At 36.8% G+C, this 144,179-nt stretch overlaps 8 protein-coding genes, 4 long non-coding RNA genes and 2 other non-coding genes across 17 annotated transcripts; 12 read left to right on the forward strand and 2 right to left on the reverse strand.

Moving 5' to 3' along the window:
• Nucleotides 1-41,879: 41,879 nt before the first annotated feature.
• On the forward strand, nt 41,880-49,962 carry LOC110890968 (ABC transporter G family member 3). Its single transcript, XM_022138622.2, has 12 exons — nt 41,880-42,062; nt 42,466-42,967; nt 43,094-43,173; nt 43,261-43,547; nt 44,122-44,293; nt 44,394-44,507; nt 45,637-45,765; nt 45,876-46,067; nt 46,794-46,880; nt 47,395-47,667; nt 48,598-48,705; nt 49,660-49,962. Exons 2-12 carry the CDS (start codon nt 42,490-42,492, stop codon nt 49,909-49,911), a joined length of 2,172 nt encoding a protein of 723 aa, XP_021994314.1. The 5' UTR covers nt 41,880-42,062; nt 42,466-42,489; the 3' UTR covers nt 49,912-49,962.
• A 1,638-nt stretch (nt 49,963-51,600) lies between these two features.
• LOC110890969 (dolichol kinase EVAN) lies at nt 51,601-57,975 on the forward strand. 2 transcript variants are annotated; one of them, XR_002564920.2, is made up of 14 exons: nt 51,601-52,045; nt 52,413-52,525; nt 52,650-52,856; nt 52,989-53,093; nt 53,559-53,629; nt 54,073-54,153; nt 54,234-54,448; nt 54,551-54,740; nt 55,853-55,918; nt 56,032-56,120; nt 56,212-56,326; nt 56,410-56,465; nt 56,549-56,649; nt 57,643-57,975. XR_002564920.2 is itself a non-coding variant. In XM_022138623.2 (14 exons), exons 1-14 carry the CDS (start codon nt 51,855-51,857, stop codon nt 57,754-57,756), a joined length of 1,710 nt encoding a protein of 569 aa, XP_021994315.1. In that variant the 5' UTR covers nt 51,606-51,854; the 3' UTR covers nt 57,757-57,917. The 2 variants fall into 2 exon arrangements, 1 of the variants encoding a protein (XP_021994315.1); XM_022138623.2 differs by having other exon boundaries at nt 51,606-52,045; nt 56,410-56,461; nt 57,643-57,917.
• Nucleotides 57,976-60,303: 2,328 nt separating this feature from the next.
• On the forward strand, nt 60,304-60,902 carry LOC110887277 (auxin-responsive protein SAUR50-like). The gene has a single exon (XM_022135009.2). It carries the CDS (start codon nt 60,350-60,352, stop codon nt 60,743-60,745), a length of 396 nt encoding a protein of 131 aa, XP_021990701.1. The 5' UTR covers nt 60,304-60,349; the 3' UTR covers nt 60,746-60,902.
• Nucleotides 60,903-63,387: 2,485 nt separating this feature from the next.
• On the forward strand, nt 63,388-63,852 carry LOC110887278 (auxin-responsive protein SAUR50-like). The gene has a single exon (XM_022135011.2). It carries the CDS (start codon nt 63,442-63,444, stop codon nt 63,826-63,828), a length of 387 nt encoding a protein of 128 aa, XP_021990703.1. The 5' UTR covers nt 63,388-63,441; the 3' UTR covers nt 63,829-63,852.
• A 4,831-nt stretch (nt 63,853-68,683) lies between these two features.
• Nucleotides 68,684-73,544, forward strand: LOC110888719. Its single transcript, XM_022136230.1, has 3 exons — nt 68,684-70,253; nt 70,369-73,265; nt 73,524-73,544. The coding sequence occupies exons 1-3, from the start codon at nt 68,684-68,686 to the stop codon at nt 73,542-73,544; spliced, it is 4,488 nt and encodes a 1,495-aa protein (XP_021991922.1).
• LOC118484128 lies at nt 73,544-74,659 on the forward strand. The gene is made up of 3 exons (XR_004872782.1): nt 73,544-73,662; nt 73,944-74,211; nt 74,572-74,659. It is a non-coding gene; the product is annotated as an uncharacterized LOC118484128 (long non-coding RNA).
• Nucleotides 74,660-82,848: 8,189 nt separating this feature from the next.
• On the forward strand, nt 82,849-87,304 carry LOC110890970 (lactoylglutathione lyase). 3 transcript variants are annotated; one of them, XM_022138625.2, is made up of 9 exons: nt 82,849-82,973; nt 83,186-83,314; nt 83,416-83,477; nt 83,879-83,939; nt 85,389-85,468; nt 85,585-85,655; nt 85,756-85,845; nt 86,254-86,368; nt 86,991-87,304. In XM_022138625.2, the coding sequence occupies exons 2-8, from the start codon at nt 83,222-83,224 to the stop codon at nt 86,364-86,366; spliced, it is 570 nt and encodes a 189-aa protein (XP_021994317.1). In that variant the 5' UTR covers nt 82,849-82,973; nt 83,186-83,221; the 3' UTR covers nt 86,367-86,368; nt 86,991-87,304. The 3 variants fall into 3 exon arrangements, with proteins under 3 accessions (XP_021994317.1, XP_021994318.1, XP_021994316.1); XM_022138626.2 differs by having other exon boundaries at nt 82,873-82,976; XM_022138624.2 differs by having other exon boundaries at nt 82,878-83,115.
• A 2,922-nt stretch (nt 87,305-90,226) lies between these two features.
• TRNAF-GAA lies at nt 90,227-90,299 on the reverse strand. Its single transcript has one exon. It is a non-coding gene; the product is annotated as a tRNA-Phe (tRNA).
• Nucleotides 90,300-93,378: 3,079 nt separating this feature from the next.
• Nucleotides 93,379-93,451, reverse strand: TRNAF-GAA. The gene has a single exon. It is a non-coding gene; the product is annotated as a tRNA-Phe (tRNA).
• A 1,518-nt stretch (nt 93,452-94,969) lies between these two features.
• On the forward strand, nt 94,970-96,936 carry LOC110890971 (protein NUCLEAR FUSION DEFECTIVE 4). Its single transcript, XM_022138627.1, has one exon. It carries the CDS (start codon nt 95,053-95,055, stop codon nt 96,784-96,786), a length of 1,734 nt encoding a protein of 577 aa, XP_021994319.1. The 5' UTR covers nt 94,970-95,052; the 3' UTR covers nt 96,787-96,936.
• An 8,590-nt stretch (nt 96,937-105,526) lies between these two features.
• LOC110888720 lies at nt 105,527-105,856 on the forward strand. Its single transcript, XM_022136231.1, has one exon. It carries the CDS (start codon nt 105,527-105,529, stop codon nt 105,854-105,856), a length of 330 nt encoding a protein of 109 aa, XP_021991923.1.
• Nucleotides 105,857-110,016: 4,160 nt separating this feature from the next.
• LOC110887279 lies at nt 110,017-111,719 on the forward strand. Its single transcript, XR_002563200.1, has 3 exons — nt 110,017-110,098; nt 111,031-111,109; nt 111,551-111,719. It is a non-coding gene; the product is annotated as an uncharacterized LOC110887279 (long non-coding RNA).
• Nucleotides 111,720-115,415: 3,696 nt separating this feature from the next.
• LOC110887280 lies at nt 115,416-117,120 on the forward strand. Its single transcript, XR_002563201.1, has 3 exons — nt 115,416-115,497; nt 116,432-116,510; nt 116,952-117,120. It is a non-coding gene; the product is annotated as an uncharacterized LOC110887280 (long non-coding RNA).
• A 3,697-nt stretch (nt 117,121-120,817) lies between these two features.
• LOC110887281 lies at nt 120,818-122,520 on the forward strand. The gene is made up of 3 exons (XR_002563202.1): nt 120,818-120,899; nt 121,832-121,910; nt 122,352-122,520. It is a non-coding gene; the product is annotated as an uncharacterized LOC110887281 (long non-coding RNA).
• The last annotated feature ends 21,659 nt before the right edge of the window (nt 122,521-144,179 follow it).

Genomic DNA, 144,179 nt, shown 5'->3' on the forward strand with positions numbered 1-144,179 from the left:
ACACATTACAAATTTAACCCACTGAAGTTGCTAACCGATCGGTTAGGCCAACCGATCGAACAGACCGTTTGATCGGCCAACTTGAAAGGTAATGCTGCAAAGACTTCAAAAGTTCAAACCATCATACACAAACACATCCTTCCCATCAAAGGAAGAAACAATCCACTTGAAAGGACCAGCCAATCGAGCCAGCTGGCCGATCGAATGGGAATGTTCGAACGGACTTTCAAACCAGTCGAACAGCCCACTCGATCGAACCAGCCGTCCGATCGAATGGCCTATTCGATCCAATATCCATTGTTTACTTTTTCCGCGTAACTCATCGTATTGTTATCGAACTATTCAGGCTAACCTACTCTCAGTGCTCCCTTCAATCCACATCAAACCACTGTGAGTATACTCGATCCCTTTTTTTGCTTTCAGCACTTTTGGGTGTTACATACGTAAACTATCAAAATCACAAACAATACAAATTATTTGAACGCTAACCTATTTGCATGTGCTACTTGTCTAAATGATTGCTGTTTATTATGTTTACACGTGGAGTGCTATCTACCTGCTTTAGCAACATAGTACTATAGTTTGGACTCAGCACCCGTTCACACGGGGGTTGCTAAGGACAATTACTTGCATGGATTACGGTTGTAATCATGTATTGCGAACTGTCTCGGACAGTCAACCCGCAGTCGTTGGTATCGATGGTCCCTCGTTGATAATTTACATGCATCGTTTCCCCTTGTGTACGTGCTTGGTTATGCGTAAACTATTCAAACTCTATATGCTATATATCAAACTTGTGTACTCACCTTTACATTATATGTATTGACTTTTATTTTAACGTATGTGACATGTGTTTAATGTGTTAGCTCGCTAGGGAAGCGAGGCGATAATAAGCTTCTAGGAGCCCGTAACCTATGGTCCTTGTCCATGTATCTGCTCCAGGGCCCTAGTTATCTGTAGATCTTGCCACTGGCACCTGTAGCCAGAGGGGTCCACTTTTAGGGGTCTTAGAAACATCAGACAATATTTAATTCGTTTTGTAATAATTAGAATCTGAGTTGTCGGAACAGCTTTAACTTGTTTAGTTGCTTTCTATGATAACTTGTTATTTATTTGGGATACGGTATGGGACGTATCATTTAACTGAATTTGTATAATAGTTGTTGTGGAAACTTCTGAACAATCTGTTTCGCTCAGTGCCGCGCCCCGATGATTCCGCCATCGGTTGGGGTGTGACAGATTGGTATCAGAGCCATAACTATAGGGAATTAGGTTAGACACGATCTAGTCCGGATCGCTGTCCTAGAGACCTAGACTATAGCTAAGAACCAAGAGACCAAGTTTATGTGTTTATTCATGATTTCTTATTCTATACCATCACAGCACTCGAACTTCAATCCAAAATCTGCAGTTGGACAGGACTAGGTGTGAAAGCCGTAAATTCCTGCCTAAATTGTTGGATTTTGCCGATTATTTATGTGTAATTTACTATCAACAAACAGAGAAACTTATACCAAATTAGGGCTGAAAACCCGCAATTTGATGCAAATTTTCCTCTGAATTTTCTTAAAATCAGGAAGAAATTGCTAAGCTAGGGGTGATACCCTAACCTTGGCAGTTATTCCGACCTTATTTCATCTCGCCAAGGCAATTGACGGACTCCAACGACCTGAACCCACGAGTATGGCCTAGGATACGCGTGCATAATGCCCAAGAACTGAGGCAGAAACACGACCCTAGAGCCGAAAGTGACGACAAGTCTACTGTGAATAGTTGAATTGCCATGGTTAGTCAAAGTCTAGTAGCCGCAGACAATCTACCTTCCGAATTTTCTAGTTATAAATTACAGCATAAGAGCGATTACAATGGTTTCTATCTTATTGTTATATGGCGTCGTGTCACCTCCTGGTGACGATGATCATACCACTATTGGGTCCTGTCACCCAATTAGTGATGATTATCACTGTTAGGGCTTATTTGCCTAACCTGTGTTAGGGCTTATTAGCCTAACCCCGTGATAAATTAGTAATGTGCACAATACCCCACTAGCCATTGATTAAGATTACCACAACTTAGCCTTTGTAATTAAAACCTTTGAAAATAAATTGAGGTATTGTAAAACAGTTTGATAAATAGAGAATAACTCACATTGCAGATTTAACGAGCAGTGTATAAGCCTACTGATTAGCCTTTTAACCTAATTTAAATAACAATGCACACAAACTGGGTTAGTAACTAATACAGCATTTACGACAATTCACGAGATTAAACCCTCACAACGATCGACAAGGTGCGATACTTAAACATTCAGCGGATTCACAACGAATGACAGAGTACAGCCCGAGTTCGGGCAGCACTCAAACATCCTGTCGAAATCACAACGAATGACAAAGTATAAACCCAATTTGAGCAGCACTTAAACATTCGTTGGATAGTTTCAATCGATCGGACGTTGAATCGTAACAGGGATCGAGTTATTACCCTGTTTATCGCGGCAGCGTTTCGTGATTTGTGTGTGTTGTGAAGTATTCGGACTATAACTCAGTGAACGATTTGAGTTTTTACGTCGTTTCAACTCCCAAATTCAAGTCCCAAAGCCCTCTATATATACTGAAAATTTGACCCCCTCGCGTGACGCGAGGGGTACCCCTGTGGGCGTCGCGTGGCGCGAGGGGTCACTACCTACCATAGGGTAGCCCCGTGTGTTTGTAGGCTTGCTGAGTCGATGAAATTGTAAAATTCGATTTTGACAGCTTTTTATTTGGATAATCGTAACTAGGGTTTGACCCCCCCCCCTGAGTTTTAGGGGCCCTGATCCTGATTCCGATTATTCTGAAAATTTTAGGGTTTATGTAGAATCACTTGGGTTTCTCAATTAGGGTTTCCTTATTGGATAATTAACATAATAAGTATTAATTTTAGTGAGAGTTGTTACAGTTGTTCAGGTATATTCTCATGAACAGGTGATTGAGAAGGACTGGTTTGTGCCAGGTTCAGATCAATTGCATCCAACAGTAGTTTGGTATTTGGTGGAATTGGGGATGTGAAGGTAGGTTTAGAAAGAGAAATTTCCCCGGGCATTGGGCTGTGGATGATGGAAACGAGTGCTTCCAGAGCATCATGATGTGGTGACCATATTTGTACAACCTGTTCTTTTTGGGAAGAGACAGGAGGAGTTGGAGGTATGGTTTGAGATAATTTTACCAACTACTATGAGGAAGTAGCAGTAGTGGTTTCTTATGACTTTGGTGTTGTCATAGGCAGTTGCTCTGGTATCTCATCCTCCAGAGTTGCCTTTTTTGTTAGGTTTTGGGGTTTTTTATTTTTCTTTTTCTTTGGCTTTTTGGTGATTTTAGGTGTGGGTTTCAAAGCAGTTGTTTTGCTACCTTGATCACCTTGAGCAGTGGGCTCAGCAGCAGATGCCTGAGGAGCAGTGTTTGCTGCTAAAGTCTGCTCAGGCACCTCTGCTTGTGTTTTGCAAGGTGTTGACATTCTTGTAAAAGTTTCAGCAGTTAAGCTGTGCATTTGTAAAGATTCACCTTGGTTTATTATAGCAATATCATCCTTACTGAATTTTTTCTCAAAATAATAACTTAAAAATCTTGGAAACAGTAAAATGATTTTGTTTCAACATTTTTAACCAAATCATTGAAGATTACCTTGGAATAGTTAAAATTTTCTTCTTGTAAAATAGCATATCCCAAGTTTTGAATCTTCGTTGGTATTTCATTAAAAGAAGTGGTTTTATTTGAAACACACATGAGGAGGGTATGGAATAAAAATCTTGTTGCAGGAGGGAAGAAACCTTTTTGTAAGGTATCCCTTTTCATCATTGTGTCTGCATACCCTCTCTTAATGAAGTCAATTTTTAACTCGTTTTTAGGGAAAGAATCTTTACCTTCCTGATCATCGAGCTGAAAGACTTCTGATATGGATTGTGGTGTTATTTGAACTGCCTTTTTCTGTAGAGTAGAGTTAATGGCTATGACATCTTCACCTTGTTTGTCAAGGGTACAATTTTTCCAAAACTCTCTCTGGGTTTGCAGGTAGATAGGAGCATCTGCTGTAAGCAAAGTTTTGTACTTTGACGCTGTGAGCATATCGAGGATGGAATCAAATGTATCGATGGTGCCGGGTTTCGTGAGAAGACCCAGAAGATTATGAGACGGTTTGTGTGGGATTTCTGTGGAGGTAGCCTTTTGAGAGGCCCCTTTGGAAGATTTTGCGGATGATTTCGATTTTGTCATTTTGAATATGAGAATCGAAGATGAGTTTGTGAAGAAATTGGATGGAATGGGATGGAAACTGCTTTGAGAAGAGAACTTTTAAGAATTCAATTCCACAGTGAAACCCTGTTTGGGGTTTGATAGGGGGTTTATAGAGGAAAAGTGAATGCTGACGTGGCAGCGGTTACAAAAGGTCTGACCACTATGTACTGTCCGCATGCCATCCCCTGGTGAAATGAAGGACGGTACTTTTGAACAGTACTTTTTTTGTGAAAGTAGCTGGTGAAGACAATGGTTGTAACGGTAATGGAGAGCAGTGGATGCTTTTAACTATCAGTGGATAGCACAGCTTATCAAAGGAATGTGAGAGCAGGGGATGACTTTTAGCAGTGGACAGACTTTTGAAGTAGAGCAGACTTTTGAACCCATCAGTGGTTATGGCAGACTTTTAGGATTTTAATGAAAAATTCATTTTTAGCTATTTTTAAGGATGGATTTTTGATTTTCTGAAAACATTCTAATGCTTTTATTCATAAAACAACAGGATTTTGCCTGTTATTCCATGTTTAGCATGCCAATCCTAGAGATCAAGCTTTCAAAGGTTGATGTGTCTAATGCTTTGGTTAGCACATCTGCCAGCTGATCCTTAGTTGGAACATGGTGCAGAGAAATCAAACCTTTTTCATAGCAATCCCTCACAAAGTGATGTCTGATGTCGATGTGTTTGGTGGTTGAGTGAGAAACTGGATTTTTGATGATATTTTCTGCTGCCTGGTTGTCTAACATGAGTGGTGTCTTCAAGGCAGTGATACCAAAATCCAGTAACTGATTTTGAAGCCAGAGCAGTTGGGATGTACAGCTTGCAGCAGCTATATATTCTGCCTCAGCAGTGGATGTGGAAACAACTGCTTGCTTTTTGCTTTGCCAAGACACTAAGCAATTGCCTAGGAATTGGCACCCTCCTAAAGTGGACTTCCTTGTTTTATCACAACCAGCAAAGTCACTATCTGAGAAACCTGAAAGCTCAATTTTACCATCAGCTGGATACCAAATACCAAGTGTGGGAGCACCTTTGAGGTATCTGAATATCCTTTTTACAGCAATAAGGTTTGACTTTCTAGGGGCTGATTGGGATCTTGCACAGACACATGTTGCAAACATGATATCTGGTCTAGATGCAGTTAGGTACAATAAAGACCCAATCATGCTTCTATATAGGGTCTGATCAACCAAATCATCTTTTTCTTCAGACATGGCCAATTTATTGGTTGCAATGGGTGTACTACATGGCTTACAATCATCCATATCAAATTTCTTTAAAAGTTCTTTGGCATATTTGCCTTGATGGATGAAAGTACCATTTTGCAGCTGCCTTACTTGGAGACCAACAAAGCACTGGAGTTCACCCATTGCACTCATTTCAAACTCTACTGTCATGAGTTGCCTGAACTCTTCACATATTTTATTACATGTGCTTCCAAAAATGATGTCATCCACATAAATTTGGACAATCATCAAATCCTTCCCCCTCCATTTTTAAAACAGTGTTTTATTAATCCTGCCTCTGGTGAAACCAATGGAAAGTAAAAAGGTGGACAAAGTTTCATACCAGGCCCTTGGTGCTTGCTTCAAGCCATACAAAGCTTTATTCAGCTTATAGACATGATCTGGATTAAATGGATCCTCAAAACCTGGAGGTTGACAAACATAAACCTCCTCTTGAATTTTACCATAGAGGAATGCACATTTGATATCCATTTGATACACCTTGATGTTGTGGTTGACAGCAAAGGCCAGAAAAAGTCTGATAGCTTCAAGTCTTGCTACAGGGGCAAATGTTTCATCATAGTCAATGCCCTCTTCTTGCCTGAAACCTTGAACCACAAGCCTGGCTTTATTCTTGACAACAATACCCCTTTCATCAGTTTTATTTTTGAAGACCCATTTTGTGCCAATAGGACTCACACCCTCTGGAAATGGAACAAGCTCCCATACTTGCTGTCTTCTAAACTGTTGGAGCTCCTCTTGCATGGCTTCTACCCAACTATTGTCTTTCAGTGCCTCTTGGTACTTGACTGGCTGATGGAGTGACAGAAAACCAGCAAAAAGACAAATGTTTTGGGATTGCCTTCTTGTGAGCACCCCTTCATTGATGTTGCCAATGATTTGATCTGGTGGATGAGATTTCAAGAAGATGAGTTCTCCTTGGTATGGAACAATGGCATTGAGTGGTGAGGGCTGCAGATGTGTATCATCTGAGCTAACCACTGTTGGTGACTTTGATGACCCAGCAGTGACTTCAAAAGGTGGTGGCATAGGGGGTAAAGATGTGGACACCTGCTGACTTTGATCCACTGTTTGAGGACTTTTGTCAGCATTGTTTGATGAGGTGGAAGCAGGGGTTAAAGGGCTACTTTGGTCAACAACTATTGAGATAGCAGTGGTTGAGCTTTGACAGCTGTTTTGGACATCTGCTGCTCTTCCCATTGTAGCAGACTTTTGTTGAGGAATGATGATCTAATACCCATAGTCTGGTGATGAATTTTCTGATGGACCTGCACTGTTAGTCTTGATAGCAGTATTTTCAAAAGTGACTTTTTCAAGATCAAACAATTCTGCGGGATTTGCAGGGATTTTCATTGATGAAAGTTCATTGAACTTTACATTCAAAGTTTCTTCCACTGCTTTGGTCCTTGTGTTGAACACTTTGTAGGCCTTAGCAGTGGTTGAGTATCCCATGTGGTATCCCATATCAATTTTGGCCGCAAACTTTGAGATAGAATCTTTTAAGTTTAGAATGAAACATGGGCACCCAAAAACTTTAAAATATGAGATTAATGGCTTTATTTTATACAGAATTTCATAAGCAGTCTTTTTGTGCCTGGGGTTGATTAAAACTCTGTTTTGGACATAGCAAGCAGTGTTTACTGCCTCTGCCCAAAAAGTTAATGGCAAACCTGAATCTGCAAGCATGGTTCTGGCAGCCTCAATCAATGTTCTGTTCTTCCTTTCAACAAACCCATTTTGCTCTGGTGTTCTAGGGATGCTGTACTGCCTTACAATCCCTTTCTTCACACAGAAGGCATCCAGCTCCTTATTTTTGAATTCTGTGCCATTGTCTCTCCTGAAAACTTTCACTGGGAGGTCAAATTGCTTTTCAACTTGTGTCACAAAGTCTTGCAAAATGCCTGCAGTCTCATCTTTTGAGTGTAAAAAGAAGGTCCATGTAAACCTAGAGAGGTCATCAACAATAACCAAACAATATCTCTTCTTTTTGAGACTCATGACTTGCACTGGGCCAAATAAATCCATGTGTAGCATTTGCAAACACTGAGTTGTTTTGGACTCTTCAATGGGCTTGAAAGAGCTTTTATGCTGTTTTCCTTTTAAACAGGAAACACAATGCTCAGGACATGAAAACATTTTTGTGGTAAGCCTCTCACTAAACCATTTTTTGAAATTTCATTGATTGTCTTGAGATTTGTGTGCCCCAGTCTTTTGTGCCAAAGCTCTGTCTCTTTGTTAGAGGCAGCTGAGAACAGACAAGCATCAGTTCTGGGACACTCTTTTGACATATCAACAACATAAACATTGCCACTTCTTTGAGCAATAAGTTTTGTTTTTCCTGATTTTATTATTGCTTCAATCTTTTCAACCATTTCTGGTCCAACAATCTTACAAAACTCCTTTGTGAAGAATGTCCCATACCCCTTGTCACTCATTTGTGAGACACTCAGGAGATTGAATTTCAGATTGTCTATCAGATTGACATTTTCAAATTTTACATTTCCAGACTGAACTGTACCAGACCCCAGAACCTTCCCTTTACTATTATTCCCAAAGGATATATCACCCCCTCCATGGATTTTGAAATCTTTGAGTAGGGCTTTACATCCTGTCATGTGCCTGGAGCCTCCACTATCTACATACCAAAGACTATCTAAGCATGTAGAAGCTCCCTGCACATGAAGGAAAAGAATTAGTTCATTAAGGTCTCCAAAGCCAATAAGGCTTTGGATGGGGTCTCAACAGTGTCTGGGATGGTGGCAGATGCATGGACAGTGGTTAGCACAGGGGTTTGAACATTTTTGGGAATGTTTTTCTCTAACCACTGTTGGGGGTCTTGGCCAATCACCTGTTGATAACCAAAAGGATGCCTGTTCACTCTTGGTTTAGAGGGCCTTTTGTAGGTCTCATAAACGTGTGGAATCCTTTGGTATGATGCTTTTTCCTTGCCTTTTCTGAATTGATTGGTAGGGGGTGCATCAGTCACTTGTACATCTCTTTGGACAGATGTTTGGTTCAGCTGTTTTGTGACAACAGTTTGGACAGGGACAAATAGTGGTTGTTTCTTGGTGAATTTAACAGATGATGTTGATGAGCTCAAGGATGTTTTTGCAGTGTATTCATTCTTTTTTATATCAAAGTTCTTGAGATACACACATTCTTGAGTTTTGTGGTTATCTTTACCACAGATGGTGCAGCATTCAGCAGGGACAATGACACTTGTTTTGTTTAGATCATATGCTTTTAGATGAAAACAGTCTTTTGTTTGATGATTTCTCTTTTCACAAAAATCACAAACCAGGTTTTTGATCTTTTCTTTTTTCTTCCTTTTCTCAGATTCCTTAGCAACTGAGTTTTGAACCTCTGTTGGGATGTCTTTGATAGGAACGACCTTTGCTTTTGGAGCTTTTACACCATCAGTGGTTGTGAAATCCATTGGTTTGAAATTTTCCAGGATGTCACACTCATCAGACCATGTAGGTTTAAATTGGTATTTCTCAATCTCTTCAAAGGTTGAAGATCCCACAGATCTTTCCAGAGTAATTTTGTTACCAAGTTTGTCAGTTATTTTAACTTCTTGGCCATTTTTGTTGGTTGGTATTATTTCAGATGAAACAACTTGTTTTTCAGCAGAGCTTACAAGTTCATCATACTTTCTATGACCTATACCAAACTTAACATTGCTTTTAAGCTGTTTTTCAAGCATAACCTCATACCCTTTACAGGATTCTACCCATCTTTCACAGGTGATCTGGGTAGACTCTAACTCCTTTTTGCAAACTTGGTATTTTTCTACCATAGTTTGGAGTTGAGTTTTGGTTATGCTCTGCTCTTCTTTGAGACTGTTGATCTCTTTATCTTTTTCAGCCAATTTGTTTCTAAGTTCTTTTAATGACTTTTCAAATTTGACCTCATCAGACAAGACTTTATCCCTAAGGTTTTCATTCACCTCTTTAATGTTCGCAAATGCAATAATACAATTGTCTGAACACAGTTTTTCAAGAACATGAGGTGATACCTTAGCAGCAGCCATCATGGCACAATCACATTGATGATCATCTTCTTCATCAGCTCTTCCTTCTCCCTCACCAGCTTTTTTCAATTCTTCTTTCTTTTTGTCATCTTTGGACCAAGGGTCAGACAGTGGTTCAATCAGGGTTTCTGAATTTTCTCCCAGCAGTAGTTCACCAGCAACTGTAGTAACCACTACTTCAGCAACTTCATCCACGGTTTCAGCACTTAGCTATTCACCTTCAGTTTCTACCCCTTCTGGTATTGACTCTAATGCCATCAAACAAAATTCATCATCAAAAGTATCATTAGAAGCATAGAGAGCAAAATTTTCATCACCAAGTTCATCAGGCATGCTGCTCCAATCAACAAAGCCTTGTGTGAAGAAGCTTTGCTGATCTGGTTGAGCCACTGTTAGAGCAGCTTGTTGAGGTGCAACAGGTTGCACCTGTGCCTGAGGAACAGGGGCCTGAACATACTGAATTTGTGGAACAGTGGTTTGAACAAAATGCATAGGCACAGGGGTTGCAGCATAATGAGCAGTGTTAACATGTGTTGTTGTTGCAGGGGCATATTGGGTATAATGCAGAGTGTTTTGTTGTTGTGGTCTAGGGTTTGAGCTAGGATGAGTAATTATGGGACCAGTGGTTTGACTCCTACATTCCCTAGGAAAATGACCTAGCCTATTACACTTGTAACACTTGATTTTTGACTTATCCAATCCCACCCTTAAATTCCCATGAAGCCCTGGGAATTTTCTCCCTGTTCTTTTGTAGAATTTGCTTGTTCTAACACTAAGCAATGCCAATTGATGCAAAATGTCCATCTTTTCTAAGTCAGTGGGATCAAAATGTTGCAAATCATTGAGTTCAAAGCACAAGTTATCTGACATCTGGTTTTCATTGTTTGCAGTGAAAGCATAATTTGCAGAGTGAGAATCAGAGTTGTTAAAATTAGCACCAGCAGTTATGTCAATAAAATGACCATAACTCTGATCCTTACTGCTGCTACCAGATTCTTCTTGACCAAACAGAGCTGTGCTGCCAAATGAATAATTAGGATAATAATTATCCAATAAGAAAACCCTAATTAAGACACCCAAGTAATTTGGCATAAACCCTGAAATTTCCGGAATAATCGGAATCAGGATCAGGGCCCCTAAAACTCGGGGGGGCAAACCCTAATTGATAATTATTTTAATTAATTCGTTGCTCAGTTCTTATTTGTTGAAATTGTTGAATAATCAAGGCTAATCAGTAGGCATTATCTATTTGCTCGTTAAAACTGCAATGTGAGTCATTCTTCTTTTTAAATTGTTTTCTCACAGTTTGTGAGTAAGTATTACAAAACTCCAAGTTATTTTCAAAGTTATAATTACAGGGATTAAGTCTTTGTAATCACCAAATTACAGCTGGTATGTGGGGTATTGTGCACATTACTATTTTTATCACTCTAGGTGAGTGAGTATTACTCTATGTGAGTTAGCCGTCACTATTTGGGGCGACGGGACCCAATAGTGGTATGACCACAGTCACAGATCCGGTCGAGTGACAAATACCCATTCTTGATAATTGGTTGATAAAAACATTGTAATTCCCCTTAATACTGTAATTTATAACTAACGGGTCATTTTAGAAAACTGAATGATTCACTCAATATTTCCCCGCTGACAAAACCTTTTTCAAACATGTTTCAGGTAATCTGTGTGATCCAGGAAAAGTGCAGTAAAGCACTACCAGCTCAGAGAAGTGGCTCAGTGTGAATAAATCAATAAAACCTGTTTTGGAAAATAAAGATTTCTGTGTGAAATCAACGTATTGTAAATTATGGGATTTATCCCCTAAACTTTGTGAAATATATTAAACGAGCATTTTCCGGTGAAAAGATCCTGTAATAAAAGACTTCCGCTGTCGCATAAATCAGATACCACGGGAATTCTGTCCCGCGGCCCCTGGAACGGGTCGAACCGGGTCGGGGGCCGTGACAGAATTAAGGTGGTATCAGAGCTAATAATTAATAACTAATGAGCCACTGATCGAGCCGCTGATTAAGCCTAATACTAAATTAAGTATTTGACAAAATACTTAAAATTACTAGTTGTTATTTTGTGATTATATGTTTTATTAACTGATTATTTGTTAGTTACAGTATGGGTAAGCAAAAGCTGTCTGCTATTTACCACAAACTAGATGTTGCATCTTCTTCTAAAAACCCAGTAAACCTAGAAGAAGGAATCTTTGTCCGAAAGGCAAACTACGAAAATCCTCTTTCCCGAGAGAAAAGGGATTCGATACTTAAAAAGAGTCGGGTGACAAAGAAACCCCGAACCAAGAGAGTTAGGTTTAACCCAGAAGTCCAATAATTGGGTAATAGTGCACTTTGGGAAGATAAAATAGACGGGAAATGGGCAAATCTCTATATGCTAGCCACTGTAGCAGAAAATACCAACCTCTAAATTTACAATAATCGAGTCTAATAGAAAAATCACTATCCAGTAAATAAATAAAACCCCAGTGTGTTTATTTCTGTTGTCCTCTGTATAAATTATGCAATAAAACTACAGTGTTTGTTTGTTAAACTTTGTTCCAAAGTTTTAACATTGCATTTTTATTTTGCATATATACTATGCAGCATGAATGAGATATCGGAAGCCTTCCAGAATCTCAATTTATATCCAGTGCCTATCGAAGTCTCTTACGACTTTACTGGTTATGTTGCTGACATAGAAGAACCTGTGGAATTCCAAGCTCCACCGCTGGAAAAAGCCAAACCTAAAAAGAAGAGAAGATACATAGGATGGAGGAAAGTACGCCGTAGGAAACCAGCCACTAGGAGACTCCCTAAAATAGAAAACCCTGTGATCGTGAGCAAAGGAAAGGAAATAGAAACTGGAGAAAGTTCGAAACCACCCGAAAAGGAAATAGGAATAGATCTTAAGCAAAAGGGAATAGAGATTGGCGAAAGCTCTAAACAACCAGAAGAAATCACATTCCAAGACGAAATAGACCGTTTATTAGGAAACTGTGAATTCATAAGCCCAATCCGTACTAATTTGTACCCTTACCCGGCTACAGTCCAATTTCCCTTAAACGTAGCACCAGCTATTCCTGAACCTTTCATCCACACCCGACCACTAGGAGAACTGGAGGAATGGTGGACAAACGACTGGCAATTCCAAAACATAGTCAATAGTCCATATAGTTTCCTTCCACAATTCGATCCAAAACCAATCCCGAATCCTCCCATGAGTGATGAAAACCTGGCTGAACTCCGTCAGTTTGGTGAAGAACTGATAGGTACAGGTAATAGGATCAGGGAAATAGGAGAGCATCTAACTTGGAAGTACGATGAGAGGGAACATCGTTACTAGAACTGTCAGTCAAACCCACAGGAAGCCGTATTGTATAATAGTGTAAATAAGTAACTTAACACTTTGTAAAATGGGCAATAAAACTCTGTAAGATACGGTGTGTACGGATGCATATACAATATACAATAACAAAATGAAAGTCGATAAATCGACAATTTTGGTTATGCTTGTATGTTGTGATAAATTATGTGTTCATCTGTGCTAATTTTGTTATTAATAAGTTAGACACTAATAATTCCTACAATTTAGCAGATGGAAAACGCTAACAATGAACCAATTAATGAAGTAAATCAATCTGAGCAAGAACAGGAAGATCAATATATAACTCGACAAGATATCGAGCACTTTATCGCCCAAGGGATAGCCCACGCTATTCCAGCAATTGTGGCTGCTGTTCAAAAACCTGCGTAACCACAACCATTAAATCCTAGTAAACGTACTCTGGAAGATAACGGCAGTAACAGCATAAATGGAGGCGGTAATCATAACGGTCATGATCCGCAACAAGTCCCACTTCTAAAAAGAATAAAAGCGGCAACGTCTGGTTGCACTTACAAAGAATTTCTTGCTTGCAAACCCACTGAATTTGCAGGTGACGAAGGGGCAACTACAACACTGCGCTGGTTAGAGAAAACCGAAGCAGTGATTGCAATAAGCAAATGTGCTGAAGAGGATCAGGTGATGTATGCATCAAACCTGTTCAAAGAAGGAGCGCTAGAATGGTGGAATACGGTCCTTCAGGCAAAAGGAAGAAGGATAGCCTATACCATGAGTTGGGAAGAATTTAAGAATCTTGTAGAAATAAAATTCTGTCCTGAATATGAAAAAGATCAAATGGCAAATAAATTCCTAAGTCACCGTATGACAGGGGTAGATTGCCGAGGCTATACTTCGACATTCTTTGAATACGCGAGGGTAGTACCAACACTGGCCTCGCCAGAACCGGTACTTATTTCTCGTTACATCTGGGGGTTAATTAGTGAAATCCGAAACATCGTTAAAGCTGCGAGACCTCGTACTATTGACGATGCTGTAGAATTAGCTAACACCCTAACAGATGAATTGGTACGCACAAGAGAGGAAGATCGCAAGAAGGAATTAGCTCAAAAGATTACCCAAGGATTTCATGTGGGTAATACCAAGAAAAGAGGAACAGGGCAGTCCTCATCATCTCCCTTCTGCAAAACTTGCAAAAAGAAGCATTATGAACAATGCAACATGGTTTGCAATTTTTTCCAGACAAAAGGACATCGGGAAGAAGACTGCAGGAAGAAAATAAGAATTTGTTATAATTGCAGCGAAAGAGGTCATTTCCAATTCGAATGTCCTAAATTAGCTAAACCTATAGCCAACCAAGCCAAACCAGCTGAAGGAGCAACAAAGAGAAATGCGCGTGCATTCCAGCTAACCACCCAAGAGGCCGAACTCATTCCAGATGTGATAGCTGGTACGTTCCTAGTACATGATGTGTTTGCAAAAGTATTATTTGACTCTGGTGCAAACCAAAGTTTTATCAATACTTCATTTTGTCAAGATCTTAAGTTACCTCTAACCACTCTTAGGCAAATCTTCACAGTCGAAACCGCAGAAGGAAATTCTGTGAAAATAAATAAAGTCTGGCAAGAAGGAAAAATAGAACTATTAGGCCATAAGTTTTCCGCAAATCTGTTACCAATGAATTTAGCCGGATTCGATGTAGTATTAGGAATGGATTGGTTAATAGCCAACCATGCACGAATCCTATGTGATAAAAATGCTGTAGAAATTCAAACACCTTCCGGAGAAGTAATTTCAATTACTGGAGATAAACCTCGAAAGCCACTAAAATTCATTTCAGTAATGAAATTGGCTAGTTATTCGAGGAAGCAGGAAATGGTGTATATGATTTCCGTAATCGTTAGCACTAAGGATAAAGAACTTCAGGATATCCCGGTAGTGTCAGAATACCCAGACGTTTTTCCAGAAGAATTACCTGGGTTACCACCTGATAGAGAAGTAGAATTTAGAATTCATTTAATTCCAGGTACTGCACCAATAGCCAAAGCACCATATAGGTTAGCACCTACCGAAATGCTAGAATTGAAAAACCAATTAGAGGAATTATTAAGCAAAGGATTCATACAACCTAGTTCATCCCCTTGGGGTGCACCGGTGTTGTTTGTGAAAAAGAAAGATGGATCAATGAGAATGTGTATCGATTATAGGGAATTGAATAAAGTTACAATTAAGAATCGATACCCATTACCTAGGATTGATGATCTTTTTGATCAATTACAAGGAGCTAGGTACTTTTCAAAGATAGATTTAAGATCCGGATACCATCAGTTGAAAGTACAAGAAGAAGACATACCTAAAACTGCTTTCAGAACTAGGTATGGTCATTATGAATTTACAGTCATGCCCTTTGGATTAACAAATGCCCCAGCAGCATTCATGGACATGATGAATTGAATCTGTAAACCATATTTGGATAAATTTGTAATCGCTTTTATCGACGATATACTTATTTACTCCAAAAGCCAAAAAGAACATTGTGAGCATTTACATGTTCTCTTAACTTTGTTAAGAAAAGAAAGGCTTTATGCTAAATTCTCGAAATGTGAATTTTGGCTGCAAGAAGTACAATTTTTAGGACATGTGGTAAATCACGATGGTATCCATGTAGATCCTGCTAAGATAGAAGCAATTACAAAATGGAAAGTCCCACAAACAGCAATGGAGATAAGAAGTTTTCTAGGCTTAGCTGGATACTATAGACGATTTATCAAAGATTTTTCTAAGATAGCCGTACCTTTAACCAAGTTAACCTGTAAAGCCGCTAAGTTTGAATGGGTTCCTAGACAAGAAGAAGCTTTTAAGATTTTAAAGTATAGGTTGACAAATGCACCAATCTTAGCTTTACCCGAAGGAACAGAAGACTTTGAAGTATATTGTGATGCTTCAAAATTAGGATATGGATGTGTGTTGATGCAACGCAAGAAGGTAATTGCGTATGCTTCTAGACAATTGAAAAAGCACGAAGAAAATTATACAACACATGATCTAGAATTAGGAGCCATAATCTTTGCCCTTAAGATCTGGAGACATTATCTGTACGGAAGTAAGTTTACTGTCTATACAGATCATAAAAGTTTAAGGTATATATTTGGGCAAAAAGAACTAAACATGAGGCAAAGAAGATGGATGGAGATGTTGAGCGATTACGACTGTGATATTCAATATCACGAAGGAAAGGCAAATGTAGTCGCAGATGCCTTAAGTCGTAAGTACTCTGAGAAACAGAAACGAGTCCGTGCTCTGAGATTAAATCTACAAGTAGATTTAATTGCACAAATCAAAGAAGTTCAGAAAACAACAATCAAAGACGATGCTGAAGGAATGAAAGGTTACCTAAAAGAACTAGAACAAGGAAATGATGGAATTTGGAAATTCCATAAGAAACGAATTTGGGTACCTAAGCAAGGAAAGTTAAGAAATAAGATTCTAGAAGAAGCTCATAAATCTAGGTATACCATGCACCCAGGAAACAATAAGATGTACCAAGATTTAAGACATAATTTCTGATGGATAGGAATGAAAAAGGATATAGCCGAATACGTATCCAAGTGTTTAACTTGTTCACAAGTTAAGGCTGAACACCAGAAACCTTCGGGATTACTTCAACAACTAGAAATGCCTGTATGGAAATGGGAACTCATAACAATGGATTTTGTTACTAAGTTACCCAAAACCAAAAGAGGTAATGATGCAATTTGGGTAATTGTAGACCGATTAACCAAATCAGCTCATTTCTTACCAATGAAAGAAACCTTTAGCATGGAAAGGTTAGCGCAACTGTACGTGGACGAAGTAGTATCCCTACATGGAGTCCCACTCTCCATTGTATCGGATAGAGATAGTCGATTTACTTCTCATTTCTGGAAAAGTTTTCAGAAAGCAATGGGAACTCGACTAAATCTAAGTACTGCATATCATCCACAAACAGACGGACAGAGTGAAAGGACAATCCAAACGTTAGAAGACATGCTCCGAGCATGTGTAATTGACTTTGGTGGTAATTGGGATAGCCATTTGCCATTAATAGAATTCTCTTATAACAATAGTTATCATTCGAGCATCGAAGCTGCTCCATTCGAAGCATTGTATGGACGCAAATGCAGAACTCCAGTATGCTGGGCAGAAATAGGAGAAAGTCAATTATCAGGTCCAGAAATTGTGCAAGAAACGACTAACAAGATAACCCAGATCAAAGAAAGGCTGAAAACAGCTCGAGATCGTCAGAAGAGCTATGCAGATAATCGTCGCAAACCTTTAGAATTTCAAGTCAGAGATAAAGTACTTTTAAAAGTTTCTCCTTGGAAAGGTATAGTACGATTCGGTAAGAAAGGAAAGCTAAGTCCGAGATACGTTGGACCATTCCCTGTGATTCAACGAATAGGACCAGTAGCTTATCGTTTACAACTACCAGAAGAATTGGCAGGAGTACATGATGTATTTCATGTATCCAATCTCAAGAAATGTCTATCAGATGAATCCCTGGTAGTCCCTCTTCAGGAAATAGAGGTAAATGAAAAGTTAAAATTCGTAGAGACACCATTAGAAATTGAAGACCGAAAAGTCAAATTCCTCAAGCATAAAAGACTGGTATTGGTCAAAGTCAAGTGGAATTCAAAGAGAGGACCAAAATACACTTGGGAGCTGGAATCAGAAATGAAGCGGAAATATCCTCATCTATTCCAGTAAATCTCGAGGACGAGATTTTTCTTAAGGTGGGGAGGATGTAACAACTGTCAATAAAACCGGTAATTAGGATAATAATTATCCAATAAGAAAACCCTAATTAAGACACCCAAGTAATTTGGCATAAACCCTGAAATTTCCGGAATAATCGGAATCAGGATCAGGGCCCCTAAAACTCGGGGGGCAAACCCTAATTGATAATTATCTTAATTAATTCGTTGCTCAGTTCTTATTTGTTGAAATTGTTGAATAATCAAGGCTAATCAGTAGGCATTATCTATTTGCTCGTTAAAACTGCAATGTGAGTCATTCTTCTTTTTAAATTGTTTTCTCACAGTTTGTGAGTAAGTATTACAAAACTCCAAGTTATTTTTAAAGTTATAATTACAGGGATTAAGTCTTTGTAATCACCAAATTACAGCTGTTATGTGGGGTATTGTGCACATTACTATTTTTATCACTCTAGGTGAGTGAGTATTACTCTATGTGAGTTAGCCGTCACTATTTGGGGCGACGGGACCCAATAGTGGTATGACCACAGTCACAGATCCGGTCGAGTGACAAATACCCATTCTTGATAATTGGTTGATAAAAACATTGTAATTCCCCTTAATACTGTAATTTATAACTAACGGGTCATTTTAGAAAACTGAATGATTCACTCAGTATTTCCCCACTGACAAAACCTTTTTCAAACATGTTTCAGGTAATCTGTGTGATCCAGGAAAAGTGCAGTAAAGCACTACCAGCTCAGAGAAGTGGCTCGGTGTGAATAAATCAATAAAACCTGTTTTGGAAAATAAAGATTTCTGTGTGAAATCAACGTATTGTAAATTATGGGATTTATCCCCTAAACTTTGTGAAATATATTAAACGAGCATTTTCCGGTGAAAAGTGTCACACCCCAACCGATGGCGGAAACATCGGGATGAGACGTACAAATTGCTCAAAACAACATAACACTATTGTGACAATATGAATTAATTTATTTCATTAAATCTCAAAATGGGATACATAGTTCCAAATAAATAAACATGACATTTAACAATAATTAAAATGCTAAGTGGGTTTCTAATGTCCATCCTAGCTTGATTCTTGTTTTCTTGATCATTCAACCTGCAATATGTATTAAAATAAATCAACAAAAGCATGTTGGCGAGTATACAAGTTTTCATACATAGCATAGTACGTGTTTAAAATGTTGCTCATATCCAAATGTGAAATACAATATCATGTAAACAGTATATACTCGAAACGATGTTACTCTATGTGCCCAAACCAAAGTTTAACGCAATTAAAGTGTACCCAAACGAGTTTGAGTATGTTTGACATAGTTTAAACCTAACAATACCTGCTCATAGAACAGGAGGGGCGTTTCTCAACCTATAGCGCTACCATTGTTAGGGGAGGCTTGTACGAAGTTAATGAACACATAGTCATTAGGTGTTTACAATAGCATAACATGTCTAACATGATTAAAATGTATCACATAGAATAAGGATAGAGTGTGCATAAAATGTTTAACGTGTTTGTGATGTTTGATATAGAATACATATTGCACCCAAAAGTGGAAAATAGAAAATGGGTCATATATACTCACCTTGGTGTGCGTTGCGTATTTCTTGGAAAGAGAATATGAGGATTGCTCCAAGTGTTGTTGCACAAGAGAATTACCCTATTGTGTTTGGGAATTCGTTAATTAATATTGGGGATAATAAAACTAGTGGGAACTAATAACAAGGTGTGGGATATTAATTTGTTGAAGGGTAATAAAATGTGATGAATAAAATGATAATTTAAATATGTTATGATAATAACACGATGATATAACTTATAAATAAATGTTAATTTATTTTGAATATAAAAATAAATGCTGATTTTATAAATGTTGAAATAATACATATTTGACCTATAAAATATTACTAATATTCTAGATAATAATTTTTGATATATATGTATATGTAAATAAATATGTAGAAATTTGATAAAATAATTCTGGAAATCATTTCTGATTAAATAAATGTAAACTAATAAATCTGAATATTAATTTTGTTTTAAAAATGATTAATTCTGCTTAATAAAAATTGAATAATCCTCTTTAATTAATAAAAATATAGGAATAATTCTGATTAATAGGTTAATAAGATTAAAAATTCTGATTAATTTATAAATAATGATTCTGATACATCATTATTATTAATAATAATTGTGATAATAATATAGATCTGATTATAAATTTTAAAATGATATTTCTGATTAATAATAATAATAATAATAATACTATTAATAATAAATCTGATATATTTCCATAATAATGATTAATCTGATACATATATATATATATATATATATATATATATATTAATAATAACAATTAATCTACTATATATATTAATAATAAATCTGATTATTTAAATAAAACAATTATTCGGTTATAATAATTCTGTTTATAAAAAAAAATAATAGTTTTGAATAATTCTGTTCAATTATTAATATAATATTTCTGTTAATAAAATGCTAAATATTATTAGTAATATTTCTGTTTTGATTATAATATCCATATATTTATATTATACATATAATAATAATAATAATAATAGTAATATTAATAATATAAATCTAATACTAATAATAATAACAATATCACTAACAGTAAGCAAAAATAATAAAAAAAGAAGAAGAAGAAACGTACAGAAGGAAAACGAAAGCCGGGGGGGAAAAAGGGGTTTACCGGAATTATTGTCTTCTCCGGCGAGCTCCGGCGAGAGTGTAGGTTTCCCGGCGGCGGCTGGTGGTGATGATTGGTGGTTCCGGCGAAGACACCAGGTTCCGGCGAGTCCAGGTTCTTCTCCGGCGACGGGCGGTGGTCTCCGGTGGTCTAAACAGGGGGTAGTGAAGGTCGAATGGTGTGACAGTAGGGTGGTGAAGCTCGGTTTATATAGAGATCCGAAGGCCACATGATTATGGAAACTCCGAATGATTGAGCCGAATCATGGAAATTATGGTTGATTGATTGAGGTCGTATAAATTAGGAAATCCCGGAGTGGGGACTAGCTGGCCGGAATAAATGGAGAAGAAGAAAAGGAAAGTTTGACCGGGTATACGTGTTTCAGTCTTGGCGGCAAGAGTTTAAAAAGGATTGATCGAAAAGTGCGTATAACATAATTTAAAACAGGACTACAACCGGGTTAGTCAGGTAGTCCAACCGGTCGGACTACGTGCATATAAGGTCAAGGGCGCGGGTTCGAATCCCAGCATGCACGTTTCTAAGAGGTTTCATCCCCTTTTTATTATTTTTGTCATTTAACTGATCTAACTGAGTTCATTAACTCAGTTAGTGGCTCCTTTGTAAAATCCTAACTAAGTTAGGCCTTAACTATGTTATCTTTAGAGTTGTAAAGGGAAACTTAACTTACTTAGTTTCCATTAACCAAAAAAAACTAATAAATAAACAAAATAGCTTATTTATTTAATATATATATATATATATATATATATATATATATATATATATTTAAATTGATTTATTTAATTCATTAGAATCAATATATGTTATAAATATTTAATTTTCCCGAATTTTCTGGTAAACTACCGAATTAACGTACGAATTCCCGATTTTGTTCGGTTTTGGGTAATCTCTTGGCAACGATGGATTTAGGAGCTGAGATTAAGATGTCTTTTCACTTGTTTTTACGTGTTTAACATAGTTTAACGTGTTCTAACGTGTAATCACATAACATGAATATATAACAAGAATATGATTAAAACCAATGCATCTTTCATTATGATCAAAGTCTCGAATACAAATTGGGATAGAACGAGAGTACAACTGTCTGAAAAGGAAAGTACAACCCATTATGTCATAAATAGAAAGTTCAAAAAAGCGAGGCGTTACAAAAAGATCCTGTAATAAAAGACTTCCGCTGTCGCATAAATCAGATACCACGGGAATTCTGTCCCACGGCCCCTGGAACGGGTCGAACCGGGTCGGGGGCCGTGACACGAACTTCTTTGCATCCTCAGCACTTGGCACCATAGGAACATGGGGACCAAAAACAACAGACCTCCAACATCCAGTATTCTATTGAGCAAGGAAGTGACCCATCCTTCTCTCCCAGATGTTGTACTCATTACGTTTAAGCATGGTTGGTTTGAAAAGAGAACCGATGTTATCCTTATCATCTTGTGATTGTGACGTCATCCTGGTTGTTTTACAGGCACTGATTAATCAACTTTAATGGTGATTAAACCTTGCTCTGTTTTTCAACGAAACGAACAAACTATCAGTATCAACGATTGTGAGCTGAACTATTTATGTCAAAATGATTGTTAAATCAAATTTGACTGTCCATGCTCTAATACCAATTGTTAGGATCTGAGATTGGATTGATTGTGATTTGTGTTTGAATTTAGATGAACAATGAAAAAGTAGTGCAGCGGAAATTTAAATGGAAGCAAACTTTTCACAATCAAACAGAAGAAATGCTTTCAATCATACATTTTCAACACAGAATCAAATGATTAAATTTATTTCAAACTTTGATTACAATGCATGTATGATTCGCAAACTCCCCCTCAGCCTGAGCTCAGTATTTGTTCGTGCAGGAAGAAGATGGTGAAAGAGCTAAATAGAACAGTACAGAGCACTGTTCTATTTATAGGCACTAGCAAACTACTGAGCATCTAAGCTGACGTCACCATGAAAGTGACATCTAACCTCCTAACAAACTCTAACAACTGACCTATACAAACACTGCTTAAGCTAACTACTGATATTACATTGTATTACATAAACAAATAAAACAGCTGCTGCATCCTTCCACTGCTGTGAACCCAGCAGTACTTGTCATGATCAGCAGTGCTTGAACCAAGGCAGTAGATTGAGCAGCAGAGCTTTAATTCTTCAACAGTCCTTGACTTTGCTCATCAGTTGTAGGTCAGCAGTTTGTATGATCAGTAGATAGGGGGTCAGCAGATGTTGAAACCACTTTCAAGGGGAGAGACTTGCATGCAAACATCTGCTTATTCTAAATCCACTGCTCTGATCCAGTTTTAGCTTTCATTATCTGTTCCTTTGGTAGGGTTCAATCCCAACACAGGTTCAGATGTTAGGTATCGAAATGGCAAATGCTACCACTTGGGATGACTTTAAGGAGTTGATGAGGGAGGAGTATTGCCCTCGAGATGAAGTTCAGAAACTAGAGAATGAGTACTACAATCTGGAAATGCAGGGGTCTGAGACTGAAGCATACACGAGGAGGTCCAATGATTTAGCAACTTTGTGCCCTAACCTGTCTCGACCCCCACACCGGCGAATCGAGTTGTATCTCAAGGGCTTAGCACCAGCTCTTAAGGGGTACGTTACTGCTGCAAACCTGGATAATCTACCTCGTATCGTCCGTTTGGCACATAAGATTACTGACCAAGAGGTCGAACGTGGCAACTTGCCTCTACGTGTTTTTGTTACTGCCTCGACTGCTACAGCTACCACACCTACCAGTGATAACAAGCGCAAGTGGAACGATACTAATAAAGAAACTAGTGCAAGTCAGTCCCAGAAAAGGCCTGATAACAGTAACAACCGCAGTTTCAGTTAGTCTTCTTCAGTTAATCAAGTCCAGGGCAGCAATCAGAATTAGGGTTCTTGTGTTGGAAAGAAGCCACAGTGCAATAAGTGTGGCTATCATCACTATGGATAGTGCGTCCGAACTTGTTGTAGATGCGAGAAGGTGGGCCATGAGGCCAAAGACTGTAGAGCCCCATAGCCAAAGCAGCAGCAACAACAGAATCAGCAGCACCAGCGACAGCAAAGGCAACGACCTCAGCAGAATCAGGGTTTTAAGAAAGGGTGTTTCCAATGCGGGGACGAGGGACACGTCAAGTGGGATTGCCCTCAGCTGAATCAGAATGCCAATAACAACAATGCTGGGAACAATAACAACAGGAACAACAACAATGGGGGCAATGGGGGGAAATGGTGCGCACGGGAGGGTGTTCACTATTGGAGCTGGGGAAGCCAGGAATGATGGCAACGTAGTGACTGGTACGTTTTCGATAAATGGTTTATTTGCTTCTGTTTTATTCGACTCGGGTGCCGAGTGGAGTTATGTGTCCTTGGAGTTCAGTCGTCAATTAGGGTTAACTCCCACACCTCTTGTAAATAAGCATGTAGTAGAATTAGCTAATGGTAAAGTGTTTGACATTGACCTACTCCCTGTTACTCTTGGAAGTTTTGACGTGGTCGTTGGCATGGATTGGTTGTCCAAGCACCAGGCGGAAATTATCTGCAAGGAGAAGATCGTGCGTATTCCTCTCTCTAGCGGAGAATCTTTATCGGTTCAGGGTCATCATAGTGGTGCTATGGTTGGTATTATCTCGGCAATGAAGGCTCAGAAGTGTTTACGTAAGGGCTACCCTGCTATTTTAGCTCTTGTTACTGACTCGCATTCTGATGAGAGAAGGATCGAGGACCTTCCAGTGGTTCGTGAATTTCCCGATGTATTTTCTGAAGAACTCCCTTGTTTACCTCCACATCGTCAGGTGGAATTTCAGATCGACCTCATGCCAGGAGCAGCCCCGATTGCCCGTGCTCCTTATCGTCTTGCGCCAGGAGAGTTACAAAAGTTGTCGAATCAACTCCAAGAGCTGTTGGATAGGGGTTTTATCCAACCTAGCTCTTCGCCTTGGGGAGCCCCAGTACTGTTTGTGAAGAAGAAGGATGGGTCCTTTCGGATGTGCATAGATTATCGTGAGCCCAACAAAGTGACAATCAAGAAGCGTTACCCTTTATCGCGCATTGACGACTTGTTTGACCAGTTGCAAGGGTCAAGTTTTCATTCTAAGATCGACTTAAGGTCTGGCTATCATCAGGTACGAGTCAGGGAGGATGATGTTCCAAAGACGGCTTTTCGAACGCGGTATGGCCACTACGAGTTTTTGGTTATGCCGCTTGAGATGACTAACGCACCAGCGGTCTTCATGGACCTCATGAACCGCGTGTGTAAACCGTATCTCGATGACTTTGTTATATTTTTCATTGACGACATCTTGATTTACTCCAAGAGCGAGGAGGACCACGAACGACATCTACGTCTTATCTTGGAGCTCCTGAGGAAGGAGCAGCTTTACGCGAAGTTTTCTAAGTGTGATTTCTGGATTCGAGAAGTACATTTTATTGGGCACATTGTTAACGAAAAGGGGATACACGTGGATCCTGCTAAGATTGATGCTATTAGGAATTGGGCGGCACCAAGGAATCCTTCAGAGGTGCGACAATTCCTTGGTCTTGCAGGGTACTATCGTCGGTTTATTTAGGATTTCTCGAAGATTGCTCAACCTCTCACCTCCTTGACAGAGAAGAACGTAGTGTATTCTTGGGGAACGAAGCAGGAGGATGCTTTCCAGCTTTTGAAGCAGAAACTATGTAGCGCGCCGATTTTGTCTCTACCTGATGGCACTGAGGACTTTGTGGTTTATTGTGATGCTTTTATTCAGGGTCTCAGTTGCGTATTGATGCAACGCGACAAGGTGATAGCATATGCTTCTCGACAGTTGAAGGTGCACGAGAAAAATTATACGACTCATGACTTGGAGTTAGGAGCTGTGGTATTTGCGTTGAAGATCTGGAGGCACTATCTGTACGGTACCAAATGCACCATCTACACCGATCACAGAAGTCTTCAGCATATCTTCGACCAGAAGGAATTGAATATGCGGCAGCGTCGTTGGATAGAGTTTTTGAACGATTATGAGTGTGCCATCAAGTATCATCCAGGGAAAGCTAATGTCGTAGCCAATGCCCTTAGCCGAAAGGAGACTAAGCCTAAACGGGTTTGCGCATTGCAACTCACTATTCACTCGAACCTTCCTGATAAGATTCGTACGGCTCGGACTGAGGCATTAAAGGAAGAAAACATTGAAGCTGAGGGTTTGCGAGGTATGAAAAAGCAGCTCGAACAGAGATCTGATGGCATCTATTATATTATGGAAAGAGTATGGATTCCTCTGTTTGGTGATCTCAGAGAACTTGTGATGGATAAAGCGCACAAGTCACGATACTTTATTCATCCGGGATCGGATAAGATGTATCAGGATCTTAAAGTTTTGTATTGGTGGCCGAACATGAAAGCTATCATCGCCACATACGTGAGTAAATGCTTGACTTGTGCTAAAGTCAAAGCCGATCATCAGAAGCCCTCGGGTCTACTTCAGCAGCCAGAGATACCCACGTGGAAGTGGGAGCAGATTGCCATGGATTTTGTTACAGGGTTACCGAGGACTCAGGCTGGAAACGATACTATATGGGTGATTGTTGACCATCTCACGAAGTCAGCGCATTTTCTGGCAATCAAGGAAACAGATAAGTTATCGCAGCTTGCAGCAGTTTATCTTAAGGAGGTAGTTTCAAGGCACGGGGTGCCAACTTCTGTTATCTCGGATCGGGATCGCGCTTCACTTCTGATTTATGGCAGTCAATGCATAAGTCGTTCAGTTCACAGCTCGATATGAGTACCGCTTATCACCCACAGACGGATGGTCAGAGCGAGCGCACCATTCAGACACTTGAAGACATGCTTCGGGCATGTGTGATTGATTTTGGGAAAGGATGGGAGAAACACTTGCCGTTGATAGAGTTCTCCTACAACAACAGCTACCACACTAGCATTCAGGTAGCTCCGTTTGAAGCATTGTACGGGCGGAAATGTCGTTCTCCTCTCTGTTGGGCCGAGGTGGGTGATAGCCAGATCACAGGTCCTGAGCTTGTTCTTGAAACGTCAGAAATGATTGTTCAGATCAGGAATCGTATGGCAGCGGCACGTGATCGTCAGAAAAGCTACACTGACAAGCGTAGGAAACCATTAGAGTTTGTAGTGGGTGACCGTGTTATGTTGAAAGTCTCACCGTGGAAGGGTGTGGTGCGTTTTGGGAAACGCGGAAAGCTTAATCCACGTTATGTTGGGCCATTCAAAATCCTGGAATGGATTGGTAAGGTGGCTTACAAGCTCGAGTTACCCGCTGAGTTGGGTAATGTTCACGATGTCTTTCACGTTTCGCAGTTGAAGAAGTGTTTGTCTGATGAAACACTGATTGTGCCATTTCAAGAACTGAAGATCGACGACAAGTTTCAGTTCGTCGAAGAGCCTATCGAGATTATGGATCGGGAGGTCAAGGTGCGCAAACAGAGTCGTATTCCGATTGTGAGAGTTTGTTGGAACTCAAGGCGTGGACCGGAGTTCATGTGGGAGCGAGAAGATCAGACGATGCTTAAGTATCCACATTTATTCCCAAAGGACAAGTCTAAGCCTAGTGAACCTGAATCTAGTAAAGCTGGTGAATTTCGGGACGAAATTCCTCTTCAAGTTGGGGATGATGTGGCACCTGGGGAAAATGTGCAACAATCTTGATTTGTCATTTCACTTCTTTGTGCTTGCTTGTCAAATTTCGGGACGAAATTTCTTTCAAGTTGGGGATGATGTGACAACCCGAACTTTCAAGGTCCGTAACGTTCTATCTTACGATCTTTATTTCTCGCTATCTTTCTCTTAGGTGTTGAAGCATGCCACTCAGCGATAACTCTGTTAAGCTAAAGTTAAATGAATCGGTTAATTAGCGTATTGACATCTTGGGCCGCGCATGTAGTGGGCTGCATTTCACCATATTTACCCTCTAGAATAGCCCAAATATAGTATTAGCAACAGTATTAGCAATCAGCCCACTTAATTGAAATTGATTTGTATATATATTTGTTTATCATGGCAGCCCCTTTAGCACATTAAATCACGGCAGCACTTTAACACCTTCGAAATATGTAATTGGTGACCATGTATTTGTTCACTTGGGCCTGAGCCCATTAGCTAGCCGACCAATGTAGAAAACAACCGACTTATTTGTTCACTTAATATATATTACCCTTATGATCTCTTAATCGCAAACAACCAACTCACAAGTCCTACCATTCCTACCATTCCATACGTACGTGCGGCAACAGAAACCCCCCCCCCTTACGTAATAACATCATGTTATCAAAAACTTCTGGTTAGTGAATCCATACTATGCTTATTACTATTTGATTGTTCTTTTAAGAGTTGATGTACAGGATTGTTTCTTGATTAAGGGCTAATAAATCAATGATACATGTTAATTATAGTGCTGGTAAATACCATGAATTGCATGAGTGAATTTGTTGGTTAGTTGTTGTATATGATCGATGGTTGATAGATTAATTAATTATATGTTGTTTAATGGTCAATAGCAATATTTTATGATAGGAAGATTGTGAGTGGGCACCTGACTTAATAAGAAGACTTGATGAATCGAATTGCTGGAATTGTTTAATCTATATGTGATATGTTGTTTAAAACCAAAATTATGAGTTAGGGATAGTCACACAAAACTGGGTTGTTAATTAGGCCCACATGTAATCGGACTAAAGTATTGGGCCGCCTCACTTAAAGACTGGGCCGCATAAGGGGACGGGAACAGTGGGTTTATTGGTGCTGCATGAATAGTTAGATATATATTGATATGAATGGGCTGTGTATTTTATTTTATTTGGACTATAGGATTTGAAATTGTAAATAAACATGGCATGGCATGTGATTTTAAATAACAATGGCTCATGATTGGACCGCTTCCAGAATAGGCCGCATATGATTCAGTGAACAATTAGACAAATGGGGTTTTGGGTAATGTACTGAACATGGGCTGTGAAATAGAAGTTTTACAAACTAATTAGGGGCTTAGGGGATAACAGTGGTCGAACTAACTAAAATGGGCCCCTAACATGCTTAGATTGCACGCGGTGTAAGTAATGAAATGATATATTAATTGATATGAGATTCCATGATGATAACCGACAGACATGTTGCATGGTAAATGAAGAAACACTAGATAAATGGTCGGAACCGAGATATCTAGGGGGTTTGAATCCACATAACAAGGTTAGTTCCTACTCGATTGATTTAGATCTTAACAGATCTTCTTCTCCGGTAATTCTGCAAAAAAGAAGCATTGTTAGCCTCATCAAGGGGAGAAGAGGGTTCTCTCCTTGACCCGACTCCGGTGTGAGAATAAGTATTGGGAATGAAGAAGAAGAAGATGTATTTGAGAAGTGAGTGTAACTTGAATTTCATACCTGAATAGTTCTCTTATTTATAACCGGGAATCTTTGGGCAGGAAAACCCGTTAGTGAAAAGAAAACGGAAAATGCTAACCCCGTAAGCGGTTATGTTTCCTTCTGTTAATACTCTTGATCCGACGTGATAGCACACGGATCGTGGTTTTGATCGAAGGCTAGGGATCAACCACGTGTAAAGTAACTAAGTGGAGATTACCCTTCATTTGCATGCATTCGTTGTGATTTTAAGGACGACTGATGTAGTGACACGTGTCCAGACGGTTGTAACCGTCTTGGTGGTGCACGATTGTATTATTTCTAGAAGACTACTGCTGTAATCTGGTGTGACACCTTAGCGTGTGGAAGCAGGTGAATAAATCCCAAGTCTGGGCAAATAATATCCAAGTCTGGATATTAAGCGGAAATATCTAATTCTGGATTCTTGTCCTTTGCTTTGTGTAGGACAGGCGCAAGGTTTTATGATTCCCTTTGGGCGCAAGTTTTGACTGTTGTGGGCATTTTAAACCTTTCTTTTGTGAGACCAGTGCGCGGCCGCGCAAGGTGCCAAGCTGAAAATTAAGGTTGTGGTATGGTCCCGAGCACTTATTATGAGGTTTTTGGGACCTTACCCCTTCAAGTCCCCCCCCCCCCAGTCTAGTGTTGTACTTATGCAAATAAGTGGAACACTGGACTTGTAAGAGAAAAATGCTTTTTGGGCGCCAAAAATAAGGAATCTTCTATGGGAAGATTTAATTTTGTTTTGAAGGTTTTGAAAATCTTTGACTTTAGTGAATAGTATAGTCAGGACTGTGTGACAGGTTGTCACTGTCAGGTACGTTTTACTATCTGTGTTTTTCACGCGCGTGTGCAAACGCGTGTGTATTTTTTCTACTGTTTGGGGACCTGTGATATCCGGAAAAGTCGTTGTGACGGTTACCGATGCTATTTATTGCGATAAGTATATAACGTTTGAGTAACCTCTTCGTGCAATCATTGTTTTATTGAAAACTTTTCCCCTTCCTTTCTTCTTTAATTGTTTGAGAAAGAGGTTGTCAATCTTTCTTCTTCTTATGTCAACTGGAGAATATCACGAAGATTTATCGGAGGAAATGTCTACTGAACTTCCACCGCTGAAATGGCCTAGGGCAACTTTTGATAGCCTGGTTCAGAACTTTAGGTTCTCGGAGACCTGGGGTGCCCGGTACCCTGAGGAGGGTCAGACGGCAGTAGATGCTCCGGCTGGGTATATTACTCTGTTTTGGGATTTCTTTTGCGAAGGCAACTTTCGCTTGCCTGCAACAAAGTTTTTCCTTTAAATTCTTGGTTTTTACAACATTCATCTCTCTCAATTGCATCCTATTGGTATGGTTAGGGTCCATCACTTTGAGTTTGTGTGTCGGACCATGCATATTGAGCCGACCGTTCCCCGATTTAGGGTTTTTCATCAAATGCATTGTACCCAGGGGTTTTATTCCTTTGTTCAGAGGGCATCTGCGAAGAAAATTTTGCAGCATCCTCCGAAATCTTCCCATGATTGGAAAAAAAAAATTTCTTTATCAGAGCCGGAGTGATTCCGGTGAGGATGGTTTTGAGGGGAAAGGAAGATGTTCCCGTGGAAACGCTTCGGACCCCTTCTGACGAGAATTGGTACCAAGATCTGAAGGAAATTCCTAACATTGTTCTGCCTGAGAAAGCCCTCGTCGGGGCTAGTATGAGTTTAAACTGGAAGATGGACCGGGACGACAAGCGGGTGTACACGGAGGGAGGTCATGGTATGATTTGGTTTTCTCTTCCCCCCCCCCCCTTTTCTCTCTCTCTCTCTTTCTTTTTTTTTACATGTTTCCCTTCTCTTGCAGTTGTTTCGTTGTATGTTGTTGCATATAAGAGAGAAGGGGGAAAAATGGGTACCATTAAGAAAAAGCCTGACGAAGAGCTTTGGTACCATCGTATTGTGACGAATTTTGCTCTTCCGCGGGATGCGGATTTGTCTGAACAGCCTGCTGCTGGTGTAGGTAAAATTGTGCATACTATTTGTTGTCTTTCTTACTATTGCGCCTTTGAGTGAATTGTTCTTTGCGCTTTATAGGTGAGTTATCGAATTTGGGCGTAGGCCATGAGAAGAAAAAACGCGCAACGACTAGTAATGTTGCGCCGAAAAAGAGTGATGCTGAGAAGCCTCAATCTTCTAAAGCTAAAAATGTTGGGGAGAAGAAAGGTATGCGCCATTCTTCTGACAACTGGTGTGATTATGTGGTGGTTTCTGATACTTTGGAGGGTCTTGCGCCTGCAGTTACTATTAGGCGACCGAAACCAAAACCGAAGGATTCTGCTGACATTCCTCCATCCAACCCAGAGGATCCAATTGATTTGGAGTCCAGTCCTGAGCATTTGGTTCAAAGAGGAGCAAACAAAAGGAAACAAACTGATGCTGACGCGGAAGGCCAACCTCCTAAAAAAGTTAAGAGGAAGAAAATTACTAGAAGAGGGAACCTTGATGCCTTTGTTACGAAATCTGTTCCTGGTAAGTGGCGTCTTTCCTTATTTTCCTTATGCGGATTATATCCTTACAGATTTTTGGTTTTCCAGAGGTTACTATTACTCCTATTCTCACAGAACCGCAATCTGTGGAGAATGAAGAACTTCCCTCCACTCCTCCGCATGCTTCTGCAGTTGACCAGCTGAAACCTACAGGGGTTGCAGATGATGGTGTGGAGAAGACTGTTGAAGCTGAGAAGCCTGCTGGTGCTGATCCAGGTGTAGTGAATGATACTGCTAATCCCCCAACCCCTGAGGTTGTTGTTCAAGATTTGGGGAAAGAGACAACTGAAAACACTTCTACTTCTTCCCCTAAACCTTCTCATACTATGCCAGATCATGTTGAGAAGGTGTCAATTGAGGGGGAAGATTTGTCTGCTGGTACTAGTAAACATTCTCTGATCCGCCCAGAGGAAACCTTGGGAGATTACTATTACCGGACTTACATGGAGAAAGATGCTGCTGATCCTCACACCCCCGTTTGGAACTTGAAAAAAGGTGATACTTTCTCAGATTGGCACGCGTGTCAAGATTGGTTGCAAGGGACACTTCCGCCTGGGGAAATTAAATTTCAGGAAGGTCGATCCTTCGAGCAGACCTACCAGTCTTATTGTGCAGAAACTGCTTCTCATGTCTCTACCACTCACCGCATAGTATGTGAGTGGTATAGCATGCACAAGGAGAAGGAATCCTTTATGGCGTCTCAGAAGAAATTTGCCAAAGATGAGAGACGTCTAGCTCAATTGATGGCTAAATTAAAAGATGATCAAGCCAAGTTTGAGGCTGAGCGCAAGACTGAGGAATGGTCTGTTGCTGGTTGGAAAAGAAAAGCGGAAGCTGAAGCTGCTCTCCTTTCTGAGGAACGTAAAAATTGGAGAAAGATTTGTGAAAAGGATAATGCTGAGCAAGCAAACCTTCGTAATATCATTAATAACCTCAAGGCTGAGGTTGAGAAACTGAAAAATCAAGATGCGGAGGTAGAAAAATTGAAGAAAAAAAAGCTGATGCAGAAACTGCGTTGGCGGAGGCACGCTCTCATAGGGAGCGTAGTGAGCAACGAGAGGTACAAGTTTTAGCCACCCTTGCCCTTAGAGATAAAGAGTTGAAAGAACTTACTGCTTTGGTTTCTGATCAGGAACAACTTAAGAAGGATCTGGAGCTTGCGCATTCCGAAAATACTGAAACTTCCCGCCGTTTGACTGAGGTTGAGGAGAAATTAGAAAATTCTGAAACGGCGCGGGTTACAACGGAAAGCGAGCTTGAACCTTTAAAGAATGATATAACCTGGTTGAAAGATCGCGGAATTGCGTGCGTAAGTTTCTTCTCTCCTTCTCGTTTGTGGAAAGTACTTTTTTAATACTTGTTTTTTCTTTGATTTCATAGGTTGTGGAATCTGTATTAAACTCTGATGAGTTGGATAAGACCGTTGCTAATTTAATGGTTGCTGCGCGACGTGATGGGTATGCACAAGGATACGCTGAATGTTCCCAACATGTAAAGAGTGCCTTAAAAGTTAGCTGGGATGATAGCAAGTCTGCGACTTTTGGCGTAAATACTAGCGCCGCGCTTGCTTCCGTGAAGACAGAGTTTAATAATTTGCAACTTCCAGTTATGGATTTGATAAACACAGCGCTGCAGTCGGATGACCACGTAACGCGATTAAAGGAAATCTTCCCGGATGAGGGTGAAGATTTAGAGTAGTTTGTTTTAAAATTGTATTAGAACAATTTCTTATGTAATATGTGGGATGTAAATCCCTGTTTTGATGGTGCGCTGGTGCGCAAGTACTTTAAACACTGTCGTGTTTGGAAATGTTCAGGACGTATATGTACGCTTGAGAACAATATGTTTCTATTTGTTTTGTTTAACGATTTTACAATGTTTTGCATGAGTACAATTGCTTTTATCGAGTAAGGCGAATGAAGTTGGTATAAAGCTCATGTGTGGATTTATGGTCGTTTGTGATGTGATCACTGGCCGCGCATGGAGCTTGTTTTGTAACTACCATGATGTTTTTGTGCTTACTACAAGAAATTGCATGCATTTTGTAAACACAAAAATAATAGAAACTTTGCAATTTTTATTCATGGATAGAGCACAGAGGCTTTTTACAAAGTTTTTGTAATAATTATGTGGAACTTAACTTACTCTCTAGTATCTCCGCCATGTCTGATGGATCATGTCTTTCCACAGGGAGCTTATAGAGCTGTCACTTAGGTTTTTGCCCGTTTACTTGGGCCTTCCTCCCCTCGGGTTATCTGCTTAATCTCTTTTCGTACATTTTGGAGTAGGTGCGTTAGTTCGCCGCTCTTGAGGGCTTTCTCTATTTCTGTACGCAAAGAGATGCAATTGTTAGTGGTGTGCCCGTTGTCTTTGTGATACTCGCAATATTGCGTCGGGTCTTGTCCACGTTTATTTTTCATCGGAATTGGAGGCTTGAATTGATAGTCTTCAGTACTTAAGACCTCCGCCGGGGTTTTTGTTAGGGCAGTCCACTGTCTCTCCCTATTTTCCTGTTTGCTCTACCGCTGTGCGGAGAGTTTGTTAATTGTTGTACGAGCGTCTTCGGACGAACGACTCCCTGTTTCGGACTCACGCCATGATTTTTTAAACCTCCTTTCACCAGTTAAGCTTAAATCCGCGGGCCTATTGTGTGGTGGCGGTGGCCTGTTTGTTGTGAGGTTTTTCTCCGTTTGCGCATAAACTTTGGCTGCCGCCATTATCTTCTCCCAACTTGTTGGAAGGCCCTCTGTTCCAGATAAAACTTTGATCATGTCGTCGCATCGAACCGCGTACTTGAATTGCGCACGGATCAATTGTTCATGAACACCGCCGATTTCCAACACTTCTTTATTGTATCTAGTGATGAAATCTTCCAGATTTTCGTCATCTCGGCGCCAGATGTTCATGACGTCGGATGTATCACGGATGGAACGCCACTGCTGGCTGAAGTGTGTCAAAAAAATTTTCCCGCAGATCCTTCCATGATTCGATCTACCCGGTTGGTAGGTTATCGAACCAAATTCTCGCTGGGCCGGTCAGGGTTTGTACGAACAGATGACACCATAGCGGGAGAGTCCAACCCCCAACCAGACCTGCACTGGTAAATATCCTTAGGTGATCGTCAGGGTCGGTTAACCCATTAAACTTCCCTATGTTGGATGGTAATTTAGCCTTCTCCAATGGGGCTAAGGCTATTTCTAGTATGAACTTTGAGTTTTCTGCTGCTTCTGCAGGGCGGTAAACCAAGTCATAGTTGTGTTCTGCCTCAGGGTTATAAACCGCTCGAGGCCTGTACTTGTTATAGTTTGGTTGCAATCGATTGAACACACTGGTATTTGTACATAAGCGGTATGTTGGATCAGATTCATCAGTGTGGATATTTCGTTGAGATCCCAACCTATCATGAACTGATTGCCTTCGGTGTGTCCCTGTCTGAATGTGTTGCGATGTAGATCTAGCATAAACTTCTGTTCCTTCATAAGTTGATTCTTCTCGTTGAGAAGCATGAGCACGAGATCCCGGTCTCCGTGATTGAGTCAGGGGAGCAGTCTGAGCACACAGCTGTGTGTATACTGCGTTTAATGCCCCTTGAGACCGGACATACCAGGATATCGGAGTTTCTCCTGGAGGTAAAATTGATTGAGCAGGGTTTGTTGGTAACATTCCTGCAATGATAGGATCATTTGCTCAGTTGGATTGAACCTCGTTATCGTCCGAGGCATCCTCCGGAATTCCTTCTACTTGCAAATTGTTTGGTCGAGGACCATGTTGCCGGTGAGATGATGAATTCTCTGCCATGTGCAAAACAGAGAATGAAAAGAACTAAATCGAATCGAGATGAAAACTGGAAAAAAACAGAGGAATCGGTGGGCGCCAATGAAGAAACACTAGATAAATGGTCGGAACCGAGATATCTAGGGGGTTTGAATCCGTATAAAAAGGTTAGTTCCTACTCGATTGATTTAGATCTTAACAGATCTTCTTCTCCGGTAATTCTGCAAAAAAGAAGCACCGTTAGCCTCGTCAAAGGGAGAAGAGGGTTCTCTCCTTGACCCGACTCCGGTGTGAGAATAAGTATTGGGAATGAAGAAGAAGATGTATTTGAGAAGTGAGTGTAACTTGAATTTCATACCTGAATAGTTCTCTTATTTATAACCAGGAATCTTTGGGCGGGAAAACCCGTTAGTGAAAAGAAAACGGAAAATGCTAACCCCGTAAGCGGTTATGTTTCCTTCTGTTAATACTCTTGATCCGACGTGATAGCACACGGATCATGGTTTTGATCGAAGGCTAGGGATCCGCCACGTGTAAAGTGACTAAGTGGAGATTACCCTTTATTTGCATGCATTCGTTGTGATTTTAAGGACGACTGATGTAGTGACACGTGTCCAAACGGTTGTAACCGTCTTTGTGGTGCACGATTGTATTATTTCTAGAAGACTACTGCTGTAATCTGGTGTGACACCTTATCGTGTGGAAGCAGGTGAATAAATCCCAAGTCTGGGCAAATAATATCCAAGTCTGGATATTAAGCGGAAATATCTAATTCTAGATTCTTGTCCTTTGCTTTGTGTAGGACAGGCGCAAGGTTTTATGATTCCCTTTGGGCGCAAGTTTTGACTGTTGCTTTTTAAACCTTTCTTTTGTGAGACCAGTGCGCGGCCGCGCAAGGTGCCAAGCTGAAAATTAAGGTTGTGGTATGGTCCCGAGCACTTATTATGAGGTTTTTGGGACCTTACCCCTTCAGTAAACTGTTATGTTTCATAGGACATGTGTGATTCTTGTATGTCACTACGTATACGTGATGAAAGCTATGAATACGTGAATTACTGTTATGACACGTGAAACGATGAGTGTAAGTGCGTGTATGATCCGTGTTTATTTCCTGTGTGGTTAATTATATGTAGAACTGATTCTTAATGGTAACCATATTAGGACTTGATTGACCAACTGTGAACGTAAACGAATTTCTAATTTTACTGAGCAAATCTCAGGTGAGTTCACTGCTCTTTTTCCAAGCATGCATCCCGGGGAGGGATAACGGGTAACGTTCCGGGGAGGAATGCTAGTTTATTGGGATGTTTGTTATTATTACTCAGTTTCTATCATATAATACCCCGTACATCTACTGACAGTTGTCGGGGAGGCAACGAGGTTATTAGTTGATAGCGCTATTAGATTTGGCACCCTCACACCGTACCGGGGAGGACGGGCGTGAACTAATTTCCTTAAAGCATGACCAATGTTTTGATAGAGACATTGGAGTTGGGTAAACACATCTTGTAGCCATTTTTGTAATCGAGTTAATAGCAACATGAAATCAAATTAATAAACTGTTTTATACATGTATCTGGTAAACTAAACTCGGTAACAAAACTTTGAACTCACCAACGTCGTCTGACACACTTGTTTGCATGCTTGTAGGTCGTTAGCTGTTTTGCACTGGAACTTGCTGTCTGGAGTAGCTGGAGAGGTCATGGGTCGACTGGAGGAATTTATGCTATTAATTTCTTGATACTATATATTGGTTTTTAAACTATTTAACTTCGTTTAATTTTGCTTCCGTTGAACACTTTGGTTTTCACTTAAACTTGTTGATAGTATTTTTATTAATAACCGAGAACTTTATTTTGAAACCTGTATGGGTTCATTGCAATTAGTGGCTCTTTGTTGGGACGTCACACACCTAGCAAGGACATTCCCTAAGTGGTATTTTGGGGGTGTGACAAATCAGAATCAGATAATTTTTACAAAACCAACTATAGCTTAACTTGAACGAGCTTCTGATGTATCATTTCTGGCCAAAGCTGATTTAATACATCTATTTATTGTTCAAGTATTATAAAAGCTATGTTGAGTATGCATTAAAAACGTGAAATGTCTTAATTCTGGCCAAAGCTGATTTAATTCATTTATGTTTAGCATGCTTGACAAGTGCATAACTAAAGTAATTGTCTTATTTCTGGCCAAAGCTGATTTGTCACGATTACTTTGCACACATACTTAAATGATTACACTTCTGGCCAAAGCTGATTTGTCTTCGTTTAAGTAGAATTTTTAACTAAGTCTATTATTTTGATGTTAGTAATAGACAATATCACAGCTTCATAATCAAAATGGTCATTATTTATTCCTGCCTTAGTATAACATGCCCTTAGATCACATTAGGACTTCTTTCTTAGTATCATAACTTGCTCATCTTATTTCCACTATCAGCACCCAATTGCGGGATTCCACCTTTGACTGGTGATAACTTTGTTGAATGGAAGGATGCCCTCATGCTTACACTAGGATTGCTAGACTTCGATTATGCTCTTAGAGAGAATAAGCCAGCGGACCTTACCACTCAAAGTACTGCTGCTGAGCAGATAGTTCATGCAAAATGGACTAGGTGTAACCGCATCTCTCTCATGTTCATGAAGCAATCCATTCACAATGCTATTAGAGGCGCTATTCCTGATTCTGAGGAATGCTAAAACCTACCTGGCTTCTGTGGAGGCTCAATTCAAGGGAACATCAAAAGCACACGCTAGCACTCTTATCCTCAAGCTGGTGACGACTAAGTATGATGGGAGGAGCGGCATTCGCGAGCACATTATGATGATGCATGACATGACCAATAAGCTGAAAGGGCTAGAGATGGAAATCAGTGATGGTTTTCTTGTTCACTTCATCATCACTTCGCTTCCTTCGTCTTATGAAACATTCAAGATCAATTACAACACTCAGAAGGACAAATGGACGATGAGTGAGCTGGTCGCTATATGCGTACAGGAGGAAGAGCGTATGAAGATGGATCGCACTACTGATGTTGCTAACTTCACCACCTCCAACTCTAAGAAGAGGAAGAACAACTATCAAATAAAGGATGCTTCCAAGGTCCAAAAGCCAAATCCTAATACAAGTGCACCTTCCAGCTCTAAGAGCTCCTTTGGCAAACCCTATTGCAAGTTATGTAAGAAAAAAGGACATAAGCAAAAGGAATGCCCTGACTTCAAGGAGTGGCTGGCTAAGAAAGGTAACGATTTTTTCATGATACTTAAGTCCTTTAATTTAAATGTTCCTGCTAATTCTTGGTGGTTTGATTCTGGTTCTATGGTTCATGTAACTAACTCTACTCAGGGATTCCTTTCAATCCGGAAGCTGGGAAGAAACCAAAGAACACTTAAAGTTGGGGATGATCGGGAATTAGAAGTGAAGGCCATAGGAACATTACAATTATTTTTGAAAACTGGTTTATGTATTAAACTTTATGATACCTTATATGTTCCTGAGGTAACTCGGAACCTTGTATCGGGACCAAAGTTAGACTCGGAACCTTATATGTCGCTCTAGTAGTTAAGGGAGATGTTTTCGGTTCATTCCAGTGTCCGACAACAGAGGTTGAAAAGGAGCAAATGAGCCAGATACCTTACACGTCAGTAGTCGGGAGCCTGATGTATGCTCAAGTCTGTACTCGCCAAGATATCGCTTATATTGCTGGAATGCTAGGCCGTTATCAGACTAATCCTGGCCTAGATCACTGGAAAGCAGCTAAGAAGGTCCTTAGATATCTGCAAGGGACGAAAGACTATAAACTGACTTATAGAAGAAGTGATCACTTAGAAGTGGTAGGTTATTCTGATTCTGACTTTGCCAAATGCAAAGATGACAAGAAATCCACTTCAGGCTACATCTTTATGTTAGCAGGCGGACCTATCTCATCAGTTAACTACAACTTCCACAATGATGGCAGTATACATTGTTGTTTACAACGCAACCTGTCATGGAATGTTGCTTAGAAATCTGATCACTGGACTCAAAATCGTAAATTCCATTTCTAGACCATTGAAGCTTTACTGTGATAACTCAGCTGCCGTTAGTTTCTCGAACAGTAACAGTTCGACTGGAGCTGGTTTATATCTCGATACAAAATATTTGTTCGTACGTGAACGAGTTGAGGAAAATAATCTTTGTATTGAGTATATTAGTACTAAAGATATGCTTGCGGATCCAATGACTAAAGGTCTCCCACCTAAAGTTTTCGAAGAACATGTATCGAATATGGGACTTACTAAAGACCTTATTTAATGGCATATTATACTAGCTTATGTTTTAATTAATAATATTTCCTCAATTTGATTTTTTATGTCTCTAACATATGTTCTGCGGTGTAATGACATATGGACAAATATAAATACATATCAGACGCTAAAGGGCTTATGCGTATTTTGATCATAACTATTAGGTTTTAAATTGAGGCTTTAGTATGACTAATGGGGGTCCTGAGTCGAATGATGATTCAACGGCTGTATTTCTCTGCTATAGTTCTTGGTTTAAGGCTAAAATGAGTGTTACCTCCTAGCCAGGCTCATCTAATACTCATGATAAATTATTACTCGGCTAAGTGGGAGAATGTGAGATTAAATATATTATTATTATAATATTTAATCTTGTAGCCATTATAATTATTTATATTATATAGATCAAAATAAATTAATAACCTATTAATAATTAGTTGATAATTGTTGATGGACCATATTACCCTTATTAACTAATTGGGTTTCCTCTTGGGTGTATATATAAGGAGATTATTAGATAGTTTAAGGGTTACACAAGTTAAAACAATTTCACAACCCTCATAACATCATATTCTCGGCTCTCTCTCCTAACCGATTCCTTCCCTTGTATCGGTTCATCACCATCATAACTTTACATCATAAGGAGGAACCAGATCACCCTGACAAGTATGTCGAACTCAATGGCTACATCCCTAACTGGATTCTCTGCTGGCCTGTCTGCTGTAACAGGTATGTTATTCATGTTTTCCATAATATTAAATAGAACTGATCAACATGATGCATCATTTACAAGCCTGGGTAGAACGTGCTTAATAAGATGGATTTATATTATGTGTCGAGGTTTGTGTGTGTGGGTGATTTTATCTTTTATGAATTTGCTTTAAAGCATGGTTGTCATGATGAAAAGTTAGTTTGAATTTTTTTTAAACATGAACGAAACTATCCAAAATTAGAGTAAACTACAATACAAATTTCATAATTTACTTTATATTTTAAAATTACTTATTTGGTGGTCTTTAGTATATTTTCTTTGGATATATTCAAATTAAATTAAAAGTTGCCTCATATCTTTTCTCATAAGTTATTGAAAAGATGTTACTCATCCAATTTATATATTAAAAAGAGCATATATAGAGTATTTATTTGTTTCATAAAAGAATAATCGTTTGCTTTAGAGAAAGTAATTGAAAAAATAGATATGAAAAAACAATCTACATGATTATAATTTCATCCAAGGAAAATTGTAAATGATGAGTTAACCCCTGTATTTACACCTACACACCGACAAAACTGACATATACACGTTATAGTGTGTGTTACCAGTTTATGGAATATCGACCACTGATAAGCTAAACCATATTTATCGAATATCGACCATTGATAAATTAAACCATATAAAGAAGTAAGTTTTGTATGAACCAGAATAACCGACTCCTAAAAAATATATTATTAATGCACGTTTAAAATAGTTCATAAACCAGAATAATCAAGTTCTAAAAAGTATATTATTAATGTACGTTAAAATAGTTCACATGAAAATAAGTCAAGTTAAAAGTTACAAAGAGTTAGATGCCAATGTTTTACCGTTGCCATTTTGGTTTACTGGGTTAACTTTATCCATTTTTTCTGTTAACGAGAAGGGTAATTCGGTCATTTTATATGTTGTACCGTGCATCTACCCTTTTTTTTAACTTAAAAAAAGTGATTATTTACTATTATTTCTTAATAGTTAATAAAACTATGTAATATAGGGTGTATACAAGCTGAGTCAAGCCCGAGCTCAACTAAATTCGAAGTCATATAATTTATGAAAGCTCAAGCCCGTGAATAATTTTTCAAACTCGAGCTCGATTCGTTTATTATTAAATAACTAACTCATTTACACTTAGAGCATTCACATTTGATCCTCCATAATTATGTATAATTATGTGAGTACAACCTCTATATGAGTATTTGTTAGTGGTTGTGAGTGAAGAAGAAAAAAATTACTCTTCATCGGTAAATTTAAAAAGAAAACACTGTTCACCCTTTATATTTTTTCAAAGTGATGCGAGTGGAAGAGGGAGAAAATGTAATAACAAAAGTAAAAAAAATATTATTTAATTGAAAATTAGAGAAAACGTAGTGATTTTTAGTATAATTATATAGAGATTAAGATGAAGAATCAATTGTGTGCTCTTATAACTATTTATATATAGTCTTACTATAGTTTTATAAAAAACATAAGATGTATCATAACTTTATATAATAAAAGTTATTATTAAAATAATGTATTATTAAATAATCATTATATAAATATAACTTTATATAATAATAGTTATTATTAAAATAATGTATTTTTAGATAATCATTATATAAATTACTGGCTCGTTTAGTACTTTAGTCTCATAAGCTGGCTCGAGTTGAATAAGTGAAACTCAAACTCAAGCTCGTTTATTAAACAAGCTTTCTTTTAAGCTCGAGCTCTTTAAACCCGGATTCCTTCATACTTTTATCAAGTTGATCTCGAGCAGCTCGTCTACACACGAAATGAGAAGGGGTGTAATTGCATTTGTAGAGAACATTAGGTAGTCTTTTTGTAAACAATCACACCAAGTTGGAAATCAACCTGGACTAATAATTATGACACCCTCTTCTCATCTCTACGCTGTCTTTTGTCTTCTCCACTTCTCACTCACTCGCAAACAGTCCATTTCCCCTCTCTTCAGATCCAGGTGAGTTTGTCACTCTCGTACCGACCCTATTTGACTTCAATTCATACCTTTTTGTTCTTCATTCTTCCACTATTTCGACCCTATTTGATCAACCCATTTGGGTCATTGATTCACCCCTCAAATTGATCCAAAAAAGGACCAATCTTGTATCCAATGTGTTTCCTGAACTTAGGCAAAAGATTGATTTTTTTTTTTTTTTTTTTTTTTTTTTTTTTTTTTTTTTGTATTTGGAATGAATTAATGTATACCCATTTGATTTAGCAGAATTTAAGATTTGGGTTTCGGTTTTTATTTGATTCTGGTATGAACTGATGATGATTGAGCTCATGCCCACCAACTGTTTGTTTAAATTCCTTTGCTTATAGTGTACTTTAAGCAAATGTGTAACTATTGATGGTTGCAGGGTTGTGAATGATTTGATATAATAATGGAAGAAATACAGTCGCATTCGGAGAACTATAGATCTTCGTCGTCTTCAGCTAGTAGTCCCGCTAGTAGAGTGCCGTCTAGTAATTTTTTTTACTTAAGGAAACAAGGGGCTTTAAGGCAACCGATTTCGTTCGAAGATTCACCTGATTGGGAGGATAATAATACGGATGTGGAGGTTAGGGTGGAAGAGGGCGGTGACTCGATTAACACCGCCACTACTCCCATTTCACCATCGCTTTCAAAGCTCAATAGTGGTTCTCTACCATCTCCACCGTTACCGGAAGGTGCGGTTGTGGCAAGGAAGATCGCGGGGGCTGCTATTGTGTGGAGGGATTTAACGGTTACTATAAAGGGTAAACGGAAGTATTCTGATCGGGTTGTTAAAAGCTCGAATGGATACGCTTTACCTGGCACGATGACTGTGATCATGGGTCCCGGAAAGTCGGGGAAATCGACACTGTTGCGAGCCCTTGCTGGTACGTAACATACTTTATAAGGAAAATCTTAAGAAAACGCAATGCAGTTTTTCACTTTTTACGGGTATATGCAACTTACGTTTTTCAACCGCTTTATTAGATTTATTGTTTCGCGTTCTTCTTTAGGAAGGTTGGATGATTCAGCGAAAACATACGGTGAAGTATTTGTCAATGGGGCTAAATCGAGCTTGCAGTATGGATCCTATGTAGGTTTCCGAGATTCGATTTTAAATTGACATTTTCATTTTGTGGGTCCCACAATATCTGAAGAATAATTCTTTTTCTATTTATAGGGATATGTTGAGAGAAAAAACACACTTATCGGATCATTAACCGTGCGTGAATTTCTTTACTACTCGGCGCTACTTCAACTTCCTGGCTTCTTTTATCAGAAAAAGAGTGTGGTAGAGGATGCTATTCAAGCGATGTCGTTAGGTGACTACGCGAATAAACTCATAGGGGGTCATTGTTACATGAAGGGTCTTCCGAGTGGCGAAAGAAGGCGAGTCAGCATCGCCAGAGAGCTTGTGATGAGGCCGCAAGTCTTGTTTATAGACGAGCCTCTCTACCATCTTGATAGGTCAGAATTCTAATTATTTGTCTTTAGAGTAAAGTACACGGATGGTCCCTGTGGTTGACCAAAGTTTTGGATTTGCTCCCTAGTTTTCCAAAAGTACACTGATGGTCCCTGTGGTTTGCACTTTGTAACGCATTTTGTCCCCAACTTTTGCTAAAAGTACATCAATGATCCTTGTGGTTTGGACTTTGTAACACATTTTGTCCCCAACTTTTGCCAAAAAACATGGATGGTCCCCGTCGTTTGCACTTTGTAACGCATTTTGTCCCTAACTTTTGCCAAAAGTACACCGATGGTCTCTGTGGTTTGCACTTTGTAACGCATTTTGTCCCCAACTTTTGCCAAAAATACACGAATGGTCCCCGTACTTTGTAACGCATATAGTCCCTAACTTGGACTTGCTAAAACCAATAAATGCGTTGCAAAGTGCAAACCACAGGGACCATGACCATCCATGTACTTTTGAAAATATAGGGACCAAAACCAAAACTTTGGTTAACCACAGGGACCATCTGTGTACTTTACTCTTGTCTTTATTTTACCTTTTTGCCCTTAATTAACGATCATCCATTTTCAGTGTTTCTGCACTTTTGATGATGGTGACATTGAAGAAGCTTGCAAGCACTGGTTGCACCTTAATTTTCACAATTTACCAAAGTAGCACCGAAGTGTTTGGTCTTTATGACCGAATTTGTCTTCTTTCAAATGGGAATACGCTGTTTTTTGGGGAGACACTGGCTTGTTTGCAGGTAAAGCATCTAGTTTTATTAGTTTTGAAGTAATTATTCATTTTGTAATATTTTTTTTTCCTGTAGTTACTGAACATATACATACTTTATAATTATGTAGCACTTCTCAAACGCTGGATTTCCTTGCCCGATTATGCAAAGTCCTTCCGACCATTTTCTTCGTGCAATAAACACCGACTTTGACCGGATCATTACAATGTGCAAAACCTGGCAGGTAATATACCGAACGCTTTCCTTTTTTTCTTCGAATATAAAACCAACAATGGACATATTACACAAAGGTGGCAAAAAGGTGATCGGTGATCAGTGATCGGTCCCCATGTAAATTATCGGTCAGAATATCGGTACTGATATCATTGGCGATATTGACCGATATAACCAATATTTGACCGATATCACCGATATGTCACTGAATTGTTGGTGTTAAATTGCTATATAAATTCTGCATGATATTAAAATTACCGATATCCCACTGATATCTCACCGAGATAACCTATATCTCAAAAATCGGTCCTTGACCGGAATCCGATACTTTACCGCATTAACTGCATAGGTTGGCTGAGCCGAAACACTGTGTCTTTTATTCTATCTTTGTTACAAATACTAGTTTTTTACCAGCCGCGCATTGCTGCGGGGCCGTACACCTCGTGAGAGAGTATAAACTACAATCGGCCGAACTCGTTTCCGAATTAATTTACGACGAAACATAGAATAACTCAAATTTATACCGTTGAATCAAGATGTGTTATATTAGACCCGACTCGTTTTCAAACTAATTTTACGTCGAAACGTAGACAACCTCGAAATGTACATGAAAATAAACACCGAAACGTATTATATTTGACCTAGCTCGTTCTACAATAAAATTTATCTCAAAACGTAGACGAACTCAAATTTATACCGACAAGTACATAAAAATAAGAATGTAAGAACTTATTTTTTTGAAGTAAAAATGTATAGGGGTTAAATTCAAAACTTTAGAAACATGAGGGGGACAAAGTGACATTTTACAAACCTTTTAGAAATTGAAAGGGTTAAATGTGTAAAACCCAGAAAGTTAAGGGAGTGGTATGGCTGGTAAGAAACCCTACCGATCATACCATTTAAGAGTTATATACAATTTTCTGTGTCAAATATGATATAAAAGTTATATATCTTATTAATAATCTGAATTTTTAAATTAAGCAATGCAGGAGGTTTTATGCATTAAAAGTACACTTTGGGTTATATTTTACGTGTTTGGCCCATTAGAGATAAAACATAACACTCGTCGACCCTTTCATCAGATTATCGTTTTTATCGGCTTTCTTCTGTTGAGTGATATCTTGAATAATTTTTTTCAGGATGATAATGGGGATTTTTCAAATGTCAATATGGACACCGCGGTAGCAATCCGTACCCTAGAAGAAACATATAGATCTTCAGCTGACGCAGCAGCAGTTGAGACCATGATACATAGGCTAACCGAAAGAGTAAAAATTACATTCAAGTTTACACTTTATATTTATTAATAAATAATAATTAGTAATAAATAATAAATTTGGGTGTTAAAAATGTATCGTTTATGACATTATGGTCACAGGAAGGCCCGTCTCTAAAAAGCAAGGGAAAGGCGAGTAGCGCTACAAGAATTGCAGTGTTGACTTGGAGATCGTTGTTGATTATGTCGCGGGAATGGAAATATTATTGGCTTCGGTTAATCCTTTGCATGCTTCTTGCGTTATGTGTCGGCACTGCCTTTTCGGGTTTAGGTCATTCGTTATCCTCTGTTGGGGTAAGTTGCATAATATTATACTATTATATGCTCACCGTAACATAATAACACAATTGTTAGAGTTATCAAAATGGACGGGTTGGATTGGGTTGGCCCGAATCATTTTTGTTCTATACATTTTTGTTTAAACTCGGCTCGATTCGAGCTTATAGCGAGCCAATCTTGAGTAGCTCATGAGTGGCTCAACTAGTTTACACTAGGGATGGAATCGGTACATTACCCGTATTCGTACCCATACCGGTACCGAATTTGAACAAAACTGGGCACCGAATATTGTACCAAATATTATGGTACGGTACGGGTACGAGTATCGGTATTTCGATACGGCACCCGCTTTGGTACCACCTTGTTTTTTTTAATCTTTTGACTACTCGTACGAGTACTAAATAGGTAAAAGTGGTACGAGTACCAATACAGTACAGGTACCAAATAAGACAGAACGGGTACCAAATAGGTAAAATCAATATGCGTAACATAATACGAAAAGAAAGTATAATATCAAATTCATTCGTAATCAAATTTGGTACCCGTACCATTTTTACCCGTACCGATACCAAAAGTACCAAATACCAAAATCAATAAAACCGGTACCGGTACATGTACCGAATAGCAAAAATCGATATGGGTACGGGTATTTTGGGAAAAAAAATTCCCATCCCTAGTTTACACCCCACGTTTTGAAATAATTTCAAAGTTCAAATCTTTATAATTGTCATTTAATTGCAGACGAGAGTTGCAGCAATTTTTGCGTTTATATCTTTCGCTTCACTCCTAAGCATTGTTGGGGTACCTGCACAATTAAAGGAGGTTAAGGTATATTAGATAATTTTAGGAGTGAATTTCAAGGATTGTCCTTTATCTTTATACTAATTTTCAGGCGCTGTCCTTTATGTTCAAAATTGACGAGTTTTGTCCTTTATGTTTTCATATCATACACGTTTTGTCCTTTAGGCCTAACCCGGTTAGTTTTTTCAGTTAAATTTGGTCATGTGCTTTGCACATGAGAGCGTTTTTGTCAATTCAAAGGTTGCAGAAGCTTTGAGCTGTAAATCTGCCGTTGAACTTACCTTTGAATTGACAAAAATGCCCTCATGTGCAAAGCATATGACCAAATTTAACTGAAAAAACTAACTGGGTTAGGCCTAAAGGACAAAACGTGTATGATATGAAAACATAAAGGACAAAACTCGTCAATTTTGAACATAAAGGACAATGCCTGAAAATGAGTATAAAGATAAAGGACAATCCTTGAAATTCACTCTAATTTTTAGTTTATAACATAATAACATAAATATAACGTACAAAGCTATTCGTATGTTTAATTCAGGTGTACGCTTGTGAAGATTCAAATCAACATTCAGGAGGAATAGTTTTCTTAACGGGACAACTTCTGGCGAGTTTTCCGTTCTTGTTTTTGATCTCGATTTCTTCGAGTCTGGTTTTCTACTTCCTCGTGGGGCTTAGAAATGATTTCAGCTTTATGATGTATTTTGTGCTCAATTTCTTCATGTGCCTTTTGGTTAACGAAGGGCTAGTGCTCGTTGTTGCCACCGTTTTGCAAGATGTTTTCTGGACTATCTCAACACTCGTGTTTATACATGTGAGTTTTCACCTTTTTATCAGTTAGCCATACGTCTAAACTACCCGTCGATACAACTAATTGAAGATATCTTGTGTAACTAGTTCAATAGAATGGATAATGAAAATTGATGGCGTTCTTTAAATGGGCAGGGTTGTAGATGAACCGAACGAACACAAACAAAAGGTCGTTAAGAAATGGACATGTTTATAAACGATTTACGAACGCTTACCGAACGAGATTTTTTGTTCGTGTTCGTTCATTAAGAAAATGAACATGTTCATGATCTGTTCATGAACACTTACCAAACGCAAACGAACACAAACAAATATTCATGAACATAAATGAACACATACAAACAATATATATTCATTTTTAAAATAAAATTTGTTTTTTTCATCAGAAAGAAAGATTACGAAGAATCCACCAAAAACAACTAAGTACTTAATATAATTATCCGAACATAGTTGACTTAATTATCATAGACATAAAAAACACAAAAAGTAATAAGTTTGTCAAGCTTTAACACAAACTGAAATTGAAATGGTCAAATGAGAGATGTTAGCGGAGACTTATAATATAACAATGGTTTCTAGTTTTTTAAAAATAAAATTAATAAAATAAAAATATAACATTAAAAACATTTAAATGCACGAACAAAATTGAATATACATGAATACATTGCCAAACGTTCACGAACATAGACGAACGAACGCAACCTCTATTCATGTTCGTTTGTTTAACTTACCAAACGAATTTTCTTGTTCGTGTGTGTTCATTAATTAAACGAAAGAACACAACCGAACTTCCGCCAAATGGTTCACGAATTGTTCGCTGAACGTTCGGTTTGTTTACAACCCTATAAATGGGTATAAGTTTAGCTTCAAATTATTGGATTAAAACAACTTCAGATTATTTAATCTAAAACTTCATGTGCATGATGTTTTACAGGTGATGATGATGCTTTCTGCTGGCTATTTCCGAATTCGAAGCGCGTTGCCTGGGCCCGTTTGGATGTATCCTGTTTCCTACATTGCTTTCCACACGTATTCGATACAGGTAAGTTTATGACAACGTGGCTCATTAACTCATTTTATTAAAACCAAAATTTAACTTTTTAACAACATTAATAAAATTATGTGCTGCAAACGAACCGAACAATCAGCAAACAGTTCGTGAACCGTTCAGCACGAAGTTCATTTGTGTTCGTTCGTTAATATACGAACGAACACGAACAAGAAATTTCGTTCGTTTAGTTAAATGAATGAACATGAACAGAGGTCACGCTCGTTCATTTGTTCATGTTCGTTCATTTATGTTCATGAACGTTCGGTAACATGTTGGTTTGTTCTCAATAGTTCATTAGAGTTTCTATTTCTTATATTTTATTTAAATACTTCAAATTTCCAACAAATGAAATATCTAGTAAATATTATGAGTAAATTACTTTGAGTCCCTTTGTTTTAGTGGTTTTAACCACTTGAGTCCAAAATCAAAAAGTTTAACGCCCTGAGTCCCTAGCCATTTATTTTATAACGTTTTGAGTCCAATTTTGTTCATTTTATAACGATTTGAGTCAAAAAAAATTGGACTCAAAAGGTTAAATGTGGACTCAAAAGGACTCAAATGGTTAAAGAAAATACTTATAGGGACTCAGGTCGTTAAACTTTTTGCTTTTGAACTCAACTAGTTAAAACCACTAAAACACAGGGACTCAAAAAGTAATTTACCCAAATATTATTGTATATATATTTTGTTCATGAACGTTTGTTTGTGTTCGTTTGTTTCCATTTGTGTTCACGAACATTAATTTGTGTTCATGAACGTTCATTACCTAAAATTAACAAACGAACACAAACAAACACGAACACGTTCATTTCCATAACAAACAAACACAAACATAAAATCTTGTTCGGTATGTGTTCATGAACACATATATTTCCTTAACAAACGCTCTCTATTCATCAATATTAAATTTTGGAACATAACTGGCTTTGAATTTCGTGTTTCTAGGGTCTCTTGGAGAACGAGTATGACGGGACATCATTTGCAGTTGGTCAAGTGAGAACGATAACCGGGTATCAAGCGCTCCATAACGTTTATGACATTTCCCCCGATAATAATTCAAAATGGAGAAATCTACTGATCCTTTCACTTATGGCACTTGCGTATCGAGTTCTTGTGTTTCTGTTGCTACATTTTTGTGTGAAGAAGAACTCATCTCTATTTAGATTTGTGTGTTGTAAACTCAAGATGAATGAATGAAAGAATATATACGCGCTTTCTTGCCTGATTCGCGCTGTTGTTTAGACCATACGGGTTTTGTGTAATTTGATCACTCCATTTTTTTTTCTTTGTTGTTTAAAGTTTTGGTTTTGAGTCATTAAACATGATGCTAATATAAAATTTTAACTTGTTATTTTATATTGTTGTGAAAGACTTGTTTTTATTGGCATCATGTGGGATTGCTTGAAGAGATTCGGACCAGCACGCTTGACGGTTAGCCATGTTGCGTGGCTCAAGTGACCGCTTTCGGTGTCGGTCCAAGCAATGTTACAACTTAATACTCTTGGTCTTAGTTTGACCTGGTCAAATATGATCATAAACTGAGTCAACTGACATAACTGGTCTAAGTCATGTTACAACATTACAGTCCTGGTCTTAGTTTGACCTGGTCAAACATGATCATAAACCTAAATTAAGAACTATAACCTAACTTTTGGTTTCCTTTATCTTTAATATTTTTTTTATTATAATTTTAACATTAAATAGTTTCTTTATGTTAAGACGACTGTCCTACAAATTCAAATTTCAAAATAAATATTTTAAATAATGTAGACTTTCTGTGCACAAAATAAGTAAAGTCTTCTTTAGTTTAAGTTCATTAAATAACTTTTAATTAAATCCAATCTTTTCAACCATCTTTTAACGGTGTTCTATACACTGAGTAGGGGTAAACATGTATCGGTTCAGTTTGGATATGGACTAAAATTGAGCTATGACCGATTGTTCATAATGATTGATTTTGGTTGTAAACAATTTAGTTAATTCGGTTATTGTAAAAGATTGCTAGGTTAATTTTGTCGACCATCGCTTAATCACTGGCTTTGAACAGAGACTGATAATTTTAATTAATCAATTAAACTAAATTTTAGGTCAAATAAATTATTATGATTTCTTTTGACTTAGGGGGGTCGGGGCGCCCCGTGATAACAGAATCTTCACGTGTTGATCCACGTGATACACCGCAGCCGGTAAAGTTTTCCACGCGTTGAATTCAAAACGCGTTGTAGTGAGCATGCGTTGAATTGTTACCGTTGTGATCAATGTTACCGTGGAAGCTGGGTGTTTAACAACCAATTTGATCAAAACCCATGTGAAAAGCGGTCAAATTAAAGAGATTATGAAATTGCCGAAAGCTTCTTGAACTTGAAAAACTTGAGGTTTTGAGGGAAAAAGAGAGAGAGAGAGAAAGAGAAAGAGAAAGGTGAAATGGGGAGAAAGGGGGTGTTGGGAATGTATTTTTAAACATAATTTTAAGAAATAAAAAAATAAAAAAAGAAATGGACTCTCTACATTGGTTTAGTGATATTAATAATTGTTAATTTATTATTTAAAAAAAACCATCACTAGTGATGGGCACCTCTAGTAAAATTTATCACTAGTGATAGAATTAAGCTTAATGATACTCCAGTGGTCCGTCAGTGATCCAAATTTGTCGTTCAAAAAAAAAAATATAGGTTGGGCTGATCTGGTCATCTATATAGGCCTATACGATGCGTATAGGGTTAACACGTGACGACAGTGTCAGCCTTTGACTAGCCTGAGGAATCGTAACTAGCTCGCATAAAGCCTGAGGAATCGTAACGAGCCTTATACGAGTCGTATAGGCCTATACGACCCATATTAAAGGTATCGATTTACAAGAATGTTAGGTGTGACAATAATATGACCATTCCAAAATCAATAATATGACCATTCCAAAATCTCTAGACCGAGTTAGTTGACCCACTTTTCCAACGAACCAACAGGCGCAACAACCTGTGTACGCGCCAATCATCTTCAACTATCTTACCGCTTTCGCAATCTTTTCCCCCAAATTCATCGTCTTTGCAACTTGCACATGTGAATCCCTCAATGCAATTGCGTTATTCTGACTCAATCTCTCAATTCCCCAACAATTATCCCCCAAAATCAACAAATTTGCAATGATAACGCCTTCATCGCTCTTAAACGGCGAGAGAACTGTCGTTTTGCTGTTTGTTTCGACCATTTTGTACTCTGTTACCAATGTATTGGTTGTTTATGAAGCCCTAGGGTTCTCTTTGCTTGCTGTTTTCGCTTTATTCGTCGAGATCTCAGTCGAATCGTACGGTTCCACCAACCCATTCAAAACCAGGTAACCTAATTGATTGAATTGGATTGTAATTGTAATTGTGTTGAATTGGTTGTTAGGGTTTATAAATTGTGAAATCTGATGGTGCATTTTAGCTGAATTGTGTTTTAATCTTGCATGATCTTTTCAATTGGTGAATTCAAGATCCTCATATTTGTTAGTTTTTTGTTTTTTGTTTTTTTTAATTTTTTTCAAGATTGTTCAAGAATTTTCTGTTTTGGCTGCTAAAGGGTTTAGTCTGAAAAATTCAAAAAAAAAATAATAATTAAAAAAAAAAGTTAACTTGTTCAGAAAATGTTGCACAGAATGGGTTATTCAGATAATCAAGTTTTTTTTTTTTTTTTTTTTTTTTGTGGGTTTGTGATATTAGGCCAGGAGCTTCATCAGGGATATTTTTGGGGGCAGTTACCCTTCCGGGTCTTGCAGTTTCGAGGCTCATACAGTTATCAAGAGCTTTGTCGGTAAATGAAGTAAGAACTGAAGGTACATACATAGCTTTTAAATTAAATCCATTCTTGTTACGACTTTCGTGTTACATTCAATAATCGGAACACACGATTGAAAAAGTGCTTACCCTTTGTGCGTTTAACATGTTTCGTTTACGCAGATGTTGAATTTCTACGCTTGCAATATTGGGCCACTTCTACTAGTTGCCTCTGCGTGCTGGTTTTCCTCTGCTTCATTTTTCGTCATGATTCCAACAAGCCAAAATCAGCGTCTTTTAATAGTGGTTGGCTCACAAAGTTTTGTATTAGTTCCATAGCTCTGTTTGCAGCATTGTGTTGCTTATCTTTTGCTGCAAAGTCGTCTAGTGGTGGGTTTGTTGACTAAATTTAATCTCAAGATTCCATCTTTTGTAAATTTGGATGCAACACTAACATAAACTGTGGTTTTTGTTACGCGAAATAAACTTATACTGAAATTTACGGATTTACCCATCGTGCAGGACGTTATATGGCATTGACCTTGTTTTGGATTGTTTTTCACGGATTGGCTGCTGTAAAATTCATTCAGCATGTTCTCAACACGTTTCCAGCATGTGCTTCATTCGGTTAGTTCACGTTTCTTTTTTACGCAAGGCTATTTTTTTAATGAGTTATATGCCATTTTAGTCCCTGTGGTTTGGGCCATTTTGCTAGTTTAGTCCAAAGGTTTCATTTTTAACCTGTGGGTCCAAAAAGGTTTCACAGTTGTCATTTTAGTCCACTGGGTTAACTTCATCCATTTTTTCTGTTAACGAGAAGGCCAATTCGGTAATTTTGTATGTAATTCCCTTAACTAAAAGGGCAATTCAGCCATATAAAATGACCGAATTGGTCTTCTCGTTAACAGAAAAAATGGATGGAGTTAGCCCAGTGGACTAAAATGGCAACTGTGAAACCTTTTTGGACCCACAGGTTAAAAATGAAACCTTTGGACTAAACTGGCAAAATGGCCCAAACCACAGGGACTAAAATGGCATTTAACTCTTTTTTAATTATACGATTTTTTACTAACCTCGTTGTTTTGTGTATAGGGGAAGCACTTTTGGTTACAACGGGATTTGTTGTTTATTTCGGAGACATGTTTGCGTTCACGATAGCAAAGGTTCCATTTACTTCATCAGTTCTTTTATTAATTTTTCAATGCACTGTCAGTGTGAAAAAAGTTACACGTGTGGTTCTTAGATTCACGGAGTTCAGCTTTTATTTTTGTAATTCGAGAGTCGTTTGTAAAAAAAGAGTAAAGTACACGGATGGTCCCTGTGATTTGCACTTTGTAACGCATTTAGTCCCCAACCAACAAAAATGTAACGGTTTTAGTAGGTCCAATTTAGGGACTAAATGCGTTACAAATTGCAAACCACAGGGACCATCCATGTACTTTTGTAAAAAGCTAAGGACTAAAATGCGTTACAAAGTGCAAACCACAGGGACCATCCGTGTACTTTTGGAAAGCTAGGGACCAAATCCAAAATTTAAGTAAACCACAGGGACCATCCGTGTACTTTACTAAAAAAACTTATCTATAACACTCTATTGTCTGAACAGATTAGCAAGCACCTTGTGTCATACGGGTTACGTTCCATCACATACGGAGCGAAAGGAAGCGAGATAAGCACTATAATTCAGGTTCGCACATCTTCAGAACCGTTTTTTTTTCTTTTTTGAGTTTTTAATAACTAACCGGACGTATATTTTCTTACATGCAGGGAATGCTTCTTGGCCTGCTTCTTTCTCCAATGTTGTTCAAATTCATCCTTAAAAAATCAGAATTTTATATGATCTCAACAAATTCTGAAGCTAGAGGACATCACGAGCGTAAACGATCTATTATATTTTATGGATCTCTAGCATTTATTTTATTAGGAATTGTTCCGTTGTGGATGCAGTTTGTCCAAGATTTTCCCGTTCACCCCTTTTTATGGTACTGCTCGGCTCCGTAACTTAATTTCACTTCAAACTACTATTATTTAACATTATGCGGTTATATTAACGTAATATAACGAGAACTATTTTATCTTGTCAGGGTGTTAAATTTTGTTTTTTCTGAACCACACAAAAGGCTATCCTTATGTGCGTATTGGGTGGCGGTTATATTTGTATCGGTGCTGCGGTTTTACAATATTTCCAAGAACAGTAAGATTGAGCGAATTCTTCTCAGAAAATATTACCATCTGGTGGCAGTGTTAATGTTTGTACCGGCACTTATCTTCCAGGTGATATGATATTCCAAGCAAAGATCGATTCATCTCCTTTTTCTGGTGGCAAAATGGGCGGGTCGGGTAACGGGTCAAAAGGTTGTTTTGTGATTTGGGCCGAGAATGTTTTAAACAGGTGGTGTGTTAATTATGATTACGAAAGTTATATTGTTTTAAGAATATTTCTAATTTTTAAACAATTATTTAGGAGGTTTTATAGTTATAAGCAATTAGTGTGTTAAATATGTTTACAAAAATTATATATAGTTTCAAGAATAAATTTTAATTTTCAAACAATGAATAAGGAGGCTTTATAGTTATAAAACAGTTAAGTGTGTAGAATATGATTACAAAAATTATATATCGTTTCAATAAATAAATTTTTAATTTTCGAACAATGATTTAGGAGGTTTTATAGGTTATAAACAGTTAAGTGTGTTAAATATGATTACAAAAATTATATCATTTTAAGAATAATTGTAGTTTTTAAACAATGATTTATGAGGTTTTATGGATTAAAAATACACTTTTTAGTTTATTTTGAGTAAATTGCCATTTTAGTCCCTGAGGTTTGGTCTAAATTGCCATTTTAGTCTAAATAGTTTTTTTTTCTGCTCTAGGTCCCTGACTTTTCCATTTTCTTGCCATTTTGATCACATTGCTTACCTCAGTCTAAAAATCTGGTTATAACCAGGGGTATATTTGGCATAATTGTTGGGTAGTGATAACCTTGGGTAGTTTACAACATAATTTATAAACCTCATAATAATTTAATGCCAAAAATACCCCTGATTATAACCTGGTTTTTAGACTAAGTTAGGCAATGTGATCAAAATGGCAAGAAAAAGGAAAAGTCAGGGACCCAGAGGAGAGAAAAAAAAAACTATTTGGACTAAAATGGCAATTTGGACAAAAACTCAGGGACTAAAATGGCAATTTACTCGTTTATTTTCTAAATTTTCTGTTTGACCAGTTACACGTATAAGATAGCGTGATTCAAACCACTCGAAAGTAAATGGGTCAAAAGTGCCACCTCTACCCTCTCTCTCTTTTTGTTGACCGTACCTCGTTCAGTTTTGACTTTTTAGCTAATGCAATCAAACTCCTCTTTTATATGTTTCTGTTTTCAGCCAGCGTTTCTGAACTTGGCTTTCGGTGCAGCTTTGGGGGTCTTCTTAGTGCTTGAAATCATTCGGGTATATTCCTCTCGCAACCCGCCTTCAAATCTTCTTTTTTAATTCATTTAAGCATAATATCATGTATTAAATTTGTTTTTTTTTTTCCAAGATAACAAACTTGTTTTAGGCAGGTATGGAGAATTTGGCCTCTGGGATCAATTGTGCATCAGTTTATGAACGCCTTCACCGATCATCGCGACTCTGATCTTCTTATAGTCAGGTGTTCGTTTATACTATTTGCATTATGTCACAAAACATATATTTTAATATCAAGAATTCTAGTAACATGATGTTTATCTTCCTTTATGCAGCCATTTTTCACTTCTTTTAGGATGCGCATTGCCTATCTGGATGTCTTCTGGATTCAACGATCGGCCTTTAGCTCCTTTTGCTGGAATTCTCAGCCTTGGTATCGGAGATACCATGGTACGAATACCATTTTTATACTTATTTTGTTTTTATGTAATTTGTTATATTTTTATAATTATATGTCATTTTTATAAGGATAGGCATCTATGGTTGGATACAAGTATGGTGTTCTTCGGTGGAGTAAAACTGGCAGTGAGTGTAACTTATTCAAGCTTGTAAATTTATTATTTTGATCTCCGACTAAATTAATATTATTATTATTATTTTTTTTTTTTGCAGAAAAAACCGTTGAAGGCACCGCTGCTGGAATAACATCCGTCTTAGCTGCTTGCTCTGCTCTACTTCCACTTTTAGCTGCCACGGGGCACATGTTCACTCAGGTCTATTATCTCCATATCTATATACATCCTATCATGGGCCGAGGTGGAAAAATGGGCGGGTCGGGTATGTTGGGTCATGATGGGTTTGGGCCTAAAAGATAAAGTCGGGCTGGGTTGACTACTAGTTAGTTAAATATGAATAATAAGTTATGGAGTAAAATGCCATTGAGGTTTGGCCAGTTTTGCGACTTTTGTCCAAATGTTGGTTTTTCCGCATCTGGATCCAAAAGGTTTGAAATCTTGCCATTTTCATCCGGCTCATTAACTCCATCCATATTTCTTAGTTAAGTCAGGGGTATTTTTCGTCTTTTATATCTCGTAAGGGTATTTTGAATACTTGATATAAAAGACGAAAATGAATTAACGGAGAAAAATGGATGGAGTTAAACGGGCCGGATGAAAATGACAAGATTTCAAACCTTTTGATCCGGATGCGGAAAAATAAACCTTTGGACGAAAGTCACAAAACTAGCCACAAACCTAAGGGACGAAAATGTCATTTTACTCTAAGTTATGTAATTAGTTTATTACAATAATGACTTGATATTTTGGATAAAACGATTTAGGAGGTTGTATGTATTAATATACACTTGACAAGTTTCAACCTGTTTGAACATGTGGCCCATCTATTTGACCCGTTCCCTTTTTAGCTAATATCTTTTAGAATAAATTTCTGTTTTCGTCCCTGAGGTTTGTCCATTTTAACTAGTTTAGTCCAAAAATCTAGTTTATAATAAAACCATCCCTAAGGTTTGTATTTCTTAACGCTTTTCATCCCTAAGAATTAAATGAAAAAGCAACCCTTAGGGATGAAAAGCGTTAACAATTGCAAACTTCAGGGCTGGATTTGTTATAAATTAGATTTTTGGACTAAACTAGTTAAAATTGACAAACCTCAGGGACGAAAACAGAAATTTACTCTATCTTTTATTTGACACGTTTGAAATAAAACATAACTAAAATTCTCTTGTATTATGGCTTTTACTGGTGCAGCACTGGTTGTCTCTGTTGTTGGCGGTGACGGTGAGTGGTTTGCTGGAGGCGTACACCGCACAGCTTGATAACGCCTTCATACCCCTTGTCTTCTACAGCCTTCTATGCCTGTAAATACTAAAAAAAGTAAAAATATAGCGAAAGTAGATATATCCCAATTTGTAATGATAGATCATGGATGAGTTTCAACCTGTTCGACCCATTTGGTTGTTTCACATTTTAGATAAAAGTTAGTGTAACTAGTTTGGAATATAATACAACCAATATTGACCCGAGGTGACAAGATAGGCAAGTCGAACAAGTTGTGTAGCGGGTTAAAAGATCTTTAACATACCTCGGTTTGAACACGTTTCGTTGAGTTAGGTCGACTTGTAAACACTTTTTGTGTATTTTTTGAACATTTCTAAATATAATTAATGAATTGATATAAAACAGTATTGTTACAACAATAATTTTAAATATTTTTTTTAAACAAAGCACCTTACGACAGTTGCATTCACAAAAAATAGGCTCTTGACTTTCAAATTGTTGACTCATTTAATGTCTTCTTTTCCGGCTAAAACTTTTTTTTTAATTTGTTTATGTGAAGTGAATGAAAAAAAATCAAAATCATACTTCAATGGAGGAGAAATCATAGAAAACTTATATACACATAATATTAGAGATGTAAAAAAACCGGTTTCGGTTCAAGAAGCTTCTATATACGACATAATATTAGAGGTGGATTGAAACCTGTTTTGAAACTGAAACGTGGAACCGATAGGAACCGGTTTGGAACCAACTTTTGGAACCCGAACCAGTAAAAAATCTGGAACCGATAGGCAGGGCTGTTCCAACATTTTTGGAGGCCCAAGGCGAAATGAAATTCTGGGGCCCTTTTTTCTTCTTTGATTATTATAAACGATAGGAACCGGGTTGGTGAACAGAAATAAAAATAAGTTTGTAAAAACCTTGTTCTAGTTATAAACCGTTTTTGGAGGGAAAATATTCGAACCTATCAAGCAAATTAGGGTCAGGTTCAAACCGGCCTTGGACAAAAAAAAAACCCGGTTTTTTTAATGTTTTTCAAATTGGGTCGCCCTCAAACCGATTCCCGGGAACAAGACTACGAGCGAGTTGAGTTATAAAGTGTTATAAACCGGTTTGGGGGACCAAACATTTTCTCGTACACCTCTATAGCTAAATAAATTTGATTTAATGGGCCGGGCCCTTCTTCTCGTAAGGCCTTTTCTATGATTCTATCTAGGAAAAGGTTCATCAAAATTTGGGGATCAATCATTTGGCAATCATAAAGCATTTGTTGTTGCCGTTCAAAAAAATAAAAATAAAAAAATAAAGCATTTGTTGTTGGACCAGATAGAATCCAGATCATTGACTTGACTAAAAAATATCTAACCAAGATCTTTATATGGATCAAGTATTCATATACATGATGATAGAGAATCCTGTACATTAATTCAGAAGTGTGAGAAATATATTATAACACTATATAACACCGTATAACACTATGTAATACCATATAACACTATGTAACACTATATAATATTATATAACAAATATAACACTATATTTTGTCTGATAGCATGTCTATGATAGATATATAGTGTTGACATAGTGTTATATGGTGTTACATATTGTTATACGGTGTTTATATGGTGTTATATAGTGTTATATATAGTGTTATAATACACTTCTCACACTTCTGAATTAATTATATATATATAGTGTTATAATACACTTCTCACACTTCTGAATTAATGTACACTATCTCTATCCTCCATGATAATATTTTTACTTAAAATACAAAATACTATTTAAATTAATAATGTGACTTTGTTGTTTTATGAAAACTGACGGATTTTTACTGTGCTCCCCTGTTGGTTCTGTAGGATCGGTTTTCGACTCCATAACGATTGCGTATCGACATGTGTGCTTGCTAAATCAGACATTGTTGCTACTCAATTCTATATTAACCGTTTACCAAAAATCAAACAGTTTAGCATTGAACGCTCACAAGTAATAAATATAAATCTGACTATAGGGTCGCTTAGATTTCGGTTGCATATATAAACCAAAAAACTACAGTGTCCCTTGGCCCCACCCCTGCTGCATGTTTTATTATTTGGATATTTTCATACTTAACATGTCATAGAGTAGTTATCTTTTGGCCAGCTAAAATAAGTATCAACAATACACAGTCAGCTCAAACAAGTTGTATTGCATGCAACTTGCATTGCATTTCTAATTATGTCGGTCGGTATTTTATTTGGGGAACTTTCATGCATTATTAGGGGTTCTGAATTTCTGACACGACCTGAAAACACGAACCAAACCTAACACGGAATTCGCGGGTTTAGGTTTAGTCTAAATGGGTTCGGGTCAGTTTCAGGTTGAACCTACAAACCCGTTTAGCTAAACGGGTCGGGTTCGGGTCAACCTGGTCAGGTTGACGGGTTAACTCGTTTAACCCATTTACAATAAAGTAAGCATAGAGGTGACTATACCTTAACCGGGGCCCTTTATGCTAAAGATTTCAATCCTCATGCACATGCAAATGCTCACAAATGTATCTCTCTCTCTCTCTCTCTCTCTCTCTCTCTCTCTCTCTCATTTCTCCCTGATCCCTCTCTGGTGGTGTATATAAGGAAGGATACATGACATTGCAAATCAAGTGTAAGGTATATATGTTAAAAATCAGTTTAAAAAAATGGCAAAAGTGAGGAATAGTAAGAAAAACAATGGCATATTGAAGTTTAAGTTAGTCATGGAGAGACTACAAAAGGGTTTTTTCTTGGTCAAGAAGCGATCGCATTCGATTCATGGTCAAGAAACAGTACCATCCGACGTGAAAGAAGGTCACTTTGCAGTGATAGCATCCGACGATTATATTGAAAGGAGATTTGTCGTTCCTATCGCGTGCCTCCACCATCCTTCGTTTCAAAGACTCCTAGAGAGAGCCGCCGAAGAGTATGGGTTCGACCACGAAGGTGCACTTATGGTACCTTGTAGACCGAGTGAGCTAGAGTGGATGCTAGAGGAACAAATAGGGTCTCATGATGGTACAGATTGGACTTCATATAAGACCATGGTGGAAAGTTGTTGAAATTGTGTCTAATTAAGTTGTGTATTTGGCACAATGTCACGTCTATACATAAACCCTTGACACATTGAATTTAAAGGGTTTTTGGGGCACCGATAAATTTTATAAACACATATATATCATATATGTGCGTGTAATACATATTACTTTAATATCGTTGGAGAATGGTGATCCCATGGTGACTTATTGTGCCTTGTTACGTGACATTTTTTTAATTTGTTACTATGAAGGTTATTGTTTGGGTCTTACCAGAAATTTTGAGGTTATTTTTTTAACAACTAATGGTACATATATAACTCCTACTAATTACTAAATTACACCAAACTATCCATCTTGCTTGGAATTGAACTCAAGATCTCGCACTAAGAAAAACAAAAGTCTTTATCAAATAAGTTAGTCTCACATTGAGGTCATTGTTAAATAATGAGTCTACATATTCACACACCCAAATGCCTATTCACACACCCTTATATACGCCTTGTATAGGTCTATACGTCGCGTATAACCTTTTTCAATTTCCAAGAGAATCTCTGATTATGTCATATTTTGTCTTATATACCCGATATACGCCTCGTATAGGTCTATTGGGTTGCTATTATGTACAATTTTAATGTGTGTGGTAATTAAAGCTAAAAGGTCTTCATGTTTAGTATTTCATGGAATAGAATGTTTTGTAATAATTTTGTTTACTTCATTGGTTTGGAAAAATTAAAATGGGATGGGAGGAAGAAAGGATGAAACGGGATGCTTTTTTTTTTTTTTTTTTGAATGGCAAAGGTTACATTATACATACTTTTAAACTACACCAATAAATACTAAACTACACCCCATGTCAGGATTTGAACCCTGGTCTTTTCTCCAAGAGGCAAGAGCCTCTACCACCCAGCTATAGCTGGAATGGCGGATGCTTTTTTATTTAGTTTATATTAACGAGCTTGAAAGTCAAGATGAAATGATGGGATTATTTACATGTATGTAAGGATTAGTTTCGGTGATTTTTTAATGGCTTTGCACGGTTCATTATTAAATATATGCGGGTGATGCCAAAGAGACACCATTTACACACCAAAAATATTATGTGGGTAGTATAACAAGTGAAATGGTCACACAAGTCATAAGGCATGTTGTAATGACACATCGGACGGACTTTATGATATGAACTGATTCAAAAATGATTGATGTGATGATGCTTGTCACGATTTGTTAAACTGATTCAAATTATGATTGATGTGACGATGCATGTTACTTACAAAGTCATACGGTCTTGTACCTTTAGCAACACCTAACGCATACCTTTTTTTATATACTTCGCTATTTTAAGTAAGTTATATCATAAAATCAAGAAATTTATAATCTTTCATCCAATTAGTTGTAAATATAAATTTAAAGCAGTTACAAGTGTCTATAACTTCTACGACTATTTTTTCATTAAATGGAATAAAATGTTAGAAACCTGGAATGGGTTGTGGTTCGTAATAGGCATGATAATTGAATCTAACATCAGTCAGGACACACGCCGCAACGTGCGGGCTTTCCCACTATGTTAGCAAAAAAAAAAAAAAAATTTACACCTGTGTGTAAAGCTATAAAATATCTTTTTACTAACACAAATGTATTTTTTTTCACATACATATCTTTTTAAAAAGAAGTTCTTACGGAATATCACTTTACATATATGTAGTATATGTATATGATATAATGCTTTACCATATAAGTGTAGTATATACTATGTAAAATTACCTTCTTATCATTTTACTAGGCTATCACCCGCGAATTTCGCGGTGAAAAAAATTAATTTATATTAATCAATTTATATTCTTTAATAAAATAAAAAGACATGTTTCAAACAATACACAGTCAGCTAAAACAAGTTGTATTGCATGCAACTTGCATTGCAGTTCTAATTATGTCGGTATTTTATTAAGGGAGCTTTCATGCATTAATAATTATAACTTCTATAAGTTTTAAATATATGTTACAATCCTTTTAGCATAGCGATATGTCCAAAGTTACTATTAATATTCACTATTCATCACTAGAAAACTGCTATATTATTCCTATGCGATATGTCCAAAGTTACTATTAGTATTCACTATTCACTACTAGAAAACTGCTATATTATTCCTATGAAAATTTCTTACAAACAAAATCTTGACACTTTTCCTATGGCATTTTGTCGGAATATGTGGGAAACGACAATTCCTCACGCATTTCTGACGGAAACTGGCGTAGGAAAACTTATAGTGTTCTAGTAGTGATTCTTTTCTAAGTTTGGCCAAAAAAATTAAACTCAAAATAAAACCCTAAATTACTTATATCCTCGATCCCTCCTATGATATATTATATAGAACTGATCAACAACATTCATAATTAAGTTGACTTGATCTACTTAAGATTGAATATGTATACACATAAATAAATAAGTATAATTCTACATGTACGTATTGTTATTGTGATATGTATCCATATATAAGAAATTACGCGTCTTCAATAAAGTAAGCATAGAGGTTGACAATACCTTAACCGGGGCCCTTCATGCTAAAGATTTCAATCCTCATGCACATGCAAATGCTCACAAGAGTATCTCTCTCTCTCTCTCTCATTTCTCCCTCCCTCTCTGGTGGTGTATATAAGGATACATGACTATGAACGGCATTGCAAATCAAGTGTAAGGTATATGTTATAAAGTTTGAAAAAAAATGGCAAAAGTGAGGAATAGTAAGAAAAACAATGGCATATTGAAGTTTAAGTTAGTCGTGGAGAGACTACAAAAGGGTTTCTTCTTGGTCAGGAAGCGATCACATTCGATTCATGGTCAAGAAACAGTACCATCCGACGTGAAAGAAGGTCACTTTGCAGTGATAGCATCCGACGATTATGTTGAAAGGAGATTTGTCGTTCCTATCGCGTGCCTCCACCATCCTTCGTTTCAAAGACTCCTAGAGAGAGCCGCCGAAGAGTATGGGTTCGACCACGAAGGTGCACTTATGGTACCTTGTAGGCCGAGTGAGCTAGAGTGGATGCTAGAGGAACAAATAGGGTCTCATGATTGGACTTCATATAAGACCACGGTGGAAAGTTGTTGAAATTGTGCATAATTAAGTTGTGTATTTGGCACAATGTGATTTTTTATATACATGTAACGTGTTTATACTTTATTGTTAGCAAAAAAAAGTTATTCTTTTTTGTACACATGATTTAAGGTCAGCTAAATACAACTGAAAGATATGATTATTATCTTCTATAAATTCATGTTGAGTTCATTTAGTACCTAGCTACCAAGTCTTTACTAATTATCTAATGTCTTAATTTCAATAAGTATAAAAACAATTTTAAGTTTGCAAGATTTGGAACTATGATTTATATGTTATTTGATTTAGCACATTGGTTGTCTTGTATCATATAGATAAAAGTATAATGATTATTCCCATCTGCTATTATAATAACTAGTGAGCTTCTACCGCACTTCGCAGCAGGTACCGCTATCGTATTAGACCGTACCGAAACCAATTGAACAACATCTATATCGGTATTTGTATTTACTTTTATTGCTTTTGCTTGCGATAAACTGACATTGTATAGCTATCAAACCATACCGGACCAAACCGAACAACATCGGTACTTGTATTCATTCAATTTTACAGCTTTCTGTTTAATAACGGATATCATGCCGCTATGGTAGTAAACTAAATGAACAACATTGGTTTGGGTAACACTAATTATTTTATCATTTTTCTTTCAATAAACTGACACCATATCGCTACCGTACTGAACAACATGCATACCAATACTTGTATTTATTTTTATGGTTTTCGAATTTAAATAAAAAAAATTTATACAACTATGTTTGCAACAATAAATGAATATCGGTACAAGTATCGTGGTAACCTGAACCGATCGATCCATCGGTGTCGATTCCGATGTTCGTCTTTATCGTTTTCGGCTTATATAAATCACGTGTTGGATTCTATACCAAGTGCAGATTTCTTTAAAAGTAAATTATTACTAAAAATCAAATTGAATCATAAATATTAGAAGTAAACAAAAAACAAATACTCAAAAAATAATGAACTACTATTTATCACTAAAAAGAAATTATACAATAAATATTATTACTAAAAAAATAATTAAAATAACAAATTACTATTTATCAAGAGTTTGATTTGATGTATAATGTATAACTAGTAAAACACCGTCGCGCGTTGCGGCGGGAATTTGGTCGATATCAATTCAGTTTACTACGACACTGATGTTCATTATAATAACAGAAAAAAAAAATAAAGTTATGATTTCCCAAAAAAAGATATCAACTGGTGTTTACATTGATCGAAAACTATAAAAGTGAATATCGTGTTTGATCAGAATCTACGTGGTACGAATGTTGTTTGGATGGTATCAATTTGATTCGTCACCGGTACCGACACTCGCTACAACTTACAACATAAAAAAGATACTCTATAGCTCTACCGAAGTTATGAAAAAAATGATATTTGTCTCGTCCGATTTTGAAATTAGTTTTATCAAAACATAGATAAAAAGAATCATGTTGCAATGCAAGACGACTGAGACGACTTAACTACACTCTTTTCGACGTGACTGAGACGGCTGACAAAGCGCAGACTATTTTCAAAACAACTGAAAAGTAATATTTTTATTAGAAAGTTTTTTATTAACAATGTTTTCTTTTTAATTTTCTCTAGTTATAACTTATTTGAACATCCATTGATTTTGAACTTTTTAAAAATACAAATAACTTAGGAGTTTTAATAAAATACAAATGGTAATTTTCATATGATTTTGCAGTCAAACTTTTCCATTTTACCATTTAGCTTTCAAATTCTCAAAGCTTCCATTTTAACGTTTAGTTAAAAAGAAAAAATAAAACTTTTTTTGTGCCAAAACTTAAAACAATGAAACTACGAAACTACAGTATTATATACCATTACAATTTGAAGTGGCAAACATAGTGTATTTTTAAGTTTATTGTATTTCTCCTCTCTACTTTTGAGTCTTCTATATTTGCCCCAAAAGTTTGTTGACTTTAAAAATCTTGACACTTTGATGAGTGACACTCATCAGAGGTCATTGTTCTCCACGTGTTCAGAGATTACACTTAATCAAACACACCATCTTGACACTCATCTGAAGTTATGATATTCCACGTGTTAAGGAGTTTCATTTGTGGTTAACACGTTTTCACCCCTAATTGCTAGGGTTTAGACTTAGGTTTTCCACTTTATATTCAGTATCAAATTTGCTCTTCATTGCTTTCAACGGTTGGAATGGAATAGGGCATCTTCTTCAGGTGATTTGCATTCGTATTTTCTGAAATTGCATTTTTTAATTATCATCTCATGAGTTTACAACTTTGTTGGATTTGTTATATAACTTAAGCAACTTCTGGGTTTTCAAGAAAGATAAAGATTCTGTTTTTGGTAGAAAAGATCGCAACAATATTGTGATTTGTGATATAATAATGCTTCTATATTCTTTTCTGCTGTCAAATTCTACTTGCGTAGTGAAATTATCAGATCCGTATTGTACATAACCTATGCCTATTGTGATGTAGTGCTTGTATATTGTTTTCTGGTGTAAAATTCTACTTAGGTATTGTGATGTAATGCTTGTATATTGTTTTCTAGTGTAAAATTTTGCTTATGTTGTGAAATTAACGCAATTTTGGTTTAAAAAAAGAGTAACAACTTAAATTGTGAAATATGCTTTTTGCCACCATGAATCTATGAATAACTTCTAGGTTTTCAAGCATTTGAGGGTTTTGATTTTTTATCTGTTTGGAGTGAAAAAGAAACAATTTTGCGTGTGGGATTCTTATGGGGGAGGGAATTGACCTCGTGGGGCTTATTGTAGTATAATATATATATATATATATATATATATATATATATATATATATATATATATATATATATATATATATATATATGGTCTTATGTTCTTCTATTGTAGTATAATATATATGGTTCTTTTGTTCGCATCAGAAGTGTTTCGTTCAGCATTTTACAAAAGCCCTTATGTTCACTTGTGGTTCTTAACATTTAATGGCCTTTCAGGCATTTAGCTTTCACTAAGACATGTTTTTGTTTTGTATTTCCTTTATTGTTGAATTAATTGCATTCATATCTTGTCCACTTTTTGCATTCACATATTTGTGTATGGTGTTTTAAAGCTACAGAGTTTGTATATAGAATAAAAACAGGCTTTTCAAATTTTAAGTCAATTAAGTACTTTCAGTCAACGTGGTCAGCCAAAGTTGCTTTTATTAGAATAAGTGTCACCGCTTCTCTCACAACCACCACCACCCGTCGTCAATGGCCGCCATATAAGCAATATAGCATTGAACCATTTTGATTTTTCCCCTAAAACTACTCATTTCAACTCTCAGATGAGCCATTTTGGTGGCTGAACTGAGTTTACTCTTAATGTATGTGTGTATGAATGGTTCGACTGAATTTAATGGTTTCTGTCGTTTGATTGTTCGACTGAATTTAATGGTTTCTGTCATTTGATTGTTCGAATGAATGGTTCTTCAATGTGTTACTAATTACTATGATTGTTCTCTCCTAGAATTATGATTTTTTACTGTTGAGATAAACCATTGATTCATTTGCTATATTGATGTAAGTAGATATTGTGTAAATTTATAGGGGTTCAGACATTATTTCGTGTGTCTAACTTTATAGGGTTCATATTAAATTAATGAATACAACCATGTTGAATTTCCACTTTACATTTCTTACTCTTTCACGGCGACACCACCATTGGGCGATTGCTAAATGCCCATATACGAGTTGGCCACATGGAATTTCCTTTAAAATATGCCAAGTTGGATTAAAATAATCCCTCATTTTCTTAGTTGGCCAAAAATAATTCAAACTTAGAATATTCTTACCATTTGTTCACTGAACATCCGTTAAAAACTTAACCCAATTAGTTTTTTTTCCTGACGTGGACATATCAGGTGGAAAAATTATATTTTGTGTCCAGATCAGCATAAAAACAAAGAAATATCCACGTCATCATCGATGTCAGCGTAAAACTATCCACATTAGCAAAAAAACTACTGAGTTATGTTTTTTTTTACGGGTGTCCATTAAAAAAATAAGCTAGAAACTTGGGACTGGTCGTAAGAATTCTCAGTTGGGAGTATTAGTAACCAATTACGAAAAATGGGATTATTAAATCCAATTTGCTATAAAATAATGGCTCGGGTACCGGTTCGGGACCGGTACCCGTTTTTGGGGATTTTCGGTACCGGTACCGATCTCATCCCGAATGTAGACCATTAAGCTACCTTTTTTCCCATTGTTCTGATATATCTTTATATGTTTAGCAACTATTATAATCAGTGAACGGTAATCATATGCAGGAATCCTTGTCTTGTAAAGTCGTTGGTAATAAAGAAGTGAAGTTGGAAAGTCATCAAGAGGGTTCACTGTGTTGCCAAGGTACTTATCTTTTTTTCACCTTACTCATATAAATATGCATTATGGTAGTGTGGTTCATTTTGGATTAAAAAGAAGGCACCGAGTTTTTATATATAAGTCCAGGTTGTGAGGTTGTTTGGTAAATTATTTTTACTTAAATACGCAGTCTAAGAGAGATCAGCATAGCAGTGTTCAGTTGGGTCAATTTCTACCTACTATGCACTTAAGGACCAGAAAGTTTATATCCAGATTTTTTTGTCATGTTTTCCTATCTTTTCCAGTCTTAGTTTAAAAGTTCATGACAATATTAAATTGGTAATACTACTAAGTTACTCTTTTTTTGAATTATAATAAATATGTCCAGGTCTGATACTATACATATGTGCTTTTTCCCTATCTAGGGGTACCTATTTTTCTTTAGGCTTTTTAGGATTCCTTCGTTATAGGTTTACTTCGTTCGTATTACTGTTGTGATCCTTAAATCAACACATATTGGATGGAAAACCAACTAAAGGCTCGCCAAAACAAGAGACAACGTGCTTCGGTAAGTAGAGAGCAGTCTATTTCAATTCCTTTGCCTCAAAGTGATAATTCTGATAGCTCACAGATATTGTCAGCTAGACGTAGAGCAATTTTAGCTAAGAATGCTCGAACTGAAGTATCTCATGTTCAAACGTCTTCTTCATCAACTTCTCGCCAACCACCTTTGTCTGAAGGGTCGTCTATTTCGCCCATGTATTTAGATATTGGCAACTGTAGTGAGGTATGTGAGTATTGTAATGCGCGTTTTTGGTTTGATGAACGCCTTAAAGCTTCTCCTCTTAGTCGACGTCCGCGGTACAACCAATGTTGTAAGGGTGGTCGAGTTAGATTACAACATCCACGCGAACCTCCTGACAACATAAAGCACCTTTTCAAAAGACATGATTTCTTAGATAATATTCGTGCTTATAATTCCATGTTTGCGATGACTTCTTTTGGCGCGACTACTGATGACTCTATAAATTTAACCTCTGGGCCTTATGTTTTCAAAGTCAGCGGTCAGATATGTCACCGTATTGGATCTCTTTGCCCCCCTTCTGGCGAACGCCCTCGATTTTTGCAAATGTACATATACGATACCGAGAATGAACTTTCTAATAGACTTCATGTGTTTGGTGAACATGGAGCATCGTCTTTAGATGCGGATATTGTTGCACTGCTACTACAAACGTTAGATTCCATTAACAAGGTGGTGAGACTTTTCCGTACTGCTCGAGACCTTTCTCTATCAGCAGATGTTCCTGATTTTGCTATTCGTTTATACAGCAACGTAAACGAAAAGTCGTACGATACCCCATCAATTGGCTCGATTGGTGCTATTGTATATGAAGATGAAGTAAGAGCATCTAATTTTGATATAATTATTCGTCCGAAAGATGACGTCCCTCAACGTGTTAGTATGTTGCACTCTCTATATATGGCGTTGCAGTATCCATTGCTGTTTGTTTTCGGAGAACAAGGGTGGACTCCGGAGCTTCGGTTAGTGGATGATGCTTCATCACGTCCAAAGCAACTTACTATGAACATGTTCTATAGCTATCATCTTCATGATCGCTTTAGTTTATACACTCATTTGCTTAGGGGTGGACGTTTGTTTCAGCAATATTTAGTAGATGCGTATATTTGTATCGAACAAAATAGATTAGAATACATACAATCGCATCAAGATCTTTTTAGAACTGAATACTTGCAAGGCATTCATGACGCGTTGATACGAGGTGATACAAATTGTCATGACATTGGTAAGCGGACCGTTTTGCCTTCATCTTTCACTGGTGGCCCGCGGTACATGTACAAACATTATCAAGATGCATTAGCAATTTGTCGTGTACATGGAAATCCCCAATATTTCATAACGTTTACCTGCAACGTAAAATGGCCGGAGCTTAAACGATATTTAGCCGAAACGCCACACGTAAAAGTGCAAGACCGCCCGGACATTATCGCTAGAATTTTCCGGGTGAAAGTTGACGCTTTCATGGGCTATTTACGCTCCGGTGCTCCTTTTGGTGAGGTTGTGGCAGGTGATTCCGTGTCCTATTTCCCTTGCGCTTTCTTTGATTCTCATCACTAATTTTGATCATTCCATTTACCCTTTGTCATTTGTTTAATTCTTATTTCTAGATTTATATACTATAGAATTCCAAAAAAGAGGGCTACCTCATTGTCATACTCTTTTGTGGGTTAAGCCATGTAACAAAATACAAAGTCCAGATGACATTGATAGTTACATCTCCGCTGAGATTCCGAACCCGACGGTAGAGCCGGTTCTTCATAAAATTGTCACCGAACTCATGTTACATGGACCCTGCGGATTACCTAAACCAAGTGCTCCTTGCATGATCGACGGCACCTGCTCAAAGAATTTTCCAAAAAATTATGAATCCGCCACAAGATTCGACAAAGAAGGTTATGCTCATTACAAAAGAAAGGCGGATGGTTTCTTCGTCATCAAGAATGGCGTCACTTTGGATAACACATTTGTTGTTCCTTACAACAAAGACTTGCTGCTTCGATTTGATGCGCATATTAATGTCGAATATTGTGGTTGGAATATGGTTATCAAGTATCTATTTAAGTACATATCTAAAGGCGCCGACCGCATTCGTTTTACAGTTACAAAAACATCAAATGTTCCTCATGCTCCCAACCATACATCTTCGTCTTCATTTGATGAAATTAAAAATTTCGTTGACGGTCGTTTCATATGTCCACATGAGGCCGCATGGAGGATATTTGATTTCCCTATTCACAGTAGAAATCCTGCCGTTCAAGTACTGGCTGTGCATTTAGAGAATATGCAAAACATTAGTTTCCGCGATTCGCAACAATTACAAAACGTTGTGGACAATCCTATAGCAAAAAAAACGACCTTAACAGAATGGCTACACAACAACATATTAGACGATAAAGGCCGACATCTTCGTTACGTTGACTATGTTTCAGAATACAGGTGGGACACTTCAGGAAGATGTTGGATACGTAGGGCCACAAATAGAACGCCAGCTATAGGAAGACTCATATACGTCCATCCGTCTTGTGGCGAGACTTTCTACTTACGTATGCTACTAGGCCATCAAACTGGATGCCGAAATTTCTCGGACATACGCACTGTTGGTACGGAGATTTTCCCAACATACAGGAACGCATGTGAGAAACTCGGCCTACTTGATAATGATGATGAATGGACATATGCATTCACGGAAGCATCCGTTTGGGCTACTTCAAAGGAACTACGGTCTCTCTTTACACACATGTTATTATTTTGCGAGATATCAAATCCATTATCACTATGGAGAGACCATTGGCGTGCTATGAGTGATGACGTTGTCTTAAATATCGAACGGGCTACTGGTTTTAAACCTACTAACATAAGCGATGAAGATTTACAACAACACGTCTTATTTGAGATTGAACTACTTCTCAATTCTAGCGCAAGTTCTTCATCGCTTTGTAACTTTGGCTTACCCATGCCACGTTCTGAATTTGCTTCCATTCTAAAGAATCGTCTTTTAATGGAAGAAAAGAACTATGACATACAGAAAATGTCCTCTGATCATGAACTTCTAAAAAATGCTCTTCATCCCCAACAATTTGCCATCTATGATTTAGTAGTCAAATCAATCACACAAGAAAGACAAATACTGCTTTTCGTTTATGGCCACGGAGGTACCGGTAAGACATATTTATGGACAACTATTATTTGTGCATTACGAGCTTCTAGCAAAATAGTTTTAGCTGTTGCGGCTTCGGGGATTGCCTCTTTATTGCTACCATCCGGAAGAACTGCTCACTCAAGGTTCAAGATACCTTTAGAATTAACTGATGATTCCCTTTGTGACGTAAAAAAAAATACCCAGCTAGCGCAACTTCTTAAAGAAACTTCTCTTATAATTTGGGACGAGGCACCCATGAGTGACAGGCGATGTTTTGAGTCACTTGATAAAACACTCAGGGATATACTAGATAATTCATGTGATCCTTTCGGTGGAAAATCAGTATTGTTAGGCGGCGATTTTAGACAGACACTTCCTGTTAAACCAAAGGCTACAAAGTCTGCCATCATTAATTCATCCTTGCCCAAGTCATATTTATGGAGTTGTTTCAAAGTGATGAAGCTAACTGAAAATATGCGGCTTCATCGACCTAATCTAAGTAGCAAGGACAAAGCGGACATCGCGTGGTTTTCTTCATGGCTACTCGATGTTGGTGATGGTAAGATAGGTGAACCTATTATAGAAGACGACTCCGACAGTAAAAATATAGATATTCCATCGGAGTTTCTTGTGCCCTTTGATGATAATTCTTTGTCTGAACTTATTCGATTCATTTACGATGAAGACACGCTTCGCAATCCGACAATGGCAAAGTTCTCAGATAAAGCTATCGTCTGCCCTAAAAATAAAACAGCTGATGAAATCAACAACTTAGTCCTCAGTATGTGTGAAGACTCAACTGTAACCTACTTAAGTTCAGATTCAATGATCCCACACGCAAATGATAGAGGAGATACCGAAATGCTTTATCCAATCGAATATCTTAACGTCTTAAGTTTCAGCGGATTACCGCCGCATCGTTTAGACTTGAAAGTCAACACCCCTATAATTTTGTTGCGAAACATTAATCAGACTGCAGGCCTCTGCAATGGAACAAGGCTATTAATATCTAGATTGTTACCAAAGATTATTGAGGCTCAAGTTATAACTGGAATTGCTGTAGGTCATCGTGTTTATATACCTCGAATTACTTTTGTACACAACGACAAGCAATTACCATTTGTGTTTAAGAGGAAACAATTTCCAATAAAAGTTTGTTACGCTATGACTATAAATAAAAGCCAAGGTCAATCATTAAATAAAATTGGCGTATACCTGCCTGAGCCAGTTTTCGGCCACGGCCAACTATACGTAGCTTTCTCTAGAGCAACTTCCCTTCATGCTTTAAAAGTTCTTATAATTCCACAAAAAGACGCCCCTCAAACAAAAACAAAAAACATGGTTTTCTCTAACTTTCTAGATGAAATACATTCCAACCAGGTACATGTACATATGTATGTAAGTGTGTATATATATATATATATATGTATTTATATGTGAATATAGATTAATATAAACAACTACAAATGCCTATAATTGTATATATACACATATTAATACATGAACACACACATCTATACAAATGAACATATATTTTGTAAAATGTTGAATTTATGCATGTGCACATTATACATACATGTTTTTTATAGTGACCTTAAGTACATACACTTACATAACATTTGCTACAATTGCTAACAGGAAACTGCTAATGGCTTGTAAAAGCATTTCAAGTATTACAGCTGGCGACGGTGCAGAACCGATCGAAATACGTGTAATCAGAAAATGGCTTTCATTTGTCTACAAAGAGGAGTACTGCTTCTTATTTGTTGACAGAGAGGTACAGTATTTGTTCCATCATTATATCAAAAAAATTTCCCATCTAATGTTCCCTTGAAGAATTTGAGGTTTTAAAAAGAAACTTGGTTATACTAACTGTGTAATATATACATCTACACATTTTTCAACTTATCCCCTGTTTTACCAGTAGCAATATGCTTCAAAATTGAATACTTCAACCTATCTTCACAATAATATATATATATATATATATGCTTATTATATAAGCTATTTACATATGTATGCATACCCATAGATTCCTAACACTAACAGTTTAAACAGGGTACTGCAATTGAAGCTATCGGTAGCAAACGTGATAAAGCATTCCTGGATGCCAAGCTTGTGTTGCAATCATGTTACCGTGTGACAAATTATTTGTCTGCCAGAGCAAGGCAGAGCCATAATGTCGTACCACGTGCAGCTACCATCAAACTTGGACGGGGAACTCACTTTACACCTATAGATGACTCTGCTTTCCCTACTAACTACTTCAACTTTATCCCGTTTAACAGGCTGCGAGACCGTGAGGGTAATCATTTTCTGCTCACAGGTTCGTTCACCTACTTTTGTATCTCAGATATAAACACATAATTTTTCGACTAACAAGTGCCTTCCTTACTTTTTAAAAAACATCTCAAGTAATCAATGTGACATTCATTGAATTCGGAGTAACACTACTGGGAACCCAACTCCAATTTATGTTTCTGAATTTTACTTAGTCACAAAATTGTCATATGATTAAACAACCTTACTGACAATTATCAAGCGACTTCATTAATAGCGCTCAAACTATGATAATTTTTCTATTTACTTAGCATAATTTGTTGTCCAAATGGAAAGTTCACTATAATAATATTAACTACATCATGTAAAATTTTAGCTACCATTTAACACTAAATGTCCACTGCAGACTACATTGGCAGGTTTGATACTATTACTTCTGATGGTCCAACAAAAACAAACAAGCGACTGATGAAGCTTTTAGTTGAAGAAGACAGGTAGACTCGCTTTATCACTAATAATTGTATCGTACTGGCACAAAGGCTGATATTTAATAACTCATTTTCCAGTGAAAATTTCATTGAAGTTGCACTTTGGGAAGAGGTAGCCAACACGGTTAACAAAGAGGCTTTGATTCAAGAACCTTTCCCATGCATCGTTGCAATAACTTCACTTAAGGTGTCCGAATTTAATTATCTGCAAATGAAATCGACTGCCCCTACCCACATATATATCAACCCTGATATTGAGGAAGCATCATCGTTAGCTGCCAGGTAAGAAACTATTCAACCTTCCCATACATACACTGTATACACACATACGAGAGAGAGAGAGAGAGAGAGAGAGAGAGAGAGGACGTGTGTGTGTGTGTGTTTACATATTTATACATAAATATTTATAGAAATACATCATATTGAGACTCCTGACAGAATTTTGCAATGTCAAATATGAATCTTTATAGATTCAAAGAGAGATACACAGCCATCTCTATTAATCAAAGGAACTTGGTGACCTTAAGACAATTGGCTGAAAAGGATCCTTCAACAAATAGTGTAAGATATTTACCAATATTTCATTACAAATTGTATGTTAGATGATCACTAATTAGTTCATTTATTTATAGCATAAAATCTAACATCAATAATTCGGTACACTTTAACAATGCTTTAAATACAATTTCTTTGTGTTACTACAGGAAAGAAAATTCACATGTGTTGCTTCAATCATCAGCTTTACTACTGAAGGAAGGACATGGTACTACAAAGGCTGCGTACAATGCAACAAAAAGTTAACTCCAAAGTCAACTACATTAGCATGCGAAAACCATCCCGATGTAGAACAACCAAAGTTACTGTAAGCACTCTCAATAAATACACGTAGTGTACATCAATATATTCAGTGTTACTAATACAATACCAAATTTACAACAACAGTTACTGCCTTTGCGCGACCATAGCAGATACAACAGGCACTGCTACTGTTACTCTCTTTGATGAAGCCATGAATTCACTCGTGCAAACCCGGTGTGAAGAGCTCATAATCCAGCAAGGCTACACTGATCCCTACGTTATACCAGACAAAATTGAAGCATTTAAAGGTGTTACTAAAACATTTCACCTTCAGTTTAACAACCGGCCTCAGTCAGGTTCCTCCCAGTACGTTGTCAACAATGTCTCCGATCATACTAACATTCCCGAGGAAGAAGAGAACGTCGTGACAACACTGACTGTGTCTGAAGGTAATACCACTAACACACTTTCATCTGCTTCATCATATACAATTGTTAATTCCTTGGTATTGTACTAGATCCACAGCAACATATGATGTCCACTCCAGTTTCAGAGGCAGCTACCATTTCCCTCATCACTCTAGCAGAAGAACAAAATAATGCTTTAACAATACCACCAGTCTCTGACGGTAATTACACTACCACACTTTCATTTACTTCATCATATATAGTTGTTAATTCTCCTGGTATTTTACTAGATCCACAACAAGAAACGATTCCCACTCCAGTTTCAAAAGCAGCTACCATTTCCCCCATCACTCCACCAAATATGCATGTCCACAAAAGGCAACTTCTCAACTCACCAGGTATAATATCAATTTTATTATTAAAATTGTCATGTCCTTGGTAATACTCATGAATTCACTTTTGTTAAGTTTGCTAATGGCTCATTCCACATATATCAATAATAATCAATTTGGCATCACACATAAATCACTATTATATGAAAAAAGAAAAAAAAGAGTCAAAACTTGCCGTCAAAAGTCACCAATCACTTATCAAAACTATTGCCTGATGACGTTGGCATTTCTTTGTATTTGCTGGCTGAGAGGATGTCAAACTGGTGTTCTTTTGCTAGCAAAGCAATTATAAATGTTTGGTTTGTCGAAAAGTCTCAATGATAGTAGACTTTTTTTTAGATGCTAACTCATATAAACTCTAATCTTATGTCTAAATTTACACTTTGATCCACCATGAGAATTGAATCCTTAATCTCATAGGGTGTGCTACCTTTTCATGATACATTGGTACAACTAGACTACAACCCCTTGATTGACACCAATAGATGATTAAAAGAGACATGCATATGGTTTAGTATGATCATATATTTTCACATAATATCAAAAGACAATGAAGTATACCTGTGTCCATAATATGATTGACAATGACAGTACAACTATGTATATAGAAAACTATTAAATAACTGTTGATGGTTTTGTGATATGAAATGTCAATACATTTTTATTTTTATTCATGAACAACTGATAAAATAATACAAAAACTTTGCAACTACCAAGATAAGTATGACGTATTATCTTACACAAGTATTAGATGTCTTATGCTATGTATGACATGTATGCTAATATTTTTAATTATTGGATGTTGGCATAGAGTACTTATATCATAAATGTTTTCTTTGATGACCTTTCTCAGACGAAGATAGCAAGAAGATGAAGTCCGCCAATGCTCCAAAATCCAAGCAGGACTAATGTAGAACACACGTAACTAGCGCTAACCTTTTGGCCAGCATACACAACAATGGTCCACTTTCAAGACATGGTTTTTTGGGCTGCAATCTTAGTGAATCACCATCACTTCTTTTGCTGCTGAACCTTTCATTACCATCTATAAATGGTCCACTCCACTTCTGAAGTCATGCTTTTTGGGATGCAATCTATGTGAACCACTATCACTTCTTTGGCTTCACCACCTTTAGTTAGTTATCATGTATATAAATGTTAGAAATAATCAAATGTATGCTGGCATAATCTTTGGTATGTAAACATCTCAATGTATGGGCGCCTTCAAAGGCTAATATATAATTATGCTTTATAATTTAGCAGTCTACATAGCCATCCGCAGCGAAGCGCGGGTACCTCTACTAGTTGTTCAACATGTTAGAAATTAATAGGGTAGGGATCCTAAGAGAAGTCCACCCTATATGAGAAACTTGAGAAACATTCTGGACCACACATTTTTCTAAGCCTTTCGTAATATACACATATGTATAGTTTAAAATTGACTATATACATATATGTATATTGAGTTAGGGGGCCGCTAAAATGAAAACCACTCCCAGTTGTAAGAACCGCGAAAACCACTTTCCACCGATCAAACTTTACCACTTATACACTATTATTTTATACATTCAAGGGTATTTTCGTCATTTAATCCAAATGTCACCTCTGTCAGCCTTATTAAAGTCTACAGACTTTTTTTTTATCACATCACACTTTTCACTTTTGAATCTTATCTCCTCTCTCTCTCTCTCAAACTCACATCTTCAAAACAAAAAATCTTCAAAACAAAACAATAACCAGATCTCAAACTATCATCTTCAAAAAAAAAAAAAAAAAAAAAAAAAAAACGGTGGTGGGAGGTGCTTGGTCGGCGGCGGAGGACGGTGGTGGGAGGTGGTTGGTTGGCAACGGAAGACGGTGGTGGGGAGGTGGTTGGTGGGAGTTGGCATACAAGAAGAAGAAGAAAGTCGACATCTCTTCTAATCTCCAAACAACGAGCTCTCGAACAACAACAACAACAACAATTGCACCGAAGATCCAGTCACTGGAACCCTAGCTCCACCTCCGATGACGACGACGATGAACGGAAGGAGAAGAAAGTGAAGCTCGATGTTCGTTTGCCCTCAATCGTCTGATTTGAACCCGATCTTCTTCTGTTAATTCTGCTTTTGGTGGCTCTGATTCCAATGCTGATGTGGTTAATTGGAAACCTAAATCTGGATCTCGAACTATTGTCGCTGATCTCCGGCGGCATCTTCGGTGGAGGTGGCGTTGCGGGTGGTGGCGGAACCCTAGGTGGTTGCGGAACCCTAGGTGGTGGGAAAAAACCCTCTGGTAAATATAAGTTTGTTTATTTTTCTTTTCTCATATTTCGGTTACTGAGCTTGGTTTTGTAATGGGTTTTAGTTAAACATGGTAATTACTAACAAGATTTTTGGATGTAAAATGGCTGATTCGTTTAAGTTGGATTAAATATATAGCTTGATGAAGAATAAAAAGATTCTTGATTTTCTGATTGATTGTTAATGTTGTAATTTTAAAGGGAATCTTGATCTGTAGTCCATACTAAATTTCTTTTTTTTATGTTCAATCAAGATATATGGAGTGTACAAAACCTGTATAGAAAGAAGTTCAGGTCTAGTTTGTTTGTTTGATTGCTACATACATGCGCTTAGTTAAACAATCGACACCTTACGTAAATACCTGCCCATTTTTTTAACGTAAAACGTAAACCTTTTTAACGTAAAACGTAAATTTATAAATGTAAAACGTAAACTTTTTAACGTAAAGCGTAAAACGTAAACCTTTTTTAACGTAAAACGTAAATTTTTTAACGTAAAACGTAAAATTTTTTAACGGAAAACGTAAAACGTAAAAAGTTTTACGTAAAACGTACAAGTTTAACGTAAAATGTAAACTTTTTTTAACGTAAAATGTAAAACGTAAACTTTTATGTAACAACTATTTAACGTAAAACGTAAAACTTTTCTACGTAAATTGTAAAACGTAAAAACCGTGTGATAAAACGGCGCCTAAACAAGGGGCGTGAATACGGGCATAAAAACGCCACGACAAAAACGGGACAAAAAAATGTCGCGTTAAAACGATTGTAAAAAACGCCGCGTTAAAAAAACGACGCTTGAAAAAACAGAGCGTAAAAAACGGTGTGCAAAAACGAACCGTTAAAAAACGATGCGTGAAAAAGCCAGGCATAAAAACGAAAAACGTAATTTTTAAACATAAAACGGAAAACGTAATTTTTTTAACGCAAAACGTACAGTTTTTAACGTAAATGATGGCGCGTTAAAAAAACGACGCCTGAAAAGGCCGGGCGTAAAAAAAGGGCTATTCAAAACCTTTTATTTAAACAAATCTTAAAAAAAAATTATAATAAAAATCTAATTTCAAAAAATTTTGTAACAAAAAAATCTGTTTCTTAAAAAAAATAATCAAGACAAAAAAGTAATTAATGAATAGGACAAAAAGGTAATTAAAAATTAATATATATAAAAAGACAAAAAAAAAACAATTTACTTATATACCCTTTAACAATAAAATATTAAAAACATAATAAGAAAAAAAAAATAATATTGATTTTAACTACTTGCAATCTCAATCATCCATCTTCTTGATCTAATGGCCAGAAAGTGGTTCTCGTGGTTCTTACAACTGGAGGTGGTTTTCATTTTAGCGGTCCCCGAGTTAGGGGGAGTTATACACATATGTATATAGTCAATTTTAAACTATACATATGTGTATATTACGAAAGGCTTAGAAAAATGTGTGGTCCAGAATGCTTCTTAAAAGTTTCTCAACTAGCCTATCACTTCTCACATGATCCTTATCGTAATAATATATTTATATTTATATAATATATAATGTATAATATAATAATTATAATAATTGTAAAGATGGAATTGGTAGCTACACGACTACACGGTACACACACCTTCACTATGATACACGTCTTTCTTTATCTCAACCACTCCACTTGTACTAACTAACAAAAGGGATAGTTTTATAATGATGATAAACCATTGGACACATGGTATTTGAAAGAATATGCTGATTATATGCATAATAGTGTCTATGTTCAACAATCCCTTGATAAACTTCAGATGCAACCAGTGTTGTAAAAGTCGCTAGACGGTCCCTAATCGGTCGACTGGGGAGTTGGGAGTAATCGGAGTACTCGGAGAGTACTCGGGGAGTACGCGGACATGGTAAATATAAAGAAAATTAATTGTTATATATTATTTATGTGTTAAAATAAGCATAATTCATGTCAACTGAGTATAATTTAAAATGAAACATGTTTAAAGTTCAAATATTCTGAATACAAGTCCGACTAGTTTGAGTACAAGGCCGAGTAGTCCGAGTACAAGGCCGAGTAGGCCGATTTTGACCGAGTTTGACCGATTAAAAGTCAACAAACCACGTTGACCGCCTAGACTGACTAGGCCGACTACGTCCGACTAGGCCGACTAGGCACCGAGTACTCCCGAGTAATCCCGAGGCCGACTAATTGAGACCGCCTAGGAAGAAGTCGCCTCGGAGGGGGTCCGAGGACCGAGTACTCGGCCGAGTAATCCGACTTTTACAACACTTGGATGCAACAACCACTTGTATGTCCAACACTGAATGTGTCTTACATGCCACTCACTAGCTACCAGGACTAGTGGTAGGGGTGTTCAAAACCGGATATCCGAAAATTCGGATATCCGAATTCGGATATCCGAAATTTTCGGATACTAGATTTCACTATCCGTATCCGAAATTCGATATCCGATCGGATATCCGAATATCCATTTTTTATTTAATTTTTAATTTTTTTATTATTTTTTTGATATTCGAAACCGGATATTTCGGATAGTTTCGGATATCCGAATATAAGTTTTCGGATATTTCGGATATTTCGGATACTTCGGATATTTTCGGATATTCAGATATCCGAAAAAAATAAAAATTAAATTTTCGGATATTTCGGATATCCGAAATATCCGAAATTTTTTAAAATCACTATCCGAATCCGAATCCGAATCCGAATCCGAAAATTCGGATATCCGAAATTTCGGGTATCCGAATTTTCGGATATTTCGGATTCGGATATCGGATATTTCGGATCGGATTTTTGGATACGGATAATTTTGAACACCCCTAACTAGTGGTGCCCTATATGGGGACATATTGAAAACCATGCTTTATTGAAAACCATGCTTTTCAAACCAAATGTAACGCACGTCTTCCGGATATAGATAAATAAAAAGAAAAAAAAAACAGACCATGTAAGCAGTGTTATAGTTCTAAGACCAAGCGTACTGGGGCGTGTTCTCCCCTTATACCGCCCGAAAACGCCGGAAAACGCCCGGCTCCCCACTACGCTAGGCGTTTTGGGGCGTTTTTTTTGAAAAAAAAATGTGTTTGGCGTTTTAAATAAAACGCTGGAGGGACTAGAAATTGACCAATCGTTTGCGACCATGTGGCTGGCCGGAGTTTTGTGTTTCAGTTTTGTGGCTGGCCGGAGTTTTTTGTTTATGTGTTGGCTGGCCGTAGTTTTTTGTCGAAGAAGATGGCCTGCAGAAGGTTTTAAAAAGTTTACTTTTTTTACAACTTTGGTCCCTGTGGTTTAGATATGGTTTTAAAATTAACTTTTAAATATTTAAATTTTGATCCTTGTAGTTTAGATATGTAATATTTTCTAGTGTTTTTTTTTGTTTTTTTAATCGGATATTTTTTTTATTTCTAGTATTGTATTTTTTTAATTTAATGAAGTATTTAAGTTAAAAATAATAATTGTGAAATGATTGAATGAGGGTTATTGGCATAATGCCTCACTACGCTACTTTTGCTATAATGCCCCAACGCTGACTAGGATGCCATGTGTCGGATAATGCCCTATGATGGGGGCATTATGTTAGTTCACCACTACACATGGTCTAACACCAAGGACCAAATTGACTATCCAGATCATGGATGTTCTACGTGAGGTTAGTAAAGTAAGTTCTACATTGATCACTCATTACTCATTTTCTGAATTGTTATCTTAGTTAATTTAACATTTGTTATCGAGACTATCCAGATCATGGATGTTCTACGTGAGGTTACTAAAGTGAGTTCTACATTGATCACTCATTTTCTGATTGATTAAATTTTATTGGTTTGACATTTTTATTTCATTAATTTTATTTACTTAAACTCTAAACCAAATATGATAGTCTATATGTTCAGTTGGTAGCATAGGGATGTAAATGAATCAAACGCTCGGGGAACACTTTTCTGAACCATTCGGCGGAAAGTTCATTTGTATTCGTTCGTTTATTAAACAAACAAAGATGAACAAGAAATTTGTTCGTTTAGTTAAATGAACGAACTTGAACTGAGGTCGCGTTTGTTCGTTGAACGTTCGATAACGTGTTCATTTTGTTTGATTGTGTTCGATAGTGTTTTTAGTATTATATTTTATTTAAATATTTTAAAATTTCGTAAAACAAAATATTTAACTAGCATAAGTGTATTATATATTCTATTGATGAACGCTTGTTTATGTTTGTTTGTTTCCATTTGTGTTCTCAACGTTCGTTTTCGTTCGTTGCTAAAAATTAACAAACAAACACAAACAACTTGATTTCCTAAGCAAACAAGCACAAATATAAATAGGTGATATAAAAATTTGTAATCCCTAATTTCAAAGACTGTTTATAACCGTTTGATCGCCGGAATCCAATATCCACAACCAGGATAAGCAATCTCAACCAAGGTTACTTTCGTCTCCGGTTTCGAACAGTAAGCTCTTTATTCTCTCCCTCTAATGGCGGTTTTCCTAACCACAGCTATATTATCACGTTCACTCCGCTTTGCTATTAACAAACCCTATCATTTCACATCCCCAATCCCCCCCTCTATTTTCACTAATTCTCCCTCAAAGGTACCGCCATTTTGACCTAATTTCACTTTCTAACAATCTGAACCTTCGTTTATTCCATTGTTTGTTGCAGGTTTCCGTGTTACGACGTCGTTTTGTATCATCGTCAATGGCTTCTGATAATGAATCGCCGGCGAAGAATCCGGGGCTCCGAAGTGATCCGCCGGATGAAGAAACCAAAGGATATTTTATGCAACAAACGGTATTTTATCAATGTGTTTTTAAATTGTGTATTTTATGATATGAATAGAAATTAGGTTAATTGGTTTAGAGGATGTGATGATTGTGTGGTTTGTTTTTCAGATGTATCGGATTAAAGATCCGAAAGTGAGTTTGAAATTCTATTCGGATGTGCTCGGAATGTCGTAAGTTTGTTATTGTCCCATCTGTTCATGAGTTTTTGTGGTCGGTTGTAAAAGTGAGTAGGCGCTAGTCGGGCTGTGGGGTACAGGAGTACAGCTCCTTATTAATGGGATTAATAGGGAATAATCGGATTGGATATGTAGTTTTTCAAACTTGTATACACACAATTTTTTAAATTTTATATATACATTTTCAAACTTATTAATAGAATTGAAATAATAAGTATAATTTTTCAAATATTTCAAAACGAATAGGTCTGACGAGGTGAATTTTTATTCATAAACTACTGATTACCGATTAGTTGGCGATTAATCACAATTTTTACAACACTGGTATTATCATCATGTGAGAAAGAAGTAGAATTGTAATGGTGATGTTTGTGTTTTTTTTTTTTAAATTGCAGATTGCTTAAGAGACTGGATTTCCCTGATATGAAATTTAGCTTGTACTTTATGGGATATGAGGTAAGAGATTATACTCTGCAACCATCCACCTTGGTTTTAAAAAGTGTGAGGTGCATTGAGGCGCAAAAGTGCACTGTGCACCACATTTCTTACGTGAGGCGCAATCTATTTATATATATTTTTTGTTTAGTATTATAGATTTCTAGCTAAGTACCCAAAATTTGGACATAAATAAGCACTATATATGGTTTAGGGGAAGGTTCAAATGAAAACCACTAGTTATTGTGAAAACTAGAAAACTAACTAAAACCCACTAAAAAGGAGGGGGGAAGACTTTTAATGAAGGAGGGGTAAAATTGGAACAAAAAATATATAATATTTCAAACATTTCCCATTTCTCCATACGTTATCATTTTAAAACAAAAACGGCACCATAAGATCACAAATTTTCTTATCTTTCATTCAAGTATATTCGAGCATATTTTTTATGACATAAAAAAAGATTTATGGTGTCGTCTTGTTTTCAATACTATTATTATAGTAGTGCACATGTGCAATATAACATGTACTACAATGTGCATTACATGCTTAAAATTAACTTTTTGAGTCTAGTTTAGCTTTTAGTGTTAGTTTTTTTGGAGGTTTAGGATTAGGATTAGGTTTTTGGGTGTGGGGGGAGGGGGGTTTAGGTTTTTTTTTTTTGGGGGGGGGGGTTAGGTTTTTTTCGGGTTTATGTTTAGGGTTTAGTTTTAGGTTTTCGGGAGGGTGGGGGGTTTAGGTTTTTTTTTTTTTTTTTTTTTTTTTTTTTTTTTTTTTTTTTTGGGGGGGGGTAGGCTTTTGGTGGGAGGGTGAATTTAGGTTTTTTTTTGGGGGGGGGGGGTGGGGGGTTTAGGTTTTTGGGGGGTGTCGGTGGGCGGTGGGTTAAGTGGTTTAGGCTTTCCGTATTAGTGCACATGTGCAGTACAACCAAAAAAATTTTTTTTTTTTTTTTTTTTTTGAAAATTTTTTTCCATATATAAAAAGTAGCGATTTTTCTAAAAAAAATTGTAAAAAAAAAAATTTGTATGTTTTTTAGGTTTTTTTAGGCTTTTTTAGTTAGTTTTCGAGTTTTCACAATAAAAGTGGTTTTCATTTGAACCATCCCCATATGGTTTAATGTATAAATAACTTATATGTACAACATTACAAAAGTTGTGCCTCAAGACTGCGTCTAATGCTGATTTTCTGTGCGCTTTTTGTGCCTGAAGTGCGCTTTTGGTATACAGTCCTCGCTTTTTGTAGTCTAAAGCGCAAGCCTATGCACCTTAGGTCAACTTGCGCCTGAGGTGCGCTTTTTTAAATCAAGCTATCCACAGACCACCGATGTGCTGAGCACTTATCTTATTCTTAGTAGTTTGATTCAGTTGTTCTGCATAAACGTATCTTTTTTATGTAATCTGAGCGCCAAATTTGTTTACCTGAGTAGTATGTAGTTGATTAGATAAACTCCTGATGAATTTTCCCCAACAGGATACTTCATCGGCTCCTAAAGATCCAGTTGAGCGTACTGAATGGACATTTGGAAGAAAGGCCACCGTTGAGCTTACACAGTATGAGACACCATCAATCATTCTTGTTCTTGTTCTTGTTCTTATTCTTATGTTCATGCATATTTCGATATTTCTAGCTCGATCTTTGAATCTAACCTTTGTTAACACTTTTTTAGCAACTGGGGTACCGAGGATGATCCCAAGTTCGAAGCGTATCATAACGGGAACTCAGACCCTCGAGGATTTGGTATTTCACTATCTAACATCACATGCACCATTATGTTATTATTACCTAAATAGAGAGATCGTTGTTTCATGCAACTAACATGGTTCTTTTTTGCCTCCAGGACATATTGGTATAACAGTTGATGATACGTACAAGGCATGTAAAAGATTTGAAAGTCTAAACGTTCCATTTGTCAAAAAGCCTGATGAAGGTTACTTTACTTCTATAGACTTTACATTCGGCTTTAGATGTTATGAACTTATGATGCTTTGCTTATTAGTCAACTAGTTGTCAACGTCATTAGCTTTGTTATTTTTATATTTTCTAGCTGCATAACTCCACCAACAGTTGATTTAGTATTCTAGATGGTAATAATTTTCAAGGCTTTTTATATGAATCGTAAGTGATTGCAAAACTACCTATTAGAGTTGCCATTAGTCCCATCTAGGGTTACCATTAGTCGATTATGTAATATGTATTGTAAATGGTAGTATAATTGATTTAAGGTTACCATATAATTATTATGTTTTTTATATGAACCGTATGTGATTGTAAAACGACCTAAGAAAAACATTTTTCTCTTAATGGGAAAATTGGCTGATTAGCAACCGTGTTGCAGGAAAAATGAAAGGGATTGCATTCATAAAAGATCCGGATGGCTACTGGATCGAGATATTCGACACTAAAAACATTACTGAGGTAGCCCAGGCTGCTGGTCCAAAACCAGAGTAAAGGTATTTCTTGTCCCTTTGAAGCTTTCACTTTTACCTTTTCATGGTTGATAATTTTAGTAAAGTAAAGTAGCCATATTTTAAAAAGTAGACTATACGGATGGTTTTTTGTAGTTTACCAAAATTGGATTTGGTCCCTAGCTTTCCAAAAGTACACGGATGGTCCATGTGGTTTGCACTTCGTAACGCATTTAGTCCCCAGCCAACAAATCTAAAGGTTTTAGCATGTCTAAGACTTAAGTTAGGGACTAATTGCGTTACAAAGTGCAAACCACAGGGACCATCCATGTACTTTTTGGAAAAAGCTGGGGACTGAATGCATTACAATGTGCAAACCAGATGGACTATGTGTACTTTTGGAAAGCTAGGGACCAAATCCAAAATTTTGGTAAACCACAGGACCATCCCTGTACTTTACTCATTTTAAAACGTTGCATGTAAGTGAAAAAAATCATATTTCCAACAATTGATATCTTTAGGTTCACTAATCGCACGGTTGTGTCAGAAACGGTAGGGAATCCTTATAGGACAATACATTGAATTTTATTCTGATCCTTGTGTTACTATGAATGTAACCTTTAATTGGCCATTATTGGCATGTATTTCTTTTTCTTGGTGTTTGTAGGATATGTTTATGGTATGTGGATGTCAACCTCTTGGTAGCAAGTGTCTTTTGTGTTCCAGTGTTCTATTAAAGTGTGTTGCTGCATCCATATAGAAGTTAAAAGGAAACAAGATGAAGGTACAAGAGTTGTAACATCGTGTATGAGTATTGTTGGTATTGAATCTTGTGGATGACATAGAGGTTGCAAAGTGGACGAGTTGATAATAATAAGTTAAACCGAGTCGCATCGAGTCATTTTAGCGTTTGATATGTTGATTTTATGTGGTTTAGGTTCGAGATTTATACTTGATATAATAAATATGATTACATCATCATCATCATTCTCGGAATAAAATATGATTACAAAACCTTGTTAAGTAATTGTCTATTTGTTTTACAAAAGAATTTAGGATGTTATGACACTAGGATATGATCAGGTAAAGAGAAGGTTGAATCCTTAAAAATTATGCATGTATTTTGTGAAATAAATAAATTTTAAAATTTAAATAACAAGTATAATAAGAGACCACATTCTAAGTATAAACATAAAACTAATTTAAAACACTTAGGTTGGAAAGGGGAAGGTCTTGATTTCAAATCCACAGGCAATAGTGGATTAAAGAGATTAGCCGTTTAAAAAAAACTAATTCTAAAATAATTAAGCATGAATAACATACCAATTACATGTATAGATCTCTCTCTCTCTCTCTCTCTCACACACACACACACTCACTCTTAGGCCACAGGGTGTGGTATAAAGCCCCTGGAGTAGGGCTGTAAACAAACCGAACGAACACGAACAAGACCTTGTTCCTGTTCGTTTGTTAAGAAATATATGTGTTCGCGAACCATTCACGAACACTTATCGAACGAGATTTTATGTTTGTGTTCGTTTGTGTTTGTGTTTGTTTGTTAATTTTAGGCAACGAACATTGACGAACACAAATGAGCACAAACTAATCATGAACACAAATGAAAACAAACAAACACAAACAATTTTTCATGAACAGAATATATAATACACCGACACTTACTACATATTTAATTTGTTGGAATTTTGAAGTATTTAATTAAATATAAAAACTAAAAACACTAATGAAGTATCGAACACAAACGAGCACGTTACTGAACGTTCACGAACATAAACAAACGAACACGACCTCTGTTCATGTTTGTTTATTTAACCAAACGAACGAAATTTCTTGTTCGTGTTCGTTTGCTTAGTAAACGAACAAACACAAACGAACTTCCCGCCGAACGGTTCACGAACTGTTTGTTGAACGTTTGGTTCGTTTGCAGCCCTATCCTAGAGGCTTTATGACTTTATCACGTCATCTCACTGCCACGTCACACAGGGGGCTTTAAAGCCCCTTCCTTTAACTTGCAGAGTGTGGTATAAAGCCCCCTTTTAAACTATACTCACCTCGGTCCCCTCAAAATCTGCTCATTATGGTGCTGGCGGAAGGGCCATGGCGCCCCCCCCCCCCCATCCTAACCGCCGCGGTTGGTCGATGACACCCCATAACGCTAAAATAGCTGAGGCAGCAGGGTGGCATTAAGCCACAGCCCTGGACTTAATGTAGACATCTTCATGTTAAACATCATCTTTTTTCATTGAATGTTTATATTATGAAGGATTAAAGTGTGTAATTCTTGATTTCTTCTAATTTTTATGAAAACAATTATCTTGAACCTTGTTGTAAATATGAAATCTTCATTTTATTATGCTGCTACAAAACATTCCTTTTTATGCCTTCATGAACTTCTTATCCAAATATTTCTTCTTGCATTGACCGTCTTGACACCTATATCCAAACACAACTTCAAACTGTTTGTGAAACGATTTTGAAACTTCACAAACACAAACCTTTTAAAGCTCATTGTAATCTAACTGCTCATATGTGTCGCTACTCTTGTCCTGTTTTCTAACTTCTCTTTTGTTGAAGTGTTCTTCATATCAACACGCAAAAGAGGCTTGCATCTTCAGTCTCTCGCTACAACATTAAGTAGTAATAAAATGTAATGCTTATTAACAACACGAGTTGTCTATTCTATACGTCGATGATTAAAGTTGTGTATGCTTCCTTCACTCTCTCGAATCTTGTTTTTATTTATTGTTCTTCGTTTTTCTATCAAGAGCTTCTCTCAGTTCTTTGTACTCTAGATATAATTAGTGTATGAACTGTTATTATTTCGATTCTTCAGCCTTTCTTTGTTCATTTTCAAACATGATCTGTTAATATATCAATTTTGTTTTACCATTTTAATTAGGCCTAAAATGGGAACTTTTTAGATTTTTCTTTTGGTTGGTATAGCAAGTTTTGTATGGCTTTTGGTAAATCTTGAAAGTTGTTTTGAAAATGGATGATCCCCTAGTTTGGCTAGCGGATGTGGTGATGACTGATGACTATAGGGGCGGATATATATTAGACCAAGGGGTAGCCTCCGCTACCGCTTGGTCGGAAATTTTTTGACGTTTTTAGTGTAAATTTTGGAAAAATTTGACGTTTTCTCGATTTCGTTACCGCTTATTTATAAAACGTTCCCGCTTGGTCGGAATCCTAGATCCGCCACTGGATGACTAGGCGCTCTTTCCAGGTGGTTGTGGTGATGTGACAGCAAGGGTTGGTATTCGCTAGCTAAACTAGCGGATGTGGTGATTCATTGGCTCCGTATCTTAGGTGTACTAGATTATCACTAACCAACAATTCTATCGTAGTTACTCATGAGAATCCGTATGTGATACTTGGTCGGGAATATGACCAGGGGTAGGGGTGTAAACGAGTCTAACTCTTGAGTTCGTTTATGTTGGGCTTAATTCAAGTTTTTAACGAGCCAATCTCAAAGAGTTCACATGTGGTTTGGCTCGTTTACACCTGTAGCCTTGGGTAATTTGGTTTCCAACGGAAACATTTCATCTTTATAAATGATTGTGAGAAAGTGTAACACCATTGAAAGACGTCACGTTTTTGAGTTAAAAAGTCTATACTTGTAAGGTTTATGGCTAATAAACTGAAAAATGACACGATCAGGCAACCAAGCCAAACAGATGGATGATACGTTTAAACCGAAAATGGCACGGTTTTAGGCTAAGAAACTAATATGACATGCTTTTACTCGATTAAGATTTATCCGTATTCATTAAAAAAAAGAAAATTGAATGTGGTCAAAGTGTAATGTTCTAACTTCTAATCCGTTATGTTGATTTCTCTTGTTTTAAAGTACAATGCAAATTAAAGTGAAAAAGAAAACTTGAATGCAGTGAACGTGGATCGAACACGTGACCTTCAGATCTTCAGTCTGACGCTCTCCCAACTGAGCTATCCCCGCTTCATGATGTTTTGATACCTTTATCACTTTTATCAATATTCAGCTTTTGTTAGGGAAAGCTAAGTTTTATTCGTGAGTCTTGGAAGAGGAAAAGCTAAGGGAAGTTATTCATGTTACATTAATTAAACAAATACGTGCAGGTAATTATTTAGTTTCTAAAGTATTGACTTTGTTTATATCCTATAAAGTATAAAATTAATTTTAATCTACCTTAAACGTTATAAACCATTTCCATCAAAACTAATTTCCATAAACCACTCCTTAAACTAGGGGCGGTTCTATCTGTATTTCAGTTCAGTATGTGCGTAGGATACACTTCAACTATCTTGGCGAAGTACAAAATTTACGTTGTCACCGTTTTATATACCGGATACCCATGAATGCACGGTAAAAAAATTTAGATATCCCTAATTTTTTTTCTTCTACATCCGCCGTTACTTTCAACCCCCTTCACCACGACTTGTCTAAAATCATCCATGACCATCAATTCTTCCACCATTCAACACTTGATGTCTTGATGAGTATGTTGTTATTATCTATGAATGCATCATGAACATCGATCGTCATCTAGTTCACCATTTATGGTTAAATTACTCCCGTGATTGAGCAAACGGACAGTTCTATAACTTCTAGCAAAGAGATAAAAGTGTGTTAGCTTGTCAAGTCGTTATATAGTTTAAAGTAAGCACCAAACAATGACATCAAAAGTCTGATCACCTAATGATGGATCGTGATGACACAAAGGAGTTATGCAAGGTTTAATATCAATATATGGTTACCACTGGTTTCGAAGTCTATGAATGTGCTAATCGCTTCTATGTTATCGTATATCTCGTGGGCATAATACATGATTATCATAGAAAAGGTATGGCACAAGGGAGTTGAGCAAGGTTTGATATCAAATATACGGTTTTTGCATATGTAATTCTTGGGGTAAAGATTACATGGTTGCAAAATGGACTAGTGTGCAATTCAAACGCACTACATAGACACAACTCTTGAGAAGTTAAATGCATAGGGCTCGAGTATAGCTCGAACTCCAATCGACAATAATCATGTAGATGTGAGCGAGTTTCCTAATTAGAAGGCTCAATAATCATTGGCTGGTGTAGCTTATGAGTTGCGGACTTAGCATATGTTGTAAGTATGCTAAGGGGGCGTTTGGTTCACAAGAATTCAATGGAATTTAAGAGAATTAGAATTTGAATTACATCTCTTAAGATGTTTGGTTCACATAATTTGATGGAATTGAAATCCCAATTCCAATCTTCATGTGTTTGGTTGACAATGGAATTGGATTTGAAATTAGGCATGAATTCCTTTAAATTCCCTTAACTAAAGGAATTCAAAATATTTCCTATATGTGGAGGAATTAAAGTAAATTCATTGGAATCTTCGACCGTTTCGACCCGAACCGTTTCGACCCATACTGGTTTCGATCCGAACCGTTTCGACCCGTACCGTTTCAACGCGAACGGTTTCGACCCGTAATGTTTCAACGCTAATGGTTTCGACCTGTACTGTTTCGAATCGAACCGTTTCGACGCGAACCGCTTTGACCCGTACCGTTTCGATGCGAACCGTTTCGACGATTACAGTTCCAATGCGAACCGTTTCGACCCATACCGTTTCGAATCGAACCGTTCGACCCGTACCGCTTTGACCTATACCGTTTCGACCCGTACCGTGTCAACCCGAACCGTTTTGACGCGAAGCGTTTCGACCCGTACCGTTTCGACCTGTATTGTTTCGACCCAAACCGTTTCCATCCGAACCGTTTCCATCAGTACCGTTTCGAATCGAACCGCTTCGACGCGAAGCATTTCGACCCGAAAATGGTGGTTGTGGGTGCCGGGGTGATGGATTCCAATTCATTTGACAACCAAACACAACAAAAATGGAATTGAGATTACAAATCCAACAATTTCCAATTCCAACTGGAATGTTTAAATTCCAAATCCAATTTCTTCAAATTCTAATTCCTATACAAATTCCAATTCTAATTCCAAATCTTTCCGCGAACCAAACGCCCAGTATATAAGCTAGTAATCCAAGTTTTGATCACTGTAAAGGTATGATGAGATCACTGTAAAGGTATGCTAAGTAATCCGGCTTTTTTAATCCATGCTACAATGATTATGTACAATATGCTTATATATTGACCTACGTATTGTGAATAGCAATAGAAATATCATTTCACAATCTATAATAACACAACAAGAATTAATTTGCGATAGTTATCTATTTGAGAACATTGTAAGACTTAACAAAAATAAATTAAGTAAAATTAACATACTAAAATTTTATGGAACATTTTGACTAAATATTTAGCTAAATAGCTATGACTACTAAATTATCACTAACCAACAATTTCGTCAAGTGAAAATGATTCTTGGTCAGAAATATGGGGTAGGGGTGTAAACGATAGCTCGATAAATTTATTAATAACAGACCAGTTTAGGCTCACGAGCCAGTATGAGCCAGGTAAGAGAAGCTCGACGCAAGCTCGTTTATTAAACAAGCTTAGTTTTAGGCTCGAGCTCTCGAGTTCGTTTAAGCTCGGCTCAATTCGAGCTTATAGCGAGCCAATCTCAAGGTTCACATGTGGTTTGGCTTGTTTACACTCCTAACCTTGGGTAATTTGGTTTCTAACGGAAACATTTCATTTTTATACATGATTGTGAGATAGTGTAACTCCATTAAAAGACGTCACGTAACTAAAAGTATCTACCTTTATGTGAAGTTTTGAGCTAAAATGTCGATATTTGCAAGGTTTATGGCTAATAAATTGAAAATGTCACGACCATGCAACCAATGATGATACGTCAACCCTAAATCGTAAAGGACATGGTTTTATGCTAAGAAACTAAAATGAACTTGCATTTTGTTAAACCAGTTGTATAAATAATCAAATCTTATAAATGACTACTTAAATTAAAAAAAAAAAATTGTTAGTTTGGAATAACAGTTATTCTTGAAAACGTGAAGTTAAAAGGATATAAAATTAACGACCTCAAAAGTATAGTTCTAATTAGAGATGTTGATTTCTATTGTTGTGGAAAGGAGAAATAAAAATAAATGCGGTGAACGTGGATCGAACACGTGACCTTCAGATCTTCAGTCTGACGCTCTCCCAACTGAGCTATCCCCGCTTGATGCTGTTTTGATACCTTTATTTCTTTATCAGCATTCTACTTTTGTTAACGAAAGCAAGTTTTATTCGTGAGTTTTGAAAGAGGAAAAGCCAAGGGAAATTCATTTTACGTTAATTAAACAAATACATGCAGGTAATGATTATTTAGTTTCAAAGTATTGACTTCGTTTATCCTATAAAGTATAAAATTAATTTTAATTTACCTTTAAACACTATAAACCATTTCCATCAAAACTAATTTCCATAAACCACCCCTTCAACTATCTTGGCGAAGTGTAAAATTTACGTTTTCACTGTTTTATATATCGGATACCTATGGATGTACGGCAAAAAAAAAATTAGATATCCCTGATTTTTTTCTTCTACATCTGCCGTTACCTTCAACCCCCCTCACCACGACTTCTCTAAAATCATCCGTGACCATCAATTCTTCCAAGGGGCGGAGCTAATTTTTAGCAGGGATAACACGGGCTACGGCTCAACACCGTCTTCGTAGTGTAACAATACCCTTTAATTTCGTCTCCGTAGTGTAAAAATACCTCTCAACTCCGTTTTCGTTATACAAAAGATACCCCTGGTCCCATTTTTTTAGGATACCAAAAAAATGTTGGGATTCTTCCACCATTCAACACTTGATGTCTTGATGAGTATGTTGTTATTATCCATACATCATGAACATCGTCATCTAGTTCACCATTTATGGTTAAATTACTCCCATGATTACATCTTGGATTGTTGTTATATTTAATTGTTTATTATCATCTCTAGATCCATAAAACCGTGAGATATTTATTTTATAAGACGACTATAAGACTACTTCATTTATTATTAATCCATCATTATGATTCTTAACATTTAGGTATAAGACAAATACTATTAATAATATTCTCACCTAACCTATAACAAGTGGTATAGATAACCAAGTAATGCCAAACCTTAATCAAATAAACATTGTCTATGTGAATCATAATTAAGTAACCATAAAAAAACAATTTGCCCTTAATTGAGTGTAGATAGTTAAGTGCTAGAAGCTTAACATGACTATTGAATTCAAACATGACATATTATAACTGAATGTGTTATTTTCTTAAACACTAAGACAAACACATTTAATAATAAGGCTACACAATAAAACACGTTTAGCACGGTTTAATGTAATAGATTCAATACCACGAATGGGACGACAGGTTTAGCTTGATTAGATATAAATAGTTCAATAACACGAATTACGTGACACGTTAACACGATTATCGACATGACTCACAAAGTATAACTAATACGATAAAATATATTTTATTTCAACATATTATTTAACTGTGTTGTTTTGATAAACAGATCACAAACAGGTCCTCTTGATATATTAACCTTATATCATTAACACGATAAGTTAAACTAGTTATATATGTCATCAACTTGTTAAACGAGTCGAAATCATCATATTAGTTTTCATATTTTAAATCCAATGCCTGCAACATATAATACTCACAATCATATTGTCATCATCCTACCAAACCATACAATAGTCACAATCATTTTGTGACAAAATAGTTGTACAACACTTGATATCATATCCTTTAGCTCAAAACCAATTACTTAATCATGAACAACCTACCATCACCCACCGGAGCAATTCACACTAATTACCGGTTAACCCTTCAAGTCCTTCGCGGCCGGTGGTTCTACCTTTTCGCCTCCTTCCTAATAATGTCCGGGGCAGGCGCCACCTACCTCTTCGGCGTCTACTCCCCGGACATTAAAACCACCCTCGGGTATGACCAAACCACCCTCAACCTCATAGGATTCTTCAAAGACGTCGGTTCAAGCGTCGGTGTCATCTCCGGCCTAACCGCTGAACTCCTCCCACCATGGTGTCTCCTCCTCATTGGCGCCGCGGTCAACTTCACCGGCTACTTCATGATCTGGCTCTCCGTCACCAGCCGCATCGCGGAACCACGTGTTTGGCACGTGTGCATGTACATGTGCATTGCAGCCAATGCTCAAAACTTTGAAAACACAAGTGTTTTAACCACAACATTAAGAAACTTCCCGGAAAATAGAGGTGTTGTGTTGGGTTTGTTAAAGGGTTTCACCGGTTTAAGTGGAGCCATTTTGGCTCAAATTTATTTAGCAGTTTATGGTGATGAACATTCTAAAGATGTTATTCTTTTGATTGCATGGCTTCCTGCGGTTTTATCGGTGGTTTTTGTTTATACAATTAGAGAGATTGATGGTGTTAAAGGGAAAGAAGTTGATGAGCTTAGGGTTTTCTATCAGTTTTTGTATGTATCTATAGTTCTTGCTTTGGTTATTATGGGTATTACTATAGCTCAAAAGATGGTGGATTTTTCTCCGGCGGGTTATGCCGGCGGCTGCGCCGCCGTGTGTTTTCTACTCTTTGCACCTTTGTTTATTTCAATTAAGCAAGAGTTGGAAGTCTTGAAGAAAAGTAATCAAGAAGGAATTAGGGTTTGTGAGGTTAGGTTAGAGAATTTGGATGATATTCATGATCATGATCTTGATCAAGATCAAGAGGCAAAATCAAGATTATCTTGTTTTGAAAGTATTTTCTTGAACAAGCCCAAAAGAGGGGAAGATTATTCGATTTTACAAGCGTTGTTAAGCGTTGATATGGTGATTCTTTATGTCGCGACGTTTTGTGGGCTTGGGACAAGTTTTACCGCGGTTGATAACCTAGGGCAAATCGGGGAGTCATTAGGGTACCCTAGGAAATCGATAAGTACATTCGTGTCGCTCCTAAGTATTTGGAACTACTTCGGGAGAATCTTTTCGGGGTTTGTGTCGGAACATCTTTTAATCAAGTACAAATTCCCTAGGCCACTTATGATGACGCTAGTACTTTTTATGTCGTGCATTGGTCACCTCTTGATTGCTTTTCCTTTTTCGGGATCTGTGTACATTGCGTCTATAATCATTGGGTTCTCGTTTGGTGCGCAACTCCCTTTAATTTTTGCTATTGTTTCTGAGCTATTTGGACTCAAGCGCTTTAGCACGTTGTTCAACTGCGCACAGCTGGGAGGCCCGGTTGGATCGTATGTTTTGAATGTCAGGGTTACAGGGCCGATGTATGACCGCCAGGCGTTGAAGGTGTTGGAAAGAAGTGGTTTGGATCGATCATCGGTTAAGGAGTTGGTTTGTATTGGTAAAGAATGCTATAGGTGGTCGTTTATGATGTTGGGTGGTGTTTGTTGCTTTGGTGCATTGGCTACACTTGTGTTGGTGGCTAGAACTAGAGAGTTTTACAATGGTGATATTTATAGCAAGTTTAAAGAGCAAAAGAAGGTGGCAAAGATTGAAGATTCACAACTCGGTTAGGGTTGACTCAGTTTAAAGATAACTCGTTTTGGAGGAATTGAAAGTGTAATTATTTTTATCTTACTATGCCTAATGGTGTTTAAATAGGCTTGGCTTGTAATACGCTTGAAATATAATAAAATCAGCTCGGCTCAAGCTAACTTGCTCGTACAAGTGTTCAAGCCAGAGGTTCACAAACCGGGTTTTTTTAATACCCGGGTTCGGGTATATACCTGGCCACAGGTACGGGTATGACCGGGTTTTTTTCGGGTATTGGCCTACCCGGGTCGGGGTCGGGTCCAAGTATAGGCCAAAAAATCTACCCGGTGTACCCGGGTTCGGGTTTTCAATACCCGGGTATTAGAATATCCTATTTCCGGGTCCGGGTAGGGTTAGGGTATTGGTCGGGTTTTTCGATTCATTTTTTTGGCATAAAATATAAAAATATGATGGAAACTTTTATTTATACATATTGTATGCCTTGAAATCTTCTCAAAAAAACCTTACACAAGCTCTAAACGTTCAAATAAAGCTGTTGTACACAACGGATCCGGGTATTACGAAAACCCGGGTACAAAACGGGTATGAAAAAACCCGGGTTCAGGTATTGAACAGAATATGCATACCCAGTCCCCACCCTACGGGTAGGGTCAGATTCGGGTTTAAAAAACCCGGTTTCAGGTTTTTTTCTGGGTTCGGGTGTTTTGCGCACCTCTGGTTCAAGCTAATATGAGTTCTCGTGTTCGGCTCCCCCAGTATGATAAAGGAAGCCCAATAAAATTATAAGAAAGCCCAAATAAGGATCCTTTAATTGGGCCCAACAAAAAGACTCAAATCAAATCAGTAACTGGACTCGCATACCAAAAACTGTTTAAATAGCTCGTGGCTTATAATTCGTTTGAGATATAGTAAAATCAGCTCGGCTCAAGCCAGCATGCTCGTACAAAACTTTTAAGCTAGTATGAGTTCTTGTGTTGGCTTGCGCGTTAAAAATGAGAAAGCCTAACAAAAGTTTCTGCAATTCAGCCCAACTAAAATGTATTACATTCATTAGTGGTATCAAGGTGTTACATTTGTGATTCTCTCCCAAGTAATGAGGGCTCATGTCTCATTGGAGACATTTGGTATAGTTTGTCGTTAAAAAAAAATACCTTGACTAAAATATCTTTAATTTAACAACCTTAATTACCTATGGTTGCTCATGTCTCAAAGCAGTAAACCCGTTTAGTTTCTTCTGTATTGTTTAGTATCTTTTGTTGTGTATTGCTTTTTTTACTAACTAATGTGAAACTTGAGTCACTATTGTCTCGAAATGAGTTAAACATAAGTTCACTTTTAATCTTGATGAATAGTAGGGCTGTTCACGAGCCGAGCCGAAACGAGCGGACCTTTGCTCGTGCTTGGCTTGATTACTAACCGAACCAAGCAGAGCGGCTCATTTAAAACCGAGCCTCAAATCAAGCGAGCGTTTTTCGAGCCGTAAATATTCCGACCGAGCGTGAGCGAAGTTCGAGCAATTTGGACAACCGTGTCGGCTGATTTAAATTTGCTGAGAGAAATAGTGACAATGTTTGGTCTCAAGTTTTTATATCTTTAAAAAACATGCACATTTCATAGTATAATATTTTTCTGATGATTAACAATATCGTGGCCAACGAGGCGATGCTCATATTGCACAAACAATTACGTTGAGAGCAGGAGACGATCGACCTAGGGTAACGACATGAAACATTAAGGCGATTAGCAGTCTTTCGTTTATCGGTTTAGGGTTTAACTTTTAGATTTGATATTAATTTTTTATTGGCGTGGTTGGGCTACTACGTGTAGATATAATTGTAAATTTGTATATAGTGGATCAAAATCTAATATAATGGTATATATAAAACTATAAATTTAATTTATATTTAAGTATATATGTATGTGTAATGTGTGTATATTAGGGATGGGATTGGTACAGTACCCGTACCTATACCCGTACCAGTACCGAAAATACTGGTACCGAATTTGAACAAAACTAGGTACCAAATACCGTACCAAATATATAGGTACGGTACGGGTACGAGTACGGGTACGAGTACGGGTGCTGGTACGGGTATTTTCGGTACAGTACCCGCTTGGTACCATTTTGTTTTATTTACTTTTTTAGCAGTTGTACGAGTACTAAATAGGTAAAATTGACATGAGTACCAATATAGAACGATTACCAAATAGGTAAAATTTGTACGAGTACCAATACGATACGGGTACCATATAGGTAAAATCAATACGAGTACACTATAAATACTATAATATGAAATAAAACATAATACAAAAAAACTTTTAAAGGTATACATAGAATTCGGTACCCGTACCCGTACCAATACCGAAAGTACCGAATACCAAAATCAATAAAACTGGGTACCGATACATGTACCAAATACCTAAAATTGGTACGGGTACAGGTACAGGTACGGGTACGAGTACGGTACGGGTACGAGTACGGGTATTTGGGAAAAAAAGCCCATCCCAAGTGTATATATATAGATGTGTGTGTATACGTAAAATTTATATTTGTGTATATACATGTTTATATGTGTATGTTTATATGTATATGTATGTATATACTAATTAAAAATAATAATTCGAGCCGAACCGAGCCGAGCGGACCTTTGCTCATGCTTGGCTCGTTTACAAACCGAACCGAGCGGAGCGGCTCGTTTACAACCGAGCGTCAAATCGAACGAGCATTTTCCGAGCAATTTCCGAACGAGCGTCGAGCGAGCGACGAGCGTCGAATGATTTGAACGGCCCTAATGAATAGGTACCGAGCTGAGCCAAGCCATGCCAATCTGGCTCATATAGCTTTGAAATTAAGCACGGGCTAAAGCTACATCGGCTCAGCTCGCCAGTTAAGCGACCCTCATAGTAATCACACCAATAAGAATTCAAATTACATTCCATAAAACATACTAACATGCTTTAGTTTTGGATACATTTTGAAAACCAGACCGGTGGGATCAAACGTCGTCAACCTCGTCAGTTTGGCTCGCATCCGCATAGTATGAGTCATTAGGGGTTGAATTGCCTGTGTTTCTTGTTTTCTGTTTGTAGTCAACCAATTCTTCTTTTCTTTTAAATATATATATGAATTGCGGTATAATAAGAACCACCCCGAGTTGTAAGAACCGCTAGAACCACACCATCCGGGTCGCCGTTTACCACGATTTTTTTTTACAACTAGATGTGTGTATTATAAACACAGCCGTAAAAAAAATTTTTAAACGCCCCCCCCCCCCAACCGGAGGGGGTAGTTTTTTACACCACAAGTTTGGTGTAAAAAAAAAAGAAAAAAGAAAAAAAAATAAAAACACCAAACTTGTGGTGTAAAATCTACCCCCTCGGAGGGGGGGGGGGCGTTTAAAATTTTTTTTTTACGGCTGTGTTTATAATACACACATCTAGTTGTAAAAAAAATCGTGGTAAACGGCGACACGGATGGTGTGGTTCTCGCGATTCTTACAACTCGTGGTGGTTCTCATTCTAGCGGTCCCCTATATGAATATATGTTATGTTTGATTGATTACTTTCTAGAGTGATTTTATATTTAAAATACTTAATATCTCCTGTTTTAGTTGGTTTATATTTGAATGATTGATGTTTAACGTTTTCTATTTTTATACTTAGATAGTTAATATTTCTTAATTTATAATTTATGTTTAAAGTTAATTTAAATAGTCCGCCGGTAATTTTTATACTTAGATAGTTAATATTTCTTAATTTACAATTTATGGTTAAAGTTAATTTAAATAGTCTGCCGTTAGAGTTCGATTTTCTTTTTACACATATGGGCAGGCCCAAATCTTAACAAAAGTAATGGGCCCAGACTGCCAAACGTACGACATCTTTTCATTCGAAAACAGCCTTATAAGTTGAGAGGTTTTGGAAAAGATGTGAATTAAACTATGTTTTTCTAGATTTGTGTACCAACATATTTTGATAAAGTGCAAACTGCTGCTAAAATGATTAATTCAGTTTTATCTTTTCCAGTGAGAAAGCATATGTTACAAACAAGCATTGTGAAGAGGTATGATGTAAAATCATGTGTGGATATGTGTCAACGGGATCACACCACTTCAAGCTGGCGACCTCGTCATACGACAAGAAAAGCATCTAGAAGGTTCTAGAACGTTCTGAAAAGGGACACCTGGCGACAAGAATATGCTCTCAGCAGACATAAAGGACGATAGATGGCACCAATGGCAAGACGTCAGCACCAGCTGCAAGAATCGTCATAAGACAGACCGAAAACCAGTACAAAAGGATGCTGAGCTGGAGCGAATAACCATGCGCCACGTCACCTATAGGCTTAGCTGCGTTAGAGGGGACATGGTGGATATTCCTCCTAGTCGGACAGCTGGCAAGCAACAGCTAGCTGACATTCCTCTTTCTTCACAATTCTCCGACTATAAATAGAAGACTCAACCTCCAGGTTTAAGAATCTAATTTCTTGCTCTCTCACTCTATACACACACTTATCTTCAAAGCGATTACTTATTCTCACGCCGGAAGGTGGTTACAAGCAGAACCCCCTTCTTCTCCTTCTTGTAACAAGTCGCCGGTGTTGTTCGTTTTGTAGGATACCTTGGAAGAATCCGTCATTCGTCAAGTGAAGGAAGGAGATTGAACCACCTTATACGAGACAACCCGACTAAATAGTTCCATGCTATCCAGTGTTTCTTCACATTGTGACGTATCAATTTTCAGTATATTGTTAACACGGGTCACTAGATTATTAAGGTTAGAACAACTTGCAACACTGTTAACTTAGTAAAAGAGGAGAACGTGTGAACATCAAGAGCATGTGCAACGTAATGTTGACGACGTACAAACCATTAGAAATGCATGTTGGCCAAGTAGTGGTGTCCTTATGGTGATAAAGAACATTTGGCTACAATCCCCATCGTCCCCACCATCTATGTTACCTTTGAATGATATAGTTGTAAAGCCAGGCATTCTGTAGTATATTGTTATTGCGTTTTTTCTGTATATTTGAAGACTACAACAATAAAGAATGATATGAGAGATCAACCAATCATACTCCATAACTTTCCTGTGATTTTGCCACAAACAAAAAGTACAAACATACATTTAACTTCAACGTTTTAATCATACATTAAGGTATGTCCATTAATGTACTCAAATACCTAGAGTTAATATTTTTACTAGCATTATAAACTTAATTTTTATTTGAGGAATTGACCTGTAATAATCTCACCTAGATCTTATTGGCCACTAATAATCTCACCTCAGAATATTTCCTCCACCAGTCCCACCTTTCACCTATTTTTCCTACAATGGTCCCCCGTTAAAAAAACTTAACGGAGTTAAGCTTTTTTCCAAATTACAAACATATTTTTTAGGGCTTTTAATCAGAACGACGATACGAGTCCATTGATGTAAAACTTACTTCGAAATGGTGCTCCAAGTGACTTGATTTTTGTTAATTGGAAATTTAAACACCCGAATTGAAGCGCCGTTTACATCGTTTGGAGCACCGTTTCGAGGCAAATTTTACATCAATGGACTCGTATCGTCGTTCTGATCAAAAGCCCTAAAATATCTGTTTGTAATTTGGAAAAAAGCTTAACTCCGTTAAGTTTTTTTAACGGGGGACCATTGTAGGAAAAATAAGTGAAAGGTGGAGCTAGTGGAGGGAATATTCTGAGGTGGGATTATTAATAGCCAATAAGGTCTAGGTGGGATTATTACAGGCCAATTCCTCTTTTTATTTTAATAACTCAAGATATGATAAAGGTTCGAAGTTAAGGACGGTTATGCTATTTTGTGATTTACCGATAAAAGTTTTAATCTATATCTATACTATATAATAAAAGAAACCACTTTTGGACACTTGTCATCATATTAGAGCATCTCTTATAGATAATTATTATTTTAATTTAATATTTTTTAATTAATTATAGATAACCCTCCTATTAAATATTATTTAGTTTAATATCTTATGGATAATTATTATTTAGTTTAATCTTCTTCTCATTTGAAATATTATTTAGAGAAAATTACGATTTTGGCTCATGTAGTTATATCACTTTTACCCTTTTAGCCCAAAAAATATTTTTTTAACATTTGAGCCCCCCAACGTATTCTTTTCTAACCCTTTTGGCCCATAACACTAACCCTATCCATTAAATGTTAGGGGCCAAAATGGTTAAAAAAAAGACGTTGGGGGCCAAAAAGGTTAGAAAAAAAGATGTTGGGGGGTTTAGATGTTAAAAAAAAATTTGGGTTAAAAGGGTAAAAGTGATATAACCACGGGGGCCAAAATCGTAATTTTATTATTTGATGTATAAAATTAGATTTATTCAATTCGTACAATACACGAGGTTTTTTTAAATATATATATATATATATATATATATTTTTTATTTAATTATAGTAAATTACAAATCGTCCTTTATGTATATCACTTATTGCAAACTGTGTCCATTGGGGTCCATTTGGTCAGATTTAACCACAAAAAATTAACTGAGTTAGGGTTAAAGGACATAATTTGTAAGGGTTTGCAAACATCGAGTACGTTTTCTGTAATTATTGAAGACAAATGACACAGTTTGCAATAAATGACATATATAAAGGTCGATTTTTGTAATTTACTCTATTATTTAATACAAAAAATTACACTTATTCAAACCATGTAATACGCATATTTTTAAAGATGTAATTTTTTTTATTATTTCGTATATAAAATTACATTTATTCAACCCATGTAATAAATGAAGTTTTTTAAAGATGTATTATTTTATTATTTGGTAAACAATATTACATTTATTCAACTCGTGTAATATACGTGGTTTTAAAGATATAACTTTTTTATTTGTTATATAAAATTACATTTATTCAACCTGTACAATATTGTTATTATAGATATAACTTTTTATTATTTAATATATAAAATTATATTTATTCAACTCATGCAATAAAGGGTTTTTAAAGATATATTGTTTTATTATTTAGTATATAAAATTTATTTATTCAATCCGTGTAATACACGGGGTTATAACCTAGTAAAAGTAATATAAGCTAGATCAAATTAATATTTGGATACTTTAATGGTGTAGGATTCATCATTTATTATCCTAGATTTTAACATAATTGTAAATACAATTTTTACACTTTAATGATATTTTTTATTCATAAACTATGAAGTAAAATTACACTTTGTGTCCTTTAAGTATAACCGGATTATAAAACGTGCCTTTTAAAAAATTTAATTTCAGTTTATATCTAAAAATCGCATGTTATATAACAGTTTATATCCTTTTCACCTAACTGAGTTAATTCTCTCAGTTAGGTTAAATTAATGTTAGGGGCAATATTGGTAATACACAAATAATGAAGGGCAATATAGGTATTTTACAAACCAATGAATATAAGACCCCTAAATAACACCCAATCTTTTCATCCATCACCTTCCCCAAATTAGATTAAAGTTAACATCACAAACAAAGTTCGTATTTCTCTCTCTACATATACGATTTAAACAAGGATAACAATTGTTCTTTGTCTACTCTTTACTCTCTAACAAATTAGTAAGACACAATCGATGAAATTGAAGAGGGTTTTCCAGTAGTTACCGTCGAATTATTTGAGGGCTTCGATGGGTCGGCATTGAAAGGGGACGTATTTGGCGGAGAATTTGTGGTCAGTGATGGGTGACGATGGGCAGCTTCATAGATGGATTCGTCGGCGGGATGATAGGGTTTGGTGGCGGGGGTTGTGGTGGTTTCGGTGGGTTTGTTGGAGGAGATGGTGGATTTGATTATTGGGAATTTGTGGTCACGCTAGGGTGGCAAATCAGTGGTGGTTGCAGGTTTGTGTGGCCGAGGTGCAGGATGGTGGGGGTTGGTCGTGGATGGATGATGGTGGATAACTAATCAATGGGGTTGGGCGGATAATGGTTATGGTTTATCGTGGGGGTGAAGGGAAAGGGTTATGCAAGTGTATAGGTAGTGGAAATGGTGGTGTTGAAGGTATGCTTTGTGCAGATGGTGGTGTTGGTGATGGTGGAAGGGTGATAGTGGTGATGGCGGTGCGGTGCGGTGGTGATGATGTGGCTGTGAACAAGAAGGGTGGGGTGAGGCCCACTTAAATTTTAGTTTTAGGTTTCTATTTTTGTTCAAATAAATTGATTGTAAAATGGGAAGTGAAAATACAACTTTGCCCTTAGTTAAAGTGAACATAACTGAGTTTCTTAACAGGGTTAGCCCTAAAGGATATAAATTGTTACATAACATGCGATTTTTAGACATAAATTGAAATTAAATCTTTTAAAAGACACGTTTCATAATTCTGGTAAAACTTAAAGGACACAAAAGTTTAATTTACTCTAAACTATGGATTAGCATACTTAAAATGAGTAAACTGCCATTTTGGTCCCTTTGGTTTGGGCAGTTTTGCCATTTTAGTCAAAATCCCAAACTTTTTAAATCTGGGTCCCTGTGGTTTGCATTTTGTTGCCATTTTAGTCCAAAACTCAAAATCTCTCATTTTTTACTGTTTTAAGGCCCCTTTTTTGTCTTTATCTGCAGGGTAGTTTGGTCCATTTAATTTTCATTAAACCAATTCATTTATTAAAAAACCCCAAATATAAATACCCCCTTATCACAGAGAAATTACATCATCATCTTCAACCTCCCAATCGAAACCCTAACCAGAGATCAAACCCAAAAGAAAACCCTAACCCACAGGAGATCGAAGAACAACAATGGTGGTTTGCACTTGTGGAGCCTCAACCTCACTGAGAACCTCATGGACAACACAAAACCCAGGTCGTCATTTTCACCGGTGCAACAAACCATCAAGCTGTGGATTCGTTGCTTGGGCTGAGCCACCGAAGATTGAGAACCCGGCTGTGATGATTCCTGCACCGTTGGACACCATCAAGCGGCATGAAGAGAATGCAAGACATATGTTTGCTCGGAACATTAAGCTTGAAGAAGAAGCTAAAAAATTGGCACAGGAGAAGAAGATGCTTAAAGTTATCTTAGGTTTCAGTTTTTTGTTGTTCATGTTTTACTATGTTAAGGCTGGTTAGGGTTTGACTTGTGTTTGGATTTTGTAAGTTTGGTCTGTACTATCGACCTGCTAATATGGTTGTTTTGTAAGTTTCTAATGGAAAGTTTGGGGCTTTTTGTAATGAATCATCTACTGTGTTGTGCATCTAATGTGTTATGACAATGTGTCGACATGTGCATCTAATGTGTTGTGCATCTAATGTCTTATGACAATGTGCCGACATGTGCATCTAATGTCTTATGACACTATGCAGTTTACCAAATGTGCAGTTTAACAAATGTGCACCAAATATGCAGCCAAACAGTTTACCAAATCTGTACCAAACAGTTTAACATATGTGAGCCAAATGTGTACAAAATATGCAGCCAAATACTAAATAACAGTTTAGCATAAGAAATGTGCAGCCAAATACCAAATATGCAGCATTTAACATACCAAAACAGATCTGCAAAGTGCAGTCTTTAACATTACATAAACAGTATCATGAACTAATGTGCCAAACATACATTAACACTTTCATGAACTAATGTACCAAAACAGTTTGACACAAACTGTAAACATCACAGTTTGAAACAAACTGCAAAAATGTCAACTGTAGTCAAATGTAGTCCACCTAAGCCTGTGCTTGAACATTCAACCTAAGCCTGTGCCCCCCCTGACCTTGTGCCCCTTCCTGACCTTGTGCCCCTGCCTGTGCTTGTGCCCCTTTCCTTCTAGACTTGCCACAAGTTCTTTTGTTATGCCCCACACCCTTGCAGATTTTACATGTCACTGAGCCTCCCTTCCTTGGCAACTTACTAGTTGCAGGGATCATGTTGCTGACATTCTCAACAGATTCTGCAACTTTAGCCTTCTTTTTTTTTCCTTTGAAGCTGCAACTTTAGCCTCTGCAATCTCCTTTGCAGACTTCTTTCGTTTCTTTTTTGGTCTCCCAATTTGGACATGATACTTTGGAGGGATCAAAGTGGTTGGGCATGCAGATTTAGTCCACAAATCACTGCCATTAACTGGTTCTACATTATGCTTGTAAATCTCAACCCAAGACTCAACCCAATACACTAGATGTACCCATTTTTCAGGAACTCCATCACCTTTACCATGCAATCCCATGTTCCAGATACATGCCACTGCATGTCTACATGGGATGCCTGTTAGATCCCATCTCCTACAAGAGCATGTTCTTTCATCTAATATCACAACTATCTGGTCTTGGTGGTCATTGAAGTATCAATTGCCTATTGAATAACTCACAGATGTTATTCAGCAAAATATCACACCAAGCCCTGCCTGGAATATGTTCAATTCAATTAATTAACATGATCAAAACAAGTCAACTGAAAAAAATTCCTCAAGTGGTAAATTACATACCTGTGAAGTAGGCTCTGACCCAATGTTTGCTTAGAATTTCTTTTAGCCAATCGTGTAGTCCTTTGTCCTTATCAAGAACTGCCTTCATAGCCTTTTCAAACTCAGGAACTGTTGATGCAGATGCACAGTTCCACAACAAGTTTTTTGTATTCATCACCACCCCATTTTGATTTCATATTTTCATGTATATGTCTCAGGCAACATCTGTGCTCTGAGCTTGGATACACTTTCAGTATAGCATGTATCAATCCCTAGCATCATAGTTACAAAATGGGTTAACATTGTAATAAGAAAATGCAAAAATAACAAGTAAATCATTGAACAATAGTTACCTTTTGCCTATCAGTTATTGATGTGCACAAAATGCAACGTATAAATTACATCAATTGTGGCTTAAAACTAACCCTTTTTTAGTACTAATGTTGGAAAAAGTGTGCTTTTGTCTTCCTTTTGTATTTTCAGGATTAAATGAGCTCAAAATAACAAAAGAAGCAAAAAGACAGCAAAATCTAACATAAATACAGGAAAAGGAACAAAAGTGACAAGCCCGACCTCCCCGACAGCATCCTCCTAAGCAAAACAGAGAAGACAGAAGACTGAACACGCCCCGTGCTCAGCGAGCACGGGGCCGTGCCCAAGAAGCAGCAGAAAAGACAAACCTATAGAAGCTTCTACTACCCACCACGGGGCCGTGCCCAACGGACACGGGGGCGTGGTCAACTTGCTGCAGGCGCATTTATTGTAATTGCGAATTATAATTAATGAAGAGAGAGAGTGTCAGATGGACACGGGGCCGTGCCCAGCGGGTACGGGGCCGTGCTCGAGCTTCTGTTCAGCCTATAAATAGGAGTGTTTGGAGCTCTTGCAACTCATCCCTTGGCACACCACCTCTCTCACACTTCACCCACCACCCACCACCCACCACCATCACAATACCATCATCCACCACCATCATCCATTGTCCATCATAGAGTGTGTGAGTCGTCTCGGGATCCAAGATTGATCGTAAGAGTTCTTGACAATCAAAGGCCATGTTTGCCTAAGTCTCTTACATCACTTGGTGAAGACAAGTGTTTAGTGTAATACTTTTTATTTTTAATCTTTTGCACTTTTTAATTGGTTTTGTATTAATGACTTTAATTACTAGTTTCTTATGTTGAAGGTGATTCTTCCTTATCGTTTGTCCGTGGTGTCTTGGCATTATTTTACTGTCTATATAAAATAAAAGATTTTCACCATTCATATCTCCACGGTCTATATGGAGATATGTTGGCTACCTGGTCGGGGGTTAAGGGAACGGTTTAGTAAGAGTCTTGCCATTGTTCAGTGTATAGATCCTGCCAAGGACCTGGGTCAAATTTAGTAGGACCTCCTTCAATACCCAAAGGTATTGGATGGCGGGGGTCCAAACTCTTTGATCCCCTCATAAGTTAAACTACTATTAAAACTTTAACCCAGCTACTTAGGACTGTATCCCTGCTGACTCAGACTACTTAGCTGAGGGTAACGTCGCCTTCAAAAGAAGGGCCTACCACATTATGCATTAATAACTTAATGAATTATCTTTCAATAATCTGACCCTTTAGGATTGTATCCTTGCTGACTCAAACTACTGGGTTGAGGGTAATGTCGCCTTCAAAAGAGGGGCCTACTACAATAAGTAAGATAATCTCTTAAACAAGTGCAAAAGTGCGAAAATAATCAAAGGTTACACTACACACGAGTCGAATCCAAGTGATTCATCTTGTCTATCTGTTTTTATTTTTATTTTTCAGTATTTTAGTTAGTTTTATTTGATTAGACGTTGAGGATAAACCGGTACTAAAAGCTCTTGTGTCCTTGGACGATCTCGGTATCTTACCAACACTATACTACGTCCACGATGGGTACACTTGCCCATATGTGTGTTTAGTGTTAGTAAATATCGTGTTTTATAAATTTAAAACTTGGCTAAAAGTGTAAAAAGGGCTTAAAATATACATCTAATATATATAACACCTCGCACACATCAAGTTTTTGGCGCCCTTGCCGGGGACACAAGGATTTTAAGGAAGTTAGGAATCAACGGCCTAATCATTTTTTTATTTTCTTTTTTTAGGATTTTCTTAAATTTTTTAAGCTTCTGCAGAACTCAGCACGGGGCGTGCCTGTAACATCCGCCAAAAATGAATCTTAGAAAAACCCGACCGGTTTATAAATCGGATTTTAAGTGTAATAAAAAATGAAATTTTTATTATCGTTTAATTTTTATTTATTATTTATAACATTGTGTTATATTAAATTAATTAATATAATTACTTAATGATTTAAAATTCTAAATCAACATATAATTTTTACCTAAGAAACGTTTTAGACATTCAAACTTTTTATCATAATTAAAATTTTGACTAATTTTATATATTTATAAATTAGGGTAGTATAATAATACTCAGATTTTAAAGCAATACTACTAATTCAATGATTATAATGAATGGGAGTTTATTTTCTCTATGAAATACATCTAATAGAAACTAGTAACCGAACATTTTAAATGGTAATCACGGGAATTCAAAACACCATAGACCAAACTAGTAACCGAACAACTTAAAGGTCAATCAAACCTCACCATTATTGTGTTTAACCTCACCATTATGTCAATTAAACCTTGCTAAACTTATTAAAACCATAGACCAAACCATTAATATTCAAATAAATCATGTTAAAACATAATAAATTACCTTTCTTTCCATCATTAAAGCCAAATTTATTCTATAGAATTAGCACACTATAAATATTTGTTTACCTTCACCCATTTTTATCAATCACTCCATACTTCTCTCTCAAACTCTCTAGTGTAGCAAGAAAGCAACAAATTTTTGGAATTCATTTTATTCTTGGATTTTCTTCTTAGAAGGTAGTCTTAAATTTTTTGTTCTTTTATATTTTCTTTTCCTTGTTTCCTTCAATTTACTTAATCAGGATATATATTCCTAATATTTTTTTTTGAATTAATTGTATTTCTTGGAACTTGGGTGCCTTGTTTTAGAATAGGACTATTGAGTTGATTAGCACATATGAAATGCTAGTGATAATGTCATTAATTTTTCTAAATATCACAGTTTTGTTTCTTTTAGAAATTTGTAGCATATTTTATTTTATCTTATAAATTGATTTCACTTTGTCAATTAACATATTCAAGAGGTCGCATGTGTTTTGATTAAATTTTGTTTAATGTAATCATTTTGTCTTTAGAATTTTTATATAAAGATTAGGTTTCTATTTCGAACACAAAATATATTGAAATTCTTTTCTTATTTTTTTTTCAAATAAACAATAATTTGTTATATAGCCGGGGCTCATTCTACATTCATTAATATTGTAAGAAAATAGTATGATTAAACTAAAATTTATTTTAGTTGTTACACATAAAACGGACAGTTATGTAACTATTCCATAAACTTTCTTTTCTCTCTCGTAGAATCAAGATGACACTCTATACAAGTGTGTCATATGATATTCGTGATTATTTACTTAAAGTTTGTTATGTATCGAACGTGTCTAGATTTTTACCAAATGTTCTTTTCTTTTTCGTTTCCTTTCTTTTATTATAAATTCATTCTTTTCTTCTAAACTTTAAATCACAAGTTATCAGTTTTTCTTCTTATTTTATTGTTATTCTTAATTCATTTCCCTTCAATTATAAAATATTTAATTATAATTCTTTTATGACAATTAAATGTAATAAGGGGATGACATATAACCGATTATAAACCATAAATTTTAGAGATATTATTTAATGTATGAAAAATTTATAAGATCATTTACGTGTGGTATTTTCACATCTAGGATAAACCGTTTGTTCGTTCTCTTGGATTGTTCCAATCTTTACTCGTACGTTCTTACAAGAAATCGCAACGCAATCAACGTGAGTATACTCGAATTCCCCTCTTTACGTTTACCACTTTTTGGGGTGTAACATGTTTACTTACCAAAACTTACACATGAACATTTTACTTAATTGCACAAACGTTCCTATAACATGCTTGTATACGTGATTGCTTGATACTTTAAACTTGGGTTGAGGACATCTTGTGTTAGACTTATCATTAACTTCGTACGAGCCTATCCGTGACATATATAGCGCTATAGGATTAACGCACCGCCCGTAGACTTGTGGTTATGTCATGAGCATATTGCGTTTCATCACTGGTTTGATATGTTAGACACATGCCGACTTTAATGTTTATCTTGAATCACATGCTAGTTATGAGGAATCGTTTAAACTTATCTTTTTATGCTATGTAAGTATCAAACTTGTATACTCGCCTTTGCTTTTGCATTGAATTGTATTTTAAACATGTTACAGGTTGAAGATGATGATTGCTATGAAATGAAGTAGCGATGATACCTAGAAACACATTTAGACGTGTTAGGTTTAATATGATTTGATGTTTTTATGTTTGAACATGTTGTATTTGGATTTTATGTAATGTTTGACAATTTGAAATTCATGAAATGAAATGGGTTTATTTAAATATTGACACAATTAGTGTTATGAAGTCTCTTGCAATCTCGTTTTCGTTTCATCCCGATGTTTCCGCCATCGGTTGGGGTGTGACAGATTGGTATCAGAGACATAACTATAGGGAATTAGGAAAAGTAGGAATGCTTTAACCTAGTCTATAGTTCTAGAGCTTTATTTTGCTTAAACCACTTTCCTGATACTTTATTTGCTCCTTAATTGTTTTCTTTTGACCTTTTTAAACATATATGTCAGTTTTGTGTTAATACTTACTTTATTATCTGTTAATACTTGTTGTATTGTCCCATTCTTAAGAGTTATTCTTGAAATGTCGTTTACATGTTATTTTCTTGAGATGCTTATTGTGCTTATACTTCTTATTATTTTGAACATACTTCTTTTTACTCATTTATACTAAAATCAAAACCACTCGTAATACACAAATGAGACGACTTCACCAAAATAGGCGTGAAACCCACAATTTGGTGAACAACTCTCAATCCATCTACTTTTCCTTTTTACATGAAATTCACCATCAAGCTAGGAGTGAAATCCTCACCTTGACGGAGAAATTCAAATTTTAAAATTCTAGTGGACCCTCGTCAAAGTGTTGAAATTAAATTTTTGACCCGACGAGTACCAACCACACTTAGGATACGAAATCGCCAAGTTAGGGGTGAAGCCCGCACCTTGTCGACTAGTTCCACTCCTTGATTTTTCATAAATCCCGCCAAGTCTCAAAATTTCGATTGGTTTGGGACATGTAGTAACCGGAAGGGTAAATACCGTTAACCGACTTGTCGGCGAGAGTATTCCACCTATTAGGCCAAAGCATGCTCCTCAAATTCAAAAGACTTTTCGACCACTTTAGTTAGTCAAAGTTCCATTTTGGAACCATCCAAATTTTAATCAAACAGGTGTTTCTTTTATTTATCTTATACGATGCAACCTTTCAAATTCAAATTTACCTTCGATATTTTCTTTTCACACACACAACATATTAAATCTTTTTCATACATTTATACATATGCATGACTTCATATAATTTTATTCATATTCCTTATAACCAAAATGGAGACATATCATAGGAGTGATTTCCTTACCTTGACGATTAGCTCCACTCCTTCTTTACGTAAAACGACCTCACCATTGGGTTAGGGGTGATTCCTTTACCTAGGTGATCGTTACCAAATCTTTCCCTCAAAAAATTTTATTATGCAAACCCAATCATGTCTTATACCTAAATCTTTTATTATTTATCAAAATACCTACTTATATCAAATTTCAAAGTTTATTGTTTTGTCAAACGTATTTCTTACCCTACTATCTATTTTTTTTATAACTCGCATACACAAAATTCTTAATCATACTTTAAAACGTTTTATTACCCGAAATTCAAAACCTTACGAAATGCTAACTATCAATTTACATCGGTCCAATGAATCTCTTGCCCATGAACTTCATATTCGACTTAACCACTAAAACACACTCACGTTATATCACCACACTAAAGACTTTCATTCTCAAACGAAATTCAAACTAACTTTCTCATATACTTATAATATCCTATAGATATTATACGATCATTTTACCAAAGATTTTTTTAACATCAACAAATCATTTGTTAAAACTCTTCCCAGTGATCAGGAAGTCCGTTTTGCTAAATTTCTTTTCTAAGGATCAACGTTTTCACAAGAACCTTCAAATTTCAACATTCATATTTTAATGCAAGATCCTTTGAAATACTACGAACTTATTAACAACGAACTTTTATACACCGCTTAATACGTCATTCAAAATTTCTAAACATGGGGGGGGGCAAGAAGACTTCACGGGAACCGACAATCTTCAACTTACGTAAACTCTTTTAAAACAAAAGTAGCATTTCCATTCATTACAAAATATGTTTTGCATAACCAATGAGTACTTTCTGTTATCTACATTTACAAACTACATTCTACATTCCAAATCAAACTCAATCTAGTTTTGATTCAATAAACTCAACATTTGGCTTAAACAACGATACATGTAAATCATCATACACGTTTTAGTCGATACCTCGCGACGAATCCGCTTACGTCATTCGTTTTACATATTAAAATTTCTCGAGCATATAATGCCCAATTTCGCTATGCTTCAGCATACACTATATACGTAATTTTATTATTCGTACCTACGCTTATGCTCATACGTTTTATGCTTACGCTTATACTCATACGTTTATGCTTATACTTATACTACTTATACGTTTTATGTCTATGGTCATACTTATTTGAATAATCATATTTAAACTTATATCTATGCCTCATACTTTCATTCATACTCTTGATTCATACATTCGTACCCGTACGCGAGTGGAATCCGAGAGATTCGCTTGCATGGGTCCCATACATACTTAAGCATGGACTTGCTTATATACTACATTCTTATACGTACACATTCTTATTTTCAAATTTATGTATACCCTGATTCATACACAATTAGTACAAGTTATGCGGATCATGCGACGATCAAAATAATCGCGGGTGCACACGGGTTTATAGTGATAAGCGCATGAGAACCATAGAGTGTACCGCTGTGTATGGTAAGACACGGAACGTAACATGACACCGAATACGAAACAGACGTAATATGGTCAAAGCATGGTGGATACGCCGCTGGTACTTCTTATATATAAGTGTTTTCACCATGTTACTAAACTTTTGAAAAAAACGTGCCATGAGAAATTCAGTGTTTACAGACCATGTTTGGACCTAATATGCAACTTTAACAACTCACGAACGCATTGCTAATACATTAAATCTGATTATCCACAACGAGACCTCATTCTTAACACACTACTTTTGTCTATCTGATACTTATGCCATTCTTATACTTGCATTCACTTAGAATCAATCGTTCGCTTTTATACTCCCCTTATTCTCCCTTATTCTTTGTCTTTTATACGAACCTCGTTCGCGATCAAGTCTCATCTATTCTTTCTTTTGAATCTTTAAAAGTCTTCCTCTTAGATTTCGAGGACGAAATCTCCTAAAGTAGGGGAGACTGTAACATCCGCCAAAAATGAATCTTAGAAAAACCCGACCGGTTTATAAATCGGATTTTAAGTGTAATAAAAAATGAAATTTTTATTATCGTTTAATTTTTATTTATTATTTATAACATTGTGTTATATTAAATTAACTAATATAATTACTTAATGATTTAAAATTCTAAATCAACATATAATTTTTACCTAAGAAACGTTTTAGACATTCAAACTTTTTATCATAATTAAAATTTTGACTAATTTTATATATTTATAAATTAGGGTAGTATAATAATACTCAGATTTTAAAGCAATACTACTAATTCAATGATTATAATAAATGGGAGTTTATTTTCTCTATGAAATACATCTAATAGAAACTAGTAACCGAACATTTTAAATATTAATCACGGGAATTCAAAACACCATAGACCAAACTAGTAACCGAACAACTTAAAGGTCAATCAAACCTCACCATTATTGTGTTTAACCTCACCATTATGTCAATTAAACCTTGCTAAACTTATTAAAACCATAGACCAAACCATTAATATTCAAATAAATCATGTTAAAACATAATAAGTTACCTTTCTTTCCATCATTAAAGCCAAATTTATTCTATAGAATTAGCACACTATAAATATTTGTTTACCTTCACCCATTTTTATCAATCACTCCATACTTCTCTCTCAAACTCTCTAGTGTAGCAAGAAAGCAACAAATTTTTGGAATTCATTTTATTCTTGGATTTTCTTCTTAGAAGGTAGTCTTAAATTTTTTTGTTCTTTTATATTTTCTTTTCCTTGTTTCCTTCAATTTACTTAATCAGGATATATATTCCTAATATTTTTTTTTGAATTAATTGTATTTCTTGGAACTTGGGTGCCTTGTTTTAGAATAGGACTATTGAGTTGATTAGCACATATGAAATGCTAGTGATAATGTCATTAATTTTTCTAAATATCACAGTTTTGTTTCTTTTAGAAATTTGTAGCATATTTTATTTTATCTTATAAATTGATTTCACTTTGTCAATTAACATATTCAAGAGGTCGCATGTGTTTTGATTAAATTTTGGTTAATGTAATCATTTTGTCTTTAGAATTTTTATATAAAGATTAGGTTTCTATTTCGAACACAAAATATATTGAAATTCTTTTCTTATTTTTTTTTTCAAATAAACAATAATTTGTTATATAGCCGGGGCTCATTCTACATTCATTAATATTGTAAGAAAATAGTATGATTAAACTAAAATTTATTTTAGTTGTTACACATAAAACGGACAGTTATGTAACTATTCCATAAACTTTCTTTTCTCTCTCGTAGAATCAAGATGACACTCTATACAAGTGTGTCATATGATATTCGTGATTATTTACTTAAAGTTTGTTATGTATCGAACGTGTCTAGATTTTTACCAAATGTTCTTTTCTTTTTCGTTTCCTTTCTTTTATTATAAATTCATTCTTTTCTTCTAAACTTTAAATCACAAGTTATCAGTTTTTCTTCTTATTTTATTGTTATTCTTAATTCATTTCCCTTCAATTATAAAATATTTAACTATAATTCTTTTATGACAATTAAATGTAATAAGGGGATGACATATAACCGATTATAAACCATAAATTTTAGAGATATTATTTAATGTATGAAAAATTTATAAGATCATTTACGTGTGGTATTTTCACATCTAGGATAAACCGTTTGTTCGTTCTCTTGGATTGTTCCAATCTTTACTCGTACGTTCTTACAAGAAATCGCAACGCAATCAACGTGAGTATACTCGAATTCCCCTCTTTACGTTTACCACTTTTTGGGGTGTAACATGTTTACTTACCAAAACTTACACATGAACATTTTACTTAATTGCACAAACGTTCCTATAACATGCTTGTATACGTGATTGCTTGATACTTTAAACTTGGGTTGAGGACATCTTGTGTTAGACTTATCATTAACTTCGTACGAGCCTATCCGTGACATATATAGCGCTATAGGATTAACGCACCGCCCGTAGACTTGTGGTTATGTCATGAGCATATTGCGTTTCATCACTGGTTTGATATGTTAGACACATGCCGACTTTAATGTTTATCTTGAATCACATGCTAGTTATGAGGAATCGTTTAAACTTATCTTTTTATGCTATGTAAGTATCAAACTTGTATACTCGCCTTTGCTTTTGCATTGAATTGTATTTTAAACATGTTACAGGTTGAAGATGATGATTGCTATGAAATGAAGTAGCGATGATACCTAGAAACACATTTAGACGTGTTAGGTTTAATATGATTTGATGTTTTTATGTTTGAACATGTTGTATTTGGATTTTATGTAATGTTTGACAATTTGAAATTCATGAAATGAAATGGGTTTATTTAAATATTGACACAATTAGTGTTATGAAGTCTCTTGCAATCTCGTTTTCGTTTCATCCCGATGTTTCCGCCATCGGTTGGGGTGTGACAGATTGGTATCAGAGACATAACTATAGGGAATTAGGAAAAGTAGGAATGCTTTAACCTAGTCTATAGTTCTAGAGCTTTATTTTGCTTAAACCACTTTCCTGATACTTTATTTGCTCCTTAATTGTTTTCTTTTGACCTTTTTAAACATATATGTCAGTTTTGTGTTAATACTTACTTTATTATCTGTTAATACTTGTTGTATTGTCCCATTCTTAAGAGTTATTCTTGAAATGTCGTTTACGTGTTATTTTCTTGAGATGCTTATTGTGCTTATACTTCTTATTATTTTGAACATACTTCTTTTTACTCATTTATACTAAAATCAAAACCACTCGTAATACACAAATGAGACGACTTCACCAAAATAGGCGTGAAACCCACAATTTGGTGAACAACTCTCAATCCATCTACTTTTCCTTTTTACATGAAATTCACCATCAAGCTAGGAGTGAAATTCTCACCTTGACGGAGAAATTCAAATTTTAAAATTCTAGTGGACCCTCGTCAAAGTGTTGAAATTAAATTTTTGACCCGACGAGTACCAACCACACTAGGATACGAAATCGCCAAGTTAGGGGTGAAGCCCGCACCTTGTCGACTAGTTCCACTCCTTGATTTTTCATAAATCCCGCCAAGTCTCAAAATTTCGATTGGTTTGGGACATGTAGTAACCGGAAGGGTAAATACCGTTAACCGACTTGTCGGCGAGAGTATTCCACCTATTAGGCCAAAGCATGCTCCTCAAATTCAAAAGACTTTTCGACCACTTTGGTTAGTCAAAGTTCCATTTTGGAACCATCCAAATTTTAATCAAACAGGTGTTTCTTTTATTTATCTTATACGATGCAACCTTTCAAATTCAAATTTACCTTCGATATTTTCTTTTCACACACACAACATATTAAATCTTTTTCATACATTTATACATATGCATGACTTCATATAATTTTATTCATATTCCTTATAACCAAAATGGAGACATATCATAGGAGTGATTTCCTTACCTTGACGATTAGCTCCACTCCTTCTTTACGTAAAACGACCTCACCATTGGGTTAGGGGTGATTCCTTTACCTAGGTGATCGTTACCAAATCTTTCCCTCAAAAAATTTTATTATGCAAACCCAATCATGTCTTATACCTAAATCTTTTATTATTTATCAAAATACCTACTTATATCAAATTTCAAAGTTTATTGTTTTGTCAAACGTATTTCTTACCCTACTATCTATTTTTTTATAACTCGCATACACAAAATTCTTAATCATACTTTAAAACGTTTTATTACCCGAAATTCAAAACCTTACGAAATGCTAACTATCAATTTACATCGGTCCAATGAATCTCTTGCCCATGAACTTCATATTCGACTTAACCACTAAAACACACTCACGTTATATCACCACACTAAAGACTTTCATTCTCAAACGAAATTCAAGCTAACTTTCTCATATACTTATAATATCCTATAGATATTATACGATCATTTTACCAAAGATTTTTTTAACATCAACAAATCATTTGTTAAAACTCTTCCCAGTGATCACCAAGTCCGTTTTGCTAAATTTCTTTTCTAAGGATCAACGTTTTCACAAGAACCTTCAAATTTCAACATTCATATTTTAATGCAAGATCCTTTGAAATACTACAAACTTATTATTTACAACGAACTTTTATACACCGCTTAATACGTCATTCAAAATTTCTAAACATGGGGGGGGGCAAGAAGACTTCACGGGAACCGACAATCTTCAACTTACGTAAACTCTTTTAAAACAAAAGTAGCATTTCCATTCATTACAAAATATGTTTTGCATAACCAATGAGTACTTTCTGTTATCTGCATTTACAAACTACATTCTACGTTCCAAATCAAACTCAATCTAGTTTTGATTCAATAAACTCAACATTTGGCTTAAACAACGATACATGTAAATCATCATACACGTTTTAGTCGATACCTCGCGACGAATCCGCTTACGTCATTCGTTTTACATATTAAAATTTCTCGAGCATATAATGCCCAATTTCGCTATGCTTCAGCATACACTATATACGTAATTTTATTATTCGTACCTACGCTTATGCTCATACGTTTTATGCTTACGCTTATACTCATACGTTTATGCTTATACTTATACTACTTATACGTTTTATGTCTATGGTCATACTTATTTGAATAATCATATTTAAACTTATATCTATGCCTCATACTTTCATTCATACTCTTGATTCATACATTCGTACCCGTACGCGAGTGGAATCCGAGAGATTCGCTTGCATGGGTCCCATACATACTTAAGCATGGACTTGCTTATATACTACATTCTTATACGTACACATTCTTATTTTCAAATTTATGTATACCCCGATTCATACACAATTAGTACAAGTTATGCGGATCATGCGACGATCAAAATAATCGCGGGTGCACACGGGTTTATAGTGATAAGCGCATGAGAACCATAGAGTGTACCGCTGTGTATGGTAAGACACGGAACGTAACATGACACCGAATACGAAACAGACGTAATATGGTCAAAGCATGGTGGATACGCCGCTGGTACTTCTTATATATAAGTGTTTTCACCATGTTACTAAACTTTTGAAAAAAACGTGCCATGAGAAATTCAGTGTTTACAGACCATGTTTGGACCTAATATGCAACTTTAACAACTCACGAACGCATTGCTAATACATTAAATCTGATTATCCACAACGAGACCTCATTCTTAACACACTACTTTTGTCTATCTGATACTTATGCCATTCTTATACTTGCATTCACTTAGAATCAATCGTTCGCTTTTATACTCCCCTTATTCTCCCTTATTCTTTGTCTTTTATACGAACCTCGTTCGCGATCAAGTCTCATCTATTCTTTCTTTTGAATCTTTAAAAGTCTTCCTCTTAGATTTCGAGGACGAAATCTCCTAAAGTAGGGGAGACTGTAACATCCGCCAAAAATGAATCTTAGAAAAACCCGACCGGTTTATAAATCGGATTTTAAGTGTAATAAAAAATGAAATTTTTATTATCGTTTAATTTTTATTTATTATTTATAACATTGTGTTATATTAAATTAACTAATATAATTACTTAATGATTTAAAATTCTAAATCAACATATAATTTTTACCTAAGAAACGTTTTAGACATTCAAACTTTTTATCATAATTAAAATTTTGACTAATTTTATATATTTATAAATTAGGGTAGTATAATAATACTCAGATTTTAAAGCAATACTACTAATTCAATGATTATAATAAATGGGAGTTTATTTTCTCTATGAAATACATCTAATAGAAACTAGTAACCGAACATTTTAAATATTAATCACGGGAATTCAAAACACCATAGACCAAACTAGTAACCGAACAACTTAAAGGTCAATCAAACCTCACCATTATTGTGTTTAACCTCACCATTATGTCAATTAAACCTTGCTAAACTTATTAAAACCATAGACCAAACCATTAATATTCAAATAAATCATGTTAAAACATAATAAGTTACCTTTCTTTCCATCATTAAAGCCAAATTTATTCTATAGAATTAGCACACTATAAATATTTGTTTACCTTCACCCATTTTTATCAATCACTCCATACTTCTCTCTCAAACTCTCTAGTGTAGCAAGAAAGCAACAAATTTTTGGAATTCATTTTATTCTTGGATTTTCTTCTTAGAAGGTAGTCTTAAATTTTTTGTTCTTTTATATTTTCTTTTCCTTGTTTCCTTCAATTTACTTAATCAGGATATATATTCCTAATATTTTTTTTTGAATTAATTGTATTTCTTAGAACTTGGGTGCCTTGTTTTAGAATAGGACTATTGAGTTGATTAGCACATATGAAATGCTAGTGATAATGTCATTAATTTTTCTAAATATCACAGTTTTGTTTCTTTTAGAAATTTGTAGCATATTTTATTTTATCTTATAAATTGATTTCACTTTGTCAATTAACATATTCAAGAGGTCGCATGTGTTTTGATTAAATTTTGGTTAATGTAATCATTTTGTCTTTAGAATTTTTATATAAAGATTAGGTTTCTATTTCGAACACAAAATATATTGAAATTCTTTTCTTATTTTTTTTTCAAATAAACAATAATTTGTTATATAGCCGGGGCTCATTCTACATTCATTAATATTGTAAGAAAATAGTATGATTAAACTAAAATTTATTTTAGTTGTTACACATAAAACGGACAGTTATGTAACTATTCCATAAACTTTCTTTTCTCTCTCGTAGAATCAAGATGACACTCTATACAAGTGTGTCATATGATATTCGTGATTATTTACTTAAAGTTTGTTATGTATCGAACGTGTCTAGATTTTTACCAAATGTTCTTTTCTTTTTCGTTTCCTTTCTTTTATTATAAATTCATTCTTTTCTTCTAAACTTTAAATCACAAGTTATCAGTTTTTCTTCTTATTTTATTGTTATTCTTAATTCATTTCCCTTCAATTATAAAACATTTAACTATAATTCTTTTATGACAATTAAATGTAATAAGGGGATGACATATAACCGATTATAAACCATAAATTTTAGAGATATTATTTAATGTATGAAAAATTTATAAGATCATTTACGTGTGGTATTTTCACATCTAGGATAAACCGTTTGTTCGTTCTCTTGGATTGTTCCAATCTTTACTCGTACGTTCTTACAAGAAATCGCAACGCAATCAACGTGAGTATACTCGAATTCCCCTCTTTACGTTTACCACTTTTTGGGGTGTAACATGTTTACTTACCAAAACTTACACATGAACATTTTACTTAATTGCACAAACGTTCCTATAACATGCTTGTATACGTGATTGCTTGATACTTTAAACTTGGGTTGAGGACATCTTGTGTTAGACTTATCATTAACTTCGTACGAGCCTATCCGTGACATATATAGCGCTATAGGATTAACGCACCGCCCGTAGACTTGTGGTTATGTCATGAGCATATTGCGTTTCATCACTGGTTTGATATGTTAGACACATGCCGACTTTAATGTTTATCTTGAATCACATGCTAGTTATGAGGAATCGTTTAAACTTATCTTTTTATGCTATGTAAGTATCAAACTTGTATACTCGCCTTTGCTTTTGCATTGAATTGTATTTTAAACATGTTACAGGTTGAAGATGATGATTGCTATGAAATGAAGTAGCGATGATACCTAGAAACACATTTAGACGTGTTAGGTTTAATATGATTTGATGTTTTTATGTTTGAACATGTTGTATTTGGATTTTATGTAATGTTTGACAATTTGAAATTCATGAAATGAAATGGGTTTATTTAAATATTGACACAATTAGTGTTATGAAGTCTCTTGCAATCTCGTTTTCGTTTCATCCCGATGTTTCCGCCATCGGTTGGGGTGTGACAGTGCCCGCTGAACACGCCCCCGTGCCCAATCATTAGAACTGGCAATCTTGTTTTAAGTCAGACAGTAAGCTGAACACGGGGCCGTCCCCACCTAACACGCCCCCGTGCCCAAGATTCAGTTACTGAAAACAGAACCGTAAGATCCCGACGGTTGGTAATTTCTGACACAAAAATGAGTGATAATGATTTTTTTTTTACTTTCGGCACTCTTATGGTACGTGGTGTCAATTATGTGGAGGCGGTCATAAAGAATTAGAATGTTATTTTCTAAATTATAAGCCCCACTATATAGACCCATCGTTTGCCTGTATCCTTAAGAGGGGCGAAAGTAAAAATAATCCTTATCTCTCCCTCGAAGGCGCCCAACCAGATATTCTAGGAGAAATGCTTCTTGATGAACTATTTCAACTAGAAGTTCTAGTTCTTAATTGGTTAAACGAACTTAAGATGGATTTCCTTGATTCATCTCAAGACGATTACCAAGAAGAAGTGTTGGGGTCGCATTCAGACAACCTCGCTGCTCCCGACAATACCTTCAACTCTAGCGAAGACTTGGACGATAGTCGTCCCTGTGCCGATTGTGCCGTGAAGGACTCCCCATCGACTTCGTTCGGTGCATACATAGACCTGAGCGATTCGGCATACACCTTCTTTAACAAGAGCCCGGAAAAGGGTTGGACTTGTCCACCTACATTTAGCATAGGAATCACCCTCACCGACAACCTCTTGCGTTCTCGTCTTAACCTAGATCAATTAAGGTATCTTAGGCACTATGGGGTTGTTCCATTCAGTAAGGAACCACCCGATCCGGATTAGTTCCTTGAAAATAGACAAACTTCATAATCAGCCCTTCGACACGGGGCCGTGCCCAGCCAACACGCCCCCGTGTCCACCAAAAGATTCCTTTCTGACTTTATGTCAGAATGCGGACAAACTGTGTCAGGATCCTGTCTGCACACGGGGCCGTGTCCGGCGGACACGGGGCCGTGTCCAGCATGCTGTCGTTTTCTATAAATGCAGCCAAGAATCCTGCACATTTGGACCATCCAGGGACAGAGATTTGAAGGGATCTTCTCTCCTACCATCCTAGGTATGCTCTAAAATAAGGTTCCAACAACCATCTTGTCCTTTCCTCTTTTATCCATTTCCTTCTTCTTCATCTTTCTCCAAAAACCTCCATTAAAGTTTGAAATTTCAAGCTTTATGGCAAGAATTATTGAGTTTTGTTCAAGGAATCTTGTTAAAAATAAGTTGTATAACATTGTTTTAAGTTACTATTGTTCAAAATGGCTTCACAAGATAGAAAAATAACTTAGAACTTCAAGATTCCTTGTTTCAAAACTCTGCAGAAAGGTGAACACGGGGCCGTGCTCATTGAGCACGAGGCCGTGTCCAAGGTATTGTTTCATAAAAATAAACTGTTTTCGGTTTATTTTCGTAGAATGTCAAGTGAAAACAGTGGAACATCGTCATCACATTCAAGAAATAGTAGAAGTGGGAGAAGGCCTTCCATTGAAGCTACCCTTGTACACTACGTCATGGCACTACGGGAAGCTCTCGATGAAATGACTTCGGTAGAGGAGGTCCTAATAGACCGTATAAATTATCTTACGGTGGGGCTGGAAAATAGTTTTCAAGAGATTAACCTCTTGCACCAGAGGTTAAATATTCTTGTGACACCTCCCATGGAACCCATCCTCCCTCAAGAGGAGTGGAACCTAGCACTAGGAGTAAACAACCCTACTGAATGGGGTGACATTCCAGCGGAGCCTCCTCTTGAAAATCTACAAGAAGTCCCGGTGGAAGTTACACCTCCTCAAACCGACGCCAACGAGCCCTCCTTCCTCCTCCCAAGGGAGATAGAGGAGTGGCTCGCCGACATATGAGGATTCCATTCCCGGAGGAAGGAGTTCTATGAAGCCGCATTCAACCAAGACTAATACTTTCTCGGAAATTTTGCTAATTAAAATAACTTGTAGGCTAGAACTTCTTGGTTTAAGCTTCTTGTGCTTATTTATCTAACTTACTAGTATTCTAGGACTATGTAATTCTCTCTATGATTTTTAATGAAATGATGGTTTTAAGGTTTGGATGATGTTGTAATAAATAAAACACACTCGGGATGGTCAAGGATAACAAGGGAAATGAGAAACATAGCTCCATGCACGAAAACAGGGCCATCCGACAACAATTTCTTCATCACAGTAAGCTCAGCACGGGCCGTGTCCGCCCAACACGGCCCCGTGCTGCACATCCTGCAGAAAAGTGCCCAGTTCAGGTAACTGGACACGGGCCGTGTTCGCTGAACACGCCCCCGTGTCCATTCTTCTGTTTCTTTTCTTTAATTTTTGTTACTGGCACCTGAACACGGGGCCGTGCCCGGTCACCACGGGGCCGTGTCCAGAATGCCAGTAACATAAAATCTTGCTTTTTAACACCCTATTACACATTCAATCAACCTAAAAACTTATTTTGGGGACACATTGAGGACAATGTGTAATTTAAGTGTGGGGGGGGGGATGCTAAAACCTTGAATCTTGCAAGTCCTAATAACAAGCCTTACACAAAACTCTATTGGAACCGCTAATCACCCCAAATTTTTTTTCGAAAATTTTCAATTTTTTTTACTTGTCTAAGTTTAAGTTGGGAATTCAAGTTCTAACAAGGTTATATTTTTACAAGTTTACAACCGATAGCGTCGTGATAAAAAGAACCAACATAAGAAAATTATGAAACGGCATGACAAGCTTAGTTAAAATTTGATTATATATACTTGATCACATAAAAACCCATTCCCACAAAAGTGAGTTTTGAGACTTTATTGAGCATACAAATATATATCTTTACACTAAATGCTCATTTTTCGTTTCTTGTGTGAATAGCCGCTTGGTTCTTACAACTCTAGAACTTGCCATGACAAATGCATTCCCGGTCCTTACCAACTTAAACCCAAGTAAGTAAATGATGAAGGCATTAGGACTAACTTTTTTTTCTTTCAACACCATTATTTTCATTTTTTTATCACCTACCCAAAATCCCCCTAGTTAACCCCTTTGAGCCTAAACCTTTTCATTTCTTAACCCAAAACCATCACCCTTTTTACCCACCTAAACCCTTTTTCATTTTAACCCTTTATTTTAGTAATAAAGCCCGGTTTTCGTGTGACTTCGAAAAAAAAAGATGATGATGAAGTTGGAAATAAACAAACAAAGCTCCTCAAACAAAGGCTTGTTTGAATAAATACTTCATTAAAATAAAAAGTCACAAAAAAACAAAATGTTTTACGAAAACCGACGCTTTTTACGCCTTTCTCCCTTTTCTACTAACCACTAAACCAACCACCCACCTTTAGCCCAAGCCTAACCCTTCACCCAAGAAAGTCCTCTTGATATTTACAAAAGTTTATAGTTAAAAAGGAGGAGGATTGATTGCTTGGCAAGCTTATGGTAGGAGTAAGCTTCATGCCGCTCTCGAGTGATTCACTAAAAATACACCTTCGGCCGAGTGTTGAGTGATTCCCCCGTGAGGCATGTGAACTTGTATATAAATAGAATTTTAAAGAGGTATGTTATGCCCTAATAAATAATTTGTCTTATGAAATGTTTTTAATAAATCATGACGAATAGGATTGTAAATAAATAAAAATAAAACCTAAACGATCTTGGAAAATCCCTACACTCTATGACAAAGCCCAAAAACCTTCTCTTCTGCCCATTCCATTTGGGAGTGAATAAAGCCACATTATAAAGAGTTTTGCTTGAGGACAAGCAAAGATTCAAGTGTGGGGGTATTTGATGTGCACAAAATGCAACATATAAATTACATCAATTGTGGCTTAAAACTAACCCTTTTTAGTACTAATGTTGGAAAAAAGTGTGCTTTTGTCTTCCTTTTGTATTTTCAGGATTAAATGAGCTCAAAATAACGAAAGAAGCAAAAAGACAGCAAAATCTAACATAAATACAGGAAAAGGAACAAAAGTGACAAGCCCGACCTCCCCGACAGCATCCTCCCAAGCAAAACAGAGAAGACAGAAGAATGAACACGCCCCGTGCTCAGCGAGCACGGGGCCGTGCCCAAGAAGCAGCAGAAAAGACAAACCTATAGAAGCTTCTACTGCCCACCACGTGGCCGTGCCCAGCGGACACGGGGGCGTGGTCAACTTGCTGCAGGCGCATTTATTGTAATTGCGAATTACAATTAATGAAGGGAGAGAGTGTCAGATGGACACAGGGCCGTGCCCAGCGGGCACGGGGCCGTGCCCGAGCTTCTGTTCAGCCTATAAATAGGAGTGTTTGGAGCTCTTGTAACTCATCCCTTGGCACACCACCTCTCTCACACTTCACCCACCACCCACCACCATTACAACACCATCATCCACCACCATCATCCATTGTCCATCATAGAGTGTGTGAGTCATCTCGGGATCCAAGATTGATCGTAAGAGTTCTTGACGATCAAAGGCCATGTTTGCCTAAGTCTCTTACATCACTTGGTGAAGACAAGTGTTTAGTGTAATACTTTTTATTTTTAATCTTTTGCACTTTTTAATTGGTTTTGTATTAATGACTTTAATTACTAGTTTCTTATGTTGAAGGTGATTCTTCCTTATCGTTTGTCCGTGGTGTCTTGGCATTATTTTACTGTCTATATAAAATAAAAGATTTTCACCATTCATATCTCCACGGTCTATATGGAGATATGTTGGCTACCTAGTCGGGGGTTAAGGGAACGGTTTGGTAAGAGTTGAAAGACCCGGTTGATAATACTAGATTTATTGATAAATAAACTTGCAATTACTACCAGAATTTAGAATTTACAAAAAAAAAAAAAAACAACTTTCAGAAATTATTTAAACCGTAACTAGTCATAACGTTAACGTATGATTCTTACTAGACAATGTTCAAGATTAAAACTTCAAGTGTTTACATAGATATAAAACAGAAGATTCTAGTGCGGGAGCGTTGTTTGGTGTGTTCGGTTCGATTTGATTGCTTGATCTTCATCCTACTACTTGAAATACCTGGGACTGAAAATTTTAAACAAACATTAGTATTATGATCCTTGAAAGTTAACATGTTCGAAAACCAGGTCCGAAAACATATTCAAGAAATCAAAATTTAAAATAAAATCACATTTAAACTGGGCGCTACCGTAACTTACGGTAGCACCGTAAGTTACGGTGGCCCCTGGACTATTGTGGCCTACCGTAACTCAGTAGAAAACCACCGTAGCATTTCACTGGCTACCGTAAATTACGGTACTACCGTAATATACGGTAGCTGCTGTACATGTTTTCTTGTTTTATTTTGCCGTTTTGCCGAATCTTTTCCTGCGTCAAAACGGTTTACTTTTGCATAAGGCTGTTAATCGACTAAGCTAATTACCTATACCCAAATTTTACCAATGACAACACTTGACTATTCTCAGGAGGGAATGTCTACGGAATAGTCTACAAGCTTGTTTCCAAGGCTTCAAGTTTGCCCTTTTATGCTACTTGTCATGCTTATGACTTCTAAACTTTAACTCCTATATTAGGAGTTAAGTTTCTCAACTTGTTTAACGTGTCTGCCATGCGGCTTACGCTTTGTTTATAACCATGGATTAATAAGTAATGGCGTCTAGCTTCATGTTTACTACAAAACTTGTTTTGACCCGTTTGGGTGCTGAATTAAGCACCATTCAGGGCATGCAAGAATCCATGTTTGTCACTTGTTTTGACCCGTTTCACTTGTTTAAGACACTAGTGATATTCGTGACATATTGGTAAATCTTGATTATCATGTTTCAGAATGACTACATAAAACTAACAATTAGGCATAATGTAATGAAACGATAAATTTCGTACCTTTAGAGCACGCCTTTCCCCCGTGAATTCCCTCCGGCTTGTCCGCTTGATGATCCGGACTCTTTGCCTAGAAAATTCAGTTTACAGCTTGTTTAGAATTCTTTTCATGACCATAATCACATCATTGTGAACCATGATCAAATCTGCGTTTTCATCCTATTTTTAACATTTAAATCCTCACTTAGGCATTTCAACAAACACCTAACGGGTCAGATTCTTCTATAATTATTACCAAGTTCATGATTTGTAATTGACATCTAATTTCACTAAATTAGTAAATTTCACATACATCTTGACATCTATATTTCTGAATTTACTTTATCAATTCAGATTTCCCAATAACAAATAGTCATAATTCTAGTATTCATCAAGTTTCCTTCAACTCATTAGTCTCCTAACATGTAAACCCCAAACCTTACAAACATGATGCAAAGTTTTCACAAGGAATCACCTAGGGTTTGACTCTGGACATCATATTAATTCAACATTCATTCATGCATGGCATATCTAGGCTCAATTTTAGTTTTTCACAATTAACCAAGAATTCATGATGGATCAAAGTACCAAGATTTTACATACCTTTTGATCCTTACGACGAGGTGATTACTAATTTGTGTTTAGAATTCGATTTGGGACGGATTTGAGGCTTCAATTTTGCAAATTTTTGTGTGAAGCTAGGGCTTGGAGAATACCCTGGTCGCCCCCCTTCCTCTTGTTCGACCAGACACACCCAAAATGGTGTGTTTGGTGAGTTTTGTTACTAATCAGCATTTAACTTTCATTCTTTGGCAAGTTTAGTCCCTCACTTATCATCTAGCTTTAAGTACTAGTGTTTTTAACCTAGTGTTAGTTATTTCTAGGCTTGTAATTTTAACTAGGTTAAAATTCCTAGTTGGTTAATTCTTGTTTATTAAATCCTTAAATTTCTAATATAAAGATTTATATTTTCGGGGTGTTACAAGTCCACCCCCCTTAAAAGGGTTTCGTCCCCGAAACCGAATTACGTACCAAATAAAGTAGGGTAAAGCCGTTGCATTTCCTCTTCGGATTCCCATGTGGTATCTGCACCCTTCTTGTGTTCCCATTTGACCTTTACTTGATTGATCTCTTTATTCCTTAAGGTTTTCACCTTACGATCCAGAATCGCAACAGGTTTTACCACATAGTTTAATCTGTCATCCACCTCGATATCATCGTAGTGAATATAAGTTGTCTCATCCGCTAAACATTTTCGAAGATGTGACACATGAAATGTGCTATGAATTCTGCTTAGTTCCTCCGGTAGATCAAGACAGTAAGCTACTTTTCCTACCCGTTCGATAACCGTAAATGGTCCGATAAATCTTGGGCTCAATTTCCCTTTCTTTCTAAACCGAATAACTCCTTTCCATGGGGACACTTTGAGCATGACTTTGTCACCGACTTGAAATTCAATTGGCCTTCTTTGTTTATCAGCGTAAGACTTTTGTCGGCCTTGAGCTGTTTTTAAGTGAGCTCGGACCATGTCGATTTTCTCATTCGTAGTTCGGATTATATCCGTGGGTGCTAGTCCACGTGGACCCACTTCTCCCCAACATACTGGAGTTCGACACTTTCTCCCATATAACATTTCATACGGAGCCATTCTAATGCTCGCGTGGTAGCTGTTGTTATAAGAAAACTCGACCAAGGGTAGATGGACATCCCAACTGCCTCCAAAGTCGATTATACATGCCCGCAGCATATCTTCCAACGTTTGTATTGTTCTTTCACTCTGTCCATCCGTCTGAGGATGGTACGCAGTGCTGATGAACAATTTGGTTCCCATTCGTTCTTGGAAATCTCGCCAGAAATTTGAAGTAAACCGGGTATCCCTATCGGATACGATGGATACCGGTACTCCATGGCGTGATATTATCTCATTGGTGTAAACTTCTGACATCTTTTCTGACGTATAAGTCTCACGAATCGGGATGAAGTGAGCACTTTTAGTCAATCTATCCACGACTACCCATATGGCATCATGACCATGACTTGTTTTGGGCAGTTTGGTCAATAGGTCCATTGTAATTTGTTCCCATTTCCAAACTGGAATTTCTAACGGTTGGAGTTTACCGTATGGCTTTTGGTGTTCCGCCTTGACTTGTAGACATGTTAAACACTTTTCCACGTACTTCGCGGTGTCTCGTTTCATTCCGGGCCACCAATAGTTTTGTTTTAAGTCGTTATACATCTTGGTCGCTCCCGGATGAATGGAATAACGAGACTTGTGAGCTTCATCAAGTAGAAGCTTTTTAACTCCACATGTGTTAGGAATCCAAATCCTATTGAAACGCGTCTTCAGACCATGACTGCCTACCTCGAGATCTTTAACTTGGCCAATAATCCTTTCCTTTTTCCAGTTTTCCGTTTTTACTGCTTCATCTTGTGCTCCTCGGATTTGTTCTAGCAAACCCGAAGTCACGATGAGCTGCAACGATTGTACCCTTATTGGGGTATAATCTGCCTTTCTGCTCAACACATCAGCCACTACATTGGCTTTCCCGGGATGGTAGTGTATTTCACAGTCGAAATCCTTGACCGTTTCCAACCACCGCCTTTGTCTCATGTTTAATTCCTTCTGATCGAAGAAATATTTCAAGCTTTTGTGGTCGGTAAAGATCGTACATTTTACCCCATATAAGTAATGTCTCCATATTTTTAAAGCAGACACTACTGCTGCCAGTTCCAAGTCGTGGGTTGGGTATTTCTTTTCATGAATCTTCAATTGCCTCGAGGCGTAGGCGATGACCTTGCCTCGTTGCATTAAAACACACCCAAGCCCCGAATGCGACGCATCCGAGTAAACCACCATGTCGTCAACCCCTTCCGGTAATGTTAACACCGGAGCGTGAGTCAACTTTTCTTTGAGCGTTTGGAAGGCTTCCTCCTGCTTGATGCCCCATACAAACTTCTCCTCCTTGCGAGTTAATTTGGTCAATGGTAAAGCAATTCTGTAGAAATCTTGTATGAATCTCCGATAATATCCCGCGAGCCCTAAAAAGCTTCTAATCTCTACGGGATTTCTTGGAGGATTCTTTGACACAGCTTCTACTATTGACGGATCCACTAGTACTCCATTGGCACTAATGATATGCCCAAGAAACTGCACCTCACGTAACCAGAAGGCGCACTTTGAGAATTTTGCATATAACTTTTCTCGTCTGAGTGTCTCTAATACTTCTCGTAAATGACACACGTGCTCAGCTTCATTCTTCGAGTATACTAAAATGTCATCGATAAATACAATTACCGACTTATCTAGCATAGGTTTGCAAACCCGGTTCATGAGGTCCATGAAAGCCGCAGGTGCATTAGTCAACCCAAAGGGCATTACAAGGAACTCATAATGCCCGTACCGCGTACGAAATGCCGTCTTCGGTACGTCTTCCTCCTTGACTTTCAATTGGTGTTAACTCGATCTAAGATCTATCTTGGAGAACCAACTTGCTCCCTGTAGCTGGTCAAACAAATCATCGATTCTTGGGAGTGGGTATCGATTCTTCACCGTGAGTTTGTTTAACTCTCGGTAATCGATACACATGCGCATACTGCCGTCCTTCTTTTTCACGAATAAAACTGGTGCGCCCCACGGAGACACACTCGGTCAGATAAACCCCTTGTCGAGCAATTCTTAGATTTGAGACATCAATTCTTGTAATTCCGACGACGCAAGTCGATACGGCGCCCTGGCCACGGGTTTTGCGCCCGGAATTAACTCGATTCCGAACTCTACCTCCCGTCCTGGTGGTATCCCCGGTAGTTCTTCCGGGAACACATCTTCATAATCACGTACCACCGGTACATCTCCAATTTTGAGGGGTTCTTTTTCCGTTTCGCTTGCGTATACCATATAAGCCTTGCATCCATGTTTCACAAGTTTATGGGCTTCTAGCATTGAGCATATCACCGGGTTACCTCCTTTTTCACCGTATATCGTAACTTGCTTTCCGCTAGGAGACGTCAGTTTTATTTCCTTTCGGAAACAAACCACCTTCGCGTGGTATCAGGATAACCAATCCATCCCCACGATCACTTGGAATTCTCCCATCGACATCGGAATCAAGTCTATTGTGCATTCTTCGTCATCAATGCTCATTTGACAGATTTCACATACATCACAAACAAGAAAGCTCTTGTTATTACCTATCTCTACTTCTAAAGGCATAGGTAATTTTGTTAGAACAAATGAAGGATGCCGAATAAATCCATATGAAATAAAAGATTTATTTGCACCCGTATCAAATAACACACGTGCGGGAATCGAGTTTATAGGAAATATACCTGAGACCACGTCAGGTTCGACTTTTGCTTCTGCAGCGGTCAATTGGAAAGATCTTGCTTTTGCTTTCGGGGCTTCACTTTTCGAATCTTGCCCATCTTTCTTTCCAACCAGTTCTGGGCATTCCGATCTTTTGTGACCCGGTCGGTAACAATTATAACAAACAGTCACCTTCTCCGGACATGATATAGCCATATGTCCCCTTTTTCGGCATATGGGACAAGGCTTATCCTTGAAACGGCATTCGCCTTTGTGACCCTTCCCGCAAATTTTACAACTTGGTGACCCACCTTTTGCATCCGATTTCTTCGTGTTTCATTTGTTCGTGCTTTCTTGTTAGGGCTTGGATTTACATCTTGTGCCCTCCGTTCACCCCGTTCAATGCTCTTTTTCAGTTCGATCTCCCTTTCCCGAGCAGCATTTATGATCTCGGTAAGGGTCTCATATTTTGAAGGGGTGATAAACTCCCTATACTCAGCACTCAACATGTTATGGTAATAGTATATCTTTTGTTCTTCGTTTGTCACCAAGTCGTTGGAAAATTTCATCTTATCCATAAATGTTGTCGTGATCTTGTCTATGCTCTCACCCTTATGCCTGAGTTGCATGAACTCTTCTTTGATTCGATTAACGACCGCCTTAGGGCTGTGGTGTTTAAGGAATGGCGTCTTGAACTCTTCCCATGTCATGACCTTAGCAGCTTCACTACCAATCTCTCTCTTTTGTTATCCCACCAATCTTTCGCTTGACTCCTTAGTTGACCCGTACCAAAGGCTACGTAGTCATCTTCGCCACAATGGGTCCTCTCGAATACCCCTTCGATATCACTTAGCCATCGTTGGCACACTATTGGATCAACTTCCCCATTATATATTGGTGGTTTACATGCCATGAATTCCTTGTATGAACAAGGCTTTCGTCCTCCTGGCTTTTCCTTTACTAAATTCGAATCATCTTCCAATTTCTTGATTCTCTCGTCTACTATTGATAAAACTGTGTTTTGAATTTTATCAATAAAGCCCGACAAACTGTTTTCAATTGCCTTTCCAACCTCTTCGGCAATCACTTCCCTCATTTGTTCGGTGACTCTTGGCACCGCATCATCCTTACCTCCATCCGCCATCTTTATTACTGAAATGTTTACATATATTGTTAAACATTCCATTAATAACACATGCTTTACTTGTTTTGATTCAATCAAGTTCACAACTTGATTCAATCGTTCTTGTTTCATGCATGTTTGTTCATGGTTTATTTCTATATTCTCTAAATTTACTTAAACGATTAACTCTTACCGGATGCTTGATCAAGCTTGAACCGAACACTTATTGACAACCTTGAGCTATGATTACCAACTTGTAAGACCCGGTTGATAATACTAGATTTATTGATAAATAAACTTGCAATTACTACCAGAATTTAGAATTTACAAAAAAAAAAACAACTTTTAGAAATTATTTAAACCGTAACTAGTCATAACGTTAACGTATGATTCTTACTAGACAATGTTCAAGATTAAAACTTCAAGTGTTTACATAGATATAAAACAAAAGATTCTAGTGCGGAAGCGTTGTTTGGTGTGTTCGGTTCGATTTGATTGCTTGATCTTCATCCTACTACTTGAAATACCTGGGATTGAAAATTTTAAACAAACATTAGTATTATGATCCTTGAAAGTTAACATGTTCGAAAACCAGGTCTGAAAACATATTCAAGAAATCAAAATTTAAAATAAAATCACATTTAAACTGGGCGCTACCGTAACTTACGGTAGCACCGTAAGTTACGGTGGCCCCTGGACTATTGTGGCCTACCGTAACTCAGTAGAAAACCACCGTAGCATTTCACTGGCTACCGTGAATTATGGTACTACCGTAATCTACGGTAGCTGTTGTACATGTTTTCTTGTTTTATTTTGCCATTTTGCCGAATCTTTTCCTGCGTCAAAACGGTTTACTTTCGCATAAGGCTGTTAATCGACTAAGCTAATTACCCATACCCGAATTTTTACCAATGACAACACTTGACTATTCTCACGAGAGAATGTCTACGGAATAGTCTACAAGCTTGTTTCCAAGGCTTCAAGTTTGCCCTTTTATGCTACTTGTCATGCTTATGACTTCTAAACTTTAACTCCTATATTAGGAGTTAAGTTTCTCAACTTGTTTAGCGTGTCCGCCATGCGGCTTACGCTTTGTTTATAACCATGCATTAAGTAATGGCGTCTAGCTTCATGTTTACTACAAAACTTGTTTTGACCCGTTTGGGTGCTGAATTAAGCACCATTCAGGGCATGCAAGAATCCATGTTTGTCACTTGTTTTGACCCGTTTCACTTGTTTAAGACACTACTGATATTCGTGACATATTGGTAAATCTTGATTATCATGTTTCAGAATGACTACATAAAACTAACAATTAGGCATAATGTATGAAACGATAAATTTCGTACCTTTAGAGCACGCCTTTCCCCCGTGAATTCCCTCCGGCTTGTCCGCTTGATGATCCGGACTCTTTGCCTAGAAAATTCAGTTTACAGCTTGTTTAGAATTCTTTTCATGACCATAATCACATCATTGTGAACCATGATCAAATCTGCGTTTTCATCCTATTTTTAACATTTAAATCCTCACTTAGGCATTTCAACAAACACCTAACGGGTCAGATTCTTCTATAATTATTACCAAGTTCATGATTTGTAATTGACATCTAATTTCACTAAATTAGTAAATTTCACATACATCTTGACATCTATATTTCTGAATTTACTTTACCAATTCAGATTTCACCAAAACAATAGTCATAATTCTAGTATTCATCAAGTTTCCTTCAAGCTCATTAGTCTCCTAACATGTAAACCCCAAACCTTACAAACATGATGCAAAGTTTTCACAAGGAATCACCTAGGGTTTGACTCTGGACATCATATTAATTCAACATTCATTCATGCATGGCATATCTAGGCTCAATTTCAGTTTTTCACAATTAACCAAGAATTCATGATGGATCAAAGTACCAAGATTTTACATACCTTTTGATCCTTACGACGAGGTGATTACTAATTTGTGTTTAGAATTCGATTTGGGATGGATTTGAGGCTTCAATTTTGCAAATTTTTGTGTGAAGCTAGGGTTTGGAGAATACCCTGGTCGCCCCCCTTCCTCTTGTTCGACCAGACACACCCAAAATGGTGTGTTTGGTGAGTTTTGTTACTAATCAGCATTTAACTTTCATTCTTTGGCAAGTTTAGTCCCTCACTTATCATCTAGCTTTAAGTACTAGTGTTTTTAACCTAGTGTTAGTTATTTCTAGGCTTGTAATTTTAACTAGGTTAAAATTCCTAGTTGGTTAATTCTTGTTTATTAAATCCTTAAATTTCTAATATAAAGATTTATATTTTCGGGGTGTTACAAGAGTCTTACCATTGTTCAGTGTATAGATCCTGCAAAGGACCTGGGTCAAATTTAGTAGGACCTCCTTCAATACCCAAAGGTATTGGATGGCGGGGGTCCAAACTCTTTGATCCCCTCATAAGTTAAACTACTGTTAAAACTTTAACCCAGCTACTTAGGACTGTATCCCTGCTGACTCAGACTACTTAGCTGAGGGTAACGTCGCCTTCAAAAGAGGAGCCTACCACATTATGCATTAATAACTTAATTAATTATCTTTCAATAATCCGACCCTTTAGGATTGTATCCTTGCTGACTCAAACTACTGGGTTGAGGGTAACGTCGCCTTCAAAAGAGGGGCCTACTACAATAACTAAGATAATCTCTTAAACAAGTGCAAAAGTGCGAAAATAATCAAAGGTTACACTACACACGAGTCGGATCCAAGTGATTCATCTTGTCTATCTCTTTTTATTTTTATTTTTCAGCATTTTAGTTAGTTTTATTTTCTTAGTTAAAAATCTTTTTCTAACATTTTGATTTGATTAGACGTTGAGGATAAACCGGTACTAAAAGCTCTTGTGTCCTTGGACGACCTCGGTATCTTACCAACACTATACTACGTCCACGATGGGTGCACTTGCCCATATGTGTGTTTAGTGTTAGTAAATATCGTGTTTTATAAATTTAAAACTTGGCTAAAAGTGTAAAAAGGGCTTAAAATATACATCTAATATATATAACACCTCGCACACATCAGTTATGAAGGTGAAATTACTTTTATGTTCTAGTTCAAGATCATCACCTAAACACTGAAGAAACCATGTCTAGCTTGCAGTTGTTTCAGCCTCCACCACTGCATAGGCAACAGGATAAATCCCATTGTTGCCATCCACTCCTACTGCTGTGAGAATCTGGCCAGGGAATGGCCCTTTCAAAAAACATCCATCAAGCCCAAGTATAGGTCTCCCTATCAATTTAAATCCAGCCTTTAATGCACCTAAGCAAACATATATCCTCCTGAATTGCCTTGTTGGACTGTTAGGATTGCCACAAGGTTCAACATCTATCTTAACTGTGCTTCCAGGATTAGATCTGAGAAACTCCTCACAATAATTCCTGAGATTCTCATACTGAGCTCTATAGTGACCCTGCACTTTCTCTGTTGCCTTCATCTTAGCCCTAAAAACTTGGTGCAAAGTCACTTCAACTTGATATTTTCTTTGTAGATCTTCCTGTAGAGCTTTAAGTGGTATCCCAGGATTTTTTTTCACAGTGTGTTGAATTTTTTTGGATAACCAGGCAACTGTGCACAGTCTAACATCTCTGGTGTTCAGACACACATGTTCTTTGTTTAGGGTTTTCACAACCCAAGAGCCTGCCCTTTTAACTTTAGAAACATAAAGCATCCAAGGGCAAGTGTGTGGTGTATTCTTTTTAGGGTTAGGCCCATCTTCATTTGTTGTTCCCACTTGTGAGGGCCTAGTTGCATTTTTGGTATTTCCAGATTTACCCTTAAATGCAGTTGGTTGAGAGGGTTCTCCAGCATTTATTTCACAACTACTCAGTTTTGGAATCCCAACCATACATATTACACGGAACCTGGTGTTGTCATTCCTTGTAATATGGAGTTATCTCAGAGTATCAATTGCATGATTCTGGACCATCATCTTAATATTGTCCTTATCAGGAAATGACTGGCCAAGATAAAAGGGAGATTCACCAGATGTTTTAGACCTTCTCTTGTCTTTCCTAACTGTGACAACCCTAACTTTCAAGGTCAGTGTCTCTTCGTCACGTAATCTTGATTCTCGTTCTTTCTCTTTCGTATTTTCCCTGCGACGATAAAAATTGGTGTAAGTGTATATGTGTTAAATTGAATATGTGTAAGTGTGTGAATTGGGCCCGAACCTTTGTCGTGTATATGAACCCTGTGTCGTGTATATATTGGGCCGCACCCGAATCTTGTGAAATTCATTTGCTTGTTTAGCAGCCCAACAAAGTGTAACATTGGGCCGCAAGATGTGGGGTTGTTTGTTTGAAGCCATGGTGACTCGGTTAGTGAAGAAAACCCCAAGACATTACCCATTTGTGGCAACCAAGTAAATGGGCTTGAGCCCATTATCGGATAAAGAATGACCGCCCCAAACTTTTGTTATTTATGTACGTAACATGTTAATGTTGTTGATAACAAGAACATAAAATCAAAAAAAAAAAAAAACCCTACTCCTCTCTCAAACTTGCGAATAGTAGACAACCCATCGAGGCGACCTTGAAGTTTTGAGACATCAGTTTATCAATTCGAGCCCTCTTGGTTAGTAAGTTCATATTATGTTAATTCTTAAATTATTTGACCTTGTTATGATAATATGGTTGTTTTGTTAGTACATGATGGTAGGATCTTATATGTATTGATTGTTAAATCTAAGGGTATAATTAAGGTTATTGATTAGTGATATAGGGTTTATGTATGTCACAATTTGATAACATGCTAAGTGATCACTAAAACAGATTGGTTGTTCATGCGTAACGTTCGGTCAGATCGATGATTACATGATGATTTGTTAGGGTTTTGATGCAAGACTAGAACAGATTCGCTAATTTTGGGATATCCATTTAATAATTAGTGACACTTGGTATGTTAATGGAATTGGTCATGATAGTAAATGTCTATGCAATGTGTGAATGTTTCCTGATATTGTTTTATAAACTGGGAATTACATGTGGATTACTAAGTAATGATTTGACAAGATTAGTTAACCTTGAATAAGCAAATGACGGCCACATTTATTTGTGATCTTGATTTCATGAATCCATGTGCACACATATAGTAAATGACGGTTATGTGTAATTGAAATCTTGATATCACCAAACCATGTCATGTGCATCCTAAACATCATGTCAGAATAGACAAGACATTAACAATGATGATGACGAAACTAATTGTTTGATTATAGGAAAAACTAATTGTGATAAGACACATGAAAATAGAAGATTTAACATGGTGATGATTAATTCGATGTGGGTGTATTGTGTGTTTACTAAATCTTTGTTTCATGATTCATGTAAATTAATGATGTTGGGTGGTTATTGGGCCGTGTTACTTTTGAATTGCTAGTTCGGTAATACGGATCAAAGGATTAATTGATGATGGTTTGGCTAATGTATGTTTGGGTAATGTGTGAGCTGAAAGATTTAGAGGTATGATATATTAAGCTGATTTCTTTGGTATGATAATCTCGAGCTCGTAACATGATATTGTAGATATATGATAACTTGTATATATTGAATTATGTGCATTGGATTTGTTGATTAGTCAAATAGTTGGGCTGCATTTACATTGGGAAAAACATGTGATCGTATAACATAGAAACTTTTGGGCTAACAAAAGGAATTGGGCGAGGGAGTGATGTTGGGCTGGCTTGATAGTGGGCCGCACCACAAGGGTAATGAATCTATTTAAACTTGGGCCGAATATGTGTAATGGTTGGGCTTGTAGTGTTTGTGAGTAAAATAATGTGTGTAAGTGTGATGTAAGTTGAACTATGACATGATTAAGCAAAGCACTAGGTGAATGAATTAACAGTCATGACTTAGACTATATATGTGCGTTACCTGTTCAATAAATGTGCTTTATGTGGATGGTGAATACGTGAAATAATCGTACGTGTAATATGTGATTCATGTGCACATAAAACTGACTGTTACCGATAACCATGATAGGATGTGGTTGCTCAACTGGTAATTAAGTAGATAATCTTACCGAGCACATCAAAGGTGAGTTCACTGCTCTTTTTCCAAGCATGCATCCCGGGGAGGGATATCGGGTAACGTTCCGGGGAGGAACGCTTGTTATTGGGATGTTTGTTATTATACTCGGTTTCTATCACATGAGACCCCTTACATCTACCGACAGTTGCCGGGGAGGCAACGAGGTTATTAGTTGATAGCTATTAGGTTTGGCACCCTCACACCGTACCGAGGAGGACGGGCATGAACTAATTTCCTTAAAGCATGACCAATGTTTTGATAGAGACATTGGGGTTGGGCAAATACATCTTGTAGCCATCTGCGGTAATCGAGTTAATAACAACATCAAATCAAATCATCGAAACTGTGAAACGCTTTAATCTGGTAACTGGTATCCAAACACGTTAACAAAACTTTGAACTCACCAGCGTCGTCTGACACACTTGTCTGCATGGTTGCAGGTCTATAGGGTTATGTCTTGTGGAACTTGTTGTCTGGAAGGCTGGAGTGATAATCTCCATACAAGCTTAATGGTTTATGTACACATGGTTTACGAAATACTTAACAAATGAGTATGCTTCCGCTGTAAACGATGCATGATGTGTAACGTTTGTAACACTTTAAGTTAATGAATGAAAGTTTTATTTAAACATATTTATGAGTTCAATGTGATTGGTGGCTTGGATCCTGGTACGTCACACGCCTAGCGGGGGTTTCCGCATGTGGTATTTTTGGGGGGGGGTGTGACAGTTTGGTATCAGAGCCACTGGTTATAGTGAACTTGGTTTTAAAACGTTTTTGTAAAACCAGACTATAACCGAACAGTTCTGAAAGCATGAATACGACCATGACACTCATCTCCAGATTGCAAGGTTCGTCTTTCTCACTTGTTGCATACATTACATGACTAGTACACATTTGTTTATGACGTAACATACAAACACACATTCGTCGGTATAGCATGATTACTTGAACTACTTGCTTACATTATGTCACACCCTGATTTCCACGTGTCTCACCGGTGGGCCCGGTGGGGGATTACCGTGACGATGTTGGCAACAATATAGTCAAACCACACAATTATATAATGCACAGCGGAAGCATAAGATAAATATATAAATTTCAACCTCTGATTGTAATATCAAAATGTATTACAGAAGTTAAATATCCACAGTGGATCGTAAATACAGATAAAGTATTGTTCCATCAGATACTGCAATCAAGCTTGCGAGGCTTATCCCGACGCTAGGTGTCACACCCCCAATTTCCACGTGTCACCGGTGGGCCCGGTGTGGGGTACAGTGACGTAGTTGGCATCGTCATAGACAATCCACACAATATAATAATGCACAGCGGAAGCAGAATAGAAACATTTCAACTTTTAAATAAAGCGTAATAATAAATATCACAGTAGTTGAAATGGATCCACAGGCGGATCAATAAAATAAGATAAAATAATAGTTCAACAGATAAATGTCGTCCGAGTTTGCGAGACTATTGTGGACGCTCTCTAGGAAACAGCCAGCCTATTTCCGTATAGTACCTGCACTTAATCTTTTGGGAAAAATACGTCAGTTTACACTGGTAAATACAAATCAACCGACTCATTTTGAAAATGATTTAAAATTTATTTAAATGCACAAGGCATAAATATTTTATTAACTTGGGATAATTATATAATATAAACTTGTGAACGATTTACATGCACTTATATCTCTGGTGGCCCGGGATCTACTGTCCGGGCTAGAGATTTAATTGACACACCACATCAAAGAGTTATACACGACGGGTGTACGCCTACACCCCGTGCTCTGGTCGTGGCCATCTCGTAAGATAATGCCAAGGATATCCGGGACATGGTCAATAACCCCCCAAAGCCTTTAAGTAAGACAAGACTGTTTAAACGAAATCACACAAGCTATTCAAGACTGAACACCCATAGGGAGCAGGACTTGTGCGCCCGATCAAGCGGTATTTTAAATACCGTACCCCAAGCCCGTATAGGGAAAATAAGTCAAAATGTATTTACCTGAGCAAGTATAAGTCACAAACGATAAGTGGTGATAGCTTTTACCGGGCTTCCTAATCTGGAACAAAGGTTTATAATTAACCTATTAGATTCCTAACGGCCTTTTATTTAAGCTTAAGCTTTGACCGGTTAGTTTTAGGAATGATACGGTTTACGCACGATTAAGCGAAAGACCGGATAGAATGTGATTTAGACCCGACAAGTTTGAATACTTGTATAATATGGGTATACTAAATACATTCTGGATTTTGAAATAAAAATGATATTGTTTGACCCGTTTCGGTCAATTTACGCAAACTAGTTACGTAAACCGAACCGAACGCGAAAACGGCGTTACGGGTAGACCAAAGATTCAAATGCAAGTTTCCTGAAGTAATATGCTTAGAATATGATATTATATCAGTAAGTTATGTCCTATATTGCCCGGGATAATTTTAAACTCAATTTATGCCTTAGAAGGGCATTTTGGTCATTTAAAAGATAATAAAAGGGTAAAATTAGAAATCTGAGTTGCGGGTCTGGTTCATACAGTAAATATACTTAATATAACATATTATATCAGTAGGGTATGACCCATATACCAAATATATCATTTAAAACCAAACTATGCACCGTAGGGGTAATTTAGTAATTTCACAAGGGCTAAAAATGCCAAAACTGGAAACCTGAGTTCAAAATATCATACTTACTGTTATTATATGAAAATATGTGGTTTACATCAGTAGGTATAAGTTTTGTGGGTTTAAAACAAGTATAACGCTTACTAAGCGCTTAAAACGCTAAAAATACGATTTAAGGGCGTTTTCGGGTTTTCACAGTAAATCTGAGATTTTTATATTTCCAGAATACTTAAAATAATTTATTCATCATATAAAATCAGTAGAAAAAGGTTTCGGGTCGAACGGAGGTGTAAAACTCTTTTTATGGCTAAAACGGTCAAAACCGACATAAGCCGAAATGGCTAGGTGATCTAGGATCCGTTCAGCCAAAAATTAATTAAAAATCACCAAAATTCCCAGAATATTATATATAATCAGTTGGTAAAAAGTTTCGTGTCAAAATGTGGCCAGAAACGGGTTCTACGCAAAAAGGACCGTTTATGTAAATTTATAATATAGTTTTACGCTAATGGCCATAACTCACAATCTGGACCACCAACTGATCCGAAACTTTCGGTGCAAGTTTATATAATAAAAATAAAGATTTCTATCCTTTCACTTTTCCAAAAAATCCCGTTTTAAATCAAAAAGGGCAAAATAGTCAACTTTATGCATAAACCGGAAACAAGCATTCGAATAGGCTAAACATAGACTCAATCAACGAAAGTTCCAGAAAGTTTAACTGAAATAATAATAGTCAAAAATACTTTCCAAAACAGATCTTGAACATGCATGTACGAATCCGAATCGATAGTCTACGAAATAATCGTTTTACAAGACTTTCGGTTCCGATTCGTGGCTATACTATAGAGTGTCGAGTTGATGATGATTAAAACACATTTATATATATGTTACAAGTTATTTTCAATGATCAATCAGGTTGCATGTCATCTATATCATTAATCATGTCATTTTTCGCAAAAATCACTTCTGTTGACTTTTTAGAATTAGGTTTGACTCGACATTAAGCATGCATGTAGTGGGAATCAGTTAGTACCCTTTAGAGGGTTTGTTTCCCACATAAATACTAATCTATAACAAGTTTCAATTCGAGAAATTACTGAAAGAAATCCGTTTAATCAGAAAGTCAAAGGTTATGAACACCCAGTTTGACTTTTAGCAATTAACACAACAAGAATGGATCAAAGAACGAATTGAAGGCTTACAAGAGTCCTATAGATGTTAAATGGTCACTAGGAGTCGGCCTTGTTGATCAGAATCCCTCCAGAAAGCTTGCTTGAAGTGTTCTTGAGAGCTCTTGAGAGAATGCTCCTTGTTCTTCACTTGCAAATGATCAAAATGAGATCAATTCTTGTTTTAAATCAGTATTTTCGAGCTTACTGTAGTTGTAGGCTTGCATGAAATGTTATTGGTGATTGTGGAGGCAAGTTACAGCTGTTTGTCACTCAAATTCGGACCCAAATCAACCCAAATTCGATTTTCTGCACCTGATAGCCCCACGCGGCCCGCCTGGGTCTGTCCAGGCGGGTCGCCTGACCTGCTGTTCAGCCAAACATCTTTCAAACATTGACAGCTTTGACCCCTGAACTTGTACGTGATGTTTCGGCTACTTTTCTCGACCCGTAAACCCCCAAAC

The sequence above is a fragment of the Helianthus annuus genome, chromosome 11 (assembly GCF_002127325.2).
Source record: "Helianthus annuus cultivar XRQ/B chromosome 11, HanXRQr2.0-SUNRISE, whole genome shotgun sequence".
NCBI classification, from domain to species: domain Eukaryota; kingdom Viridiplantae; phylum Streptophyta; class Magnoliopsida; order Asterales; family Asteraceae; genus Helianthus; species Helianthus annuus.

Bases quoted from the DNA above. Each gene is read 5' to 3' on its own strand.
- LOC110890968 (XM_022138622.2), top strand. From the start codon at position 42,490: ATGGAAGAAATACAGTCGCATTCGGAGAACTATAGATCTTCGTCGTCT. The intron at 44,508-45,636 runs GTAATATACCGA...AATTTTTTTCAG, and splicing joins CAATGTGCAAAACCTGGCAG to GATGATAATGGGGATTTTTC. The intron at 48,706-49,659 runs GTAAGTTTATGA...TCGTGTTTCTAG, and splicing joins TCCACACGTATTCGATACAG to GGTCTCTTGGAGAACGAGTA.
- LOC110890970 (XM_022138624.2), top strand. From the start codon at position 82,999: ATGGCGGTTTTCCTAACCACAGCTATATTATCACGTTCACTCCGCTTT. The intron at 85,656-85,755 runs GTATTTCACTAT...TTTTGCCTCCAG, and splicing joins CTCAGACCCTCGAGGATTTG to GACATATTGGTATAACAGTT. The intron at 85,846-86,253 runs GTTACTTTACTT...ACCGTGTTGCAG, and splicing joins TGTCAAAAAGCCTGATGAAG to GAAAAATGAAAGGGATTGCA.
- LOC110890971 (XM_022138627.1), top strand. From the start codon at position 95,053: ATGAACAACCTACCATCACCCACCGGAGCAATTCACACTAATTACCGG.
- LOC110887277 (XM_022135009.2), top strand. From the start codon at position 60,350: ATGGCAAAAGTGAGGAATAGTAAGAAAAACAATGGCATATTGAAGTTT.
- LOC110887278 (XM_022135011.2), top strand. From the start codon at position 63,442: ATGGCAAAAGTGAGGAATAGTAAGAAAAACAATGGCATATTGAAGTTT.
- LOC110890969 (XM_022138623.2), top strand. From the start codon at position 51,855: ATGATAACGCCTTCATCGCTCTTAAACGGCGAGAGAACTGTCGTTTTG. The intron at 53,094-53,558 runs GTTAGTTCACGT...TTTTGTGTATAG, and splicing joins TCCAGCATGTGCTTCATTCG to GGGAAGCACTTTTGGTTACA. The intron at 53,630-54,072 runs GTTCCATTTACT...TTGTCTGAACAG, and splicing joins TTGCGTTCACGATAGCAAAG to ATTAGCAAGCACCTTGTGTC.
- LOC110888719 (XM_022136230.1), top strand. From the start codon at position 68,684: ATGGAAAACCAACTAAAGGCTCGCCAAAACAAGAGACAACGTGCTTCG. The intron at 70,254-70,368 runs GTGATTCCGTGT...TATATACTATAG, and splicing joins TTTTGGTGAGGTTGTGGCAG to AATTCCAAAAAAGAGGGCTA. The intron at 73,266-73,523 runs GTACATGTACAT...AATTGCTAACAG, and splicing joins ATGAAATACATTCCAACCAG to GAAACTGCTAATGGCTTGTA.
- LOC110888720 (XM_022136231.1), top strand. From the start codon at position 105,527: ATGGTGGTTTGCACTTGTGGAGCCTCAACCTCACTGAGAACCTCATGG.